This window comes from Jaculus jaculus, chromosome 6 (assembly GCF_020740685.1).
Source record: "Jaculus jaculus isolate mJacJac1 chromosome 6, mJacJac1.mat.Y.cur, whole genome shotgun sequence".
Classification (NCBI taxonomy): Eukaryota; Metazoa; Chordata; class Mammalia; order Rodentia; family Dipodidae; genus Jaculus; species Jaculus jaculus.
The window spans coordinates 43,007,022-43,151,200 of record NC_059107.1 but is presented as its reverse complement, the minus strand read 5'-3'; the positions used below and the strand labels follow the sequence as shown (position 1 = coordinate 43,151,200).

At 42.4% G+C, this 144,179-nt stretch overlaps 2 protein-coding genes and 1 non-coding gene across 6 annotated transcripts in view; 1 reads left to right on the top strand and 2 right to left on the bottom strand.

The window, feature by feature from the left end:
* Positions 1–3,896, top strand: part of Tex37 (testis expressed 37) — a 6,273-nt gene extending 2,377 nt beyond the window's left edge. The window contains exon 3 of one of the 2 annotated variants that reach the window (XM_045151559.1): positions 3,477–3,896. In XM_045151559.1, the coding sequence (XP_045007494.1) occupies positions 3,477–3,896 (420 nt within the window). Of the gene's footprint in view, positions 1–3,473 lie in introns of both variants that reach the window. The other variant, XM_004660504.2, reaches the window with a different exon arrangement.
* A 25,814-nt stretch (positions 3,897–29,710) lies between these two features.
* On the bottom strand, positions 29,711–115,600 carry Eif2ak3 (eukaryotic translation initiation factor 2 alpha kinase 3). Of its 3 annotated transcripts, XM_004660561.2 has the most exons (17): positions 115,293–115,600; positions 102,795–102,924; positions 76,396–76,590; positions 72,380–72,513; positions 69,600–69,834; positions 69,267–69,429; positions 67,419–67,559; positions 65,552–65,674; positions 62,757–62,977; positions 59,911–60,023; positions 58,267–58,389; positions 53,468–53,617; positions 48,784–49,567; positions 42,452–42,619; positions 35,181–35,282; positions 34,130–34,192; positions 29,711–30,825 (listed from the first exon to the last, which is right to left on the bottom strand). In XM_004660561.2, exons 1-17 carry the CDS (start codon positions 115,598–115,600, stop codon positions 30,625–30,627), a joined length of 3,354 nt encoding a protein of 1,117 aa, XP_004660618.2. In that variant the 3' UTR covers positions 29,711–30,624. The 3 variants fall into 3 exon arrangements, with proteins under 3 accessions (XP_004660618.2, XP_045008767.1, XP_045008768.1); XM_045152832.1 differs by lacking the exon at positions 67,419–67,559; XM_045152833.1 differs by lacking the exons at positions 29,711–30,825; positions 34,130–34,192; positions 35,181–35,282; ... (7 more) ...; positions 67,419–67,559; positions 69,267–69,429 and having other exon boundaries at positions 69,640–69,790.
* On the bottom strand, positions 98,946–99,078 carry LOC123461916. Its single transcript, XR_006637961.1, has one exon. It is a non-coding gene; the product is annotated as a small nucleolar RNA SNORA70 (small nucleolar RNA).
* Positions 115,601–144,179: the final 28,579 nt, after the last annotated feature.

Below are 144,179 nucleotides of genomic sequence, written 5' to 3'. Positions count from 1 at the left end.
CCCCACACTCCATTGAAACTCCATTCTCCATCATATCCCCTCCCCCTCTCAATCAGTGTCTCTTTTATTTTGATGTCATCATCTTTTCCTCCTATTATGATGGTCTTCTGTAGGCAGTGTCAGGCACTGTGAGGTCATGGATATCCAGCCTCTTCAGCAAATGTGCTGGGAAAACTGGAAATGTACCTGTAGAAGGATGATCTAGAGAGTTCTCAAAAGAAATATGGATGACATATAAGCATCTAAAAACATGTTCTATATTCCTTGTCACCAGGGAAATGCAGAATAAAACCACATTGAGATTCCATCTCACTCCTGTCACGTTGGCTACCATCATGAAAATAAATGACCATAAATGCTGGCAAGGATGTAGAAAAAGAGGAACACTTCTACACTCTAGTTCCATAGCCCATTTTTTAATTGGGTTGTTTGATTTCTTATTATTTAATTTTTTAAAATTCTTTGTATATCCTAGATATTAATCCTCTATCAGATGTATAGCTGGCAAAGATTTTTTTCCCATTCTGTAGGTTGCCACTTTGCTTTATTCACAGTGTCCTTTGCTTATATGTCATTGCCTGAGCAATTGCTTTGCCAAGATCAATATGTTGAAGGGTTTCTCCTACTTTTTCCTCTAGCAGTTTCAGAGATTATTATTATTACTATTACTATTATTATTATTGAGGTAGGGTTTCATTCTAGCTTCAGCTGACCTGGAATTCACTATATAGTCTCAGGGTGGCCTCAAACTCACAGTGATCTTCCTACCTCTGCCTCCCAAGTGCTGGGATTAAAGGCATGCACCACCACACACTAATGTTGGAATGAAGTCTAACGTCAGATATTAGGATAGCAACCCCTGCTTATTTTCTAGGTCCATTTGCTTGAAACACCATTTTCCAACCTTTCACCCTAAGATAGTGTCCATCCTTTGTAGAAAGATGAGTTTCTTGGAGGCAACAAATTGAAAGATCCTGCTGTTTAACCCTGTCTGCAAACCTATATGTCTTTGGGGCATTGAGGCCATTGATAATAAGAGATAATATTGAAAGGTGTGTATATGTTTTTGCCATTTTTGTGTAGTTCTTCTGGTTTTACCTTTGCTCCCTTATATTAACTAGTATTTGAGTATGGGTTTGTTTTTTTTTTCCAATTTCCTTATATGTGTGCTTTTCTTTCTCTTCAGCATGGAGGATTCTTTCAACTATTTTCTGTAGAGCTGGTTTTGTCTTCAAATACTCCTTTAGCCTGCTTTTGTTGTGGAATGTCCTTATTTCTCTATTTGAATGGATAGCTTTGCAGGATAAAGTAACCTTGGTTGACAGTTGTTATCTTTCAGAACTTGGAATACATCATTCCAAGGCCTTCTGGCTTTGAAAGTTTGTGTTGAGTAATCTGCTGTGATTCTGATAGGCTTGCCTTTATAGGTAACTTGATTTTTCTCTCTAACTGCTTTCAATATATTTTCTTTGGTTTGTATGTTCAGTAGTTTAATTATGATATGGCAAGGAGAGGTTCTTTCCAGGTTTTGTCTGGTTGGTGTTCTAAAGGATTCCTGTATTTACATTGGCATCTCTTTCCCAATTTGGGGGAATTTTCTTCTATGATTTTGTTGAAAACGCCTACTATGCCTTTGGAGTGAAATTCTTCTGCTTCTACTATGCCCCGAATTCTTATGTTTGATCTTTTCATAGTGTCCTGAATATCTTGAAATTCCCATTCATACTTTCCTATTAGTTTGTCTTTCTCTTTGTTGGACTATATTAGATCTGCCACCTAGTCTTCTAGTTTAGATATTCTGTCCTCTCCTTCATCCATTCTACTGGTGAGATTTTCTACAGAGTTTTTTTTTTTATTTCATTGACTGTGTTCTTCATTGCTAGTAATTCTGACTGGTTTTTCTTTATTATTTCTATTGCCTTATTTATGTCTTGTATTGACCTCTTTATTTCATTAAATTGGTTTTCTGTGTCATCTTTGATTCCTTTGATTTCCTCTTTGACTTCTTTGAGCATATTTGTAATCATTCTTTTGAAATCTTTCTTATTATATTTCCTCTAACTCATTCTCACTGGAGGTCATTTCTGATGCATTAATACTTTTTGGTGAATTTATATTATTTTGATTTCTTGTGTTTTTTGTGTTATACTTTTGCATCTTGGATTAATTTAATTCTTAGATTTTCTAGTTAGCTGCAGTATTATTAGATGTATCAATCAATCTGATTTTATATATTTTCAAGGTAGGATCTTTAAGGTGCTAGGTGTGGCTCTTCAGACTCAGATCTACAAAAGTGACCCTAGGTGTTGGGTTTGCCTGCTATGAGAGTATTCAAGTAGGCTGAGTGAAACAAAATACAGGCAGATTCTAAAATTTAACTAAACAATGTACACATTCAATAAAAACAGCACAGAGTATTTATGCAAGAGTAGTTATTATGACAATAAAATCCTCTAACAAAGCGTCAGTCAGATGTGTGTTTCTCCATACTAGGAGGATAAGAGTTCTGGTCTGTTGAGGGCTCCAGGTCAGCTTGTGACCAAGTGGGACCCTTCCCTAATGAACAACAGAAGAGGAAACAAAGCCTCTATAAATCAGGAAGCAACAAAGAACAAGTCCAAAAGATAGCTTATTTAAGAATGGCAAATCTGACCATCCATCATATTTAACATGTAATTTATCCCGATATGGAAGGTGCAATTAGCACTTCTGATTCAAGCCTATATACTGGGCTTATTTGGTGGGTACTGACCTGGTGTAATCCCAGGTACCTTTTGGGATGATTTTGGTCTCAGTTATGCTGCGCTCCTGCGTGAGTCCCTCTTTGGTGCACTGTAGGTTCCAGTAGGCTGGCTGGGTCACTGGATCGCTGCTCTGGTCACTGGTGCTGGGTGCTGTGAGCTCCCTTCCCCAGGTCTCTGGTGCTTGCTAGCACTTGTTCTGGTGGTGAGGGAGGGAAGCCTATGAAAGGTGGTTCTAGTTCTCCCGCTGGTCCGTGTGATCCTCTACCCCGTGATCTGCTCCTCTGTTGGTCTCTGCGGTCCTCCATGTTTCTTGAGTTTGTGAGGAGCTCTGGTGTGAGTGGAAAATCCTCTCACCCGGCTTTTCCTGTGGCTCAAGCCGAGCCTTGCAGGTGTGGCCCCATCGACCTGGTGCTGCTGCTGCTGGAGCCGCTTCTGCCGGCCTGTGCGGGCCCTGGATGCTCTGGATGTCCCCTCCTTCTCTGCTGCTGTTGATTATTTCTTATACACCTCACCTTTTAGTAGAAGAGTGTATTTTGCTGCTTTTTTAATTTTTAATTAATTAATTTATTTATTTTTTTGCCTTTTTCTCCCCTAGGCTGCTTTGGCATGGTTCCTATGCCACCATCTTAAGTGGAAGTCCCCATATTTTTGTTTAATAAGAACAAATGAACTCTGCTTGGATCTTTCACCTTTCTCAGCCTTCCATTCATGTGTTATTTGTTTCCACAGCAGGCAAAGCTCTACCGCCAACTCCGGGACAAAGAGTTTTATAGATCTATCCGCAGCCCCAACCCCAGACTGGAGGATGGCTACCCTGCCTTTCAAAGACCTCACATGACTGCGAAAGACCTGGGGCGCCCTGGCTTCTTCCCATCACAAAATGTTGCAGCCCCAGTGGAAGATGACTGCTGGTTCACCACTACCTGCTATTCTGTGTACCCGCAGTCTCTTGCACTGTACCTGTCCCAGGGAAACCCCCAATGGCTTCACCAGAGACCTGAATTTCCATGTCTCCTGGAGCCAGAGCATCAGCCTGCCCCACATGTGGGCAAAGGCTACCTTCTATTGCCTGGATGCCCCTGTCCTAGTCACCAAAGAGTCAAGGTCCCCATCTTGAATCGGTGGGGGCCCCTGATGCCCTTTTACCAGTAAGAAGTGTGCGAACACCAGCTGTTCCAATGGCATGTGGAAACTACATGCCACTGCTCAGGGAAAGAACTGAAAATAAACCTGGAAGGATCTTCCAACAATACTGAGACCATATTTGTCCTGGGTTATAGCATCCTATACAGAAGGTGAGAGTGAAGAGAGAAGGGGGAGAAACTGAGACAGGGTTTCACTGTGTAGCCCAGGTTGGTCTTGATCTTGTGGCAATTTTTCTTTCTTTCTTCCTCTCAACTTTACTAGTGTTGGGGTTATAGGTACGTGCCAACACACCTGAATTTGTTTCATATGTATTTTTTAAATAACTTTTTTTTTACTTTTATATGTGTATGTGTTAGAGAGAGAGAGAGAAAAAAAATGGACATGCCAGGACCTTTAGCTGTTGCAAATGAACTCCAAATGCATATGTTGCAGTCAGCTTCACATTGTGGGCAGAAAACACCCAACCAGCTGGGCATGGTGGTGCACGCCTTTAATCCCAGCTCTCAGGAGGTAGAGGTAGGATGATCGCTGTTAGTTCAAGGCCACCCTGAGACTATATAGTGAATTCTAAGTCAGATAGGGCTAGAGTGAGACCCTACCTCAAAACAACAACAGGAAAAAAAATGCGGGGTGGGGGGGACTGGAGAAATGGTTTAGCAGCTAAGGTGTTTGCTTGCAAAGCCAAAGGATACCAGTTCAGTTATCCAGGACACATGTAAGCCAGATGCACAAGGGGGTACATGCATCTGGAGTTTGTTTGCAGTGGCTGGAGGCCCTTGCATGTCCATTTTCTCTCTCTCTTTCTCTCAAATAAATAAAATATATTTTTTAAATTGCTAATATCTTGAATATTAAAAAAAAAAAAAAAGATGCTCAGTACTGCAATACCTCTATCACACCTTCCAAGGCTCAGGGTCTATTGCAGAAGAGGTGGCAGAAAGAATGTAAGAGCCAAAGGAAGGGTAGGACTCCTTACAATGTGCTCCTCCAGACACAAAATGGCCTGGATATCCATGACCTCACAGTGCCTGACACTACCTACACAAGACCATCATAATAGGAGGAAAAGATGATGACATCAAAATAAAAGAGAGACTGATTGAGATGGGGAGATTATATGATGGCAAATGGAGTTTCAAAGGGAAAAGTTGGGGTAGGGAGGGTATTTTCGTGGGATATTTTTTATAATCAGGGAAGTTGTCAATAAAATTTAAAAAGAAAAATGAAAACACCCAACCAAGTGCAGCTTGTAGGAAGAAAGGTTTTATTGGCCTTCAGACTTGAGGGGAAGCTCCATGATGGCAGGAAAAACTGATGGCATGAGCAGAGGGCGGATATCACCTCCTGGCCAACATCAGGGGGACAACAGCAACACTGGCAAGAGGAAGCTGGCTATAACACCCATAAACCTGCTCCCAACAATACACTGCTTCCAGAAATCTCCAGTTCCCAAAATGCCATCAGCTAAGGACCTAGTATTCAAAAACTTAAGTTTACAGGGGACACCTGAATCAAACCACCACATTCCACTGCTGGCCCCCACAAACTGATAACCATCCATGATACAATGCATCCAGCCCAACTTTAAAATTGCCCAAAGTGGGGCTGGAGAGTTGGCTTAGAAGTTAAGACATTTGCCTGCAAAGCCAAAAGACCTTGGTTAGATTCCCTAGAACCCAAGTAAGCCAGATGCACAGGGACTCATGCATCTGGAGTTTATTTGCAGTTGCTGGAGGCCCTGGCATGCCCATTCTCTCTCTGTCTCTGTCATTCTCTCTCTCTCTCTAAAATAAACAAAAATAAAGTTTAAGAAACAGCAAATCAAAAAAAAAATTAAAATTAAATAAATAAAAGTCCCCATAGTTTTTATCAATTCCAATGGTGTTCAAACATTCCCATAGCCCAAGGCCTTTTAGCTGAGTGGTAATATCCCCCCCCCACCAAAGAAAACCATCATGGCACAGAATAAACTTTCATACTGCAAAAGATGGCATGTAGCATAGCAAATAAATATTCAGCCAATACAAGATTTAGACCAAACAGGGCAAACATCAAACTCTGTAGCTCCAAATCTAACAACTCTAACCAGTGACAAGTCTCCAAGTCTGATAATTCTAACCAATGAAGGGTCTCTGGAATTCCAATTCCTCCCCTCTATCGAGGCTGCTTACAGTCTCTGGGGAACTTCATCTACCACCAGCAGCTCTCCTCGGCAGCCATCCCATAGTCCCGGCACAATCTCCACTGGGTCTCTGCTGCAACCAGTGGTTCATCCTCATGGCTCCATAGTGTCTCCATGCAGGCACTCCAACAAGACTGCTTTACACCGCCCATGGCCATTTCCAAAATACAAAACCATTTGCAGAGCCAGGCGTGGTGGTGTGCGCCTTTAATCCCAGCACTCAGGACGCGGAGGTAGGGGGATCACCAAGGGTTTGAGGCCCTCCTGAGACTGCACAGTGAATTCCAGGTCAGCCTGGACTAGAGTGAGACCATATTTTGAAAAAAACAAATTGTAAATTCGATGACCCTCTATTTCCTGCACTTGTTATATTCCAGAGTACCAGGTGGGCTGTCACCTTGTTAATCCAGGGGAATAAAAAGCAGACGTTGAATAGCAGGACACGCCTTCAGCATTCAGGCTCCTTCCAAAGACTCTGCATTCTTCCTGTTGCCACAATGCAGGTCAGCTGACCCACTCTCAACGGTTGTAATCGCGCAAACAATTGCAGCTAAATGGGCAGCAGTCTCAGCCCAAAGATTTCATGTCTTTTTGTGCCATTTCCTCCTGCTCACACCTGCCGGGCTCCTCCCCGGCGGGCAGGTAGTGCTGAGCCTGGTTCCTCCCGAGGGGTTGAGGAGGAAGATGAGCGTCGGACGACTCAGAACGTCTCCTAGTCACCGGAGAAAAAGCACACTAAGTCGGGAGTCTTGTGGAAGCCGGAACTCACAGGAACTCGCTTTATTGTTGTAAGCAGGTGTCTATATAATGTTGGGGACGAAGGCGGGGATTTTAGGACGGGTGGGTGGGGGAAGGTGAGGGCCAATAGTAAACTATGACTATTGAAATAAGTCCAACTCCTATGCGGAGGTGGCAGGCCAGAAGCCATTAGGTGTCTTGCTGAGCCCTAGCTGGCCAGAGACAGGTCGCCAAACTTTAGCCAGGCTCAGGAAGTCCCACTAGGCCTCACACCTGGGCCTTTCAGGGCCCAACACCCCCAGTCCATTTACATGCAAAGCAACCCTGCACAAGTTCACAGGACATGGGCATAACAGTAAGCCTTTCACACACGTGCTTTTAGCCCACGCCAAGCAAAGTTCTTTCTTCCCCTCATAAGCCAAACCCCACAGTCCATATTTCTTACTGCATTTAGGTCTTTCAACTCAGACCCGAACCCATCAAGTTGTACTTAGAGTACTACAAGGTATCTTTTTTTTTTTTTTTAATTTTTATTTATTTATTTGAGAGTGACAGACACAGAGAGAAGGACAGATAGAGGGAGAGAGAGAGAATGGGCACGCCAGGGCTTCCAGCCACTGCAAACGAACTCCAGACGCGTGCGCCCCCTTGTGCATCTGGCTAACGTGGGACCTGGGGAACCGAGCCTCGAACCGGGGTCCTTAGGCTTCACAGGCAAGCGCTTAACCGCTAAGCCATCTCTCCAGCCCTACAAGGTATCTTTTAGGCCAACATTTCAAATTTATTCACATTCTTCCTGCAAATCAGTTCCAAAAGGCCAAAAGTCACATCATCATGTTTCTAGCAATAACAATCTTGCTTCTTGGTACCAATTTTACTGTTACACTCAGCTTTGTATTGCTGGCAGAAAACACCTGACCAAGAGCAGCTTGTGGGAAGAAAGGGTTTATTTTGGCTTACAGTCTCAAGGAGAAGCTCCATGATAGCAGTGGAAAACCAGTGGCATGAGCAGAGGGTAGACATCACCTCCTGGCAAACATCAGGTGGACAATAGCAACAGGAGAGTGTGCCCAACACTGGCAAGAGGAAGCTGGTTATAACACCCATAGTCCACAATACACGGCCTCCAGGAGTCTGAGGACCTAGCACTCAAAACACTTAAGTTTATGGGGAACACCTGATTCAAACCACCACATATGCACTACCTTATGCAGCTGGCTTTACATGGGTACTGGGGAATTGAACCTGGATCCTTTGGCTTTGTAGGCAAACACATTAACCACTAAGCCATCTATCCAGTCCTGTTTTTTTCTTTTTAGTTTCTTTGATGTAGGGTCTCACTCTAGTCCAGGCTGACCTGGAATTCACTATGTAGTCTCAAACTGACATCAAACACAGCAATCCTCTGCCTCCCCCAAGTTTATATATTACTGGTATTTGAAGTAAGGCCTTTTGGGAGGTAAATAAGATCAGAGGAGATCATGAGGGTGGGTCATGGCAGTGGTTGTAGCTTTCTAAAAAGAGGAAAAGAGGCCTGAGCTGGCACCCTGTCCTGTCTTGCCATGTTTTGAAGAAGCGAGAAAGCATTACCAATGCCTCACCACGCTCTTGGACATCTCAGGTCCAGACCTGTGATCCAAATAAATTTCTATTCTCTATAAGTTATCAGGTCTCAGAAATTTTGTTATAGCAATAGAAACTAGACTAAGACACTTACAAAGTTGGGGGGGTCATGTTTTTCATAGTTGTCTAGGTATTTAGTATGATTATAAAACTTGAGGTGTTATTGAATAGCTTTCTCTCTCAATCTTCTCTAGGCTTTTTACCTTTCATACCCTTGCAGCAATCAGTGTAACAGTTTGGAAGTCATTGATTCATGCTGCTTACTCAGTAGAGCATATGTAAATGCATATAGCCGTGCATCATCAGTTAGTAATGGGGACAAAATCTGAGAAGCTTTAGGCAATTTCATCATTGTGTAAATGCCATCATATGTACTTACTGAACTTCAGGAGTGTGGTCTCAATGCCTACAATATCCTTCTAGGAAATAGCTTACAAAACCAGCATTTGGGCTGAGGAAATGGCTTAGCAGTTAAGGTGTTTGCCTGTGAAGCCTAAGGACCTTGGTTGGATTCCTCACAACCCACATAAGCCAGGTGCACAAGGGGCCGTATGTGTCTGGAGTTTGTTTGCATTGGTTAGAGGCCCTGGTGTGCCCATTCTCCCTTTCTATATGCCTCTTCCGCTCTCTCTCTCTCTCTCTCTCTCTCTCTCTCTCTCTCTCTTTCTCTCTGTCAAATAAATAAATAAATAAAATATTTTTTTAAAACCAGCCTATATGTGGTCCATTATTGATTGAAACTTCATACATCATGTGACTGTGAATCAGCTAGGCAAGAGGGTAAGTTGTAACAAAAAAATACAATACTTTGATCAACATACTGCTTCCCATCTCATCTAACAGTCCAGAATGTGCAGTCGGGACCAGTTGTCCATCTGTACCATGGCTTCCATCTCTGGGCTCAAGGTTCTCCTCCCAAGTTCATCTGTTGACACCTTAGTCCCCAATGTGGTCTTTTGTTCCAGTATCCCAGGCTATTCAATCAGCTGATTCACTTGATGTTGGATGTGTATAATGTATCGGTTCCCCTCTGGCCCACACGGAACCACTTCTTCCTAACTAGACCTCCCTCTACTTTGATGTTTTCTTTTCTTTTTTCTTTCAGTTAACATACAGAGATTTATGTATCATTCATTCTGGCTTTTTTTTTTTTTTTCGAGGTAGGGTCTCACTGTAGCTCAGGCTGACCTAGAATTTACTATGTAGTCTCAGGGTGGCCTTGAACTCACGGTGATCCTCCTACCTCTGCCTCCCGAGTGCTGGGATTAAAGGCGTGTGCCACCACGCCCAGCCCATTCTGGCATTTTTAAATACAATTTGTTTCCATTGAATAGCTTTCCTCTTCTCAATGCTCCCATCTCCTCCCCTGCAGTACCCTACTTCTGTTTACATGTCACACGCGTCCTTTCCTCCTTCTTCCTATTCATCTCTCTCTACTCACTCTTGGTCAGCATTCTACTTTTATAGGTTTGCCCATGTTTGCTCCCCTATACATACATACATACAAACATACATGCATACATACATACATGCATACATACATGCCAGGCTAGGAGCTGCATATCAGACACAACATGTAATTTTTGTCTTTCTGAGTTTGGGTCACTTAATTTTCAAAGGTATTTTATTTATTATTTCCAAGGAGAGAGAGAATATGCATGCCTGGGCCTCCTGCCATTGCAAACAGAACTCCAGACACATGCGCTACTTTGTGCATTTGGCTTTATGTGGATACAGATCTCTCCATGTACTGCAAATTTCACAGTGTTTTCTACAGTGCTGAGTAGAAGCTCGTTGTGTGTATGTAGCACATCTCCATTATCCACCCATCTGTCGATGGGAAGGCAGGCTGATTCTACTTCCTTGCTATTGTGAATAGAGCAGCAATGAACTTGGATGTGCAAACAGCTTTGTAGTAAAGTGTGGAGCCCTTAGGGCATATGCCCAGGAGTGGGATAGCTGGGTATATGCACTTCTATTTCTAATTTTCTTTTTTCGAGGTAGGGTCTCACTCTAGGTCAGGATGACCTGGAAGTCACTATGCAGTCTCAGGGTGGCCTGGAACTCATGGTGATCCTCCTACCTCTGCCTCCCAAGTGCTGGAATTAAAGGCATGTGCCACCACACCTGGCTATTTCTAATTTTTTGAGAACTTCTATACTGATTTCTATAAACAACTGTACCAGTTTACACTCCCATCAACAGTGGATGAGAATGAGGGCTCCTCTTTCCCCACATCTTCACCAGCGTTTGTTGTCTGTGGTCCTGATGATAGCCATTCTGATGATGGGTCAGATGGTATCTCAAGGTGGTGTTGATTTGCACTTCCCTGATGGCTAGAAATGTTGAACACTTTTAAAACACTTAATTGCCATTTGTGTTCCTTCTTTTAAAAAATATTGGTTTAATCCAGGCATGGTGGTACAAGCCTTTAATCCCCACACTAGGGAGGCAGAGGTAGGAAGATTGTCATGAGTTCCAGGGCACCCTGAGACCACTTAGTGAATTCCAGGTTAGCCTGGGCTTGAGTGAGACCCAAACTGGAAAAGCCAAACAAACAACAACAAAAAAAGTATTTATTTATTTGGGGCTGGAGAGATGGCTCAATGGTTTACAATGCCTGTTTGCCTTATTTATTTGTTTAACAGAATACGTGGGCACACCAGGGCTCCAACAGACAAAATCCAGATGCTTGCACCACTTTGTATATCTGGCCTTACATGGAAACCAGGAAATTGAACCTGGGCCCTCAGGCTTTGCAAGCAAGCACCTTTAACCACTGAGCAATCTCTCTAGCCCATGTATTTCTTTTTCTTCTTTAAACTTAAAAAAAAAATGGTTTATTTATTTGTTTGAGAGAGGAAAAAATGGGTGCACTGGGGCCTCCAGCCACTGCAAATAAACTCTAGACACATGTGCCACCTTGTACATCTGGCTTTATGTGGGTACTGGGGAATTGAACTCTGGTCTTGAGACTTTGCAAGCAAGAGTCTTAACAACTAAGCTATCTCTCCAGCCCCAGATGTATTTTGTCTTTTGTGAACTATCTGTTCATTTCATTAGCCTATTTAGTAATTGGCCTTTATTTTATTTTTTCATCCATTGGCTTACACGTCTCTTCTGGTGCCAGAGCCTTGCCGTCCTTGTCACTGTTGCTCTGTGGTATAATTCGAGATCAGGTGTTGTGGTAACTCCAGCTATATTCCTTCTCTTTAGGACAGCTTTTGTCTTTTGTGCCTACTTATGAATTCTTGGGATATTTTTTCCATTTCAGTGAGGAATGGCATTGGAATTTTGAGGGCAGTGAATTGAATCTGTAGATAACTTGTGGTGATTTTTCACAATATTAATTCTTCCAGTCCAGGAGCATCGAATGTATGTCCATCGTCAATTAACCTGTTTAATTTCTTTTTTGTTATTATTGTCTTGAAGTTTTCACTGGAGATATTTTTCACAGTTTTGTTTAGGTTTATTTCTAGACATTTAATTTTTTTTTTCAGCTGCTTTGGGGATGGTTTCCTTGATTTCTTTCTCTGAAAGTTCATTATTGGCGTATATAAAAGCTACTGATTTTGGCAGGGGGAGGGTTGGGTCTCATGCTAGCCCAGGCTGACTCATTCTGTAGTTCCAGGCTGGCCTTGAACTCACAATAATCCTCCTACCTCTGCCTCCCGAGTGCTGAGAATAAAGGTGTGCACTCTCCACCTCCACCAGCAAACTACTGAGTTTTATTTGTTGATTTTGTATCCTGCAACTTTACTGAAAGTATTTATTAGTTCTAGAATTTTTTTTTTGTAGATTCTATCTTCAAGTGTAAAAATCAAGTCATCTGAAAGCAGGGAAAAGTTGAACTCTTCCTTTTCCATTTTTCCCCTCATCCTAAGTGCCAGTCATGCCCCCGACCAGGGAGCCACTCTATTCCCTTCCTGTTTTCATTCCTTGTATGTCTTCTTCTTGTCTTAATGCTCTGGTGAGAACTCTGAGCACTATGCAGCACAGAAGTGACAAGAGTGGGCACCCTGTCTCATTCCTGATGTTAGAGGGTATTGTTTAGGCTGTGGGCTTGTAATACATTGCTTTTATGATTGTGAGGCATGTTCCTTTTATTCCTATAATGAAGACATGGTGGACTTTGTGAAAGGCCCTTTCTGTATCAATTGAGACGATCATGTGATTTTCATTAAGTTTATTTATATGGTACATTACACTTACAAATTTGCACATGTTGAACTAATTTTACAATTCCAGTGTGAAGCCCACTTGGTCATGATGGATGACTGTTATAGTCAGCTTCACATTGATTGCGGAAAACACCCAACCAAAAGCAGCTTGTGGGGAAAACGGGTTTATTTTGGCTTACAGACTCGAGGGGAAGCTCCATGATGGCAGGGGAAAACGAAGAGCAGAGGGTGGACATCACCTCCTGGCCAACATCAGATGGACAACAGCAACAGGAGAGTGTGCCAAACACTGGCAAGGGGAAACCAGCTATAATTCCCATAAACCCAGCCTTAATAATACACTGCCTCCAGGAGGCGTTAATTCCCAAATCTCCATCAGTTGGGAGCCTAGCATTCAGTACACCCAAGTGTATGGGGAACACCGGAATGAATCACCACAGTGATTTTCTTAATATGTTGAATTCTGTTTGTGAGACCCTTGTTCAGAATTTTTTTTTTTCGAGGTAGGGTCTCACTCTGGCCCAGGCTGACCTGGAATTCACTATGTAGTTTCAGGGTGGCCTCAAACTCATGGCAATCCTCCTACCTCTGCCTCCCGAGTGCTGGGATTAAAGGCATGCACCACCTCGCTTGGCTTGTTGATAATTTTTAAAAAATATTTCATCTATTTATTTATTTGAGACAGAGAGAAACAGGCAGAAAAAGAGACACACAGAGAGAGAGAAAATGGGCATGCCAGGTTCTCTAGCCACTGCAAACAAACTCCAGACACATGTGCCACCTTATGCATCTGGCTTTCCATGAGTACTGGGGAATTGAACCTGGGTCCATAGATTTTGCAGGCAAGCATTTTAACCACTAAGCCATCTCTCCAGACCCTTGTTGAGAAAATTTGCATCTATGTATAGCAAGACAATTGGTCTGGGTTTTGTTTTTCTTTTTTCTTTTTTCTTTTTTTCGGTTTTTCAAGGTAGGGTCTTGTTCTAGCCCAGGCTGACCTGGAATTCACTAAGTAGTCTCAGGGTGGACTCGAAGTCACAGCGACCCTCCTACCTCTGCCTCCTGAGTGCTAGGATTAAAGGTGTGCGCCACCACAGCTGGCTTTCTTTTTGTATCCTTATCTGCTCAGGAATCAGAGTAACACTGGCTTCATAGAGTAAATTTCAAAGTGTTCCTTCCTTTGACTCTTGTATTCTTTTTTTAAAATTAATTTTATTGACAACTTCTATGATTGTAGACAATATCCCATGGTAATTCCCTCCCTCCCCCACTTTCCCCTTTGAAACTTCACTCTCCATCATATCTCCTCCCTCTAGCAATCAGTGTCTCTTTTATTTTGAAGTCATCATCTTTTCCTCCTATTATGATGGTCTTGTGTAGGTAGTGTCAGGCACTGTGAGGTCATGGATAACCAGGCCATTTTTTTTTTGTCTGGAGGAGCATATTGTAAGGAGTCCTACCCTTCTACCCTTCCTTTGGTTCTTATGTTCTTTCCACCACCTCTTCCACAATGTATCCTAAGCCTTGGAAGGTGTGATAGAGATATTGCAGTACTGAGCACTCCAGTCACTTCTTTCCAGCACCATGATGCCTTCTGAGTCATCCCAAGGTCACTGCCATATGAAAAGAGAAGGTTCTCTACCAAAAGTGAAAGTAGCATTAATATGTGGGTATGAACATTAAGAGAAGTGCTTACTGGGCAATTTGGTAAGCATAGTATATACATTTAGCCAGGCAGAAGCAAACGTTACACCCCTAGGGCTCATGACTACTCCTGTTTTAGGTTTTCAGTATCAGGGATGTATTCCCTCCCATGGAGTGGGCCTCCAGTCCAATAAGAAGGCAGTTGGTTTCTACCATGACAGATGTGCCACTATTGCACCCATTGGCTCATTTGGCCCGGCTGGAAAAATATAAGGCTTATTAGTGGCCACTGTTGAGTATCTTCACTTGTGATTTCTCTCTCTCCCATTGAACTGCAAGCAGTGTGGCTTTGGTTTTCAGCTCAGTCCTAGCAGAATTCCTCAGTGGCCTTCCAGCCCAAGTATGTGGAGTCTTCAGCAATAGGGTTTTACCATCTATTTCTAGTGGGAAACCAAGGGCCTTGGCAATGGCCTGTAATGTTTGGGGGGCATCAGGGACCTCCCTGGCCAAAAACTCACTGTAATGTATCCCATCCCTGGCACGGAAAATTTTCTCATAACAATCTATGGCTCCTCAGTGTTCCATTGTCCAAAAAGTAGGTTTCTGTATGATTTACTTATATCTTCTTGGATTTTGATTAGCCCTTGCTTCACCTTTCCTTTACTCAATCTCTACCCCTGGCCTCACTTAGGCGGCCTTTTCACCCCCATCTTGTTTTCTTTTTGCTACTTCCTTCACAACGAAGGAAGGTGTGATAGAGATGTCTCAGTGCTGAGGACGCCACTGTCATTTCTAAGCACTATGGTAAATCTGAAGACTCCACTGTCACTTCTGAGCACTATGGTAAGTTTTAAGTCATCCCAGTGGCTATGACCATCTGTAAAGAGAATAGTCTCTAACCAAAGGTAAGAGTAGCATTAACATATGGGCATTAGGGTTGGAGAGATGGTTTAGTGGTTAAGGTGCTTGCCTGCAGAGCCAGAGGACCTTGGTTTGATTCCCCAGGACCCATGTAAGCCAGATGCACAAGGTAGTACATGCATCAGAAGTTCATTTGCAGTGGCTGGAGGCCCTGGTATGCCTATCCTCGTTCTCTCTCTCTCTTCCTCTGCCTCATTCTCTCTCTCAAATAAGTAAATGAATAAAAATAAAATATTTTTTAAAATATGGGCATTAACATAAGTATCCGGAGGGCAGTTTAGTGGTCATAATATTATCCATTTAGCTAGACAACAGTAGTAGTTAACCCTTGGGTTTATGACCTAAGTCATAGGCTTTTCATTAGGTTTTCAGTACCAGACAGGAATTCCCTCCCATGGAGCAGGCCTTAAGTCCAGTCAGACAGCAGTTGGTTTTCCCCATAACAGACATGCCACCACTTTACCAGCTGGTACATTTGGCTGACTGGCCAACCATAAGCTTAGAGGGTTCACTGCTGATTAACATTGATGACTTTTCTTCTCCAAGCTGCATAGGTCTTTCCAGCATCCTGACAGCTAGCCAGCAGGGAGGAGGCTTCCAGCTCAGCTCCAGCTTGATTTCCCAGCGACCTGCAGCCTGAGCATGTGCAGCCTTCAGCAACGGGGTCTAACCATTCAGGACAGGTTTGTGAGGAGGTTAATACCATCATTTTACATGTTTCAGTTAATAGGAAACAAGAAATGTGTGAATCATTTATTTCTAGAATTTGCCATTTAATGTTTGGACCACGGTTGAGTGTAGATATCTAAACCAAAGAAACTAAAACTTTGGATGAGAGGAGATTACTATACTAAAAGCCATGGTTCCCCTCCACAACCACCACGTTGACTGAGATTACTATACTAAAAGCCATGGTTCCCCTCCACAACCACCACGTTGCCTGTCTTGTACTAACACATGTCCTTGCTTCTGTCTTTGCCTCTCGGTCTTTCCTCATCACAGTGGACGAGTTGATTCCCTAAAACGTTAGTCAGGTTCCATCACCCTGTGCTTCTCACTTTCCACTGGACTCCATCTTCGCAGAAATAGTCAAAACCTTTGTGATGGCCTACGTGCACCTAGAAAACCCCGGGACTCTTAGACGACGTCTAAACTGCCCTGTGTCTCGTCCCAGGCCTTCCTGGGACCTCTGCTCCGTTCAGTAGTCTCCATCATGCCACGCGACAAGCTCTCTCTCCCTTGCTCCAACATTGCATGCTTAGTGGGTCCTACTGAGTCCCTACTCTGAGGAAGGCTTGTTTTTCTGTGCTGGGAATTGAACCTAGGGCTTCAAGCATGTTAGGCAAGAGATGTTAGGAGAGATGGCAGAAAGAGGGTGGGAGGGGCGAACACATGGAGTTAGCTTTTTTTTTTTTTTTTTTTTTTGAGGTAGGGTCTCACTGTAGTCCAGGCTGACCTGGAACTCACTCTGTAGCTCAGGCTGGCCTTAAACTCACAGCTATTTTCCTTCTTCTACACACACACACACACACACACACACTTTAATCTAGATTCTATAAGGGGGAAATGTAGTATTTGTTTTTCTGAGTTTAGTTTACTTTGTATAACAATGATCTCCACTTCCACCCATTTTCTGCATTTCTGTCATTTCTCTTTATGGCTGAATAATATTTCATTCTGTATACATGGCACATTCTATTTATCCATTCTTCTTCTCAATAAGCCTCCTCCTGCTTTCAAGTCTTTTTTTTTTTTTTTTTTTGTAACCCATCAAATTCAGTTAGGGTTGCTTGCATGAGTGTGTCTGATTATTTATGGAACCATGAGTAATATACCAGTGGCTATACCACTGAAGTGAATGCCTTTTCTTTGGGTAACCAAAAACTCCTAACAGTTCCTCACAAAAAGGTGGTTCTCATAAGCCCCATCCCATGGCGGGATGCGGACAGGACTCATTTTGTGCAGGTCTTGTGCAGGTAACAGCAGCTGCTGTGAGGTCATGAGTGTGAAGGTCATGTCACATTCGGAAGGCAGCATCCATAGCATTCTGCTTCATCTTGTGGCTCAACCATTTTTTCTGCCCCTTCATCAATGTTCCCCAAGTCTTGGAGGGGTTGACATAAATGACTGAGCACTCAGCAGTCACTTAGTCTCAGAATTTTGACTGAGGCTGAGTCTCTGTATTCATTGCTGTCCACGGCAAAAAGAAATTTCTCTGATGAACACTGAAAGCAGCAGTGATCTGTGGGTATAAATATAAATACTTAGAAGGCAGCGTGACATCATGTTTATTTAGTGGTGGGGAGACTTCAATCATGTTGCCTATTATGTGTTTAAATTGTACATGTTCTCGATTTAATTTGGTAAGTCATGCAGGTATAACAATGTATCTATTTCTTATAAATTTTCCAGGTTTTTCTGGACTAGAAGTTTACAAATTATTCATCAATGGTCTTCGGGATTTCATTGTAATCTGTTGTCATCTCCCTTTCTTTCATCTATAATTTTATTAATATATGCCATTTCTCTAGTATTTCTTTTTTGTTTTGTGACTTTAAAAAAATATCTTATTTATTTATTTATTTATTGGAGAGAGGGAGAGAGAGAGAAGCAGAAAGAGAATGGGCACGCCAGGGTCTCTAGCCACTACAAATGAACTCCAGACACATGCACTGCTATGTGCATCTGGCTTATGTGGGTCCTGGGGAATCAAACCTGGGTCCTTAGGCCTTGCAGGCCAGCCTCTTAACCACTAAGCCATCTCTCTAGCATGTTTTTTTTGTTTATTTGAAGTAGAGTCTCTCCCTAGCCCAGGCTGACCTGGAATTCATTATGTAGTCTCAGGCTGGCCTTAAATTTACAGTGATCCTCCTACCTCTACCTCCCAAATGCTGGGATTAAAGGCATGCACCACTACATCTGGCACAACTTTAATTTTTTTTTTAAATTTTTATTTATTTATTTGAGAGCGACAGACACAGAGAGAAAGACAGATAGAGGGAGAGAGAGAATGGGCGTGCCAGGGCTTCCAGCCTCTGCAAATGAACTCCCAATGCGTGTGCCCCCTTGTGCATCTGGCTAACGTGGGACCTGGGGAACCGAGCCTCGAACCGGGGTCCTTAGGCTTCACAGGCAAGTGCTTAACCGCTACGCCATCTCTCCAGCCCACAACTTTAATCTTTTAAATTATCTCTGTGTATATGGTTTGTTTGTGTTCATGCATGTGACTGCAGTCATGCGTGTGCCACAGTGTGCACGTGGAGATCAGAAGGTAACCTTGAGTAATGGTCCTCACCTTCCACCTTGTTGAGGCATGGACCTTTGTTTACTGCTGCAAAAGTCTGCTGGCTGGTTTGTGAGCTTCCAGGGATTCTCCTGTCTCTGCTTCCTATTTTGCATAGGAAGAATGGGATTACAGATACTCTAAAGAAATAGCTACAGGGCTGGAGAGATGGCTTAGTGGTTAAGGTGCTTGCCTGCAAATCCTAAAGACCCAGGTTTGATTCTCCTGGTCCCATGTAAGCCAGATGCACATGGTGGTATATTCTCACTCTCTCTGTCTCTAATGAATAAATAAAAATTAAAATATTTTTTAAAAAAGAAACAGCTACAGTGACAACTAGGTGGCAATAGCTTGGAGGGCTTGGGGAGTGTCCTCCCGCATGCTGCATATGCTCTGAATCAGCGTCCTATATATGGTGCTGTTTCTTCTATAGCCTGGATTCACAGGTCCAGGAATCAAGGGGTGGAGGTGGCAATGGTCCCACTTACCATCACCCCAAGTGCTCCATTAGCTAAATGTTGGCTTCCTGTTCCCGCAACCTTACATTCTTCTGGCCTAGAGGTCTTGGTGCCAGAGTGGGGAATGCTTTTTCCAGGGGGCACAAAGAACATTCCATTGAACTGGAGGCTAAGACTACCCCTGACCACTTTGAGATCCTGATGACCTTGAGTGAACGGGCTGAGAAAAGAGTTATAGTGTTAGCAGGGGTGGATGATTGATTCAGACTACCAAGGGGAAATTGGACTGCTCCTCCACAGTGGAGGTAAGGAAGAGTATGTTTGGAGGGCAGGAGATCCTTTAGGGTGTTTTGTTACCAAGCCCTGTTATCAAAGTCAATGGACAACTGCAACAGTAATGTTGGTATTGAGGAGTGGTGTCAATTGCTGCTAGACATCTGACTGTCTGACTTTGACCTTTTTAGGCTGAATTTCAAGAGAAATGTGGAAGGATTTAAAACTGTGGCCTAGGAGACACCTTGCAGTGCTGTAAGTACAGCTTGATGGGACAGGTCTGGTCAGAGTTGAAAGACCTGAATGCAGTAAGAACTATGGGCTGTGAGGTTTGTCTTATGAGGATGAGAAAGAGCTTTGCCTGGGCTGGGATAGAAGCAGTTTGTGTGAGAGTTTGCTGTTATCCTGTGTCCTGAGAAGTTGTGTAGAGTTGCTTTGCATAGAAATGGACTGGTGTGAGCAGAGGGATATGACACAGAAAGAAATCTTTAGGCTAAAACTGCTGCCCATTCAGCTGCAATTGCACGAGAGATTACAGCTATTGAGATTGGCCCAGCTGACCTGCATTGGGACAACAGAAAGAATGCAGTGTTTTGAAGGGCCTTGAATTCTCAGAGTGTCCTGTTCTTCAAAGTCTGCTTTATTCTCCCCTGGTTTAACATATTGGCATCCTACCTGGTATTGTGGAGTATAAGAAATGCAGGAAAGAGAGGGTCATTGAATTTGCAACACGGTCTTGTATTTTGGAAATGGCCATAGTCAGTATGAAGCAGGATTTCTGGATGCCTGCATGGAGACCAGATGGAGCCATGAGGATGAACTGTGGATTGCAGTGGGGACCCAGTGGAGATGCCAGGGCCATGAGATGGCTGCTAAGGAAAGCTGCCGGCCCCAGATGAGGTTTTCCAGGACTGTGAGTAGCCTAGCTGGAGGGGTGGAACTGGAACTCCAGAGACTTTGTTGCTGGTTAGAATCATCAGACTTGAAGATTTGTCACTAGTTAGAGTACTTGGATTCGGAACTACAGAGTTTGATGTTTGCCCTGGTTGTTTTAATCTTGTATTGGTTGAATATTTCTTTGCTATGCTCAATGCAATCTTTTGCAGTGTGAATGTTTATTCTGTACCATTATGGTTCTTTTGTTTAGTTTTGTTTTTCAGGGTAGGGCTTCACTCTAGCTCAGGCTGACCTGGAATCCATTATGTAGTCTCAGGGTGGCCCTTGAGCTCATGGAAATCCTCTGCCTCCTGAGTGCTGGGATTAAAGGTGTGTGCCACCACTCCTGGCCCATTATAGTTTTTTTGGGGGGGAGGATTTTTTGGTATTATGGCTCAGTTAAAAGACCTTGGATTATGAGATATTTTAACATTATTAGGATTGATAAAATATATGGGGCCTTTTAAAGTTGGACTGAATGCATTGCATTACACATCATGGATGGTTATCAGTTTATGGGGGGCAGGGGTGGTGGTTTGATTCAGGTGTCCCCCATAAACTTAGGTGTTCTGGATGTTTGGTTCCCCAGCTGATGGCAACTGGAAATTAAAGCCTCTTGGAGCTGGTTTATTGTTGGGGGTGGGCTTATGGGTGTTAATAGCCAGTTTCCCCATGCCAGTGTTTGGCACACTCTCCTGTTGTTATTGTCCACCTTATTGGCCAGGGGGTGATGTTCACTCTCTGCTCATGCCATAGTTTACCCCTGCCATCATGGAGCTTCCCCTCAAGTCCATAAGCCAAAAGTAAACCGCCCTCCCCTCCCCAAAGCTGCTCTTGGTTGGGTGATTGGTAGCAATGCAAACCTGACTTCCTAGCCTCTAGTTTGTGTGTGTGTCTGTATGTATGTTTTAAATAAAAAGTGGTTTCTAGGTATCTCTTATAGACACATCAGCTCTGGAATGACCTGAGGAATAGGCTAGTAAGGACTGTTGGTTTCACAGATTATGATTTAGTTCCAATTTCCTTTAAAATCCTGAAATTTTGGAGAGTAACTAGCCATTAGTTGTAATGCTTTTAATTTTTTAAGTTATTGACTTAACATTTATTCATTTGAGAGAGAAGCAGATAGAGAGAAAGAATGGGTGGCCTTTAGCCACTGCAGACAAACTCCAGACGCATGTGCTTCCTTGTGCATCTGGCTTATGTGGTTTCTAGGGAATAGAACCTGGGTCCTTAGGCTTCACAGGCAAGCATTTTAACTGCGAAGCCCTAAACTCCAGCCCATTTACTAATTTTTTGAATAAAAAGGTTGTTCTCTTAGGTCCCCTCGCCCCCACCCCAATTCTGCTGAGGGTCTTCTGTGGGGTTATTGGAATTCATTGTGGGGCCCAGAGGCCTCAGTCAGTCTCTGCAGTGAGGAGAAACATGGCGCCTCAGGCTATTCCACCCTGAGGCTCCTACAATCTTTCCTCCTGCTCTTCCACAATGTTCCCAGAGCCTTGGCAGGCAAGATAGGGATCTGATTTAGGGTGGCTTTCTGTCCTCCTGCATTTGCCTCACCAAAGCTCCCCATTGTTCACCGATTGCCTGGGCAACAGTTCCCCCTGGTCCTCTGGTCCTAAGGCATTTGCAGGGAATTTGAGAGCATGGGGGCATGCGGGGGGGGGGAGGGGGGGGAGAGAGGGGGGAGCAACCCTTTCCTCGGTGTTTGTCGTCCCCAGGTGGCCGAACTGAGCCCTTCATTTTCTTGAGCCAAATATTTTTACCAACTGGTGCTACTCCGACCTCATTCTGAATAATCGCTAAGCATCCCAGTACACTCAAAGGCTACCCAGGGACCCCATAGACTGCTGCCTCGCAGGCAAAACCCCCGTTGCCCCACAATCTGGGGTCCTGGAAGGAAGAAGGCTCTCCCAGCCCTGTCCCGCACTTCTCCTCCGCTAAGGACTATTCTAACTCCTTCAAAGTTAACCATCCTTTCACATTACATAGCAAGCTCGCCTCACCCGCTTAAATGCCATTTTCTACTTGTCGCATGCACATGGCCTGCAGTGCCTCCATGTCTGCAGAAACAGGTTTTTTTTTTAATTTTTAATTTTATTTAATTTTTATTAATTTTCCATGATTATAAAAAATATCCCATGGTAATATCCTTCCTCCCCCACATACTTTCCCCTTTGAAATTCCATTCTCCATCATATTACCTCCCCATCTCAATCATTGTACTTACATATATACAATACCAACCTATTAAGTACCCTCTTTCCTTCCTTTCTCTTGCCTTTATATCTCCTTTTTAACTTACTGGCCTCTGCTACTAAGTATTTTCCTTCTCACGCAGAAGCCCAATCATCTGTAGCTAGGATCCACATATGAGGGAGAACATGTGGCACTTGGCTTTCTGGGCCTGGGTTACCTCACTTAGTATAATCCTTTCCAGATCCATCCATTTTTCTGCAAATTTCATAACTTCATTTTTCTTTACCGCTGAGTAGAACTCCATTGTATAAATGTGCCACATCTTCATTATCCACTCATCAGTTGAGGGACATCTAGGCTGGTTCCATTTCCCAGAAGTTATAAATTGAGCAGCAATAAACATGGTTGAGCATGTACTTCTTAGGAAATGAGATGAGTCCTTAGGATATATGCCTAGGAGTGCTATAGCTGGGTCATATGGTAGAGAAACAGGGTTTTTATATGCTGCAGATTATTTACTTATCTATTTAATGAGATGGAGAGAGGTAGGTAGAAAGAAAATGGGCACACTAGGGCCTGTAGCCACTGCAAACTCCAGATGCATGCACCACCTTGTGCATCTGGCTTTGGGTGGGTACTGGGGAACTGAGCCTGGGTTCTTTGGCTTTGTTGGTAAGTGTCTTAACCGCTAAGCCATCTCTGCAGCCCTGATGCAGGATTTACTAGTCAGTTTTCTACTCCTTTTTTGCTCTTTTTCCACCTGTGCATCTTCAATGGAAACAGTCAGCGGTGCCTTTTCTCCTTCCTGTCTCCCTGTATAATAACAGTTCTGTGTCATTCATGTATATATATATATATATATATATATATATATATATATATATATATATATATATACACACATACATATATATATACATACATATACATATATATATATACATATATATACATATATATATATATATATATATACGACTCACCAGATCCTCACAGGCATCCCACCATGGAAATACCCCATTTTCAGTGAGCTGAATGCTGTTGTGATTTCACTTAAAGTGCCTGCTGAATGCAAACTGTACCAGCTTCTTCACTAAAGGCTAAATCGTTTATTTAGTCTTCACAATGTGCTATTTGCAGTGGAGGAAATAGATTAGAGATCCGAGGGAACACTAAACAAGAAGTTGCCTGAGGCTGTGCTTCCAAAACCTGATGCTGTCTTGTCACCTGTCACTGCTGAAAAAAATGCCCTTTTAGATGGCAGAGAATTCAGAGCTCTTGGGCTTGTTATGCAAATGTCTGCAGTGGAATGATAAGTGGATTATTACAAGCTTACTCTGATATTACTATAGTTATTTTAACTATTTCATTGCCTCTCATGTGACACTCAATGGAAATATCTGCTTTGCAAAGCTTAAATTTTGCATAGCAAAATACAAATTACAATACTGTAAATACTGTTCCTTTTGTCTCCTTCTCCAACAGTCCTCCAACTGTGCTGTCGAAGCAGGCTTTGCAATTCTAGACATGGCCATCACATCCAGCTATGTTTCCTTTTCTCCTTTTCATTAATTTGATATTACTGGGTTATGAATGTAGCCCAGCGGTAGTGAGTGTTTAGTAGGCAGGAGCATGCACACACAATCATGAAACTGTTACATCACTGAAAAGAAGTCCACCCCAAGGTACCTAATGTAGTTTTGGGGTGTAGCTACTTTAAAGCCGGGCATAGTGGTGCACACCTTTAACCCCAGCACATGGGAGGCAGAGGTAGGAGGATTGCCATGAGTTCGAGGCCACCCTGAGACTGCTGCCTCAGGAGGCTCTTGGTTCCTTCCCGTAGGAGGATCTGCAATGGTAGCAGGTGCTGGTCCTGCTGGGGAGAGTCCTTCCTCTGCTGTTCCAAGTAATTCCAGGTCAGCCTAGGCGAGAGTGAATCCCCTATCTCAGAAACCCAACAATAAATAAATGATACCCATGGGGGGGGGGAATCCACTTACAGAAGTTATTTTGTGTGGCTGCAGTCATATTCCATTTCTCTGCAACTCACATTTGCTATTTATCTGCCTAATATAGTACGAAAAATTCCACTTCTGCTGCTGACTCATTTAATAGCTGCCCAATATCTGCTACGTCTTCAGAGACCCTTTTGGAGAGACAACACCCTTTTCTCATTATTTCTCAATATAAAACTGTTCCTCTGTGGGCTTGTGCTGTTTCTGGAGAGTGAAAATGCTCCCAAGCTCTTCCCAGGAAGTGCTCTGTGCCAGAGAGCTCCGCACAGTTCAATTCCTATCCACGCTCTTGCTGCAAACAAGACAGGCACTGGGGGCCAAGGCTGCCTGTGACAGTGTTTCTCAGTACTCGTTACAAAGCTAACACCAGGGCTGGAGAGATGGCTGGCTTAGTGGTTGAGGTGCTTGCCTGTGAAGCCCAAGGACCCATGTTTGATCTCTCTCCAGATTCCATGTAAGCCAGATGCACAAAGGTGAGGTAAGCACAAGGCTTCACATGCCCACTAAGTGGCACAATTGTCTGGAGTTCAATTGCAGTGCCTGAGGCCCTGGGGCACTAAATCTCTCTCTCTCTCTCTAAAATAAAAATAAAAAGCTAACATCCGCTGGGGATGGTGGTGTGCACCTTTAATCCCAGCCCTCAGGAGGCTGAGGTAGAACGATCACTGAGTTTGAGGCTAGCTTGAAAATGCATAGTGAATTCCAGGTCAGCCTGCCTACAGTGAAACCCTACCTTAAAATAAACAAACAAACAAAGGCTAACACTGCTTAGGAAGACAGTGGGCCACTCAGCATGAGTGCCACAGCACCTCCGGAAGTCCCTCCACACGGTCAGCACTAGCCAAGGGCTGGGCAGGGGTGTCTTTCAACTTCCACTGACCTGGCTCAGGCCTCTGACCTCACACTGAGATAAAGGCCATGGCCCTCTGGTTCCTGTCCCCGGCTGTTTTCCCCTCTGCTCAGCCCTCCTCCTCACTTACCATGATGGCCTTAAAATTTCTCATCATGTTGTCCCTCATCTCAGAAGTTTCAGTGGCTTTTCTCACTTGCTAATAAAGCCCCACCACAGAACTCTGGGAACCTCATTTTCCAAAAGAACACTTAGTCAGGCACAATATTTTACTATAATCTTGATATTTGGATGGTAGAGGCAATGGATCAAGAGTTAGGGTTCCAGGTCAGCCTGGGCTAGAGTGAGACCCTACCTCAACAAACAAAACAGGCTGGAGAGATGGTTTTGTGGTTAAAGTGCTTACCTGTGAAGCATAAGGACCAAGGCTTGATTCCCCAGTACCCACGTATGACAGATGCACAGGGTGGCACATGTGTCTAGAGGTCCTTTGCAGTGGCTGGAGGCCCTGGCAAGCTTTCTCTTTCAAGTAAGTAAATAAATAAATAATTTTTAAGTTATTTTTTTAAATTTAAAAAAAAAAAAAACAGGGATAGGGAGATGGTCCAGTTGTTGAAAAAGCCTGCTGGCCCAGATTAAATTCCCCAGTACCAGATGCATAACCTAACAACACATGTGTCGAGGTTGTTTACAGCAGCAAGAAGGCCCTGATGTGCCCATACTCCAGCTCTCTTTTTTTTGTTCACAAACAAAAATATTTAAAAAATGCAAACAAGGGACATACCATTTCTTCCATCCCCATCTGTCACTGTCATTTGGGTTACAAAAGCCTGAGCTAGGACAGTCCCAACAAGCCAGGCTTGGCCATAGGATTCAATACACCAACTAAAGAGATGATTAACAGTGAAAAATGGAGAAAGGAGTTTTATTCATATTGGTTTGAATTGGGTCTCACTCTAGCTTAGGTTGACCTGGAATTTACTATGGAGTCTCAGGGTAGCCTTGAGCTCACAGCGATCCTCCTACCTGTCTCCAAATGCTGGGATTGCAGGGTGTCGTGGTGCACACCTTTAATCCCAGTACTTGGGAGGTAGAGGTAGGCGGATCGCCGTGAGTTCGAGGCCACCCTGAGAATGCAGAGTGAATTCCAGGTCAGCCTGAGCTAGAGTGAGACCCTACCTCAACCCCCTCCCCACCAAATGCTGGGATTAAAGGTGTGCACCACCACACCCAGGCTTATTGGAAAGCAGAATAAAAAAGTGGTCCAGTAACTCTCACATGTCTTGGACAATGACTTGACATGGGGTTTAGTTTATTTAAATACTTCTGGTCAAGCTATGGTCCTATCCATCACTCTAGCCAGAAAAGTGGCTCGACAGTTTGTTCATCTGCTAATCACTGTCTTAGATGAGAGGACCAATCTGATTCCTACAAGATGACTGATTACTTCCATTCCAGGATGTAGTTTGGTTTCCATGAACCGTTTTCCTCATCTGAGGAAGGATGGAGGGATCTCTCCTTTGAGGTTTTGGGATTCAAGGTGACTCAAGATTAAAGACAAGGATTTACCTCTGTGCCATCAGCCAAAGTAGAGACACAAAATGAAGGTTAAGATGCCAGGCTTTCATCCTGCTTTTAGTTGCCCAGTGAGCCAAGTGAGGAGTCAGTGCTTTTTAGCAAAAGCAGCTTTTAAGTGTCTGTTTCAAGAAAAAAAAAAAAAAAAGAGCCAGGCGTGGTGGTGCACGCCTTTAATCCCAGCATTTGGGAGGCAGAAGTAGGAGGATTGTCATGAGTTTGAGGCCACCCTGAGACCACATAGTGAATTCCAGGTTAGCTTGTGCTAGAGCGAGACCCTACCTAAAAAAAAAAAAAAAAAAGAAAGAAAGAAAGAAACCTTCCTATGGTAAATCCCAACCAGAAACTGCTCAGTGTCAGAGTTCCTGCCCATCTGAAGGCAGGCAATACTAAGTGGGGAAGTGTGACTTGGAGTCAGTAGGGAAAGCTCTAGAAGGCTATTGTGGCAACTTCTGGGGAGATTTGTAAGTGTTGCTGGCCCAGCTTCTTACTCTAGCCTTCAAGACTATTTTCCTAAAGGAGTCAGCATTAAATGACATAAAATGACAGAAGGCCTGATTAGAGCATGCAAGAATTTATAAAACCTTAGTGAGAACAAGGAGTAGATAAAACATTGACTGGTGTTGAGTTACCTTCTTGTAGATGGAATTAAGTACCTTATAAAATCGGTTCAAGGGGAGGAAGGGTTTATTTCAGTCTACAGGGCCAGGTTACAGTGCATCATGGTGGGGAAGGCATACGGAGGCAAGAGCTTGAGGCAGCTGCTCACATTTGGTCCACCGTAAGGAAGCAGGGTAGAGCGATGAGTGTTGAAGGCTCTGATAGCTTTCTTTCGTTTTTTTTTTTTTTTTGGTTTTTCGAGGTAGGGTCTCACTCTGGTCCAGGCTGACCTGGAATTAACTCTGTAGTCTCTGGGTGGCCTCGAACTCATGACAATCCTCCCACCTCTGCCTCCCGAGTGCTGGGATTAAAGGCATGTGCCACCACACTCAGCTTTGATAACTTTCTTTTTAACGGTCCTGTTTATGGGATGGTGCTGCATAGTTAGTTAGGTTTGGTCCTTCCACCTCAACTAATCTAGAAAACCCCTCCCAGACATGACCAGAAATGTGTTTCCCTGGTACTTCTAAATCCTGTCCAATTGGCAACTAGAGATTAACTCTCACAACTGGGAACCAGAGCACCTGGGTTTTGGTTCAGTCCTGCTCATGCTGGCTTTATAGTCTTGGGTAAATCAAGGCACTTTTCAGAACCCAAGTTTGGCCCTAAGTGGTAGGAACAGTGCCTACCATGGCTACTTCCCAGAACTGTTGCAAAGGCTAAGGATCTGAACGGGTTTTGCCAGAAAGCAAGCAACAGGACCCTGGCCAGCATAAAAAGGGAGTGGGGAACAGCACCAGAATAAGCTGACCAGAAGATGAGAACTGGGCTGGGCTGGCTAGCAGCCAAGCAGAATTTGGGGAAGATGCTATCTAAGCAGTATTGCTGTGTCAATCTAGATATAGTCTCTGACTACCCAGAAGTGTCTTCTTTCTCATGTCACATTGCTCATGACCTGGCATGACAGGTAGTCAAGTGTTTCATCATTGTGATGTAACAACCGAGAAAGGAAACTTATTATTTTTGGTTTTCCAAGGTAGGGTTTCACTCTAGACCAGGCTGACCTGGAATTCACTATTTAGTCTCAGGGTGGCCTCGAACTCACAGCAATCCTCCTACCTCTGCCTCCCAAGTGCTGGGATTAAAGGTGTGCACCCTCACACCCAGCTATACTTTTTATTTGCATGCATGTATGCACACATGCACATGCCAGGGTCTCTTGCTACTACAAACAAATGTCCGTCTGGCTTTATGTGGGTAGTTGGGGAAGTGAAACCAAGTTGGTGGGCTTTGCAAGCAAGCACTGTTAATTGGCCACTGAGCCATCTCCCCAGCCCTGAGAGCAAAGCAACTTAGAAGAGGAAAGATTCATTCTGGCTCATGGTTTCAAGTGCACGCTCACTTAGCTCCACTATTATGGGCTTGTGCTCAGACAGAACACCACAGCAGGGCGGCTGTGCCAAGCAAGACTGATCTTCAGGGAGGCTCGGAGCCAAGAGAGGAAGAGTCGAGGGACCAAATACACCACTCAAAGGCATACCCTTTGTGTCCTAGTGCCTTCAATCAGGCGTCGCTTCCCAGTTTCCACCTCCCAACAGGCCATTTAATTATGAATTGCTCCATGGATTAATCCATTGATTAACTGCATTGTCCACACAGGCCAAACACATCCTCCCAGTCCTACCTCTGAACATCGCACTGGGGAGCTGAGCCTTGAACTCTTTTGGTCAAGAATTTTTATGTCTAAACCATAACAAAATAACTGATGAGTTTTCTAAAAAATATTTTTATTTATTTGCAAAGGGAGAGAGAGAAAGCGAAAGCATTGAGGGGAAGGTGGATGTGTCACGGCCTCTTGCCACTGCAAATAAACTCCAGATGCACAGTGCCACTTTTGCGTCTGGCTTTATGTGAGTATGGGGGAAATGAACCCCGGTCAACAGGCTTGGGAAGCAAGTATGTGAACCGCTGACCCACCTCTCCAGCTCTGTGCCTAGTCAGCCCAGGTTGTCACACATGTGAAACGTCAATATTTTCTGTGAGCTCTTGCTTTAGGATGAAGGCTGGTTTTTTTTTTGGGGGGGGGGCAGACTTTTTTAAAATTCCTAGTCCCTGGCATGGTGGGGGAGGGCACTAAGCATATCTCTTGATTATGAAACTTGTAAATTTTGAAAGCACCCTGTCCAGTCCTTGGGAGTAACAGGAAGCTGCTTCCAGTTGCTTAAGAATAGGTTTTCTCGACAGTAAAGGGATATGACCTTTCGTAGACCTAAGATCCCTTATGTAGACTAGAAGCTCTACCATTTAGGACTAATTCCCTAAGAATAAGAGCCAATCATAAGTAATTTAAAAAAGTTTTATTAAATCATTTAGACTTGAAAGAAGTCACAATAGTTAACACACTTATGTGCGTTCTGTACACCACCAACCCAAATGGATTGATTTCAGGATTTATATAAATAAAAATAAACATATTTACAGGGAAAAATAAAAAACTTGTTAGCAACTGAGATGATTACGTTTATCTATAATCAGTCTGGAGGATGTATCAACCTAGAGTATTACATACTAAGACACAGTATTTTATTAGGTTAAAAAGTCCATTAATTGACAAAAATTAGTTGTAATAGATGATCCAGTTTTTACTGTTTTTTTTCTTCCCAAACCAGAAGTTTTGCCCAATTTACCTAAAAAGTTTCATTTTCCCTTTATTGGAAGTACAAAAAGCTCCTAAACTCTCCCTAGACCCACCTAAGGAATAAAGCTAGTTAATGCTACAAAGAGGACTAGAAAACTAGACATAAACCGCCTTAGAATTTGTGCTACTTGTCCTTCAAAATAGCGCAGACTCTCCTTACCCACCAGGGACAAAGACGAGTCGGCCTTTTCAGAAGTCAGTTTCAAAATCACTGTATCTCTAGAAAACACTTCTAGAACATCATAGTTACCACATGGGAGGTTTTTCATTTTTCTGTACTATAAAAATATTCCACTTTAAATCTCTGTATTTTAGGGATTGCTTCTACTTCTTAGGCAAAAGGTGAGAGCCACAAAGCTTAGCCAGCTCGCCCAGCACAGGCAAGACCACGTGCCATGTAGACAGCACTCTCCTTTAAGGACTGTGAAAATCAAGGTAGGTTAGGACCTAAAACCCAGTTTAACTTAGAAAACTCAGTCCAAAATAAGCTGTATGAAGGCATCCAACTTCCCACTGTGGAAGGCCACACCCCTACAAGGTCACATGCCAGGTAACCAGCTAGCTGCTGGACGGTGGGCTGTGGGAGCTGCTGGACTGTCTGGAGTGCTTGTTTCCTGATGAACTCAAGGAGCGGGACCGCTGTCTGAGTATTGTTTTTCCAGGAATCTCCAAGTCCTCAAACACAGCATTTTCAATGATGTCTGTGGCTTCAGGCCGCTCCATGGGGGATGGAGAAAGCATGTCTTGAACCATCATATACTAAAATATATAACAATTGTTTTGTGAAAAATGCCAGTTTTACATTATTAAGCAGTCTTAAAAAAAATCATACATACACACACATACAGAACATATACACACCCACAGAGTAAGTAATTTTATTTGCAGTGTGGAGGATTGAACCCAGAGCTTTGCAAGTGGTAGGTAAATGCTCTACAAGCCTCAGCCCTAGCAAACTCTGTCTGTAAATATTTTAAGTTTGTGAACCAGATACTTTCTGACATAAGTAGTCAACTCTTGGGAAGTCCCAAAGCAGCCACATAAAATATGTAAACCTGAGAGTACAGCTGTGCTTCGTACTGCTGTATTACCCAGACAGACAGCAGGCTACATCTGACCTGTAGGCCTTCTTGTGCAACCCCTGCTCAAATCATGTGGCCTATTTGTGGGGGGCGGGAGGGAGGAGAATTGGTATCTTTACAACATGTAATGAAAGGTCTTACAATTGCATCCTTGAAGCACAGGAATCATCTAATTTGTTTGTTTGGTTTTTGGTTTTTCAAGGTAGGGTCTCACTCTAGCTCAGGCTGACCTGGAATTCACTATGGAGTCTCAGGGTGGACTCACACTCATGAGATCATTCTACCTCCATGTCCCAAGTGCTGGGGTTAAAGGCATGTGCCACCACACCTGGTTTCATTATCTGATTTTTAAAGTTCTTCACCTGGGCTGGAGAGATGGCTTAGCAGTTAAGCATTTGCTTGGGAAGCCTAAGTACCCCAGTTCAAGGCTCGATTCCCCAGGGCCCACATTAGCCAGATGTACAAGGGGGCGCACATATCTGGAGTTCGTTTGCAGTGGCTGGAAGCCCTGGTGCACCCATTCTATCTGCCTTTCTCTCTCTGTCACTCTCAAATAATTTTTTTAAAAAAGCTCTTCACCTTACAACTATAAATGGACAATTTATAATTATCTTAGTAAAAGTTTCTACTAAAAAATAACTGCCAGAGATTAGGAGCCAATAATTTCTTGATTTTTTTTCTTTTAAACAAAACCCTTTTCGATATACTAATGTCTTACAAACTCTGCATAGATTCAACTTTGGAAAATACAGGTTAACAATGTTTTTAAAAATCTGTATGTCTAAGTATATTATATAGTTCTTTCTTTTTGCTTTTTAAAAATATTTTATTTACTTATTTGAGAGAGAAGCAGGAGGGTGGGGGTAGAGAATGGGCACACCAGGGCCTCCAGCTGCTGCAAATGAACTCCAGCTTCATGTGCCACCTTGTGCATCTGACTGACGTGGGTCCTGGGGAATCGAACCGAGTTCCTTTGGCTTTGCAGGCAAGCGCCTTAACCACTAAGCCATTTCTCCAGCCCCTAATTTTTGCTTTTTTGAAGCAGGGTCTCACTGTAGCCCAGGCTGATCTGGAACTCACTCTGTATCTCAGGATGGCCTCCAACTCACAGCAGTCCTCCCCCATCAGCCTCCCGAGTGCTGGGATTGAAGTTGTGCACCACCATGCCTAACCTTAAAGTTCATTAATTTTTTTTAAAAAATTTATTTATTTACTTGAAAGGCAGAGATAGAGAGATTCTGAGTTTGAGTATGGGTGTACCTGGTCTTCTCCCACTGCAAACAATTCACCACTTTGTAGATCTAGCTTTACATGGTACTGGGGAATCAAACCTGGGTCATTAGGCTTTGTAGCTAGTGCCTTAACTACTGAGCCATCTCTCCAGCTCCAAAAGTTTCTCCTCTCCTCTCCTCTCCTCTCCTCTCCTCTCCTCTCCTCTCCTCTCCTCTCCTCTCCTCTCCTCTCCTCTCCTCTCCTCTCCTCTCCTCTCCTCTCCTCTCCTCTCCTCTCCTCTCCTCTCCTCTCCTCTCCTCTCCTCTCCTCTCCTCTCCTCTCCTCTCCTCTCCTCTCCTCTCCTCTCCTCTCCTCTCCTCTCCTCTCCTCTCCTCTCCTCTCCTCTCCTCTCCTCTCCTCTCCTCTCCTCTCCTCTCCTCTCCTCTCCTCTCCTCTCCTCTCCTCTCCTCTCCTCTCCTCTCCTCTCCTCTCCTCTCCTCTCCTCTCCTCTCCTCTCCTCTCCTCTCCTCTCCTCTCCTCTCCTCTCCTCTCCTCTCCTCTCCTCTCCTCTCCTCTCCTCTCCTCTCCTCTCCTCTCCTCTCCTCTCCTCTCCTCTCCTCTCCTCTCCTCTCCTCTCCTCTCCTCTCCTCTCCTCTCCTCTCCTCTCCTCTCCTCTCCTCTCCTCTCCTCTCCTCTCCTCTCCTCTCCTCTCCTCTCCTCTCCTCTCCTCTCCTCTCCTCTCCTCTCCTCTCCTCTCCTCTCCTCTCCTCTCCTCTCCTCTCCTCTCCTCTCCTCTCCTCTCCTCTCCTCTCCTCTCCTCTCCTCTCCTCTCCTCTCCTCTCCTCTCCTCTCCTCTCCTCTCCTCTCCTCTCCTCTCCTCTCCTCTCCTCTCCTCTCCTCTCCTCTCCTCTCCTCTCCTCTCCTTTCTTTCTTTTCTTTTTCTTTTTCTTTTTCTTTTTCTTTTTCTTTTTTTTTTTGCTGTTTTCAAGGTAGGGTCTTGCTGTAACCCAGGCTGACCTGGAGTTCACTATGTAGCCTCAAGGTGACCTCAAACTCATGGCAGCCATTCTACCTCTGCCTCCAAGTGCTGGGATTAAAGGTGTGCACCACCACGCCTGGCTCTCTAAAGTTTATTTTCAACGCAAGAATTTTTTTATATTTACAATACTATAAGATAAAATTCAGCTCAGTCCAATTTAGTTATTAACATATACTAATTAGTTCAACTGAATTACTCAAGAACATTCAAGATTTATCATTGTATACATATTAAAATGATATGCTTGTGGACCACAGATGCTAGGAAACTTTTTTTTAAAAAAAAAAGTTGTGAAAAGACAACTGCTTAGAAGAAGTTCATTACACATTTTTTCCCTTCAAGACCAGCTCAAATTTCCCTTTTAATCTTCAAAATTATTTCCTAAACCCATAACCAATAGCAATTAGTGCCTTTTATTTAAGGATAAGCCATTTTTAAAGATCTCTAGCAAAGTCACCAGCAGAGAGATTAGTGGCATGATCATAACCGTGACTGTTTCTGTGAGGGCTCCAGGCCTCATTTAAGCAAAGGGTCTTGACCTCCGCAGCCACTGGGCTGAGCTGGTCTTGGGCTGTGTGCTTTTAGGAGCAGTCTCTTACTCTCTGCATGTTGGCTGCCTCAGCTGCAGAATGAGGAAACTGTTAGCTAACAAGGACCTTTTAAGTTTACGGTTCTACTTAGAGACCATTCAAACTGCGATCTTAAAGTAAGGGATGAGAATTATACGTACCTCACAAGGATATTTCTGAGTAAACAGTAGTGGAAATTTGAGATTTCTTACATCAGTTAAGGTCTGAAAGGAAAGAAAAGTACTGCTGAATCTTTACGCTGATTTTGACAACTGGCTCTCTTGTGCTCTGCCACCTACCTACACCCAGCCCACTTCTCACGTTCTTGATAGCACTCTTTCATGCATGTGTAATTCCATATACCCTGATGTCATTCTGTACTCAGGTTGGGCCTGTTTTACTTTCCTTTCTGGAAGCTTTTATAGCCCTTACATTTAATGTTACAGTACTTTTTGTTTTCTCCATTTTTTGTTCAGAACATTTGGTAGCTCCTTCCACTTAGAAGGTAAGGAGCCTTTGGTGTTACATGAAAACTCATTATCATCTACCAAGGTCAGAAGTCACAAGACAGAGCTAAAACTAGGATAAATGAAGACATGTAATAAAAGCATGAATTTTAGAAACAGAATAGCAAGTTCCAGGGAAAACTGGAGGAATTGAGATTAACCATTTGTGAAGGATGGGGGAACATGTGACACATTTACTCCTAAAAGATCTTCAGCACTGATTTAAGAGCAGTGATTGCCATTTACCCAGAAAAAACACAACGAGCCATGTGTAATTTGCCAGCTGTTACGTGTGTACATGTGTGGTCACTTGTCTTGCGGAAGTCTGCTCTGTTCAACTGCCACCACCACTGCCTTCCCCCACTCCCGTCACTCTGCAGTCCCCTGGACTTGCACATACCACAAAGGCACTGGTACAAATATTATTCAAGCATGATGACTTTACAAGCAGCTCCTTTCATTGCTGAGCCATTTTCCCAGCTTTTATGACAACATATACTAAATCAAGGAACTGAGTTTGCATTTGAGTTCTAAAGTCTAAAAACCTTCCTGGGTTGTTCATATGACCTTTTTCACTTCTAGTTAACTAGTTTGCTGCTACTAACAGTAGTGAGATCATCTTAAAAGTGCTTGTAAATACTGGATTATTTTCTTTGTCAATCTTTGTTTCCTTTGGAAGTGTGTGTGTTGGGAAGGGTGTACTTACCCTGACTCGTTCCATCTGAGTGCTGAATGGATATAACAGTTCAAACAGAATCAGGCCCAAAGAAAAAATGTCCACTTTATGAGAGTAGTTGTTTCCATGAATCTGAAATATCATATAAAATATTTTTAAAAATTAGCAGAGGTAGTGAAACTGATTTTATATAGCATTAACACACAGGCAATATAACTGATTTTAGAGCATTACTGAATGACTAAGCCATTTCTTGGTGTGTGTGATATGTTAGCAAAGAGTTAATCTCTCAAGCCTCTTTCCCTCTCATTCACTGGGGCAGGTGTAATTACACTACTCAGCATTACAGAGGGAAAGCCCAGGTATGGCCAAGATATGCATCAGTGAAATAAGGCAGAAACCAGGAGCCTTGTACTGTGGAGCCAGTAAAAGCTGCTCAACTGCCCCTGAGGTGAAGTTTTTCAAAGAGACACTATCTCATTTCTAATCTAAGCATTCAGCCATTTCTATGAGAAAATCTTCATTACAGCAAACCACTAATCAACTGCTGGTTGGCCTCCATTACTTAATTGCAGACTACTTTGCATTCGTAGTTGTATTTTTCATGTGTATATTTCTTACTCTTCACAAGTCCAGGAGGGAAGAAACTACTGCTTTTGTCTTCCCATCATTTAGTCCTGGGCTAAGTATAGAGAAGACCCTCAATAAATACTGTTAAAATGGACTCATGAATCACAACTCCAGTAAGGAAGCCACACTCACATTAAAAGCGACCTCCTGAAGCCCTTTTCTTTGTGAACATTTCCTCAGGCTAGCAACCTGGCATCTGGTCAAGAGCCCAAAAAGGGGATGGCTTTGGAAATGGCTTAGTCAGCATTGCTTGAATAGGGACAAGAGGTGTGGCCTCACTGGTTCTTTCAATGCAGGCCTGGTGGAAAGTTCTAGTGACTTTATGAGGTGTGTCACCTTCTTCCCTTCTAAAGTGACTGGAGCAATCTGCACTTGCCTCTACTATCTGTGGCTTGGGAAGGAGTCAAAGAAAATATGCTAATGCTTCTAGGGGTATCATGAAAAGGGCATCTGCACACCCCATTTGGGCAACTGGGCATATGCTTAATCCCACACAATGGTCCCTTCCAATTCTGCTCACCCTAAGGTAGATGGAAATGTGATAGAGATTTGGGTACAGTACCCAAGAAACAGTCTCAACAGCAAAATTTATAAAAACTCTGATGTCCAAAAAAGACATTAAGAAAACTGCTGAATCAAGTGACCACTATGCTGCCAAAAGAATGTCTAATAGTGCAAGAGATGCTCACATTTTAAAATTGTACCCAAACTTTATGGAACAAACTCAAGTTTGTTTTCCAACAAAACAAATGTGCTTTGTTTATATAGGACACATCCACACAGAGATAGAAATAACAAACCTCTGCTAATACTTTGGAGAGCACTTTTAAAAAACAAAACATAACTATTTTTTATTTATTTGCAAGCAGAGAGGGATTGAAGACAGACAGACGGAATGGGCACAACAGGGACTCTAGCTGCTGTAAATGGACTCCAGATGCATGTGCCACTATGTGCACCTGGCTTACATGGGTCCTGGGGAATTGCACCTGGGTCCTTTGGCTTTACAGGCAAGCACCTAGCTACTAAGTGATCTCTCTAGCCCAGATTTTTAGTATTCTTTAACAAGCTCAAAACAGCATCATCAATTGTTTTCCTTTTTAGATGGCAGTGTCTGCGTCCAACACACAGACACAAAGACACACACACACACACACAGAGCAAAGCAGAGTCACAGAATGACCAAGTCTCTCCAGTGTTTAATTTTGACTGGTATTCACATTCATTTACCCACCAAACACTTGTGAACTAACATCGGCTGGAGTCTAGGTACTGTTTTAGGGTTTTAGGTATTAAGATTAAGAACAGACTCTCACCACCACCTGCTATTGTTCTAGGACCTCCTGCCCCATACCTGACTGTCTCTCCATCTCTGAAGTTCATCCACCTCCACACATATGCGTGTATCTTTTCATACATACAGATACTGTTATCTGGAGCTATCACAGTTGGAATTTTTGCATGTATTAATGCTTAAAGAGATCAAATGTGGGGCTGGAGAGATGGCTTAATGGTTGAGCATGTGCCTGTGAAACCTAAAAACCCCAGCTCGAGGTTCGATTCCCCAGTACCCATGTAAGCCAGATGCACAGGTTGGCACATATCTGGAGTTCGCATATAGTGGCTGGAGGCCCTGGTGTGCCCATTCTCTCTGTCTGTCGTTCTCAAATAAATAAATATAAACAAAATTTAAAAAAAATAAAATCAAATGTGTGGATTTCCTGTGATCTTAACAGAAATAACTATTTCTACCTAATTCTTATTTAAATTAGCAAAGTTTCATGATGGCATTTTCATGCACTTTGTTGTTGTTCTCTCCCACCCCCTCCCCTGCTGCTCTCCTTCCTTCTCACTCTGCCTTCATGTCACATAGCCAGGTAACACGTTCGACAGCTTTTTAGTTTATTTTAAAGGAGAAAAGAGACAGAGATGGGCAAACCAGGGCCTTTTGCCACTGCAAACAAACTCCATGTGCGACTTTGTGCATTTGGCTTTATGTGGGTATTGGAGATTTGAATCCAGGCTGTCAGGCTTTCAAACAAGTGTCTTTAACTGCTGAGCCATCTCACCAGCTCCCATTTTAATTTGTGTGTGTGTGTGTGTGTGTGTGTGCGCGCGCGCGCACGCACGCTAGGGCCCTTTACCACTGCAAATGAGCAAAATGACAGATACTTGTGCCACTTCTTGTATCTGGCTTATATGGGCAGATTGGGAATTGAAGCCCTGCTCTGGCAGACTTTATAAGCAAGTGTCTTTAGCAGCTAGGCCAACTCCTCAGCTCCTGATAGCTTATAATTTAGAAGGGGAGAAAAGCCAACTTCAGAGTTAAAAATGTTATCAAAAGAATAACACTTGTAGGGAGGTGCGTGGCAGCAGGGCCGTCTACTTTAACCAGCACTGACAGACACTTTTCTAGGCAGTGAGCCCTTCACTGGATGCATCCAGATAGAAGTAATCATTCTACTTTGTTTCACCTAATATGTAACAAGTTACTTCTAACCCCTTACATAATTATGATGTCACTAAAGAAAAAAAAAGTCACTAAAATCCTTTTCTTAAGTCAAGTCTGAGATGTGCTCAATTAAGAAACAATGACTATTAATAGAGAGTTAGTCTTTCTTTTATAAAATGTATTTTTATTTATCTGAGGGACAAAAAGAGGCAGGGTGCCAGGCCTCCTGCCACAAATGAACTCCAGATGCAGGTGCCACTTTGTGTATCTGGCTTTACATGGGCACTGGGGAACTGAACCTGGGCCATCAGGCTTTGTAAGCAAGTCCCTTTAGCTGCTGGCTCATCTCTCCAGCCTGAGATCTAGTCTTTTTTCCACCGCTTATAAACACGTACTTACGGTATTCTGATATTCTATACTTTTTTTTAAAACCCTCTGCCTAGGTCCTAGCCACATCATTTGGTTAGGACAGTTCAATTACTTAGGCCAAAAGATCTAAGTCATTCTGTCTGCCTCTCACGCTTCTGTCTCTGTCTTTCACCTTCTTTCATATACTGAGGATTCAATCTAGGGGCCTCATGCACACTACCACTGATCAATACTCCATCCCTCTTTTTGTATTTAAACCAATTTGGATATCTTAGTTGCAAATAATCAAGTTATATATGAGAGTAGTCTAAAATTAAAACCTCTACTGTATTCTTCTCTTTTTTTTTTTATTTTTTCAAGGTAGGGTTTCACTCTAGCTCAGGCTGAGAATTCACTATGTAGTCTCAGGGTGGCCTTGAACTCAAGGCGGTCCTACTACCTATGCCTCCCAAGTGCTGGGATTAAATGAAAGATGTGCACCACCACACCCAGCACTTTTTTTTGTTTTTATTTATTAATTTGGAGAGAAAGAGAGAAAGGATTAATGGGTTCATGAGGGTCTCTTGTCATCACAAATTAACTCCACTTTGTGTATCTGGCTTTATGTGGGTACTATGGACTTGAACCTGGGCCATCAGGATTTGCAAGCTCCTTTAACTGCTGAGCCATCTCTCCAGCCCTGTCCTTTCTAATTTGTTGTGTTCTTCCCCTTAAATACATAGTACAGAGGGCAGCTGTTATATAGCAAACTCCTTCACTTCACTGAAAGCTGTAAACAACTACTGCCAGCTTTACCAAGAGCAGATGAGGCTGGAAAGACAACTTAGCACTTACGGCACTTTGTGCACATCCTCAGCACCTATGTAAGCCAGATGCACAAGGTGGTGCATGTGTCTGGAATTCATCTGCAGTGGCTACAGGCTGTGGAGCACCTATATTCTCTCTCTTTTTTTTTTAATTTTGAAAATTTTTAAAAGTTTTATTTATTTATTTGAAAGCGACAGAGAGAGAAGAGAAGGCAGAGAGAGAGAGAGAGAGAGAGAGAGGGAGAGAATGGGTGCACCAGGGCTTCCAGCCACTGCAAACGAACTCCAGATGTGTGTGCACCCTTGTGCATCTGGCTAACGTGGGTGCTGGGGGAATCAAGCCTCGAACTGGGGTCCTTAGGCTTCACAGGCAAGCGCTTAACCACTAAGCCATCTCTCCAGCCCTTTCTTTTCTATCTGTTTCCCTCCCTCTTAAATAAATAAATAATAAGTAGCTGGGACAAGTTATGAGATGCTCTTGTGATTGGGCCTGTTGACATTCCCCCATTGAAGGAAGAGTATATAGGAAGGGTCATGAGACCCCTGCCTGAGACCTCAGGCATCTCCTGTGCCAGGTGTATATAATGAGGTACCAATGTTTCATGGACTTAGTAGGAGAGTGTATAGAGGGTAAAAGGTTGGGCTAGAGAGATAGGTTCAGTGGTTACAGGCACTTGATGGCAAAGCCTGATGACTTGGTTTCAATATCCCAGTACCCAGGTAAAGCCAGATGCACAAGGTGACACATGCATCTGGAGTTTTGTATGCAGTGCCAAGAGATCCTGGCATGCCCATTCCCATTCTCTCTCTCTCTCTCTCTCTCTCTCTCTCACACACACACACACACACACACACACACATTTTGGTTTTGGTTCTTCAAGACAGGGTTTCACTGTAGCCAAGGCTGACTAGAATTCACTATGTAGTCTCAGGGTGGCTTTGAACTCATGGCGATCCTCCTACCTCTGCCTCCCAAGTGCTGGGATTAAAGGCGTGGGCCACCGCACCCCGCTATGTTTTAAAAGGTTAGGACAAACAGCTCCGCGTAGGTGAACAGGGGAGGTCATCATCCAGGATGGAATGAGACTTCTCTGTGGCACCACTGCTCGGGGGCTGCCATGCTCGGTAAGTCAGTCCTCCCACCAAGGCTGAGGGAAGGGCATTCTTGAGGAGAATCCTGTCACAGTAAGCTTCACCTAAGTGGCATGGGGATGACATCATACAAGATGGGATGAGACTTCCTGGCCTTATAGCTGCTTTGGGGTCTCCACATTCCTGTAAGCAACCCCTTACCATGCTCTGTAAGTAATGCCAATAAAATCACTGGTTCATCAAACTGGTACTGGAGCTATCATGCTATGAGCCACATCTGGGGTGAAGATGTATTCATGTCTCCATAGGGGAAAAGATCTCACTGACAGCAGCTTAGTATATAGTATCTCTGTCTCTAGCTAGCTCTGAAAATAGTGTCCATACAGTCCACACAGGACAAGCTGGATTCATGTTTGGGCAGGTGTCATTCAAAGCCTCTGAGTCAGTTAGTCTGTTTCTTTCATTCAAAAAAAAAAAAAAAGTATATATATACACATACATACATACATACATACATACATACATACATATACACACACACACACACACACACACACACACACACACACACACACACACACATATATATTTGCGAGTAGAGAGGGACAGAAGATGGATCGGTGCACCAGGGCCTCTAGCCAGAACTCCAGATACATGTGTTACTTTGTGCATCTGGCTTTACGTGGATACTGGGGAATCAAGCCTGGGGTTGTTTGGCTTTGTAGGCAAATTACCTTAACTGCTAAACAATCTCTCCAGTCCTTTTATTTATTATTTATTTGCAAGGAGAAAGGTGTGTGTGTGGGTGGGGGGATGAGAATGGGTACATCAGGGCCTCTTGTCACTGCAAACAAACTCCAGATACAAGCACCATCTTGTGCATCTGACTTTATGTGGGTGCTGGGCAACTGAACCTGGGCCATCAGGTTTTGCAAGCAAACACATGTAACCACTGAACCATCTCTCCAGGCCCCTCTTTCATTTTTTTTTTTTTTTGTTGTTGTTGTTTTGTTTTTTTGAGATAGGGCTTCACTCTAGCCTAGGCTGGTCTCAAACTCATGGTAATCCCTCTGCCTTGGCTTCTTGAGTATTGGGAATACAAGTGTGAGGCACCAGGTCTGACTCTCTAAGCTTCTTGTTGTAAGGCCAATTCAGAAGATCACATGTTTCTTTTCTTTTTCAAGGTAGGGTCTCTACCCAGGTTGAGCTGGAACTTACTCTGTAGCCCAGGCTGGCTCAAACTCACAATGGCCTTCCTACCTCAGCCTCCTGAGGGCTGGGATTAAGGGCGGGCGCCACCACTCTCAGCCGCATGGCAAGTTTCATGTGCTTTATTCCATCCCTAGTTCCAGCTCGAGTCGTGCTGCCTGTGGCACACAGACTAGTTCCCTTAATTTCCATATTGTAAATTACTGGATATTTTTTAACTTTTTTAATTAAAAAAATGTCTTTTGATGGCTGGAGGGATGGTTTAATGGCTAAGGCACTTGCCTGCAAAGCCAAAGGACCCAGGTTTGATTCCCTAGGGCCCACGTAAGCCTGATGCACAAGCTGGCGCATTTGTCTGGAGTTCATTTGCAGTGGCTGGAGGCCCTGGTGCACTCATTCTCTCCCTCTCTCTCAAATAAATAAAAATAAAAAATAAACTTTTTCAAGAGTGTCTCATGTATCCCAGGCTGGCCTCAATTTTGATGTGCAGCTAAGGATGATGTTAAACTCCTAATTCTCCTGCTGCTATGTCCTGGGTGATGGGATCACAGGCATGCATCACCACTCCTGGTTCATACAGGGCTGGGGGTCAAACTCACGCTTGTGTATGCTCAGAAAGCACTCTATCTGAACTGAGACCAACCCAGGCCAATCACTGGGGATTCTGATGAGAACGTGGGAGGAGGTTCACTAGAGCCACCTAGCGTAGCCAAGCTCACTAACTACAAGTCTGAAAGACTCACCTGCTCTGGACTCATGTATAGCTTGGTCCCTACTTGTCCTGTGTGTGTGGCATAAGCAGGCATTGGGGTCAGAACCATCTGCTCCTCTTCATCCTGGTCCATTGCAGTCACCAGTCCAAAGTCCCCAACCTTGACCACATCATCCACTGTAAAAAATATGTTGGAAGGCTGGGAAAAATAAATGAGAAAAGTACAGTAAGTATGTATAGACAAAGAGAGAAAGTTAAGGGAATGAAATTAGTTTTCCCTAAGTATATTTCTTTTTTAAAATGAACTAATACAAAAGTAAATATAGTTGTCTTTTTTTAATATGCCACATAAGTAAAGAAAGAAAATGGAAGAGTAGCAAAGAAGAGATGGACTTATTGACCATCTACCGAAACCTTAGAAATCCATTCTTTTTTTTTTTTTTGGTTTTTCAAGGCAGGGTCTCACTCTGGTCCAGGCTGACCTGGAATTAACTCTGTCATCTCAGGGTGACCTTGAACTCATGGCAATTCTCCTACCTCTGCCTCCCGAGTGCTGGGAAATCCACAATCTTTAAGGCCCAGCATATTTAGTCCTCAATCTTTTTCTATATACTCTCGCTGGTCAAACTTTCTCTGCATTTATGACCTAAGATTTAATAATTATATGATCACAATGACAATAGCAAATATGTACACAGCAGTTATGATGGGCCCAGCACTGTTTCCTACTACTGACTCATACACAATCGTTCAAGAGAGCACTATCTGTCCCCCCATTTTACAGATGTACATTTGAGGCCCAGAAGTTAGTCAAATTGCCTAAGGTTACCCAGCTAGTAAGGGGCAGAGTTACGATTAAAAGCCAGATTCAGGGCTGGAGATGGCTTAAAGGTTAAGCACTTCACTTGCCTGTGAAGCCTTAGGACCCCGGTTTGAGGCTCAATTCCCCAGAGCTCATGTAAGCCAGATGCACAAGGTGGCACATGCATCTGTACTTTGTTTGTAGTGGCTGGAGGCCCTGGTGTGCCCATTCTATCTATATGCCTCTTTCTTTTTGTCTGTTGCTTTCAAATAAATACATAAAAATAAATGAAAATATATTCTTTTTAAAAAGCCAGACTTCAGCTTCCTTCTCATGTCTAGCATTTAGTCCACAGTTTACTCATTATAGCCAATCATTAGCTGATGATACACTGAAATACACTGATGGTCTGCCTTGGTCTGAGGGGGTAACAACCCATGAAGGACAAATGGAACTCTTAAATGCTGCTGCTTCTAAATTCCATGTGTTCTCAAGACTACATCTGGGCTGGAGAGATGGCTTAGCGGCTAAGGTGCTTGCCTGTAAAGCCAAGGACCCAGGTTTGATTTCCCTGAACCCACGTAAGCCAGATGCACAAGGTGGCACGTGAGTCTGGAGTTTGTTTGCAGCAGCTGGAAGCTCTGGCATGCCTATATTCTCGCTCTCTCTGCTTCTTTTACTCTCTCAAAGAAATAAGTAATAAAAAAATAGAACATTTATAGCCGGGCGTGGTGGCGCATGCCTTTAATCCCAGCACTCGGGAGGCAGAGGTAGGAGGATCGCCGAGAGTTCGAGGCCACCCTGAGACTACACAGTGAATTCCAGGTCAGCCTGAGCCAGAGTGAGACCCTAACTCGAAAAAACCAAAAAAAAAAAAAAAATAGAACATTTATAGAAAGAAAAAAAAAAGACTACATCTACACCCAGGCCTCTGCACCGAGACTTCTGACCAGTAGTGGAATTAGGCAAAGAGAACCTTTTCTAGGCCAGAGGATCCCTGGCAGCCTTCCCGAGACTGAGGAGAGAGGCTGGCGGAAAGACAAGAGATGGGAAGCAGGGACAAGGCTCTCACCCGGATCCTCAACAGTTCAGCTGCACAGTCAGTAGCAATGCTTTTGGTTGCAAACAAAAGAAAATCTGAAATAAAAATGATCTAGCTCTAGACCAAGGGAGGCATTGTACTGAGGCAACAAAGTGACAACAAAGTAGACACAGTCTCTGCTACCACAGTAACCAAAGGATAGAACCTCGGTGTGACAAGGAGGAGCACAGGTGCTAAGAGGACACTGAGTGTCTGAGGAACCTGGAGAGGTGTAAAGAAGAAAAGATAAAAAGGAAAGATGGAGAAGGAGGAACCAGAAGTGCTGAGGGCAAAATGTGACCAAAATACAGGAGGAGAGAGCCTATAAGGCTTAACCCTGAGCTCAAAGACTTGGGCTAGAACATGGTGAAAATACAACAGAGTCGACAAGGTTTAACAAACTGTCCATGAGCAACGTGTACATCAGCTAGCTGTTTTTCACCAGGTGAGACAGTTACCAGTCAACCGAGAACAGCTTAGTCTCACATGCTCAAAGGTGTTTGTCTCTCCTACAAATTGTCCGCTCCATTACTATAAAAATAACTAATCTCTAAAGTTTTCTAAAATTTAATTTTAGATTTTTTTTTTTTTTTTTTTTTGGTTTTTCGAGGTAGGGTCTCACTCTGGCTCAGGCTGACCTGGAATTCACTATGTAGTCTCAGGGTGGCCTCGAACTCAGGGCGATCCTCCTACCTCTGCCTCCCGAGTGCTGGGATTAAAGGCGTGCGCCACCACGCCCAGCAATTTTAGAATTATTTTTATTTACTTATTTGCAAGGATAGAAGGAGGGAGAATGGGAAAACTGAGGCCTCTAGCCACTGCAAAGAACTCCAGATGCATGTGCCACTTTGTGCTTCAGGCTTTACATGGCTACTAGGGAATCAAACCCAGGTTGTTAGGCTTTGCAGACAAGTGTCTTAATTGTTGAACCATCTCTCCAGCCCTAAAATTTATTTTTAAAAAACATTTGCATGTGCGTGTGTATATGTATGGATGCGCCAAGGTCTCTTACCACTATAGACGAATGCCCATTGGCTTTACGTGGCTGGCTGGGGAATTGAACCAAGGCTAACAGCCTTTGCAAGCAAGTACTTTTAACCACTAAGCCATTTTACCCCAACCCCCATCTCTGAACTTTTCATTTGAACAGTCCATGGTAACCAGCTTGGACCCGCATCAAAATCACATAAGTATGTACACTGTGTTTATATAAACAACAATTATATTAGGAAATAGGAATTACATCCTATTCTCTTGTGTGTGGTATGTGTGCATGTATGGGGTGCATGCCCTGGGGTCACTCTTCTTGTTTACTGCCATGAATACATGACTAGCTGGCCCATGAGCTCCTGGACTCTCCTGAGTCCACCTCCCATTTATACAGGTGTGTGGGGTTTCAGTGCACACTACTTGGTGTCTGGCTTCCTGTGGGTTTTGAAGAGCTCAGCTCAGGTAGTTATACTTGCACACTAAGCACTTTTGTTGTTGTTGTTGTTGTTGTTGTTTGTTTCAAAGTAGAGCTTCACTCTAGCTCAGGCTGAATTGGAATTCACTATGTAGTGTCAGGGTAGGTTCAAACTCATGATGATCCTCCTACCTATGCCTCCAGAGTGCTGGGATTAAAGGTGTGTGCCACCACACCCAGCTCACACTAGGCACTTGTAACAATCAAGCCATCTCCCCAGTCCTATTACCATTACCCACCTCCCTCCAAAAAACTTTTTTAAAATTATTTTTTTTGTTTATTCTTATTTATTTGAGAATGACAGACAGAAAGAGGCAGATAAAGAGAGAGACAGAGGTGGAGAGTGGGAGAGAGGGAGGAAGGAGAATGGGCACGTGCCAGGGCCTCCAGCCACTGCAAACGAACTCCAGATGCATGTGCCCCCTTGTGCATCTGGCTTATGTGGGTCCTGGGGAATCAAGCTTTGAACTAGGGTCCTTAGGCTTCACAGGCAAGCACTTAACCACTAAGCCATCTCTCCATCCCTAAAATTAATGTTTAATATTTATTTATTTTTAAATATTCTTTTTTTGGGGAATTTGTTTTTTCAAGATCACTTTAGCCCAGACTGACCTGGAATTCACTATGTAGTCTCAGGGTGGCCTTGAACTCACAGTGATCCATCCTCCTACCTCTGTCTCCCAAGTACTGGGATTAAAAGCATGCACCACTATGCCCAGATTTTTTGGATTTTTTTGAGGTAGGGTCTTAGTTCCAGCCCAGGATGACCTGGAATTCACTATGTAGTTTCAGAGTGGCCTTGAACTCATGGCGATGTCCTACCTCTGCCTCTCAAGTACTGGGATTAAAGGCGTGCACCACATCGCCCAGCACCAAAACTCTTAAAACATACTCAAGAATTTAGAAACCTACTGATGGACTGGAGAGATGGCTTAATGGTTGAGATGCTTGCCTGTAAACCTTATGACCTTGGTTTGATTACCCAATACCCACATAAAGACAGATACACAAAGGGTACATGTATCTGGAGTTTGTTTGCAGTGGCTAAAGGCCCTAGCACACTTGTTCTATCTTTCTCTGCTTGCAAATAAATAAAAATTTTAAATAAATCTACTGATGATTGTAGAAGAAAGTAACTTATCATTTTGGCATCTGAAGAAAATGTTTATAGTTACACAAAATAAGACCAAAAATACTTAAAATGAACTCAAATCTGTCAACCATTTATGTTACGTTCATCAGGAAAATATTTATACATTTAATACACTTCTACTGGCTGTCTAATGAACACATGGAATATGTTAGAAATTATGTAAACAAATAAGTATTATGGGAATTCTTGTGGTATTTCAGGTCTTTAAAATCTATTATTTATCTGAGAGACACACAGAGACAGGGATGGAGAGAGTGAGCATGAGCACGCCAGGGCCTCCTGCCTCTGCAAACAAACTCCAGATGCACGCACCACTTTCTGCATTGAGTGCTGGCCATCAGCCTTTGCAAGCAAGTGCCTTTAACTGCTGATCTATCTCTCCAGCCCCCTTTAGGTAGCTTCTTTTTTTTTTTTTTTTTTAAATTTTTATTTATTTGCAAAGAGAGACAGACAGAAAGGAGAGTGAGAGAGAGAGAATGGGTGTGCCAGGGCCTCTAGCCACTGCAAATAAACTCCAGATGCATGAGCCACTTTGTGCACCTGGCTTTATGTAGGTCCTGGGGAACTGAACCTGAGTCCTTAAGCTTTGCAGACAAGTTAACTGCTGAGCCATCTCTCCAGCCCTTGTTTTGTTTTTGTTTGAGACAAACTCTCCCTAGGTAACCCAAGGTGGTCTGGAACTCATTATGTAGCCCAGTAGTTCAAGTATATAGTTCGAGCATGGCCTTGAAGTTGCTGTAAGCCTCCCGAGAGCTGGGATTAGGGTTATGTGCTACTCCTCCCAGGGAAATCATTTTAGTGAGAGCATTAGGCAATTCAACATAGTGCATCACTACACTATTCAATAATGTAGACAGTGAAAACAGGATTAACAGTTTGCTACCTTGCTCTATTCAGCTTCTGTTCCAAAGCCCAAACAGGCCAGAAGTAAGGAAAAGGTGTGGAGATCTGCTGCCCCAATCCAGAGCTTCCCAGTGAGAAAACTCACCTCTCCTTCCACGTGGGTCTCTGTCACCATCTATCTATTGCAGGGCTCTAGGGGACTTGTGCCAGGATTATTCAAAGCCACAGAAAGAGTGTGGTATTACTGCTGCTTATGGTGGATTTTTAGATACAGAACCCCGCTGAGGTAGTTTAAATAGATGGCCCCCAATATATTCAGTTCTTTGTTTGTAGTTTGCATTCTTTAGCCACCTGGCTAGAGGCAGTATCACTGGGTAGATCATATGGTGTGGTGGTGGGTTTCAGATTTCAATCTAAAGATATGCAAAGTGTGTCTAGCAGGAGTTCCTGACGTGTGCTGTGCTGTGTGGCTTTAGGCTTGTGCTTCTCTCTCTCTGCTTGGTCCTGTGAAGGCAGGCCAGCTTCTTCTGCCATTTATGGAACTTCCCCTGGATCTGTAGGCTTCAATAAATATCCCTTCCTCCGTAACTGTGCCTAGTCTGGAAGTTCATCTCAGTGAACCTGAAGCTGTCTGCTACTACAGGGCTCTGGGGGACCTGTGCCAGGGTTATTCAAAACCATAAAAAGAGTGTAGTATTACTGCTGCTTATGGTGGATTTTTAGATACAGAACCCCGCCTTTTTCCTTTTCCTCATCAGGACTATGGGATCACTTGGTACCGTTAAATAAATAAAAGCATGCTGTAGAGGAGAGCATATGGTTTGTCTGACACTTCCTCACTCATGACTTCTTCCTGCAGCAGGCCTTTTCATGTTACCTCCTCCGACCTCTGCTTCGATGCCTTTCCTTTCCTCCACTCTGAAAGGGGCCTCAGGAAAAACTGACAAGCACTGCCAGTACTGCTTGTAACCCCAAACCATCAGACTGCAACCCTGACGTGATGCTCGACAATTACAGACCTTGAGGTCCCTGTGCATGAGTCCTTTACTGTGCAGAAACTCCACCGCCTCTGCAATCTGCAGGAAGATGTGCAGACACACGCTCTGCTGTCTCTCCTCGATGGTGCACCGACGGTTCATCCAGTCTTTGAGGTTCTCCTTTCTGCACAGCTGCATCTGAATGTACAGATAGACCTTTGGTGAGCTGGGCTGCAGCTGCTCCGTAGTGTTCTTAGTGAGATCTAAACTTAAAGTGGTTGGTCTTGGAGGAGAAATAGACAAAGTGGCTTCAGAGGAAGACAGGCTGCTGGAGTACTTGAAATCAGCTAGCTTGTTAGCATAATGGTTGCCATTGTGCAGTCCGTTAGTTTTGGGCTCTTCTTTACTGGATGCATTGTCACAGCCAGAGTCTTCAAACACAATGGAAGAGGAAGTTCTCTCCCTTGACCTGATATTGGGTGATGCTTCAGAAGGACAAAGTTCAAAGGAGTGTCCCTTATCCTTGCCATCCATAGTACCATCTTCTTCCACATCGTACTCTGTCAGGCAACTGTCCTGAAGCTTGTGTGATGCATCCACTGAGCCACTGCCGTCCCCATGGTCTGTTCTGGAGAATTCCAGTGGAGAGAACTGGCTCTCGGATGAACTTGTCTGGCCACAGGAAATTCCCACTGAAAAAGATCTACTTCCTTGAGGTGAAGGAGCTATGATTTCAATATGTTCTTTTACAGAATAAGGATCCATTCTGCGAATTTTAACAGATGGCGCCTCCACTGGGCTAGGAGAGCTGAGAGGCCAGTCTGTGCTGAAAGTAGGAGAAACATAAAGGGTTGAGAGCATATATACACTGATCATGTAATCTGACATGCATTCTTTGTTGAAAATGATTCATTATAAAGAAAATACAAATAATAAGCAGAACAACATACAAATTAGATACAACATGCTAAGTGTGGTGGTTTGATTCAGGTGTCCCCCATAAACTTAGGTGTTCTGGATGCTGTTTCCCAGCTGATGGCAATTGGAAACTAAAGCCTCCTGGAGGTGGCATACTGTTGGGGGTGGTCTTATGGGTGTTTCCCCTTGCCAGTATGTGGCACACTCTCCTGTTGCTATTATCCACCTTATGCTGGCCAGGGGGTGATGTCCACCCTATGCTCATGCCATCATTTTCCCTTGCCATAGTGGAGCTTCCCCTCGAGCCTGTAAGCCAAAATAAATTTCTTTTTCCCACAAACTGATTTCTACCAGCATTATGAATCTGACTGCAACAGTAAAGTGGTACCAAGGAGTGGGATTACTGCTAGACACCTGATTGTGTGGCTTTGGCCTTTTGGAGCTGACTTTGAAGAGGAATGTGGAAGAATTTGAAACCTTGGCCTAAGAGACGCCTTGCAGTGCTGATGGACTATTCTGGTCAGAGTTGAAAGACCTGAATGCAACAAGAACTATGGACTATGAGGTTTGGCTTATGAGGGTGAGGAAGAGCATTACTTGGACTGGGCTAGCAGTTTGTGTGGGAAGCTTGCTGTTATGCCTGGGTCCTGAGAAGTTGTGCAGGGTTCCTTTGCATAGAAATGAACTGGTATGAGCAGAGGGATATGGCACAGAAAAAAAAAAAAAAAATCTTTGGGTGAACTGCTGCCCATTCAGCTGCAACTGAGAGATTACAAACTTTGAGACTGGGCCAGCTGACCTGCACTGGAGCAACAGGAAGAATGCAGACTGGACTCTTTTGAAGGGTCCTGAGTGCTCAAGGAGTGTCCTGTTCTTCAAAGTCTGCTTTATTCCCCCCTGGATTAACAAATTGGCACCCTACGTGGTATTGTGGAGTATAAAAAATGCTGGAAAGAGGGTCACTGAATTTGCAACAAGATCTTGTGTTTTTGAAATGGCCATGGGTAGTGTGAAGCAGGTTTGCTGGATACCTGCAGAGAGACCCGATGGAGCCATGAGGATGAACCATGGATTGCAGTGGAGACCCAGTGGAGATGCCAGGACCACGAGATGGCTGCTAAGGAAAGTTGTTGGCTCCGATGAAGTTTTCTAGGACTGTGAGTAAGCCTAGCTGGAGGGGCGGAATCGTAAGTCCAGAGACTTGTTGCTGGTTAGAGTTATCAGACTTGGAGATTTGTCACTAACTAGAATTGTTGGACTTGGAGCTACAGAGTTTGGTATTTGCCCTGTTTAAATCATGTATTGCTTGAATATTTCTTTGCTATGCCCAATGCCATCTTTTGCAGTGTGAATGTTTATTCTGTGCCATTATGGGTTTTTTGAGGTTATTTTTTGGTATTATGGCTCAGTTAAAAGACCTTAGACTATGGGGATGTATGAACATCACTGGGATTGATAAACAGTATGGGGATTTTCAAAGTTGGACTGAATGCATTGTATTTTACACCATGTATAGATATCAGTTTATGGGGGCCAAGGGCGGAATATGGTGGTTTGATTCAGGTGTCCCCCATAAACTTAGGTGTTCTGGATGTTAGGTTCCCCAGCTGATGGCAATTGGAAATTAAAGCCTCCTGGAGCTAGTTTATTGTTGGGGGTGGGCTTATGGGTGTTATAGCCAGTTTCCCCATGCCAGTGTTTGGCACACTCTCCTGTTGTTATTGTCTACCTTATGTTAGCCAGGGGGTGATGTCCACCCTCTGCTCATGCCATCGTTTTCCCCTGCCATTGTGGAGTTTCCCCTCAAGCCTGTAAGCCAAAATAAACCTCTTTTTCCCACAAGCTGCTCTTGGTTGGGTGATTTCTACCAGCAATATGGACCTGACTGCTACACTAAGAAAGACCAAAAAACATGTTATCCCATCCATTTCTTCCTGAATCTTTATTTGAAAGCAGTTTTATACTTGAAATAATTACCTGAGACTGCCTACCACAGCAGCCTTCTGTGCAGGTCACAAAGAACTAAAGGAACACCATAAGTAGAATTCCTCAGTGGTGATGATTCTAAAGCCCCTGTGCAATTACAGCTGCTTACTGGGTCTTGAGACGATGGTCACTCCCCTTGGTCCTTGAGTCTACAAGCATCATCATAACAAGATACCTCCAGGGACCTAATGGTGTGCAGTTTTTCTCCAGTTCTGTGGGAGTCTATCTGCACACTGCTTCTTTTGCCTTCATTAGCAGGTTTTGTTTTGTTTTTCGAGGTAGAGTCTCATTCTAGCACTAGGCAGTCTCAGGGTGGCCTCGAACTCATGCCAATCCATCTACTTCTGCATCCCAAGTGCTGGATTAAAGACTTGTGCCACCACGCCCAGCCTCTCCACCTTATTTTTTGACGTTTTTTTTTTTTTTTTTTTTTTTTAATTTTTTTTTTTTCCTGGTAGGGTTTCACTCTAGCTCAGGCTGACCTAGAATTCACTATGTAGTCTCAGGGTGGCCTCAAACTCACAGCAATCCTTGTACCTCTGCCTCCCTAGTGCTGGGATTAAAGTTGTGTGCCACCACACCTAGCTATTTTTTTAGTTTTTTGAGATAGAGTCTCTTGTTGGCCCTGAAGTTTACCAATTCTGCTATACTAGTTAGACACTAAGCCTAGTTATCCTCCTGTCTGTGCCTCCCAATAACTGGGATCACAGGGATGTGGCCAGCTCCCCCTCCCGCCCCCCGGAAGGTAGGGTCTCACTGTAACCCAGGCTGATGTGGAACTCTAGTAGTCCCAGTCTAGCCTTGAACTCACAGCAATCTTTCTACCTCTGCTTCTAGAGCACTGGGATGTATACAGTTTTTACATAGGTGCTACAGAGCCAAACCCAGGTCCTCATGTTTATGGAGGAAGCACCTTGCCTACTCAGCTACCTCCCTCCCCCAGCCTTCTGTGGTTCTTTTTGGAAACAGGATCTCATGCATCCCAGATTGGCCTCAAACTTGCTATGAACCTGAGGAGGACCTTGAACTTCTGATTCTCTTGCTTCTATTTCTTGAATGCTGGGATTATAGGTGTGTGCCAGCACGGTTGGTTTATGTGAGATCCTGGGGATGAAACCCAGGGCTTTGCGCATGCTAGGCAAGCACTCTACCGACTGAACCACATCCCCGGTCCTTCAACAGCCATTTTGAAAGGGCTTTCCTTCCTATAACACACCATAGTTAACATGGCAAATGTCTTCAGCAGATCTGAATTTATGTATTAAAAAAAAACCTGAAAACAGTTTAAAATGATTTAAATGGGAGTTGTTAACTATCTAGCGCAAAACTTCATGAAAACAGAATTAATATAAAAAGAAGCAAGCTGGGCGTGGGCGTGGTGGCACACGCCTTTAATCCCAGCACTCGGGAGGCAGAGGTAGGAGGATCACCATGAGTTCAAGGCCACCCTGAGACTACAGAGTTAATTCCAGGTCAGCCTGGACCAGAGTGAGACCCTACCTCGTAAAACCAAAAAAAAAAAAAAAGAAGCAGACAGATCCTCAAACTGAGAAAGGCCATGATGAATCCCTCAATCACAATTCATAGAGCATCATTAATAATGGAAATAAAATTATTTTTTCAAAAACCTAAAGCAAATCTCATTTAACAGATGGCTAGAGAACTTTCCAAAAGAGGATAATATAGAATGGAAGTCTGCTCTTCTTTTTCTTTAAAAAAAAATTTTTTTTTTTCTAAAGTTACTTTAATGACACATTCACAACAGGAAAAACCTAGGCTAAAAGGAAATACTGGCTTTTAAGTCTTTGTGTGATGATGGTACCTTTCATCTTTCAGCCAAATTTCATCCATCTTTTCTTGCCACTTCTCTGGTGGTGCTTCCAGCCAGGCGTTGAAATACCTAACAATGCCTGGGTGCTCCAGCTTGGCCAAGGCTTTGACTTCTCGCATTACCTTTTCCCGAGCCAGCTCCCTGAAACAGAGAAAATAAGAAGGTTGTCTATTTCTGAAGAAGTAATCATGTCCAACAGTAAAAACAGAAGAAACAGGGCCAGCGCATGCCTTTAATCCCAGCACTAAGGAGGCAGAGGTAGGAGGATCACTATGAGTTCAAGGCTACCCTGAGACTACCTAGTGAATTCCAGGTCAGCCTGAGCTAGAGTGAAACCCTACCTTGGAAGGAAAAAACAAACAAAAAAACCCAGAAAAAACAATGTATCAGAAGTTTCTCGCCAATTGAAAATTAAAAACAGGGGCTGGAGAACTGGCTTAGTGGTTAAGTGCTTGCCTGTGAAGCCCAAGGACCCCAGTTTGAGGCTCGAATCCCCAGGACCTGTGGTAGATGCACAAGGGGGTACATGCATCTGGAGTTTGTTTGCAGTGGCTGGAGGCCTTGGCATGCCCATTCTCGCTCGCTCTCTATCTGCTTCTTTCTCTCTCTGTTGCTCTCAAATAAATAAATAAATAAAAGTAAAAAAAAATTTTTTTTGAAAGGAAATTAAAGACAGGGCTAGAGAAATGGCTTAGTGGTTAAGGCACTTGCCTGCTAAGCTAAAGACCCAGGTTCAATTCTCCAGGACCCAAGTAAGTCAGATGCACAAGGTGATGCATGCATCTGGAGTTCATTTGCAGTGGCTGGGGGCCCTGGTGTGCCCATTCTACCTATCTGCCTCTTTTTCCCTCTCTATCAAATAAATAAAATTTAATTAAAAATTAAAACCAGATGAATTAGCCTCAGATATAATGCTAAAAAGATAAATAGAAAACTATTGCATTAAGGAGCTAGTGAGTGACTTAGTGAGTGGTTAAGGCGCTTGCCTGCGAAGGCTAAGGACCTAGGATCAATTCTCTAGGTCCCACATAAGCCAGATGCACAAGATGGCACATGCATCTGGAGTTTATTTACAGTGGCTGGAGGCCCTGGCAGCTCTCTCTCTGAAATAAAAAGAAAATTATTGCATTAAACATACATGTATTTTGGTGCATGCCTTTTATCCCAGCACTCAGGAGGCAGACATAGGAGGATCACCATGAGTTCAAGGCCACTCTGAGACTACATAGTGAATTCCAGGTTAGTGTGAGCTAGAGTAAGACCCTACCACAAAAAACAAACAAACAAAAACACATGTGGTTGGGGCTGGAAAGATGGCTTAGTGGTTAATGTACTTGGCTGTGAAGGCTAAGGACCCATGATTGACTCCCAAGATCCCATGTAAGCCAGACACACAAAGTGACACACACAAAGTAAAGCATGTGATTGGAGTTCAACCGCAATTTTAGATTAGGCCCTTACATGCCAATTCTCTCTCTCTCATTAAAAAAAAAAATTACATGTGCTTTAGTATTCATTTGAAAATAACTGCTACAAACCTCATCTAAATAAAGCCTTAAAAATATTTTGGGGGCTGGAGAGATGGCTTTAATTTTCTACCACTGCAAACAAACTCCAGATACATACACCATGTGTATCTGGATTTACATAGGTACTAGGGAATTGAACCAGGCCATCAGGCTTAGTAAGGAAGTACCCTTAACCACTGTGCCATCTCTCCAGTCCAGTAAAGGTTCCTTAATTCAACAGGAATTCCTATGGACTTTTAAATGTTTGTTGGTTAATGGGAGGGGAAATAGGGGTGAGTGAGTAGTTCAGAAGGCAGCTCAGCATTCCAGCTTGGGATGAAACAGAGAGACCACCCCAAATGGTACAAACGCCACAATCCCAAACACTTGTAATGGTAGAGTGTTGGGAGAAGCATCTGAGGGAGGGCCTCAGTGCTGCTAGGTGCTTTGCAGATGTCATGCTTGCTGGAGAGCTGTGTGGTTGCCTCAGCAAAGCTGGCCTTGCATGATAAATACTAAAGTAGACATTTGTATACAATATGAACCAACCATAAAAATGTACCCCAAAATATAAATGTGTATATATGTATGCAAAACATAGAAATCTAAGGGCTAGAGAAATGGCTTTAGAAGTAGTTAAGGTGCTTGCCTGCAAAGGCTAATGACCTGAGTTCGATTCCCCAATACCTATGTAAAGATAGATGCACAAAGTTGTGCATGCAACTGGAGTTCATTTGCAGTGGTTGGAGGCCCCAGCACACCCTGTCTCCCTCCTCTCCATCTCTCTCTGCTTGCAAATAAATAAATTAATAAATAAATAAAAATATTTTTAAAATTTTTATAAAATCTATTCACATACAAATGTAGCTCTACCTCCCTGTCACCTGGAGTGCTTCAGCACACTCACTAGAATAAGCCATATTCATAATATCTGATACAAGTATCCAAACACAACCATTTTTATTTTATTTATTTATTTGTTTATTTTTGAGGTAGGGTGTAGCCCAGACTGACCTGGAATTCACTATGTAGTCCCATGGTGATCTCAAACTCATGGCAATCCACCTACCTCTTTTGCCTCCCAAGTACTGGGATTAAAGGTGTGCACCACCACACCTGGCTCACACACACTTTTGTTTGTTTGCTTGTTTTTGAGGTAGGGTCTAGCCTAGGCTGACTTGGAATTCAATAAGTAGTTTCAGGGTGACCTCCAACTTGTGACAACCTTCCTACCTCTGCCTCCTGAAGGCTGGGATTAAAGGCATGTGCCACCACACCTGATATATACAAACATTTTTTTTTTTTTGGTTTTTCAAGGTAGGGTCTCACCCCAGCCCAGGCTGAGCTGGAATTCACTATTCAGCCTCAGGGTGGCCTTGAACTCAGGGCAATTCTCCTACCTCTGCCTCCCAAGTGCTGGGATTAAAGGCGTATACCACCACACCAGGCTTCCATTGTTTGTGTTTTTCAGGCAGGGTCTCACTCTAGCCCAGGCTGACATGGAATTCACTATGTAGTTTCAGGCTGGCCTCAAACTCACATTGATCCTCCTACCTCTGATTAGAACTAAAGACATGTGCCACCATGCCAGCCTGAGGTGCGTTTTTAAATTCTCCAATCCCTAGGTCCCTATATTCAATCACCAAATTCTATTGGTCCCTCTTTTTCAATTCTTTATATTCACGCCTCTTAGGACTGAAGTGCTGTAACGCCATTTCCTAACATCATCTTTAAAAAAAATTCATTTGATAGAGAGAATATGAGCACGCCAGGGCCTCCAGCCTCTGCAAACAAACTCCAGACATATGTGCTATCTTGTGCATCTGGCTTATTGTGGGTACTGGGGAATCCAACCAGGGTCCATTGGTTTTGCTGGCAAGCACCTTAACCTCTACGTCATCTCTCCAGCTCTCTTTTTTTTCCCCAAATATTTTCATTTATTTATTTGCAAGTAGAGAGAGATAGGCAGAGAGAATGGTGAAATATAGACAGAAAGCATAGACTGCCATGGCCTCTAGCTGCTGCAAACAAATTCCAGGTGCATGCACCACCTTGTGCATCTGGCTTTACAAGGATACTGGGGAATGTAACTCCAGGTCATTTGGCAAGCAAGCACCTTAACCACTGCTCCAACTCTCCAGCCCTCCTAACATTCTTGATTTCTACTCTTCCTTCAGCTGCAATTGAGATATTACAACCTTTGAGACTGGGCCAGCTGACCTGCACTGGAACAACAGGAAGATCGTAGACTCTTTTGAACGGTCCTGAGTGCTCAAGGAGTGTCCTGTTCTTCAAAGTCTGCTTTATTCCCCCCTGGATTAACAAATTGGCACCCTACCTGGTATTGTGGAGTATAAGAAATGCAGGAAAAAGAGGGTCACTGAGTTTGCAACAATGTCTTGTGTTTTGGGAATGGCCATGGGCAGTGTGAAGCAGGTTTGCTGGTTGCCTGCATGGAGACCTGATGGAGCCATGAGGATGAACCGTGGATTGCAGTGGAGACCCAGTGGAGATACCAGGATCACGAGATGGCTGCTGAGGAAAGCTGTTGGCCCCAATGAAGTTTTCCAGGACTGTGAGTAGCCTAGCTGGAGGGGCGGAATTGGAAGTCCAGAGACTTGTGGCTGGTTAGAGTCATCAGACTGGGAGCTACAGAGTTTGATGTTTGCCCTGGTTGTTTTAAATCTTGTACTGGCTGAATCTTTCTTTGCCATCTTTTGCAGTGTGAATGTTTATTCTGTGCCATTATGGGGTTTTTTTTTGGGGGGGGGACATTATGGCTCAGTTAAAAGATCTTGGACCATAAGGATGTATGAGTATCATTGGAATTGATAAAAAAAAAACTATGGGGACTTTTAAAATTATACTGAATGCATTGTATTTTATATCATGTATGGATATCAGTTTATGGGGGTCAGGGGTGGAACGTGGTGGTTTGATTCAGGTGTTCCCTATAAACTTAGGTGTTCTGAATGCTAGGTTCCTAGCTGATGGAGATTTGGGAATTAACACCTCCAGGATATTGTTGGGGGTGGGCTTATGGGTGTTATAGCCAGCTTCCCCTTGCCAGTGTTTGGCATACTCTCCTGTTGCTATGGTCCACCTTATGTTGGCCAGGGGGTGATGTCCACCCTCTGCTCATGTTGTCATTTTTCCTTGCCAACATGGAGCTTCCCCCTTGAGCTTGTAAGCCAAAATAAACCTTTTTGTTTCCCACAAGCTCCTCTTGGTTGGGTGATTTCTACCAGCAATGTGAACCTGACTACAACACCTGTTCATTACCGATTGGGGAGGCGGATCCTCTTGATAGCGTAGTTGCAGTCATCGACTTTATTTCTAGCTTCAAACACAACTCCAAAGCCACCACGACCCAGGCACTGAATTGGCTCAAAATCTGTTAGATAGCTTAAAAAAAAAATAGGCAAAAATTTTTAAATTATTTTAGAATAATTCAGTAAGATTTTAAGAAGGTTCAATTTCACATTAAAAAACAAATATAAACCAACTCACTAAACCCCCAGCACTTGGTAATGAAGAGCACAGATTGTCTTACTACTAGTATTCTTAGTTCTTCTGTATCTATAAATGAAATATCTTTATAAATTTCATAGGGGAAATAAAGCTTTGAAGTTGGAAATTACCTGTCAATCACTTGCTCTTATAGCAATTATACTACTGACCTGTTGATCCAAAACTTTCTAGTTACCTGAGCATCTATTCTCAAATTTCCAATCTTTTGCTTTTTATATTATTTTGGACTCTTTAATGGTGTTTCATTGCTTATAATATTTTGTTTGTTTGTTTTTCAAGGTAGAGTCTCACTTTAGCTCAGGCTGACCTGGAATCCACTATGTAGTCTCAGGCTGGCCTTGAACTCACGGTGATCCGCCTACCTCTGCCTCCCAAGTGATAGGATTAAGGGCATACACCACCATGCCCGGTGTCATTGCCTATAAATTTTATGAACAGAAATTTAACCAATTTTATGATATTTTAGTACATTTTTAGCAAATCTTTCTAGGAACTGAAGACGACATTGGCAAGGTGGTCTCACACAGCAAGGTGCTCACCACAGAGGCAGATGGACAGAAATTCGCTCACCATCGTCCCTCACGGCTCCGCATCTCAGCTATCTCCCTCTGTGGCCTGACCTGCACTGTCCTGGTCAGTGTGCCAAACTCTCAGCTCTAGGCTTTTGCTCATGCCATCTGCCCTCCTGGGATGATCTTTGGACTTAATGAAACCCTGTTTTTCATCTTTATCTCTTACAACCTCTGTGATGCTTTCCTAGACCCTTAAGTTCCCAGAGCTCTGTCCACACAGTACTTTGAGCTCTTTAAACTTAATCTCACTTAGTCTTCGGTAGTTGTATGTGGCTCACCTGTCTCAATGCCACTGTGTTGCTGGCAAATCAAAGGTCTAACAAGACTCTGTTGAAAAGCTGTATGAATTAATAAGTGAATAAATGAATATATGTACACTGTGGAAATTATTACAGCCACAGGGGAAAGAGTTAAATTAGATGCTCTATGTATCTCTTACAAAGGTAAGTTATTACCTTGTGATTTGCGCACTCTTATTAATTTAGTAGTTGCCTCAGCTGGTTAGAGAACAGTGTTAAGGAGGAGATATATAATAGATCCCAACCCTCCATGGGCCAATTACATTCACAGGGACTGAAGAGTAATAATCTGCATTCCTAAAAATAGCCAGTCAGGCTACCTCAGGACAAATTCATCTCCCCAAATGCAAAGGCCTATAAAGTTCATGCCTACTCCTGGAGGGCCAATTGTATTATCTTCCAAAAAAAATAATGTCATATGTGCATCATCATCTTGCCTACAGTCTCTAAATGCTAGGATTCAATTTCATAACTGCACCTATCAGAAACTATGAAGATACACAGATATTTCCTAAGATGCTTACCGTGATACATATCCTGAGTTCTTTATGTCATTCCAGCTGTTGTCACTGGTTTCGCCACTTACAGAATCATACTTATTTTCAGTCTGACACTGAGTTTCAGATTCCTTCCTTTGCTAATAAGGTGAAAACAAAATCACTACCAGTGCAAAGATCACTGAAAGTTAGCCAACAATCTTAGGTTACAAAATAGTATTGAAAAATTAAAAAGTAGTTTAAAAACAGAAGCTATAGCCTTTTACTCTACTATAATTAAGAAAAACATTCGTCTTCCCAAGACAAGTCTTTAAAGGGATTTTGTTTCTTTTTTTTTTTTTTTTTTTTTTTTTTAGTTTTTCGAGGTAGGGTCTCACTCTTGTCCAGGCTGACCTGGAATTCACTATGGAGTCTCAGGGTGGCCTTGAACTCACAGCAATCCTCCTACCTCTGCCTCCCGAGTGCTGGGATTAAAGGCATGTGCCACCATGCCTGGCTTGGGATTTTGTTTCTTTATAATGTGGCTTACATTACACATATGTAACTAGATAGAAAGACAGTACCCACAGAAGAATGCAGTCTCTTAGGCAACCCTATAGTTACTTCTTTCCCAATTACTTTGGAAATGCTTTAAAAATGCTTCTGATGGGCCCAGCATGGTGATGGACGTCTTTAATCCCAGTCCTTGGGAGGCAGAGGTAGGAGGATCACCATGAGTTGGAGGCCACCCTGAGACTACATAATGAATTCCAGGTCAGCCTGGGCTAGAGTAAAAAAACCCTACCTCAAAAAAAAAAAAAATAATAATTTAAAAAAAAAAGAAGAAAAAGAAAAAAGCTTCTGATAATGGGAAATTGAATTTAGCAATGTTTCATTTGCAACATGTCTTCATATTTTCCAGAGGTCATTAATACCTGTTACGGCCAAGAGTGGTGATGACTGAGGTTCATTTACTCAGTGTTGGACTGCTTTCCTGCCAGGCTTTGTGTAAGGGACTGGGAAGCTGGGGGCAAACACGCTCACCAGCCCCATTTCTTCAGAATATAATGTATAGGCGGAGTGACAAATTAGGCACTAACTATGAAAAACTCCAGTAAGGGGGAAAAGGTGCACTTGGACACAGGCAGAGAATCAAACTCAAAGGATATGCAGGAGTCTTAGTCATGTGTGAGGGAAGAGAAAGACTAGGGGAGTAAGGTTCAGAGGCAAGGTTAGAGGATGAGCACCACTGGGCTTAGGGAAAGCATGGTTTCTGGAAGAGTAAGTTCAGCATGGCAGCTATGCACAAGGGGAAGGAGGAGGCCCTGGTACAGGGAAAGATGAGTAATGAGTAACCAGGGTATGACTCATTTAGAACCTTTTGTGTCTTAAGGAGGCTGAACTTTATCCTAACAATGAGGAGTTAGTTTTTAGAGGTTTTAAAGCCAGGAAATACAGGTAGAGTGAGGTATGAAAAATGGCTTGCAAACAGGGAGAAAGAAGCATGAAGACCCGTTAAAAGCTATTTTAGCAATGCAGAAAAGGTGGAATGATATTTGTACCATGAAAAAGAAACTGAAGTATGGAAACCACAACAACACTGAAGATATACAGAAGAAAGCTCAACGAATTGGTGACTGATGAGGGAGAGGAGAATATGACTCTGACTCTGGCTCTGGTCAGGTTTGGCATGCCATTTCACAGAGAGAAAAATGCCAGTGGGGATGAGGCATTGCTCATTGAGCTACTTGTGTCAATCCCACTAGACATTTGCTCTAGAGGAAGGATTTGGATCTGAGCTCACACCTGTAAGCTCAGTGCTGAGGACAAAGACTGTTAGGAGTCCCAGGTCAGCTTGAAGAGTGAGACCTTGTCTCAAAAAGAAACAAGGGCTGGAGAGATGTGTTAGTGGTTAAGGTGCTTGCCTGTGAAACCTGGGAACTCATGTACGAATCTCCTGGCCCCACGTAAGTCACACACAGTGACGCAAGCACACAATGTCACACATGCACACAAGGGGACACACACAACTGGAATTTGTAGCAGCTGAAAACTCTGATATGCCCATTCTCTCTCTCTCTCTCAAATAAAAAAGAAAAACAAAGAAGCTGTGGGAATCTGTTTATAAGATGACTAGAGTTGGGAAAGTAGGGGAAGTGAGACCATCTAAGGACAGTCTGTGGAATGAACTAGAAAGAGTGAGCCTGAGGTGTACTTTTGTGACTGGGACAAGCTGAGGAAAGTGAGGAAGGAACCAAGAAAGCATGGTGTCAAGAAAGCTGAGCAGCAAAAGCTAAAGAGAGGTATTCAACACAGTCAAATACAGAGAGGCTGGCTCAGAGGACTGCAAAAGTCCACTGCACTTAACAGGATCATCCCAGACTGTCAAAGGAAGCTTCATTGGGATGGCAGGGGGGGGAGCCAGACCACAGTGGGTTGAGGACCAAGTAGAGATGAGTACGTAGAAATGAGAGTGCAGCCACGTCTCAGTGTCACAGCCTTTTAGCTATCAACAGGCCATATACACAATGGTGGTCACGTAAGATTTCTCCTGTGTCTTTTCTATATTTAGATGCCTAAGACACTTAATAGTATTCAGCATAGTAACAAGGATTACAGGACTGTAGCCTAGGAGCAACAGGCTGTATGTACATTTTGTCTGGACTGGATGTGAAGTAGGCTAGACCTTCTAGGTTTGTAATGACACTCTAGGACATTTGCACAAGGATGAAACTGCCTAATGATATGTTTCCAAGAATAACTCTTCTTAAGTGATATACAACTATATAAACAACAGTAATTTTCATGTACAATTTAAACACACTAACTCCCCTCCCCAGTTATTTTTCTATAACATCCAAACTTTGAAATACATCAAATTCTAAACATCTTACTCTGTGAGGCTGAGGATGGAAAAGTCTGCGTACGATAAAAGTTGTTGCTACAATACAAAACAAAATTGTTCCAAATATTTCCTTCCACCAGTGCAAGAGAAGAACAGGATCCTTTTTGCGGATATTCTTATTGTAATTCGGGTTGTCCAGGAATCGGACTGTGATCTGGGTGCTCCGTTTGTTCCTTTCTCTCTTGTAATATGGCAGATAATAACCATTATCTTAAAAACAAAGAGTGAAAGGGTATTTTGTTGTAAGATAAACTAAAATAGCTCCATCTTTAATTGTGAAAACTCAGCTATTTTCCCAAGGTGGATCACCAAGAGTTCAAGGCCACCCTGAAGTTAAGCAGTAAATTCCAGGTCACCCCAAACTGAGACCCTATCTTGGAAAAAAAGATTTTTTTTTTTTTAAATACTCATTTTTGAGGCAAGCCCAACAGACTGGCCTTCCATTTTCATGCAAGAGAGCAAGAACGAAAGAGATAATTGGCACACCAGGGCCACCAGCCACTGTAATAGAATTCTAGATGCAACCAACTTGTGCACATGTGCAACCTTGTGCCTGTAGAGGAATGGCTTAGCAGTTAAGGCACTTGCCTGTGAAGCCTAAGGACCCGTGTTCGACTCTCCAGGTCCCACATAAGCCAGATATACAAGGTGACACAAGCACAATACCACATTTCACCATGCAATTATAGGATAACAGTTCCACCATACTCTTCAGTTTGCTTCAGACTGCCAAAATGAATTTGTCCCAGAAAGTGGCACATCTCTTTTACTTTCTATTTTGCGCTGCACATGGGGAGATCACATACTTCCTTTTATTTTGCCTTTTGATCAATTTCAGATACAATCTGCTGTCTCCAGCTCACAGCCTTCTATACTTTCATTGATTTAATCATTTTCAGTTTTAGAATGTAGGGTAACCAATGAGGAATCTATGCTTTTATCTGATGTAGAGCTAAGGACTATTAAAAATCTTGCACTGTTCAACCGGTGAATATATTCTAAATTTTAAAAATTGCTTCTTTGGGGTGGGGAGATGGCTCAGTGGTTAAAGATGCCTGCATGCAAGGCCTACCAGCTCAGGTTTAATTCCCCATAACCATGTAAAGCCAGATACACAAAATGGCATATGCACCTGGAATCTGTTTGTAGCAGCAAGAGGCCCTGGCATACCCATACTCACTCACTCACTACCTCTGCTTATAAATAAATATTTAGGGCTGGAGAGATGGCTTAGCGGTTAAGCGCTTGCCTGTGAAGCCTAAGGACCCCAGTTCGAGGCTCAGTTCCCCAGGTCCCACATTAGCCAGATGCACAAGGGGGTGCACGCGTCTGGAGTTCGTTTGCAGAGGCTGGAAGCCCTGTTGTGCCCATTCTCTCTCCCCCTCTATCTGTCTTTCTCTCTGTGTCTGTCGCTCTCAAATAATAAATAAAAAATTAAAAAAAGATAAATATTTAAAAATATTGTTGCTTACCACAATGCAATGCATTTCATGTTAACTTCCACCTATTTTTGATTTTTGCATTAATTTCTTAGAATGAAATTAAAGTATTCTAACTTTATAGCATTTTTACCTGTGTGTGTTTTTCTTTTAATTATCATTATTTTGAGACAGGGGATCACTATGTAGTCCAAGCTATTTAATTATAATCCTCTTGCTTCTGTCTCCCAAGTACTGGAATTACAGACTTTTGCTACCATATCCACCTGGTTTTTTTTTTTTTAATTCAAGATACAGACTATTATATACTCTATTATTACATAGCCCAATAAATGAAAAAACACTGACTCCTAACCATTAAACCTGCAGGGAGCATCAAGCTGATGGTTACATGAGAGCTTGTAACAAGAACTAGTATTTTTTACAATATTGGCCATAAATCATATTGTAACACTTATGATGTGCTGAGCCACATGCTTATTGAAACTTCACACACATTAGCTCACAAGAATCCACTGAATAGATACTATGATTACAATCTTGGGCCTTATAGATAAAAAAAACTCAGATACAGGAAATCAGGTGTACTCATGCTAGTATAAAGCCAAATTGGACTTGCACTGTAGCAATCTGGCCTTGGGGCATGTTACAGTTTGCATGTATGTCCCTTGTAGACTCAGGTGTTTTATTAAAGCTTGCAACTTGGTTATCTAGCTGCCAAGTTGGAGGAGGTATCACTGGGGGCAGATCCGGGCTCCAACCTTAATGTGTATTTGGGGACAGATCTGATTTCCTCTGGTGCAGTCCCTGCTCCCTGCTATCTGTTTGTACTTGCTGCTTTTTGTTGTTGTTGTTGTTTTAAGTTTGTTTTTTGAGGTAGGGTCTCACTCTAGCCCAGGCTGACCTGGAATTCACTATGTACTCTCAGGGTGGCATCAAACACATAGTGATCCTCCTACCTCTGCCTCCCAAGTGCTGGGATTAAAGGTGTGCGCCACTACCCCTGGTCCTGCTTTTGGTTTTTACAGGCTGCTTGGTTATTTCTCTTCTTGGATGTAGGGAAATGGTGTCTTCCATCACTGATGGGCCTTCTCGCCAGTGTGTAAGCGCGAAATAAATCCCCTCCTCCTTAAACTGCGCCTGGTTGAATGTTCACCCCAGCAATGTGGAGCTGTCTACAACAGGGCTTATATGCGCTTACCCACTACCCATAGTACTGCCTCTTAAAATAGTCTTCTATGTGCTGGTTCAAGTTACTGTCATTTGAACTCTATTATAACAATTTTAAATGACAGAACAAGACAAATAAAATTTGGGTATTCAATCCAGGATTAATGATACTTACCATATGGATACTGTAAGATTGAAAGTGCACCATTACTGTATTCTTCATGAGAAAACTTGTCATTACTTAGACATTTGTCAAATTCATCAGACCCTACTAAGACAGGAGTTCTGGAAGGAGAATCTAAAAGAGAATGATAAACAGTAATTGTTATCAGTTTAATGAAAAGGCGTGGGCTCATTCATGTGACAAAATGATATTCACCACAGTCAGTTAGCTCAAAGACGTAGGTCAAACAAATGGTCCAAATGCTCTTGTTGTTTGAAAGTACATAGACCTATACAGAACAAAAGGCTGGACATACACTCCTGCTGTCCCAGGTGGTGCAGATGGGAGGTGTACTTGAAACTGGGGAGGTGCAGATTAACCTGGGCAACACATGGAAACCCTATCTCAAAACAAGCATGTAAGTCATCTAAAGAAGCAATTAACACTCAGGAGGCAGAGGTAGGAGGACAGACATGAGTTCAAGGCCACCCTGACACTACATAGTGAATTCCAGGTCAGCCTGGGCTAGGGTGAAACCCAAGAAGCAATTAAAATATGAGATGTACAATGAAAAACATATAATAGACATGGAAAGATAACTAACAAAGGAGGTGGTCCAGTATTTGAATTTAATTCACTTATGTGTCTCAAAGAATATGATGTGATAATCAGGTCATTTACCTAGGTTTTTGTTGTTGTTGTTGTTGATTTTTTTTAGATAGGATCTCAAGTAGCCCAGGCTGGCCTCAAACATACTATGTAGCCAAAGATGATTTTGGAGTCCTGATCTTACTGCCTTTCCCCACGCCCCACAAATGCTGAGAGTAAAGGCATGTGCCACCACACTCAGCTTACCTACTCTTAAAAATTTTTTTTTTCTTAAATTATTTGCAAGGAGAGAGAGAAGGTGGAGAGGGACAGGGGGAAGGAGGGAATATGAATGAGCATGCCAGGGTCTCTAGCTGGTGCAAAAGAACTCTAGATCAATGTACCACTTTGTGCATCTGGTTTTATGTGAGCACTGAGAAATCAAACCCAGTTCATTAGGCTTTGTAGACAAGTGCCTTAACTCTTTTGCCATCTCTCCAGCCTGCTAACTCTTCTGTGTTTACTGCTTGTGAATGGGTGTTTGTACCTGTGTAGGTGCATACGTTAGGTGCATACGTGTGGAGGCCAGAAGACAAACGATCCTGGTTGTCTTCAAAATGCTGTCCACATCCTTTGAGTACCATCGACCTGGAGCTCAACAGTTATTTTAGACTTCCTGGTCACCAAGCCCCAGGCATCTTCTTGTCTCCACTTCCTCAATGTAGGGATTACAGGTGTGTGTCACCATGCCTGGCATTTTTATGTGGGTACTGGGGATCAAACTCCAGTCCTCATGCTTACAAGGCAAACATCTCACTGACTGAGCTATATCCCAGGCCCCACCTAGTCTCAATATAACATATTGGGAGCTAAATTGTATTTTGGCATGGTTAATGAATGATTAGCAGTTTGTCTAAGTTGCACAGAGAAATAGTTTATTAACACTTATTTCTAAATAAGCAACTATTGATTCCAAGAAGAAATACTCTAGATGATAATTAAAATTAATTAACAGATGATATATAATAGTTGTTATCTGGAACAAAGACAGTTAAGATTGGGCCTCTAGCCAGGCATGGTGGCACACACCTTTAATCTCAGCACTCAGGAGGCAGAGGTAGATGGATTGCTGTGAGTTCGAGGCCACCCTGAGACTCCATCGTGAATTCCAGGTCAGCCTGGCTAGAGTGAGACCTTAGCTTGGAAAACCAAAAAAAAAAAAAAAAAAAAAAAAAGATTGGGCCTCTACACACAAAAGCACCTTATAATTCACAGCTTATAATTCACTTACGAATTAAGGGCTTCCATTTGATTGTTGGCAAAGGAATAATTGCATTTTCATTATTGACAGATTCCAAGGCCTTGGGACTTGTGGGAAACTTTTCTGATATTCTGACCGATGATTGCAGATATAACTGGCCTCTGTACATTCCTAAATCAACCAGAAAATTGTCAATTATTTATTGAAGCTTTATTTATTTTTAAATGTTTAATTTAATTATTTTAAATATTATTACTTATTTGCACATGTCCATGCCTGCAGGAGCATACCAGGGTCTCTTGCCATAGCAAACAAACAGTAGATATGAGCTACATTTTTTGGCTGTGTGGTGGGGCCTTGCTTTAGATGGGTGGCTGAGGAATTGAACTTATGCTGGCAGATTTTGCAAGCAAGTGTTTTTAACTGCTGAGCCATTTCCCCAGTGCTTATTCACAGAATTTTTACAAGTATAGCTCTGCTTTAATACATTCACATTGATTCTTCTTGTTCTTGTGTGGTATATAGATCTTTTCAAAGAAGAAAGACGCTCAAAGTACTTAAATTTGACTCAACAGTTACTCAACAAAAACAGAAAAGGTGTATATGATAACACATTTTTTGTAATCACAGAAAAGCATTCAAATAGAATGTTTCAAAAATAAGGGCTGTAGAGATAGCTTAGTGGTTAAGGTATTTGCCTGCAAAGCCTAAGGACTCAGGTTTCATTCCCCAGGTCCTATGTAAGCCAGATGCACAAGGTGGCACATGTGTCTGGAGTTCATTTCCAGTGGACAGAGGCCCTGGTGTACCCATTCTCATTCTCTCTCTCTCTCTGCTTCTTTCAAATGAATAAATAAAATATTTTAAAAAAGAAATAGTTTAGATGAAGGAGCCTTCTTCTTTAAGAGAGTTTATCTAAACCCCTATAGTTCTAGAACTATTACTGCCAAATACTGTCATAATACATGCATGGCATTTATGGTGTGTATGCATGTTTGTATCTGTAGTTACACATGCAAGCATGGATGTACGTGTGCATGTGGGGGGGCACAGGCAGGTGTTGGGTGTGTCTACTACTCCTCACCTTATTTACTGAGATAGGGCTTTTTGCTAAATCACAATCTGCCCACTCAACTAGTCTAGCTGGCCAGTAAGTCTTAGGGATCCTCCTTTCTCTGCCCGCCTAGTGCTGGAATTATTGACATTTGGCATTTTATGCAGGTTCTGGGGGGCTAAACTGAGGCCCTGATGCTTGTACGGCAAGCACTTTATCCACTGAGCCATCTCCCCAGGAAATGTGTGATATTTTTTCCTTCAAATTCCTGTTTTCAGTGGTATAGGTCGTAAGAATTAAAGTGGGGGGGTATTACCATGGGATTTTTTATAATCATGGAAAATGTTAATAAAAATTGAGAAAAAAAAGAATTAATGACCCAAACTAATTCAAATAGACTCATGAGTTTTCAATATTATTGTTGGAATGCTTCTTTATTTACTCAGAATAACACTAGATTTTGCTTGGTTTTCAGATCAGCTGTTTAGATGCAATGAAACAAACAAACCCTTACTTCCATGGGGAGAGCCAACTAACGCATAGTTGTAGACCTCTGAAGAAACAAAGCAAGTTTACATCATGCTGCACAATGACAGTATTCCTAAGACTTTCTAGTGTAGGTCTCAGATGGAAAGACCATACTATAATAAGCAAGTTTCAGAACTGGGTAAGTAGAAAAACTGTAAGAATGCAAATCCAAATATGTGAAAGAAAGGTAAGGACAACAAATGAAAGAATGCACTGAGCAACTGCAACGACAAGTGGCCCTCTGAAGCAGGAAGGAGTCATGAACTTATGCCACTAGCTCGGAGCAGTCTACCTACCCAAGTACACACTGCTCTCTGTGGCTCCTCGGGCAGCTTCCACAATGTCTTCTTCATCTTCCAACACCTCCTCATTAGGTGCATAACTTGTATCGTCAAAAAGACTGATGGGGATGACTTTGCCATTCCTAACCAACCAGGCAGATGCAATTGGAGTACAAAACTAAACAAAATTGGGAAATTTTATTTTTAGGTTACTTGCAAAAAAATTTTTAAAATCACACATTTTTCAAAATCACAAAATACAAAATGACAGTTATTTCTCTCCATCCGTATGTGTTGGGTATAACAGACAGAAGGAAACATTTATAAGTTCTCAGTGGCTCCAGGTACCTGGTACTCCCATTCCAGATGTCCGCCCTTCTTACTAAACGCCATAACCTTCCAATCAGCAACCGAAACTTTTATTACTGTGTCCAGCATGGTGGCTTCCTGTTCTTCCACATCGGAAATAATTTTAGACTCTTCTTTGTTTCCACTGGGTCTAAAGGCGCTTTCAATAAATCCGGCTCTAGTTTCCATGTCTGGAATATACCGAAGTTCAAAGTGGCCAACACTGAAATTCCACCTTAAATTTACAAAGGTGTATTTTAGAAGTTTATATTTAAATAAAGGGATGGTTTAAATAATACAGAACTCTTCTAGATTAAAGAAGTAACTACCCAAATTTTGTACTGAGGAATAGAACAAGTCAACATAACTTTCTGGAAAAGAGCGCTCTCCTGGTTTGCGCCACAAGAGGGCCTGTGAGAGCTGTGTCCGGACTCCTAAGAAACAGGGTTCTGAGGTTTGTGGACTGGAATCAGTTATGGAACAGATGTTCTCTCAAAAAATTAACAATGTTTGCACTTATAAATCACAGAGATTTTTCTGAAAAAAAGAGCCACAAGTCTGCCTTATTTTTTAATTACATGGGTACATTTCATTCAAGTGCAGTAAAATAAACAAATGTAAAAGATAAGGTGAACGCCATTCACTTTTAGATCCACATTGAGGCATGGCCTGAAAGAGGCAACTTCAGCTCACTTTAACCATCTCAGTACCAGTGTTGGATCTCAACTGATAGAAAAAGGGCTCCTTACCCATAAAGGACAATAATTCCTTTACTGTTAGTAAAACATTCGGGCTATATCATTGACACATACACACACACACACACACACAGAGAGAGAGAACATGAATCTCAGAAACCCTACATTCTTGCTATGTGGGTACCTCATAATTCTGTTCAGTTGCCCTTCTGTTCCTGTGGTGCCTAAGCTCCCCCTGAGCACTCACACTGAACAAATCCCATCAGGAGTGAAGGTTAGGCTTCAGCAGATGCAAAGTCCTATTCTCAGTCCAGCCAGAGTAGAAAAAGTCTGTACCTTTTAACTGTGTTTGAAAACACAACTTTCAGGAAAAACAAAGCAATTATATTGCTTCAGACTGCATAAAATCTGTCTGGTTCAGTTTAAAAATCTCTCTCTCTTTCTCTCAAATAAATAAAACATATTTAAAAAATAAAGATGGTATCTAAAGCTATTTTTACTATAGGCAATTTCAAACACTATATTCAGCTGAAAAGATCTGGCACAACATCTATGTTTTAATCACATATTTAAACGCAGAAATTACATAAGGGGTTTATTATTTCAAGAAGGAAACGAAAAACTATCAAAATTCTAAAATTGGGATCTGGCAGAGGGGTATCCAGCACTGAAACATCTCTATCACTCCTTCCAAGGCTCAGGATCCATTGTGTGAGGTGGTGGAAAGAATGTAAGAGCCAAAGGAAGGGTAGGACTCCCTACGATGCACTCTTCCAGTCACCAAATGGCCTGGATACCCATGACCTCGCAGTGCCTGGCACTTCCTACCCAAGACCATCGTGATAGGAGGAAAAGATGATGACATCAAAATAGAGAGTGATTGAGGAGGGGATATGATAATGATACTGTGAAGGGGAAAGTGAGGGGGGGATTATCATGGTTTATTGTCTATAATTATAGAAGTTGTTAATAGAAAAATAAAAATAGAATTGGGGTCTGAGACTATATAGCTCACTGGTAGGGCATCACCTATTGTGTGTAATGTCTTGGGAGATTTGATCCCCAGCACAAGAATAAAGTAATAGATAAAGTAAACTAGAACCATTAAGACTAGGTATGAAACTACTAGTCAACTACTTAGTCAAATAGCTGACCCTCAAAAGAAATGTACTAATTTTGGCTCATCAGCTTTCTGTCAAGAACTTTCATGAGTGACATCACTATGGAAAGTATTAATGAACCTAAGACTGAGCTAATACAGTCATTCCATGGGACTCTCAAATCCGAAGCACATGGTGATAATTCAGTTTGGCTTCAAAACCATGAAGCCAATTTGAAAATAGTATCTTTTATTTATTTACTTATTTTTAAGGAGCAAGAGACAGACACACTGAGTGAATGAGAAACAGAGAGATTGACAATGGGGTGGGCCAGGGCCTCCAGCCACTGCAAACGAACACCAGATGCATGTGCCACTTTGTGATTTATGTGGGTATTGGGGAATTGAACCTGGGTCATTAGGTTTTGAAGGCGTTAGCCACTAAAGCCATTTCTCTGGCCCCATGAAGCCAATTTGAACTTAGGGCCCATGTTGTATTTTTTTAAAAAATAATTTTTATTTATTTATTTGCCAGCAGAAAGAGAGAAGTAGAGACAGAAAGAAGGGGTGTGCCAGGGTCTCCAGCCACTGCAAGCAAACTCCACAAATGCATGCACCACTTTGCATCTGACTTCATGTGGGTACTGGGGAACTGAACCTGGGCCATTAGACTTTGCAAACTGCTAAGCCCCTGATTTTTTGTTGTTTTGTTTTTCAAGGTAGGGTCTTGCTCTAGCCCAGGCTGACATGGAGTTCACTATGTAGTCTTAGGGTGGCCTTGAACTCACAGGTATCCTCCTACTTCTGCCTCCCGAGTGCTGGGATTAAAGGTGTGCACCACCATGCCTGGCCCCTCATGTTTCTCTTATAGTGTGCTTTTGGGACAACAATGTAGCTCTCAGTATCTCCTCCCAGAAAAATCTGAGAAACTAGCTTTGGGGAAATTCTAAGTAACTCCATCACTGATATTCTCTGATACTTACTTTTCATTGCCACTACGAGGTCCAACAGCTCTAACAGTTTTTTGGGTGCGTTGCAGAAGCAGGATATCTTCCTCTTCTTCCATTTCATCACTATCCCACCGGCGACACCCCAAGGCAGAACAGATATACCTCACCTGAAAAGATGGATATGAAACGAGTGAAGGAAACAAGTCCTATGAGATCAGTGACATGAAAAGGATTTCTATAATGTTTTTAAAGTAAAAAAAAAAAAAAAAAGGGAGGGGAATGTTTAAGAACTTAAATAATAAGTATCATATTATTAATTCCTAACATGAGTTATTTAGAACCATGAAAATCCCAACATTTCTTTCAAGGAATGATTTTAAGAATTTAGGTAATTTCAGTCTTCCTTTGGGGACTTCCATGGAACATAAAAGAAATGAATAACCAGTGATATCTCTGCAATAATGAAAATTCCAAGTGAGTTAAGATGAAATCAACCTCTTTATTTTCATGTAATATATGTATACAGCTTTTAAAAATTTGATTTTTTTTTTGTTGTTGTTGTTTTTTTTTTTTTGAGGTAGGGTCTCATTCTAGGCCAGACTGACCTGGAATTCACTATGTAGTCTCAGGGTGGCCTTAAACTCATGGCAATCCTCCTACCTCCCAAGTGCTGGGATTAAAGGTATGCGCCACCACGCCCAGTTGAACCTTTTAAAATAGCATTCATTTCATATGTTCCTCCTTTAAATAGTCATTCTAAGAAAAAGGGAGATTCTCAGTGTGGGCCAAACTAAAATCCTTACACCAGTGGGAATACCAGACATTTATACATCCAAGCAGAGAAGTAGATGATCTGGGCTCAGTCCTGTTGCTTTACAGAGGATACTGAAGTAAATGGAGATTCAAAGGTTTTTTCAAAAAAAGAAAAGAAAAAGTGCTAGACAGGATGGCAAGGCCTCCCTAATACATGCAGATGTAATTAGTAAAATACCCAGCAAGGGGCTGGGGATTTCAGTGGTTAAATACACTCGCTTGCAAAGCCTACTGGCCTGAACTTGATTCCTTCACACTAGCTGGACACGAAGTGGTACATGTGCCTGGCATTAGTTTGCAGCAGCAAGTTGTCCTCTAACTATGCATGTGCATGCACACAAATAAGTAAAAATTCCAAGTGACGTAAGACAACCACCCTAACAATTTCCACATATGTAAGTGGTAGGGTGGAGAAGGCAGAAAAGCAGCTGCACGAGCTGCTATAGGCCTCACATTTAGTTAAGGAATCACTAAAACTTGAAAACTAAAAGGTAATACAGCCACAGTTTTGTTCTTTATTGTAGTGATAAGGCTATATATTAAATATTTATATGTCCAGTGCTGAAGGGGTTAAAAGTTTTCGAGGAAGGGTCTCACTCTAGCCCAGGATGACCTGGAATTCACTATGGAGTCTCAGGGTAGCCTCGAATTCATGGTGAATCTCCTACCTCTGCCTCCCGAGTGGTGGGATTAAAGGCATGTGCCACCATGCTTGGCAGTTTTTGCTTTTTATAAAGGACATTTTAAATTAATTATTCCTAATAATGGTTTTGCTATTTCAAGATTCAATCCTTAAGTGGCTGATGATATCTACACAGGTCCTGCATAATATGAGAGCATAAAAGAAAAAAAAAGATGCTATCAAAAGAGAAGTGGTGCCTGGCATGGTGGCACACACCTTTAATCCCAGCACTCAGGAGGCAGAGGTAGGAGGATCACCGTGAGTTCGAGGCCACCCTGAGACTCCATAGTGAATTCCAGGTCAGCCTGAACCAGAGTGAGATCCTATCTCAAAAAAAAAAAAAAAAAAAAAAAAAAAAGAGAGAGAGAGAAGCGGGACTAGTTAGAAGACGAGGTTCAGTGGGGGGATAGAGGAAGGACACAAAGGAGGCTGGTGGGGGAGAACATGACCAGGGCACATTGTGCACATGCATGGAGGCTGTCAAATGTTTTCTTAAGACTCAACCTTGTACTTGGAAGATGGCTCAGTGGTTAAAGGCACTCAGTTACAAAGCCTGACAGCCAAGGCTTGATTCCTCAGTACCCACATAAGGACAGATGCACAAAGGGGTGCATGCATCTGCAGCATCAAGAGGCCCTGGTGCGCACACTCGCTCTTCTTCTTCACTCACAAATAAATAAATGAAAATGTGTTAATAATAGAAGCAGACTGTGTATTGACTATAACCCAAGCTCCAATATTGAAGAGGATCTAGGATATTAATCCCATGATTTTGTCATCTGATAGATCTAAGTTAGTTAGTGCTGACCTTGGAAGTGTTTGAATTTTTTCAAGTCTCAGTTCCCCTGAGTATAAGCTTTTTCTTTGGCTTATTTTCCAGGACCAAAGTAGATAAACAAATAAGCAGCAATTATTCTTATCATTACAATTAATATTAATCTCTGAAAGGTTCTTTAACTGTCAAAATGTAAATAAAGGTATGTACCCTATGAAAAAAACAAAGTATAAAAAAGGCACCTGCCACAGTATGTGTGTGTGTGTGTATGCATATATATGTTGTGTGTGTGCCATGCACATGTGTGCCCAGGTGTCCACATGTACATACTGAAGTCAGAGGACAACTCTGAGTGCCATTCCTCAGGCACTGTCCACCTTTTATGAGACTGGGTCTCTCGCTGGTCTGGAACTTGGTAGGCTAGACTGGCTGGCCAGTGAGCCCGAGATCTTCCTACCGGCGCTTCTCCAGCACTGGGGCTGCAACCACCTGCTACCACACTGGCTTTTGTTGTTGTTCATTTGAGAGAGAGAGAGAGAGAGAGAGAGAGAGAGAGAGAGAGAGAGAGAGAGAGAGAGAGATGCAAATGAACTCCAGACGCATGCGCCAACTTGTGCATCTTGCTTATGTGGGTCCTGGGGAATCGAGCCTCTAACCAGGGTCCTTAGGGTTCACAGGCAAGTGCTTAAGCACTAAGCCATCTCTCCAGCCCCCTGCTTTTTTTTTTTTTTTTTTTTTAATGTGGGTTCTGGGGCTTGAACTTAGATCCTCATGCTTATGAAGGCAAACACTTTACTGGCTGAGCTATTTCCCTAAGTCTAGACCATACTTACTAATTCTTTTCCTACTATTCCTGGCTCTGCTTTTTTTTTTTTAATTCAATTTTTATTTATTCATTTGAGACAGACAGAGAGAGAAAGAGGCAGAAAGAGAGAAAGGATGGGTGAACCAGGGCTTCCAGCCACTACAAACGAACTCCAGATGCGTGCACCCCCTGTGCTTCTGGCTAATGTGGGTCCTGGGGAATTGAGCCTTGAACCAGGGTCCTTAGGCTTCACAGGCAAGCACTTAACCGCTAAGCCATCTCTCCAGCCCTATTTTTTAAAGGCGTGCACCACCATGCCAGGCTTTTGTTCATTTTTTATTTACTTATTTGAGAGTGACAGACAGAGACAGAAAGGGGCAGATAGAGAGAGAGAATGGGCACGCCAGGGCCTCCAGCCACTGCAAACGAACTCCAGACACATGTGCCCCCTTGTGCATCTGGCTAACGTGGGTCCTGGGGAATTAAGCCTCGAACTGGGGTCCTTAGGCTTCACAGGCAAGTGCTTAACCGCTAAGCCATCTCTTCAGCCCCTGGCTCTACTTTTTATACACACATTTTTATTTATTTCTTTGCAAGCAGAGAGAGAGAGAAAGAGATAGAATGAGAGAGGGAAGGAATGGGCACAGCAAGGCTTCTTGCCACTGCAAATGAATTCCAGATGCATGCATCACTTTGTGAATCTGACTTTATGTGGGTGCTGGAGAATTAAACGTAGGCTATCAGGCTTTACAAGCAAGTGCCTTTAACTGCTGAGCCATCTCTCCATCCCATGGCTCTGTTTTATTCTTACTTTATATGTTTATTTCCCCCTATTTCACAGTTCTCTTATCAAAACTAATCTTATCCTCAGGGTAAATTACTATAAACCTCAACTACTAATAGTATAACTTAAAAAACTATTAATTCTATCTCAATTTATTCTGGTTCTGCCAAATAAATACATTTTCACTCACCTTTCCAGTACATGCACTGAGTCCATATGTAGTGAGAGATTTTCCTCCAACCAAAACAACATCATCTCCAAATTTATATGAAGATTCAAGAAGGGATTCCACGGTGAAAGGAACAGTTTCCATGCTCTCCCGGTCACGGTCCCACTGAAAGAGGTCTCCATCCAGGGACGGAATGATCATCTTATTCCCAAATACCTAAGACAAAAGCCAACTTTTAACAGGCTTATAAATTTATTTATTTATATTTTTTTGGTTTTTCAAGGTAGGGTTTCACTCTAGCTCAGGCTGACCTGGAATTCACTACGTAGTCTCAGGGTAGCCTGAACTCACAGTGATCCTCCTACCTCTGCCTCCTGAGTACTGGGATTAAAGGCGTGCGCCACCACACCAGGCAGGCTTATAACTTTAAACATAACGACTAACAGCTGGAGTCTTGCACCTGACATACTTACTCTAGCCTCTCCCAAGCTACAGATGAAGCAATACCTGCCACTAACCAAGAGAACCACCAACCACTCCTTGGGCCTACACCTAACAGTCCAGCATGGCTTTTCTCAAATTCTGACATAGGCCAAAGAGGGTCCCATGATAGACAAGTGCCCAAAATGGAGTCTGGGGATCCAGTCAGGTTAAAAAACGATTACCATTTTGATGGTCATTGACATGCTAATTTGACTATCTAGCAAATAGATTCCATGTTCATGGCTTCCTGGGTCTATCTAATCTGGGCCAATTACTTGTCACAGACTCTGATCCAAGGAACATATAGTGAAGACGCTGATTCAAGCAGCAAACCTTTCCTTGTTTCATTTTCTTTCTCAAATGTGTTATAATTGGGATGTCTGATAAACTAGTCTTTTACATGCTTACTGTCTTTCCTTCTCTAAGTAGTATTTACAGGCACCCGACTATGTGCCGGTGGTCAGGAGAAACAAGCAGGCAAAACAAACAAGAATCATTGCCCTGTGGAGACTGATTCTTCTGTGGTCAGTAGACTGCTTTTACAGAAAGTCAGGCTGGGTGTGGTGATGCACACCTTTGATCCAAGCATTCTTTAAGCAGAGATTGGAGGATCACCATGAGTTTGAGGCCACTCTGAGACTACATACTGAATTTCAGATCAGCCAGAGCTACAGTGAGACCCTACCTTGAAAAACAAGAAGAAGAAAAAAAAAAACAAAACAAAACAGAAAGTTAACTACATAGTGTTAGTGATACACATAAAGGAGCCAAGGAAAATATGGAGTGCCAGAGAGCCCAAGGTAGATGGTGCTGAGTAAGTTAACACATGAGCAGAGACTGCTGACATCTGGGAAGTGGCTCTGCAAAGTCCCTTGTAGAAGGGTGCCTGTCATGATTGAGGAACCACAGGGAAACTGGCTGGCTTTGGCCTAAGAACAATAACTCTGATTTACTTCCATGAATGATACAACTGTTTGTCTGAATTATCCAGATTCCTAACTTTAGGAAGAGTATGAAAGATTGAAAACAAAACATATATGGCATAAAAGCACCTCCAAATAAATGTCAGCCTTAACCTTTCTAACACAAACCTTCCCTATACACTTTCCTGTCCCTTAAGCAGCAGAATGCTTTTGTTTAAGGAGTTCTAAATTGGGTACTCAACACAACACAGCGTCCCCCTACCTTTGCCCTGGTTCTATGTGGCAGGTTGAAAGCCACTATTCTAGCTCACTTTTTTCTTTCTATTCTACTTCAAATCCTTATTATCTCTGACCTGAACTATTATAACAGCCTCTTTATAATTCTTAACTGTAAATTTCCTTGATCTAAGCTGATGTATCTTTTAGATTAATCACTCAGCGTCAGTTAAGTTTGTTATGATATGTTCAAAAGTCTTCAATGGCTCCCTATTATCGTCTTACTGAAGATTCCACAACCTCAAGAGCCAAAATCCTTTAGAGGGCATTTCAAGTCCTCTAGTTATGACCTCAAACAACCTCTCTGTCCCTATCTTCCACCTTTCCCCAAATGGTCAGAAACCAAGCACAGATACTTAAAAACAACTGTCAACTTCTATCATTTGGCAATGTAATTTCTCATCCCTGGAATACTTCTAAAACAGCAGGACTCACTGAAATCCTACCTGGCCTTCAACCTGGCATCCCTTATATTTCTGCTTTAAAATCTAGGAAAATTAGGCACTGGAAATTTGCTAACAGAAAAATTTTCATTTTGTAATATTGTATTTTACTTATTCCTCCCTCCTCCCCATCCTGCCTTAAGCACTCCAGGCAAGCTCTGGTACTGAGCTCAACTCCTATACTTTGCTTTTGTATCTATACCTATTTTTTAAGTGCAGGGTCTGAATCCAGACTGTGCTCACATGAGGCTGAGGCAGGTGCTCTATCACTGAGTTATATCCCCAGCCCTGGACTTTACTTTTTGTGGTAACTATCATATTCTCAGAAATTGTTTATTGTTAAAATATTTACCAGGTAATGTTTACACATCTGCTGTCATACAGTGGCTGGTAAAGCAATGTACTCAACCTCAAATCCTTACTAAATTCCCATCAAAAGTTAAGAAGGGTGGGCTGGAGAGATTGCTTAGCAGTTAAGCGCTTGCCTGTGAAGCCTAACAACCCTGGTTCAAGGCTCGATTCCACAGGACCCACGTACACCAAATGCACAATGTAGTGCATGCATGTGGAGTTTGTTTGCAGTAGCTGGAGGCCCTGATGTGCTCTCTCATGTGCTCACACTCTCTCTCTCTGCCTCTTTCTCTGTCACTCTCAAATAAAAAAAAAAAAAAAAATTAAGAAGGCTCCTCACAGAAATGGCTTGGCCCAGGGCTAGGGCAGAGTAGGTACAAGATTAGCCTTTATTATCTTATTATTATAAAATCAAGGATAAAGTCAGACAGAATGGGGGTGTGCCACTGACCAAATCTGAGCCACTTTAAGCACTAAAATAATTCAGTATTTGTGGTAGTTTGATTCAGATGGTTCCCATAAACTTAGGTGTTCTGAATGGTAGATACCCGGTGAATGGAGATTTGGGAATTAATGCCTCCTAGAGGGAGGGTATTGTTGGGGGCAGGCTTATGAGTATTATAACCAGTTTCTCCTGTTGCTATGGTCCACCTTATGTTGGTCAGAGCATGATGCCCACCCTCTGCTCACACCACTGTTTTCCCCTGCCATTGTGGAGCTTCCCCTCAAGCCTGTAAACCAAAATAAACCTCTTTTTCCCACAATCTGCTCTTGATTGGGTGATTTCTGCCAGCAATGCGAACCTGACTGCAACAGTATTAAAATTTAAAACATAGCACCAATGCAAAAATAAAAACTAGATAAAATAAATACTGCATGAGGAAAGGGGAAGGGCAATATTTGGTAAAATTAACATTTTGCAACATCAGAGTAAATAAAGTCTGGATCTGTAAGTGTTGACTCTGGGTAGAAATACAAATGAGAAGGGTATTTGCAGTTTTTGCCAGTTTTGTTTTGAGACAGGGCTTTTATGTCTTGGAACTTACTATGCAGCCCACAGGTTGGCCTTGAGCTTAAGGCAATCCTTCTGCTATAGGTTCCCAAGTTCTGGGATTACAAAGCATGAACCACCATCTCTGGCTAACAATTTATTTACTTATTTGACAGAGAGAGAGAGAAAAAAAATATATGAATGGGCACGCCAGGGCTTCCAGCCACTGCAGACGAACTCCAGATGTGTGCGCCCCCTTGTACATCTGGCTAACATGGGTCCTGGGGAATTGAACCTGGGTCCTTTGGCTTTACAAGCAAATGCCTTAACCGCTAAGCCATAAAAATAAGCATAAAAATAGTTTATTTATTTACTTGACAGACAGAGAAAGAATACATCTGACTTTTATAAAACATGCATGCTATCTAATATTACCTTCACATTTTAGCTCTGTATTTTATTCTTTGTTTATATTTCTTGATAGTAGATATAGTATATTATTTTCCAAAAAGTTAGAACTTTTCTGTGAATCTTTTGTAGAATATGCAACTTGAAGATGCCATTGAGACAAACTTGGATCTCAGTATAACAATGACATGTAGGTGAGGAATCATTTCAAGTGACATATCAGAAAATTAACTCTTTCTTGTTTGGCTGCCTTCCATAGGATGTCAGGGAATCTCTGTTGTGGCAGACAGAGCACAGCACTAAAGGGAAGGATCGGTGGGTCTGAAGCAAGCACAGCACATTCACCCTGACTGATGTTGTTTCTTCCACTAACAATCTTTCCCCCTACAGCAGTAGCAGGTCCTTAGAGAACTCGGAGGCTCCTAATTACAGAAAACAACTATCAACCTAGTGTGTACTAAAATTCAAGAATGACCCATATATTCCTAAAACTAAAAAAGAAATTTATTTTTAATGAAAAATTTGTTTTATGGCTGGAGAGATGGCTTAGTGGCTAAGGTGCTTACTTGCAAAGCCAAAGGACCAAGGTTCAATTACCCAGGACCCACATAAGCTAGATGCATAAGGTGGCACATGTATCTGGAGTTAGTTAGCAGCAGCTGAAGGCGCTGGAGAGTCCATTCTCTCTCTCTGCCCCCACCCCCTCAAATAAAATTAAGTAATTAAAATTTTTAAAATGTTTTAAACAAAGAAGAGAGTTTGAGATGACTGACCATATTAAGAAAATGGCCTGATTAAGAATTAACTCTTCAATAGCATATATTGAAGTAAAAAACATGGAACAACAAAAGGAATTATGATTCAATATTAAATCATCATGTCATATTTCTGGGTTCTGATTTTTAGAGTTTATTTTCCAATCACTGCTCTTCATTAATTGGCTGCCTCTGAGTCATGCACACGGCTGCTGACCTTTGCACCCATCTCTGTTAAGTCTCCCAGGCTGCATATGTGAAAGCAGATGGTGTTTTTCCTTGAGAGCTTGAGAACCGATATATGCATGCAGTTCAGGTAGAGAAATGACATCACCCTTCACAATAGCATTACCTCATCCCCTAAGCAAAGGAATGAGTCACTCTGATAGTCAGCTGCAAATCTCCGGGTAGGAAAAAAAATGTAGGTTACAGTGATGTGTTTTCACATTCCATTGATTTGTCAGTGTACATAGCTATTTGTTCTGATTTGGTGCTCTGCATTTCAAACTAACTGTGGGACTTGCATTTCCCTTTAGTCATTTAAAAGCGTATAAATTCTTATTTTTATTTGCCTCTTCTATTTGTTTCCCCTGTTCATAAAAATTTTAAGATGAAAGGTCTGTCACATTGGCTAGTAAACTCATTTATCAAAGATCTGGAGTCTTTATGCAATCACCAAGTAGTAAAGAAATGTAATTTCTATTCCCATCTACCAGTGGGACATGTAATGAAGGGCTGCTGTCTGAAATTAAATTGTGGAAATAAGCACACTTAATTTTCAAGTGGAATAAGGAACATCAAGTGAAAAATCAAGAGATAATAAAACAATTATCAGCAGTAATAAAAAACTGAAAACATTCCTATAGCTGCATGAAAAAAATCATTTAGTTCTTCTTTTCTTTACCTTTTTTTTTTTTTTTTTTTGTGTGTGTGTGTGTGTGTGTGTGTGTGTGTTTGTTTTGTTTTTTGAGGTAGGGTCTCACTCTAGTGCAGGCTGACCTGGAATTCACTATGTAGTCTCAGGCTGGCCTCGAATTCACGGTGATCCACCTACTTCTGCCTCCCGAGTGCTGGAATTAAAGGCGTGTGTCATCATGCCCAGCTCTTCATTATTTTCTATAGTATACTCTCCCATACTCTGGAAAGAATGTTCTCAACTCCAACTTAGTATGAAAAAAATTCAAACATACAAAATATAATGGGACCAATATAGGAGCATTCCATGTATCTATGTTTGACAGCAATTAACATTTTACCAGTTATTTTTACTTACCAACTCATGTGTGTATTTATTAGAATAAAACATCAAAATTTCAGATTTCCCTGACAGAATATGTTACATTTAATTCCTTGCCCCCAAACAAGAGACTTGCTAAGCATGGTGGCACACACCTTTAATCCCAGCACCTGGGAGGCAGAGGTAGGTGGATGGCCGTGAGTTCGAGGCCACTCTGAGACTACATAAGTGAATTCCAGGTCAGCCTGGGCTAAAATGAGACCTTACCTTGAAAAACCAAAAAAAAAAAAAAAAAAGAAAGAAAAGACTCTTCCACTCTTTTTCAAGCGTTAAGAAGCCAGATTCTCTTACCTGCAGAACATCCCAGAGTCAGGATTTTGCATATCATCTAACTTTTCCTTTTAAATTCCTTTATTTGAGAGAGAGAGAAAGGGGGTGGAGAGGCAGAGAGAGACAGAATGGGCACTCCAGGGCTTCTAGCTATTGCAAATGAACTCCAGGCACATGCACCACCTTGTGCATCTGGTTTACATGGGTCCTGGGGAACCGAACCTTGGTCCTTTGGCTTTGCTGGAAAACACCTTAACTAAGCAATCTCTTTTATTCCATGTATTTCTTGAAAAGTATGATTATACTTGGAGCTTTGATCTGATTCAAATTCAAGTTCTTAGACAAGAACCCTTCCTATTTGGTGCTGTGTACTTCCTATTATATTAGGTTTCTGTGAACTATAGCCCGTTGGTCACACTGTGTCCTAACACTGTTTTGCCTAGTCCTACTATGGAAGCCTCCAATGAAATCATAAAGAAATCAACAGAAATTCATTCCCAAGATAAAAACACAACCAACAATGAGACCCTGATTAAAAAAAAAAAATCACTGAACTTGAAGCAAACTATCAAGCAACAATTATATCAATGAAATTGAACAGAACTGTCTCCTAGAACATTGAGCTTTTGACAGTAGGCTTATCTTGATGGTAGAAAACTTTAGAACCCTCCAAAGAGATATGAATAAATTGGAAGTAAGTCAAGAAATGGAAGACCTAAACAACTGGTTGATTAAGCTTAATGATGACTTGATCATATGCAAGAATGAACTATAAGAAGGATCAAGAAAATCAGAGTTCGAATTGAAATCATACCTCAAAAAAGATGAGGCCCATCCAGATACAAGAAGCCCACAGTGCACCAAACAGGCAGAACCAAAGAAGAAACTCTCCAAGACACATCATAGTTAAAACCCTTAACAATGAAAACAAAGAGTGTTAAAAGCAGCAAGAGAGAAGCAATTCACAACACACAAAGGCAATCCCATTAGAATAACATCAGATTTCTCAATGGAAACCCTGAAAGCCAGAAGGGCCTGGAATGAAACACTTCAAAATCTGAAAAACTATGGCTTCCAATCCAAGCAACTTTACCCAGCAAAAGTATCCTTCATAATAGATGGTGAAAGAAAAACTTTCCATGAAAAAAGTCTAAAATTATATAAACACAAAGCCAAACCCTACAAAGAATACTTGAGGGAATACTCCACACAGAACTGTCAAACAACCAATCTCCAGGAGCCAACAAGAAGATCACAATAACCAAAGTAAACCAGGCTCAAAATTATACATAACACAAGTAAGCAACCAACCTCATAAACACCTCATCATGGCAGGGATTAATTCAAACCTCACAGTAATAACCTTAAATATTAATGGTCTTAACTCACCCATCAAAAGACACAGGCTATCAGGATGGAATTTTACTCAGCAGTAAGAAAAAAAAATGACACGTTAAAATTTGTAGAAAAATGGTCAAACTTGGAACAGATTTTTTTTTGTTGTTGTTTTTGTTTTGTTTTTCGAGGTGGGGTCTCACTCTAGCCCAGGCTGACCTGGAATTCACTATGGAGTCTCAGGGTGGCCTCGAACTCACAGCGATCCTCTTACCTCTGCCTCCCGAGTGCTGGGATTAAAGGTGTGTGCCACCACAACCAGCTTGGAACAGATCATTTTAACTGAACTCACACAATCACAGAAAGACAATCGTCACATGATCTCACTCATCTGCAGTTCCTAACCTGGATCAACCAAAGTTGCTGACATAACTGAATAGCATATTGAGGCTTGGACAATAGGGAGGGTAGGGCCTGGGGGAAGGGAAAAGTTGGGGGAGGGGACACAAAGACCCCAAATTGAACTGGTACCATAGAATCCTATATCCTGGAAGTCAGACTAAAGATGGAACCCTGAAGCAGACCTTAGAGGGAGCATCTGAATCGAAAGGCCCTGGAGAGAGTGAGACAAATTCTCCTGTTTCCCTTTCTTCTCTGGCTTTTTCTCTTTTCTTTTCCCTTCACAGTGGCCTGTAATCCCCTGTACCAGGATGTGGTGTATATCTACAATGAGCTCTTGATCAGAGAGACCTACTAGATCTCCCAAAACAAACAAGACAGGCTTCTGTCAGAGCATTTGATTACCCACCAGAGGTTAATGGTAAGACCCTACAGCTGAAGACACCAAGCACTGTCAGCATGATCAAGTTCCCACTAACTTTAGATTATAAGAGTATCTAAACCCTTTTAATCCTCTCTAAATTAGTAATGGTTATCCCATTTAACTGGTGCTGACTTCACTCTCTGTTGGAGAAGCTGCTTCTCTTTTTCAGATGGGAACTGGACTTGAGGAGATAAATGACCCAATGCACTCCACCCCAGCCCCAGCTGAAACCACAGAGGAACTGGGGAAATGAGCAGGAATGTTAGCTGGGTGTGGCGACGCATGCCTGTAATTTCAGCACTTGGGAGGCAAAAGTAGGAGGATCTCCATGAATTCAAGGCCACCCTGAGACTACATAGTGAATTCCAGGTCAGCCTGGACCAGAGTGAGACCCTACCTTGAAAAACCAATAAATAAATAAATAAAAGAATGCTGCTCTCTTAGTTAAGCTGATACCAGCACAAGGGTGATGGATAAAGATGCTGAGGACAGTCAACACCTACCAAACTAGACATCTGGATGATCCTAAGTGCCCATCACTGAAGTAGACTTAAAATGTTCTCAGCATGGCTCAGGGAATTTTGTGGAAGAGGGGGCACAAAAATTGTTAGAGCCACAAATTGGGACATTTTGCACAGAGACATTGCCTCTCCCCCATGACTTGACTGCTGCCCCCATAATGCATTACCCACAATCCCCATGGGGTTGACCTGCATCCTCAATGAGGAAGGCCTCTTCAGAAAAAGGGCAGGGAGGATGGAAAGGATGGTACCAACATGTGATGTTTACATACAAAACATGTCCACATCTGATTGTTTTTAAAAGAAAAGAAATACTAAAAATAAATAAGTAAATAAACCCTAAAAGGGCCTTAAAATAAATGAGAGATTGGTTGGAAAGAAGGTGTTCAGTAGAAGAGGGATGGGAAGAAGGTACAAAAGAAAGCAATAGAGAGCTGGAGAGATGGCTCAGTGGTTAAAGGAACCTGCTTGTAAGGCCTGATTGCCCAAGTTCAATTCCCCAGTACCCATGTAAAGGCAGATGTATAAAGTGGCACATGTATCTAGAGTTTGTTTGCAATGGCAAGAGGCCCTAGTGTGCCTATTCTCTCTCTGCTTATAAAAATATATTTACTTTAAAAGAAAGTAATGGATGGAGATTCTGACCAAAATAATTATGTAAATGTATGAATATTGTCAATAACAAAAGTAAAAAATGTATTCCATCAACCATTTTAGTATCAGTTGGTAATCCAATTATTCAATTAAGCAGAATAAAATGGTGATTTCTAATTCTATCATTTTGCATCTATGAGCTCAAATTTGTCTATAAGGGATTTTTCCCCATTCTGCTTTGGAAGCCATATTTGTATGCACAAATATTTTGTCAGCTAGATATTAGCTACCTCAAATCTCCAAAATTGTACCCAGAAATAACCCATGCAAAATTTAAGTGAAAAATGAACATGCTTTGTGAGATTTACAGAGACTTGCAAGTTCTATAACCCGAGAACGGGAAAGAGAACTACTAACCTACAGTTACAGAAGCTAAATTCCACATATAACCTAAGAGACAATATGAGTACAAAAGAATGAGGAAGAAAAAGTGTGCCAAGATGCAGACTCTCCCCATCTGCCTAAGCAGTTCCTTCCCATCCCCCATCCCCCGGGACACTGATACTCTGACCACCAGACAAGACGAGCAGTCATCCTTGCTCCACTCCCTCCCTTAGTATCCCCATCATACTCAGTTACATCATTCACACTTCAATTGTTTCCGGTCTCCCTGGCTGGAGACACACAGTGCCAGGTAGGGTTCATGAGCTCAGGGATCACAGCTGTCCTGGGCACACAATCTGGGGTGACCCTCCCCCACCACAGAAATGAACTGGATTTGGATGTGTTAAGTTGGAGTTGTCTCAGCAGCAGTGCAAAACTGCTGCCAACAGCCTGAAGAGATTCCTTCTACCTTTAGGGACTTCCACTCAGGTAAAAAATCACATTCTCCACTGCAAAGCAGAAAGGAATTGCAGGAAGAATCACCTGGAAGCAGCTGGAGTTCATTATGAAGAAAGTTTAACATAGACTCAAGCATGATGGGTTAGCAGAAAGGAGCTGGGGTGGGGGAGAGGGTACGACACACCCAAGAGCGCGGGAGTGGGTTTCTCAAAGGAGAATTACGTGAGTGTCTCAGCAGTAGCTATATGTAGGATTTAGGAGGCTTTGGGAATTACACTGCTCAAAATGTCCCTAAGGGAGCCCCCTCCCCCCGCCAATCTTTTTCCTCCATTGATTTTTTTGAGATAGAGTCTGGCTCTAGCCCAGGCTGGCCTGGAATTCATTATGTAAGCTTAGGCTTGGCCTGGAACTCACAGCGCTCCTCCTGCCTTAGCCTCCAGAGTGCTGGAATTAAAGGCGTGCACCACCACACCTAGCTCTCTGTTGCTTTTTTTTCTTCCTTTTTTGATGAGATTATAGGTGACTCTGGAGATGCCTTGGGTAAGACTGTAATCTGACAAGATAAAACCATGGATAACAAGGTTGCACAAGAGCACCTTCTATCCAGTTTCAATCTGATTGGCAGTCAAATGCTCACAATGTGCCCAGCAGGATGCTAAGCATGCAATACAAATGATGTAACCTTGATTAAACACATGAACAACTGTAACTGTGAGAAAGCAAAAACCGATTGGTATCTAAAAAGAAGTGTGTCCAGCCACACCTTTAATCCCAGTAGTGGGAAGGCAGAGGTAGGAGGATCATGGCAAGTTCAAGGACAGCCTAAGACTACATAATGAATTCCAGTCAGCCTGGGCTAGAGTGAGACCTTACTTCAATAAATAAAATATATAAATAGACAGACAGATAAATAAATAAATGAATAAATAAAAGGCCTGAAGGGGCTGGAGAGATGGCTTAGCAGTTAAGCCCTTGCCTGTGAAGCCTAAGGACCCTGGTTCGAGGCTTGATTCTCTAGGACCCACGTTAGCCAGATGCACAAGTGGGCACACACGCCTAGAGTTCGTTTGCAGTGGCTGGAGGCCCTGGCGCGCCCATTCTCTCTCTCTCCCCCTATCTGTGTCCTTCTTTCTCTCTCTCTCTCTGTCATTCTCAAATGAATAAATAAAAATGAACAAAAAAAATTTTTTTTAAGGCCTGAAGGTTTGGCAAGAGGGAAAAGAATAAGCAAGATGACTGAGTGACTTAATTAATTAATATATTATTCATTTTTTGGAGACAGGGTCTTGCTACTATGTAACCCAGGCTGGCCTGTGAACTCCAAGTGATACTCCTGCCTCAGTCTCTCAAGTACTGGGATTACAGGGGTACACGGTCACACCTGGCTACGAAGGAATTATTTTCAACTTCATGAAATGTTGGGATAAGGCCAGGAATGAGGAAGAGACCTAGGAGGACTCTGGGCTTTACTAAAACAGATAAATCTGAATTTTTAGGGACTCCAATTTTCTCATCTAAAGGATAGGGTTAGTAAGAATATTTACTTCATGAGGCTATGTTAATGATTAAAGAACAGATTTGATACCTATTTTCAAACTATAAAGTGCTAGCTAAGCATAATTTATGTAGATGTCATGATCCAGAGATGCTTATTTTGAACTTCTAAGGTAATCTTTTTTTATGGGAGAAATAGTATTTATTTGAAGCTTACAGATCCAGAGGAAGTTCCATAATTGTGGAAGAGGTTGGCCCACTTTCACAGATCCAAGCAAAAAGAAACCACGACCAGCCAGCACCATAAACAAGTACCAACGGGCAACAAACAACAGGGAGCTGGTAGCCAGCAGCAGGAATCCAGGCAGAGCTCAGTCCTCTCTGCATACCTTAAGGCTGGAAACCAGATCTACCCTCAGTGATACCTTAGAGCTGGACTCCAGGATCCACTCCAGTGATACCTCCTCCAGCCAGGTAGCTGGAAATCCAAATTAACACCTGAGCCTTTTGTGGAATATACATTCAAACTACCACATTCTTCCCTGGCCCTTCATGACCATTTCACATTATAAATTGTATTCAGTACAACTTTTAAGGGCCCAATCTTCTAAAGTAATTTTTATGTGCATATATACATACATATTTTTTAAAAGTCAAACACAAAAATATTTTTAAAAACCTATAAAGTCTTTTTTCTTCTTTTTGGTTTTTCGATGTAGGGTCTCAGTCTAGTCCAAGCTGACCTGGAATTCACTATGTAGTCTCAGGGTCAGACTCATGGTGATCCTCTTACCTCTGACTCCCAAGTGCTGGGATTAAAGGTATGTGCTACCACGCTTGGCATATTCTTTTTTAAAAAATATATTTATTTATTTGAGAGAGAGAAAGAGGCACAGAGAAAGAAAGAAAACCACTGCAAACAAACTCCAGAGGTATGCGCCCCCTTGTGCATCTGGCTTACAATGGTCCTGGGGAATCAAACCAGGGTCCTTTGGCTTTGCAGGCAAGCACCTTAACCGCTAAACCACTGACCCAGCCCCAAAACTATAAATTATTAATCCCTGTAATTTAATATAAGCTTTATTTCATTCTGCATATGAAAACTTCAGAAAAGAGCTGCTGTAGCTCCTTAAAACATTTCAAATTATTTCAATAATTTCAAAAGTAATAAAGCTTTTAGAACTCTAAGATGCTCCAACAGTAAATTAAAGGGGGAAATAGCTTATATAGGATGGGTCAGTTCTTTGTTTCTCTACACTGAACCCATGACATCTGTTTAAAACAAAGCCTTAAGTCCCAGCACTTAGAGGCTGAGACACCAAGACCCACTCTCAAAATTAAAACAAAACAAACAGCCTCAATTCCAACCAAAGACTAATGTGGAATTAAATATATGATTGTAGAATTAAACATAACTACTAGTAGTTTTTTCTTTTTCTTTTTTTTTGGGGGGGGGGTTTAAGGTAGGGTCTCACTCTGGTCCAGGCTGACCTAGAATTCACTATGTAGTCTCAGGGTGGCCTTGAACTCACAGGGATCCTCCTATCTCTGCCTCCTGAGTGCTGGGATTAAAGGCGTACACCACCACGCCCAGCTACTAGTAGTTTTTATCAGAAATCTCTAACAGCCCTAAAATTCTTTTTTTTTTGGTTTTTCAAGGTAGGGTCTCATTTTGGCCCAGGCTGACCTGTAATTCACTATGTAATCTCAGGGTGGCTTCGAACTCACAGCCATCCACCTACCTCTGCCTCCCAAATGCTGAGATTAAAGGCAACAGCCACCACATCCAGCAACCCCTAAAATTCTTTGACTATAAATTAAAAGTTCTGAAGGAGTAGAAAATATGTCTCACTGGTCATTAAAAAAAAAAAAATACTGATGAGATGTTACCAGTTTTATTGCTAATATCTCATTTTTTTTACTTAACAAAAGAGACACACCAAAAAAGATGTTCCAAGTATACTGTGAATATACTGTTTCATTTCCTTGAAAACACCAAAATGACTGGTGGGAGAAATCAAAGGAAGGTTGCTAAAAGTAAAGGGTCCCTGGAAATCACATCTCAAGGACTCAAGAAGAAGGAATGGCAGTTAATGAGCAGCTAGGTGATCTAACAGGACGGGCTATGAGATCTTTGGACAGATCTATCTAACACATCCCAAGTGACATGCTTAAAAAGAAATCAAGGAGAAAAAAAACCTGGAATGATTTTGTATTTATCTTCAAAAACAGTGAATCAATCCCCCCAAAGAAATCCTTTCCTTTAGTCAATCCACAAAATAACTTACAGAAAATGACCAGAAAAGCCTGTTAAGCACACCCTTCACATTCATGATGAAAGAACATTGATTTTAGACTGCTCGGCCACGCCACCAGCCACAACCATTGATTTTAGTAACCATCCCTGCCTTCACCTAGGCAACTACTGATTTGTGAAGTGGGAAAAGAAGATTGTGCAGAAAGAGGTCATTACCTAAATAACAGGGTAGTGTCATATCAATTTCTCATTTGGCAACATGTGCTAGAATAGATTGGTTTAATTCACATTACATTCAATCATGCCCAGGGATTAATAAAAATTAAATCAATGCACTGCTTCAAAATTTTGTATAATTGGTAACAATTATTTAGCAGAGTATGGTGGTGTATGCCTTTAATCCCAGCACTTGGGAGACAGAGGTAGGAGGATTGCTGTGAGTTCAAGGCTACCCTGAAATTACATAGTGAATTCCAGGTCAGCGTGGGCTAAAGCAAGACCCTACCCCGAAACTGACTCCCCCAAAAGCAATTATTTACATGTTGGCTTGCTATATCATTGAGTTACTCTTCAAAATAGCCATCGTAGATTATGTAGCTCATTCAAAATGTGCTTTTTTGGTTTGTGTATGTGTTTGGTGTGCTTGTAAGTAAGTTTCTTAATGTGTGCAGGTAAGTGTATGTACCTGAGTGTTCCTGTGTGTGAAGGCCAGAGACCAACATCAGGCTGTCTTCCTCAGTCACTCTCCATTCTTTTTAAATTTTATTTATTGAAGCAAAGTCTCACTCTAGCCCAGGCTTACCTGGAACTTACTGGGTAGCTCCAGGGTGGCCTCAACTCACAGTGATCCTCCTACCTCAGCCTCCCAAGTGCTGGGATTAAAGATGTATGCCATAATACCTGGCTTCCTTTTTTTTTTTTTTTTTTTTTTTGAGGTAGGGTCTTGCTCTCTAGTCCAGGCTGACCTGGAATTCACCATGTAGTCTCATGGTGGCCTCAAACTCAGAGATCCACCTACCTCTGCCTCTCGAGTGCTGGGATTAAAGGTTTTACCAACATATCCAGCTTCTATTCTTTTAAAAAATATATAGGGCTGGAGGTATGGCTTAGGTATGGCAGGTAAGACATTTGCCTGCAAAGCCAAAGGACCCAGGTTCAATTCCGCAGGACCCATGTTAGCCAGATGCACACAAGGGGATACATGTCTAGAGTTCGATTACAGTGACTGGAGGCCCTGGCATGCCCATTCTCTCTCTCTCTCTCTCCCCCTCTTTCTGTCAAATAAATAAAAATAAATAAATAAATAATATTTTAATATATATTTATTTTGTTTCTTTGAGAGAAAGAGAGAATGGGTGCATCAGAGCCTCTAGCCATTGCAAACAAACTCCAGATGCATGCACCACTTTGTGCATCTGGCTTACATGGGTACTGGGGAATTGAACTTGGGTCCTTACGCTTTGCAGGCAACCACTTTAACCATTAAGCTATCTTTCCAGCCTCCATCCTATTATTATTATTATTAATATTAATTTTTTGGTTTTTTGAGGTAGGGTCTCACTCTAGCTCAGACTGACCTGGAATTCACTATGTACTCTCAGGGTGGCCCTGAACTCATGGCGATCCTCCTACCTCTGCCTCCCGAGTGCTGGGATTAAAGGCGTGCAGCACCACACCTGGCTCCCCATTCTATTTTTTTTTAATATTTATATTTACTTATAAGAGAGAGAGACACAAACACACACACATGGTGGGGGGAGGAATGAATGAGAATATGGGTGGACCAGGGCCTCCTGCCACTGCATATGAATCCTGATATATGTACCACTTTGTGTGTTTGACTTTATGTGGGTACTGGAAAATTGAACCTGAGCAAGCAGGCTTTCTAAGAAAGTGCCTTAACAATGGAACACTCAGGAGCCATAGATTAAGAGTGTTACTAGAATATTTTCAGTGCCAGGGATAGGATACCTTCCAGTGAATTGTTGGCCACAGAGGTCCCTGATGCCCCAAAACATTCGAGGCCATTGCCAAAGCCCTTGGTTTCCCACCAGGAATAGATGGCAAGACCATATTGCTGAAGACTCCACATATTTGGGCTGCAAGGCCACTGATAAATCCTGCTGGAACTGAGCTGATAACCTCCTCCATGTAGAACAGCTGACAGAAAGCTGGAAGAAGCCATTCTGCATGCAGTTCAATGTTGGGGGGAGGGGGGCATCACCAGTGAAGATACCCAACAGTGGAGAGAGCAAGCCTTATATTTGGGCAGCCAGGCCAAATGAGCCAACGGGTGCTATGGTGGCATGTCTGTCATGGTAGAAACCAACTGCCCTCTAATTGGACTGGAGGCCCACTCCATGGGAGGAAATACATCCCCAATACTGAAAACTTAAAACAGGGATAGTCATGAGCCATAGGGGTATAACTCTGCTGCTGTCTGGCTAGATGTATATACTATGCTTATCAAACTGCCCAGAAAGCACCTCTCTTAATGTTCATACCCTTATATTAATGCTACTCTCACTTTTGGTAGAGAACCTTCCCTTTTCAGATGGCAATGACCTTGGGATGACTCAGAAGGCATCATGGTGCTGGAGAGAAGTGACAGGAATGCTCAGCACTGCAATATCTCTATCACATCTTCCAAGCCTCAGGGGCTATTGTGGAAGATGTGGCAGAAAGAATGTAAGAGCCAAAGGAAGGGTAGGACTCCTTACAATGTGCTCCCCCCAGACACAAAATGGCCTAGATATCCATGACCTCACAGTGCCTGACACTACCTACACAAGACTATAATAGGAGGAAAAAATAATGACATCAAAATAAAAGAGAGGCTGATTGAGATGGGGAGGGTATATGATGGAGAATGAAGTTTCAAATGGGAAAGTGGGGGAAGGGAGGGCATTACCATGGGATATTTTTTTATAATCATAAAAGTTGTTAATAAAAAAAAGTTTTAAAAAAAAGCACCTTTAACCTGTGCCATTTCCTCAGCCCCCATTCTATTTTTTCTTAAATAGGATCTCTCACTGATCCCAGAGCCCACTGATTCAGCTAGACTAGCTAGCCAGCAAGCCCTCGGGATCTTCCTTTCTGTCTCCCTGCTGCCAGGCTGATAGAAATATGCTGCCACACTCATTTTTAGCATGGTTTCTGGGGATCCAACTCCCTCCTCATCCAAGTCCTCATGCTTGCCGAACACTTCACTAAGTGGATCATCTCCCCAGCTCTCAAAATGCACTCTTTAATGTACAAATGAAAACTGTGAGCCAGGTACCTGCCTATAAAACAGCATTTGGGAGGCCAAGACAGGATGATCAAGAGTTGTAGGCTGCCGGGTGTGGTGGCACATGCCTTTAGTCCCAGCGCTTAAGAGGCCTCTATCATGAGTTCAAGGCCACCCTGAGACTGCATAGTCATTCAGAGTGTCAGCCTGGGCTAAAGTGAGACCCTACCTCAAAAAGCAAACAAAGAATTGTATATCATGCCAGGCATGGAGAAGCAAACCTTTAATCCCAGTACTCAGGAGGCCAAGATAAGGAGGGTCGAGATAGGAGAGTCACTGTGAGTTCAAGGACAGCCTTGGACTAGAGCAAGTTCCAGGTCAGCCTGGGCTACAGTGAGACCCTTACTTCAAATAAAAAACAAAAATAAAACACAACAGCAACCAAAACAAACACACACACAAAAGAATGGGAGGCCAGCATTGGATTGCACATCAAGTTCTATGCAAGCCTGGCATAGTGAGAACCTGACAAAGACACACACACACAAATGAAAGAAATGACTTAAATAACTCAATATGAATTAGAGAATCTTTAAAAGAAGCTAAAGGAGCTGGAGATGTAGCTCATTCCAGTCCTTAACATTCTTTTTTTTGTTTTGTTTTTTTGAGGTGGGGTCTCACTCTAGCCCAAGCTGACCTGGAATTCACTATGGAGTATCAGGGTGGCCTCGAACTCAAGGCGATCCTCCTACCTCTGCCTCCCCAGTGCTGGGATTAAAGGCGTGCACCACCACGCCCGGCCTTAACATTCATTTGATCCTTTGATTCAATCTCCAGCACTATAAAAAGAGAGAGAAATTGATTACATTATTTTTCTTTGAGGGGAGAACTTAAGACAGGGTCTCACCAAATTGGCTTCAAATCAAGCGGTGGGATTACAGACATGCGCTACTATGGCCAGTTCAGTTCTTTTAAAAAATACTTATTTGCAAACAGAGAGAAAGATAAAAGTGAGTAGATGAGTATGGGTGCACTAGAGCCTCTTGCCACTGCAAACCAACTTCAGATGCAGACACATCTTTGTGGAGCTGGCTTTCCAGAGGTACTTAAGAACTGAACCCCAACTGGAAGGTTTTGCAAGCAAGTGCTTTAACCCCCTAGCCATCACCTCAACCCCAACTGAGCTATTTTACTAAAGGAATATTCAAAGGCTCTACTAGTGGACTGTGTGTGGACAAATCAGAATCAATAACCACGACAGGTACTGCGCATGCATGCATGCGTATGTGTCAAGATCTTAGTATCTAGCCCAGGCGATCTTCAAGTTCACAATCTTTCCATTTTAGCTTCTCATGCGCTGGGACCACAGGTGTGCGATACCATGCCCTGCTCTAGGGAAGTGTCCAAAGGCACTGCACCAAACCTGGTGTGGTGGTCCATGCCTGTGATCTCAGCACCGAGGAGCACACTGACAGGCAGGAGCAGGAGCAGGAGCAGGATGAAGGGCACCAGCATCACGCTGGTCGGTTTCTGCACCAGTCTGTATGTAATATAAGAGCTTGCCCCTGGGGAGAATGTGCTTAAGAAAAACAAACCCCCAAATTCTAAGTATAGGGTTACAGTAGAGTTGCTTGTTCCTTGTGGGGGGGGGAGGGGAGGCATGTGTCTGGAGTTTGCGGTGGCTAGAAGCCCTGGCGCACCTATTCTCTCCCTCCCTCTCCCCCCCCCCAAATAAATAAGTAAAACTACAATCAAATGAAATGTTAAGACAATCAGTGAGGAGCCACAGCCAAATTTTCATGCCTTTTCAAGGCTGAACCAGTATTTCAATGACCACATTTCTCTTAAGGTGGTCCTTCCCTTAAGGTGGAATTTACTGTGTAGACTCAGGGTGGCCTTGAACTCACCATTGTTCCTCCTACCTCTGCCTCCCAAGTGCTGGGATTAAAGGCACGAGCCACCACACCCAGCCAAGTATGTTTTTTTTCTTTTTTTAATCAACACTCTTTTGAGGAAGTTTGTATGCCTTGTCAACAGGAAGTGGTGGCAAATGAGATGTGTCCCAAGGCACCAAAACTTCCTGCCACATACAATTCATTACAAATATAATGAAAAATATCTGTTCTTAATGGAACTGTCAATCTTCCTTATCCACTAGGGAGTTTTCACTGATATAATAATAATAATACAGTATTGTATGCTGTTTGGATCAGAAAAAGCTAAGGACATCATAACAAGCCAGGAGGCAATGGGATATTGAATATAGAAGTAATCTATAATGGATATGAGCTTTAAAAAAATTCTTAGGGAGCCAAAGGAAGGGTAGGACTCCATATAACATGCTCTCTCCAGACACAAAATGGCCTGGATATCCATGGCCTCACAGTGTCTGACACTACCTGCACAAGACCATCATAAGAGGAGGAAAAGATCATGACATCAAAATTAAAAGAGAGACTGACTGAGATGGGGAGGGGGTATGATGCAGAATGGAGTTTCAAAGGGGAAACTGGGGGGAGGGAGGGTATTACCATGGGTATTTTTTATAATCATGGAAGTTGTTAATAAAAATTTGGAAGAAAAATAATAATAATAAAAAAAAAACTTAGGGACTCCACATACTTGGGCTGCAAGACCACTGATAAATCCTGCTGAAACTGAGCTGATAACCTCCTCCATGTAGAACTGCTGACAGAAAGCTGGAAGAAGCCATTCTGCATGCAGTTCAATGGGAGAAAGAAAAATCACCAGCAAAGATACTCAACAGTGGATACTGCAAGCCTTATATTTGGCCAGCCAGGCCAAATGAGCCAACAGGTGCAATAGTAGCACGTCTGTCATGGTGGAAACCAAATGCCCTCTAATAGAACTGGAAGCCTGCTCCATGGGAGGGAATACATCCCCAATACTGAAAACTTAAAACAGGGGTAGTCATGAGCCCTAGGGGTATAATGTCTGCTGATGTCTGGCTCAATGTATATACTATGCCTATCAAACTGCCCAGTAAGCACTTCTCTTAATGTTCATACCCTTATATTAATGCTACTCTCACTTTTGGTAGAGAATCTTCTCTTTTCAGACATGGTGCTAGAAAGAAGTGACAGGAGTGCTCAGCACTGCAAGATCCCTTATCACATCTTCCAAGCCTCAGGGGCTATTGCAGAAGAGGTGGCAGAAAGAATGTAAGAGCCAAAGGAAGGGTAGGACTCCTTACAACATGCTCCCCCCAGACACAAAATGGCCTGGATATCCATGACCTCACAGTGCCTGACACTACCTACATAAGACCATCATAATAGGAGGAAAAGATCATGACATCAAAATAAAAGAAAGACTGATTGAGAGGGGGATGGGATATGATGGAGAATGGAGTTTCAAAGGGGAAAGTGGGGGGAGGGAGGGCATTACCATGGGATTTTTTTAATAATCATCGAAGATGTTAATAAAAAAACTTTTTGAAGAAAACAAAACAAAACAAAAATATTCTTAGGGAGCTGGGCTTGATAGCACATACCTTTAATCCCAGCATTTGGAAGGCAGAGGCTGGATGATCACTGTGAGTTCAAGTCTACCCTAAGACTACATAGTGAATTCAAGGTCAGCCTAGGCTACAGTGAGATACTACCTTGAAAAACCAAAAAAAACAAAATAAAAAAAATTATTTTAGGGGTTTGACAGATGGCTTAGCAGTTACGGCGTTTGCCTGCAAAGCCTAGGGACACAGGTTTGATTCCCCAGGACCCACATAAGCCAAGTATGCAAGTGGGCACATATGTTTGGAGTTTGTTTGCAGAGGCTAGCAGCCTTGGCATGCCCATTCTCTCTATTTGCCTTTCTCTTTCTCTCTCAAATAAATAAATAAAAATTTAAAATTAAAAATTAAAATTCTTAAATGCAACAAAAGGAGAATTAAAATTTCCTATTAATTTGAAAATTTCACATACTTGATTATACCTAATTCTTGAAGTTATTAGCATAATCCTTAGAGATTTAATACAACACCACAATTTAAAAAAATTTAAATTTATTTATTTGAGAGAGGCAGATAGAGAGCAAGAATAGGTGTGCCAGAACCCCTAGCAACTGCAAACTCCAGACATATATGCCACCATGTGCATCTGGCTTATGTGGGAACTGGGGAATCAAACCTGTGTCCCTAGGCTTTGTAGACAAGTGCTATAAGTGCTAAGCCATCTCTCCAGCCCAAGTGCTTCATAAATGAAAACTCTACTGGATTAAATAATTTTAGCCAGTTTATACAAGTGTGTGTGTGTGTGTGTGTGTGTGTGTGTGTGTGTGTTTGGTGGTCCATCTGGTTTTGTAAGAGCAATGCTGACCTAGTCTCCTGCTGCCCTCACATAAATCAAGCACCAAGTAGAGTCTGTGTTCTTCATTGGCACACTCATAGCAAAAGAAGAATAGCGGGCTAGAGATGGCTTAGCAGTTAAGCGCTTGCCTGTGAAGCCTAAGGACCCCGGTTCGAGGCTCGGTTCCCCAGGTCCCACGTTAGCCAGATGCACAAGGGGGCGCACGCATCTGGAGTTCATTTGCAGAGGCTGGAAGCCCTGGTGCGCCCATTCTCTCTCTCTCCCTCTATCTGTCTTTCTCTCTGTGTCTGTCGCTCTCAAAATAAAATAAATTAATTAATTTAAAAAAAAAGAAGAATAGCTACACCATTGAACTTACAATTCTTTTTTGACTGTTCAAAGTAGGGTCTCGGTCTAGCTCAGGCTAACCTGGAATTCACTATGTAGTCTCACAGTGGCCTTGAACTCATGGCAATCCTCCTACTTCTGCCTCCCCGAGTGCTGGGATTAAAGGCATGCACCACCATGGACGGCGTGATTTTTTTTTTTTTTTTTTACTTATATTGTGAGATTTATTGAACAAGCATGATTGGTAAGGTTGAACAGTGGAAGCTTATGAGGGCAGAGCTTGCCACTTGTCCAGGGACCTTGACTGTGATATATTTGATCCCACAGCCATCAGGGATGAGCTGCTTCTCAGCTACCACATCTTCAAGTTCATCTGCATTGAACTTGGTGAAGCCCCACTTTGAGATGTGGATCATCTGGCAGCCAGGAAACTTGCACTTGGCTCTGCTCAGGGCCTCAATACCATGCTCTTTATTTTGCAGCTCAGTGCGGATGGACACAATAACCTGGCCAATATGAACTCTGGCCACTGTGTCCTGGGACTTTCCAAAAGTACCCCACATACCTGTGTGGAGGCTAGACTGGGAATAGCATGAGATCAGAAATATTAATATCTACCAGAAAACTGTCTCCAGGGTCCTTAGGGCAACCTGTACAAGCAACAGGTTACTACACTCCCAAGGAGGCTGCTGTTTTCAGACACTGTACCCCAGGACACCATAAGGAAAGGAACCCAGTGGGCGTAATTGGTTGCAGACGGTTGTTTAAATTAGGGTCTCCCTATGTAGCCCTGGCTGGCTTTAAACTTGCAGTGATCCCCTGTTTCTGCCTCCTGAGTGCTGGGCATACAAGCATGCACCACCATGTTCAACTTAAGAATACTCTTGAGGGCTGGGGTTGTTGCTCAGTGGTAGAGCATTTGCCTACAGGTACAAGGTCCCAGGTTTAATCCCTAAACTTGCAAATGAAAAAAGGAAAAAAGGAAGCTGAAGTAATAGCCAGGTGTGTTGGTGTACACCTGTAATCCTAGCACCAAGGAGACACCGCCTCAAAAAAAAGAAATTACTTTGCCATAATAAACTTGATCTATTTTATTAAATCTCGACCTTCAACACCTATGTTTTACTATTCTTCTCGGTGGCTGCTTAGGACATTAGGAATCAAGCTTGTGCGCACATGGGCGTGCACACTGAATAAACCATGCCTGAGGCCCTGAGCTAGCTGCTTTCTTCATGTTTGTTCAGTACCCAAATATACAAACTCTACCACTGTAAGACTCCAGTGTGCAGTGACATTTCCTCAGAAATTTCCAAGGAGGACTTCTCACTCACTTTAAAGAGGACTGATAGTATTTGAGAAAAAATTCAAGTTTTCAAGTGAAAATTGGAATACTAGCTAGGGTGAATGTGCTAGGCTAAGTGTGACAGGTTTCCAGTACTTGAAAGACTTTTCTAGGGTGGGGGAATGTAACAGTGACAGTCAGTGTACTTGTTCAGCATGCAAGAGGCCTGGGTTCCATCTCATATCACCCAGAAAATAAAACAAAAAATTTTTCTGATGGTGGTGATAACAACAAATTTTAAGCTCTTTGGGAGGAGGGGGTTATTTGAGGAAGGGTCTCATTCTAGCCTAGGCTGACCTCGAACTCACAGCGATCCTCCTACCTCTGCCTCTTCCCAAGTGCTAGGATTAAAGGCATGCACCACCCCACCTAGCAAATTTTGAGCCTATGGATATAGTTTGCTATGTAAGTCAGTGAGTCCATGTTTCTAATGATGTCAAAAAAGCATGCATACATAAAAGGCAAAATACATCAATGGATATTAATGCAACAGAGTAAAAAATGTTAACTGCCTTTGCTCAGACCCACACTGCAAATAACCTTCATACAGAGTCTCTGTATCCCAGGCTGACCTCAAACTCACTATGTTTTCAAGGCTGGCTTGACTGATCCTTCTGCCTCCACCTCTAGAGCTAGGATTATGATAGGGGATACTATGCCCACTAACAATGTGACAGTGAGTAAAGAAGTAGGTGTCAAAAATCCAATTGGTGACCAGTGTGGTGGCACATGCCTTTAATCCCAGCACAGAAAGCCAAGGTAACAGGATCATTGTGACTACACCCTGAGACTACATAGTGAATATAGGTTAGACCCTACCTCAACACCACCCCAAAAAATTCAGTTGCCTTCCATTAAGCCAGAAATTGGCAAGCATATAAAAGAATGACTCTTGATTTTCAAATTAAGGTAAAGTTTCACTCTAGCCCAGGCTGACCTGGAATTCACTATGTAGTCTCAGGGTGGCCTCAAACTCAAAGCAATCCTCCTACCTCTGCCTCCGAGTGCTGGAATTAAAGGCGTGTGCCACCACACCGGGCAAAATTAATTTTTTACAATGGAAAATAGTTATTCTTGATGAAAAGGTCATTATGCAATGCATGCAATGAGGCTGTTACTAATTTTTAAAATATCCATTTATTTACTTATATGTGCACAGTGAAACTTGATATGCATGCCATTCAACAATTCAAATCACTCTACCGGAGGATGCATCAGAAGGGAGGACACTTAAAATTCTCCAGTAAACCATAGGAGATAGTAAGAGTCAGTTAGGAAAACTGAGCTACAATTTTAAAATATGGCTAACATGCTTGTTATTTCTAAGAACACCTTGGAGCACAACTGGCTGCTTACAACTTAAATACTTCCAGCAGTAGTATTTGGGTTATTACAGTTAACTAGCATTCTTTGTCACACCATGCAACTTATGCATTTGTGTGTATATGTTTCAATTTGTAAATGCTCACAGTTTGAAAACGCTTTGGTTCATTACAACACACTGCAAAATTACCTCAGATATAAGCAGCTTATGATCTTCTCAGTTTCGGATCATCTTTATCTCTAGCTTTAAAATAAAGCAAAATATGCACACTCAAGCACAATTTCAGAACATAAACTAAAGTATAGCTCAAGAAGCAATTTATTTAAATGCCATTCAAAAACTTGTGTACAGTTAAAAAAGTTAAAGTAACTTATAATCAAATTGATGTGTGTATTAAATTTGTAAGATGACAGAAGTTCACTAGTCTCAAAAGATATTGCAGCACACTGTTTGACAGAGCAGGCACTCCCAAAGGTCTGGTCAGGCCTCAGCACAAAGCAGATACTTCTGTGGAAATGTTGCTTCCCAAAGCGCCCACCTAGTGCAGCAGCAAAGTTCAGGCTGGGTTTACCAGAAGACACAAGGAAGTCTATTACTAGGGATGGGCAGCTGGTAGCAGTATTTGTTAAAGTCCCATTATTCAAGCCAGTCCTAAGTCCTTCATGTTAAGTTTTTGTCTTTTCCCCACTTAATGCCAGCTAGGATGCTTTTTAAGAAAAGACCTCCCAGGCTGGAGAGATGGCTTAGCAGTTAAGCACTTGCCTGTGAAGCCTAAGGACCCCGGTTCGAGGCTCGATTTCCCAGGTCCCACGTTAGCCAGATGCACAAGGGGGTGCACGCGTCTGGAGTTCATTTGCAGTGGCTGGAGGCCCTGGCACGCCCATTCTCTCCCCCCTCCCCCCCGCCTCTTTCTCTCTCTGTTGCTTTCAAATAAATAAATAAATAAATAAATAAAAATAAACAAAGAAAAGACCTCCCTAGAGTGTCCTAGAGTTAGGAATGATCTGAAAGGTGGATATCTGAGGGCATTCTGAAAACAATGGACTGTGTGCATGTCAGCTGTTACAATGCGAAACACAGGTTTAGTTTTAGAATAAATAAAGATGAATTGAATAGAATAGAAAGAAAAGGAAAGAATGGGGGCAAAATAAGAAACAATCTGTCAGAGGCAAGACTAAAGATGGGAAAAGAAGCTTCCCTCCATTAATCCACCCCCATCCATTCTCACTTCTGGGGTAAGTAGTGTCAGTCTGTGCTTTAATGATGAGAACACCAAAGCTCTGGGGGCAAGCCAGAGTCACTGTGGAAGCAAGATTTGAATCTATGCTTGCTCCCTCCACTATTTCAGAGCTCAGAAGTACAAATTTGCTGTAAATCATAAAATTTGTCTAGAAAATTTCAGATGAATTATGTTTAAAATTAGGAAGTACACCTCAGGAAAAATGTAGAGAATAACAACATCTGGGGACTACACAGCATATATTTCTAAGTAGACAACCTCAATTAGGTTTGTATTTATGTCTGCCTTGTTATTCCCAGGGATCTGGTGATAACAGTAAGATGAATACATTATAAATTAGGCAATGTGCTGTGCTTACATAGCCAGCAGTATTTCTTAGTAATTTATTCAATTAACAGACTTAATGCCTCTCTAGCAACCCTAAAAAATAGGTGCTATTATCCACCTTATTTTACAGAAGGAAAACTAAAAGAGAAGTTAAGTGGCAGACAAGCCTCAAACTTGGGCACACCAGCAATTCTTAAGGTAACCAGTTTTCTAGTTGACATATAATGGAGAATCCTTACCTCCGGTTTGCTGAGACTAGATGAAACCAAGGAACCAGATCCCACGTCCAAGTCCCACTGCTTTTTACCACGATTCTCAGCATCCAATGCAGCAATCCGTCCATCTAAAGTGCTGATAATTACCAAGGACCTAGAAATATAAAAATTAAAAGTACAAAATACATCATGTACGTATTCCATACAAAGCAGACAGAAGGCCACTTCCCCTCAACACTTAAGGGTCTTGTCACCACTTCCTCTCTTTAGAGTAAGGCAATTTCAGTAAATTCTTTACCTGCTTGTCACTCAAGAAAAGCCCCAAATTCCTGGGTGTCCCCCATTTCAACACCCTAGCTGCCCAAGATCCCTGGCTCTGCCTTCTACCTTTCCCCAGAATAAAAAACAGTTTCTTCTCATAATCCTTGACCCATGGGCCATTTACTACTTGCCATTTCTAAGTCATTTTCTTTCTCTCCTTCCTCAAAATCCTAAGGATCATTCTGTTGAATCTATTACCTCTCCTAGTGGTCATGTGTGGACTCTGCCTTAGGTCACCGACTCTGTTCTTGGAGTTTAGACTGTCATCACCTCACATACTTGTGCTTCAGTTCTTTGGGGTTTTACTGTTGTCATCTACTTGTGTTTTTTCCATGATCTATCTTCTCCCAGCCTCTCCTGTCAGATCCTAAACTTCAAGCAACCCCCCCCCCCAGCCACCAACCTTCTTTCACTTAAGCAGAGCTCTCCCTCATGCATGTGAAGACCTGTTCCTGCAATGTCTCCTCACTCCCACACCAACTGTCCTCTCCAATGGACCATTCTCATCAGAATTTGCTCTAAAGGGAACACAACCCAGGGTGAGTTGAGTGCACTATGAGGTGGCAGGCCCTATGGAAGTGATCAGTAATTAAGGTAGAGCTCTTATGAATGAAAGTGGTACTCTTATAAAAACTCCTTTGCTCTCTAGCACATGAGCACATGGATAGAAAAGATGCTACCTACACAAGAGTGGGCCCTCACCAGACACCCCAAATCTGCTGCTACCTTGATGTAGGTCTTCCCAGCCTCCCCAACCATGAGAAATAAATTTCTGTTGTTCCTACATTGTCCAAATCTATCGTATTCTGTTATACTGCCTGAACACAAAACCAGCATTCAAATGCAATCCTCCACTTTAAAAATCAAACCAGCCAGGCTTGGTAGCACACATGTATAATACCAGCACTTGGGAAGCTGAGGCAAAAGAATGAAGAGGTTGAAGTCAATTTTAACTAGATAGCCAGACCCTGCCTCACTATATATCGCCCCCAAGATAAAACAAAACAAATAAAAATACGATCAAACAAAACAAACCTGTTTCCTACCTCTGGCTTCTAATCTTTCTTACTTCTTTGTGTAACAAACCCCCACCCTACTGAAACAGTACTCAGTGTAGTCACCACTGACCCTCAAAATGATCAAGCCCCCAGGGTCAAGAATCAGGCACTGCACTCTGTGAGGCTCTACATGTGACTTCTAGGACACCATGCTCGGTAGATTTTAAAATTTTTAAATATATTTGTATTTACTTCTTGGCAGGCATGAGGCAAAAAACAGAGAGAGAAACAGACAAAGACAGACAGAGAGAATGGTTGCACCAGGGCCTCCAGCCACTGCAAATGAACTCCAGATGCATGTGCCACCTTGTGCATCTGGCTTTACATGGTACTGGGGAATTGAACCGGGATTACCCAGGTCATTAAGCTTAGCAGGCAGGCGCCTTAATGCACTAAACCATCTCTCTAGCCCTGATTTAAATTTTTTTAATATATTTTTTTCACTCAATTCTATGATCTTTCTCAGTTCCATTTTCTGGTTCCACTTCATCATTCTCTTAAAATAGTCTCTACCTATGTGTAACCAGTTGGTGAGCTCATCCAGTCCCATGACTTTAAATATATCTCTATGCTGGCTACTCCCAAACTTCTATCTCTGCTTCTAGACCTCCCCACTGAGGACTGGACATATGCTTCCTATCATTGAGGTTATCCAACAAGATAGTTGATACATCCAAAATCAATTTTCCTCTAAGAACCCCCAACACCACCCCCAGTTCTTCAACCACAGCATGCATCATTTTCCCTCAGAGTCTTTGGAACCACTGTTTTCTACCTGGAACACACCTCTCAGATAGAGTAAGCACTCCATATATTACTTGGTGGATGAAAGAAGCTCTATGAACTCATTAGGTTAATTTGCCTGCTTTAAATACTACAAATTCAAACATGTATAGTTATATGCCTGCTTAGGATTATAAATTACAACTTGATGTACAACATATATATAAATTCAAGGTAAAACTATAAAGTAACCAAGAAAATTAGTCCAAATAAACCCATTTGAAACCTTCCATGGAACAATTTGTGGGGTGTAGTGGTACATTCTGTAGTCCTAATATTTGTAAGGCAGGAGGATATCAATTGATCTGCCTGGGTTTTATATATACAGCAAGTTCAAGGCTAGCCTTGTCTACCAAGCAAAACCTGTTTCAAAACAAAACACAATAACTGATTTAAGATGGGTATGGTGGTGCATGCCTCTATTCCCAACACTTGGGAGGCAGGGGTAGGAGGATCAACTGTGACTTCGAGGTCACCCTGAGACTACGTAGTGAATTCCAGGTCAGCCAGCCTGGGCTAGAGTGAAACCCTACCTCGAAAAACAAAAATTTATTGATTTTTAATTTCAAAACTATACATTCTCACTTGACTTTTTCAACCAATAATTTTTAGTCTAATTTGTGAAAATAAAGGTTTTTCCACATCATTTTGGATTATAGACCAAAGAAAGGTCTATAATCAACAGCCCAACTCTCCTCTCTCAGTTGACCTGGGACTCCTGAGGCCCAGTGATTGGTCCTCAGCCTCCGGCGTGCTGGTACTACAGGCACACACCATCATACGAGGATGTTGTCTGCTTTCTAAAGAAATCTAATGGAAGCAGCAGGAGGAGAACTTAAACTAATGAAGGGTATAAAATTTAAACCTAAGCCAGGCATAGTGGCACACACCTTTAATCCCAGCACTCAAGAGACAGAGGTAGGAGGATTACCATAAATTCAAGGCCAGCCTGAGACTACATAGTGAATTCCAGGTCAACCTTGGCTAAAAAAGAGTTTTAAAAAAGTTTAAACCTTACATATGCCACTTTGCAAATAAAAACAACAGAATTTAATTAAGAGATCAGGAGTTAATCAGGAACCAAATTAATACATTCCAAGATCAGTGTTAGAGAGTCTACTTTTTCTGCTCAGTAATGATTAACCACAAACAAATGGCCGAACATCAAAACCAAAACTTCAACTGAAACAGAACATAAATATGCACATTAACCCATGAAAACAAGTATACAACTGGACATTTTAGATACTATTTAGATACTAATCAATGCCTATTTACAACAACCAAAAAAATAAAGCCCTGTTCTTTCTGAGCACGTTGCCAGCTATCTGTCAGAAGTACATTCAAAGAACAAAATTCTACAAGTTTTAAATTCTGCTTAAAAAAAAAAAAAAAAAAAAAACAGAACAGGGCTGGAGAGATGGCTTAGCAGTTAAGCACTTGCCCATGAAGCCTATGAACCGAAGTTCAAGGCTCCATTCCTCAGGACCCACATAAGCCAGATGCACATGGTGGCACATGCATCTGGAGTTCATTTGCAGTGGCTGGAGGCCCTGATGTGCCCATTCTCTCTTTCTCTTTCTCTCTCTCTCTCTCTCTCCCTCCCTCCCTCCTTCTCTTTCTCTCTCTATCTCTCTCTGCCTCTTTCTCTCTCCGTCTGTCGCTCTCAAGTAACTAAGTAAAAATAAACAAAAAAAATTAAAAAAAAAACATAGGGCTGGAGAGATGGCTTAACGGTTAAGGCACTTGCCTGTGAAGTCTATGATCATGTTTGACTTTCCAGGTCTCACGTAAGCCAGACACACAGTGATGCAAGTGTGCAAGGTCACACAAGTGCACAAGGGAGCACACACACCTGGCATTCAATTGCAATGGCTGGAGGCCCTGACATGCTAATATTCATTCATATCCCTCTCCCTCCCTCCCTCCCTCTCTCTCTCTCTCTCTCTCTCTCTCACACACACACACACATTTAAAAAAAAAAAGGTGCTGGGCATGGTGGCGCACGCCTTTAATCCCAGCACTCTCGGAAGGCAGAGGTAGGAGGATCACCATGAGTTCAAGGCCACCCTGAGAAGACAGAGTGAATTCCAGGTCAGCCTGGACTAGTGTGAGACCCTACCTCAAAAAACAAAAAATAAATTAAAAAAAAAAAAGGCCAGTCTGTTGGGCTTGCCTCAAACATATTTTTTTCTAATTATATTTTTAATTTTTCTCTATATATTTTTAATTTCACTAACACCTGACATTTTATCATTTAAAGTTATTGCAACTTTACATTCTTTTCTAGGATAATATATGCCTTTGTTCTTATACCAAGAATAACAATGAAATTATATACTATCAGAAAAATACTTTCATTGACCATATTTATAGAGTATGTACAATTTTTTTTGAGTCAGGATGCCATGTAGCCCAAGTAGACATCCCTAAACATGTGAGGATGTCCCTGAAGCCCTGATCTTCCTGTCTCCAGTTCATTTTTTAAAAATATTTTTATTTATTTATTTATTTATTTATTTATTTATTTGAAGAAAGAGTGAAAGAAAAAGAAACAGAGAGAAAATGGGCACACCATGACCTCTAGCCAATGCAAATAAACTCCAGATGCATGCACCATCTTGTGCACTGGGCTTTACGTGGGTACTGGGGAATCAAACCTGAGTCCTTTGGCTTTGCAGGCAAGTGCCTTAACCACTAAGCCATCCCTCCAGACCTTCCCCACAAGTTCATAAGTGCCAGTATTTACAGGTGTGTCCCAGTACTCCCAGCTTGAATGTTTATATTTAAAAGTTCCTTTTTTGTGTGCACAGTGGTATGCATTGCATGTTCATCGACACCTGTGAACATGTATGTGAGGGCCAGAGACAACCTCAGGAACAATTTATCCACCTCTTTTTGAGACAGGGTCTCTCACTTACTAGAACTTACCAGTTAGGCTAGACTGGCTAGCCAGCCAGCAAGCTCAAGGGATCTTCCTGTCTCTGCCTCCCCACTGGTAGGAATATAGGTACATGCCATTACAGCTCCATTATTACATGGGTACTAAGGCAAACTCAGGTCCTTATGCTTGCAAGGCTTTTTACCCACAGAGCTATCTCCCTGGGCCCCAGCTTGACCTTTCAACTAGTTTTCTCCTTATGAAATATCCAACTTCTATTATTTTTATATATTTTATTTATTTATTTATTTTTGGTTTTTCAAGGTAGGGTCTCAGGCTGACCTGGGATTCACTGTGTAATCTCAGGGTTGCCTCAAATTCATGGCGATCCTCCTTCCTCTGTTATTTTTAAATGCTGGCAGTCTCATGAATTCCTACTGAATCTCACAGATTCCCTACGTAGATCCAAGGGGTCCAGGAGCTACGGTTTAGCAACCTTTCTCTGTGCTTATAATGCAGACTCCCAACTGTGCCCTTCTGTTCATAGGTTGTCCTAGACACTTACATTCAAGGATTTGATACCATAACATTTGTACTCCCTTCACTGCCATACTAATGTGATGACATATATCCACAGTATTGTACTCGGTTCCTTATTTTTTTTTCTTCAAGGCAGGGTCTCACTCTAGCTCATGCTGACCTGGAATTCACTCTGTAGTCTCAGGTTGACCTCAAACTCACAGTGATCCTCCTACCTCTGCCTCCAGGGTACTGGGATTAAAGGCGTGCACCACCACACCCAGCTCTATATTCAATTCTTTAAACACAATTATCTCTTACCAGACTTAGAGCCTCTCATAGAAGACACTGATTTACTCTCAGGACCTAACAGTACCTGGCCCTTAGTAAAATTAAATGTTTGTTATCCGAACTAACTTGAGTAATGAAGATATTATCCACGCAAACTTTTTGACTACAGGTTGAGAAAGCGAGAAAACGTGACTTGCTTAAGATCAGTCACCAAATACATATAGGGAAATTCAGATTTCCTACCTATTCTGACAACTAAGCTTTCTCAAGTGGCCACTATTATGTTACTATAACATGCAGTATTTTATTGCTTCTAGAAATCCCATCACAAGGTCATTTACTGTGTAATTGTTCTGATTACGCCCTCAATTGAGCAGAACTGCCCTTCTACCACAATTTTTAAAAACCCATTTGCTCTAGGTCACCTAGAACACCAGCCTCCTTACAGTTAAATTTATTGGATTCTGGTGGATAGCTAAAATCCCTGCATAAAGCCATTTCAGAAGAGGAGCCTTATCTTTTGTATAAATTTCTCATGTAAAAGAAGAGAAGCAGGTGATAGGAGAGCACTGTCTGGATTCAATAGTTCATATACTAATGATTATTTATTTTAAAATTTCACATGTTTTTTCTTCTAATAAAAACAGTTCACAAAGCTGAAAATGTGACTTGACAGAACCTACATTTTTTTTTTTGTGTAGCCAAGAATCTTCTACCCAAACATATGCTCTCACTAGTGAAACATATGTTCTTATTTAAAAACAAACTAAAACTAACTGGACTTTACTTTGTAGTCTTCACCTACTAAGCAAATCTTCAAATCAGGCCTCCTGTACTTAAACACATCACAAGACACACCATGCCCCAAATCCAAACAAATATAATGCCAAAAAGTGCTAACTAGATTTGGCCACTTTGGTGCATCAGCTAGGCCTTGAAAGAGTATAAGCAAAATTACAGGTAACATAAGAAGAATAGATTACTGTTTTAAATATTCTCCCCTCCCCAAGGTAGAGTTTCACTCTAGCTCAGGCTGACCTGGAATTCACTATGTAGTCTCAGGGTGGCTTAGAACTCATGGTGCTCCTCCTACCTCTGCCTCCTGAGTGCTGGGATTAAAGGTGTGCGCCACCACACCTGGCTCTTTAAATATTTTTGAGGCCAATGTGACAGCAGCACAAATACCACCTAGCACTGGTTACGCTGAGTTCCTAGGATTATGAGTTTGAGTCAAGCTTGAGCTAATACCTAGTGATACCTTGTCTCAAAATAAGTAATTGAAATTTGAAAATCCCAGCACTTGAGGTAGAAACCAGAGGATCAGGAATTTGGGGTCATCCTCAGCTACATAGTGAATTTGAGGCTAGCCTGAGCTACTTGAGATCCTGTCTCAAATTAACATCATGTGACATTAAAATCAGAGTTATGTCTTCATTTAATGCAACAACTATAATCAAAATTTACAAATGGAACAGGGTTTTAAAAGCTGCATACTGAATCTCCTTCCCCTCACATCTCTCTGCACCTTACAAGTTCTCCTGCAAGTATGTGTGTGTGTGTGTGTGTGTGTGTGTGTGTACACATACACACACACACACACACACACACACACACACACACACACACACATATGGAGAGAGAGAGAGAGAGAGAGAGAGAGAGAGAGAGACACACACACACACACAGAATGGGTGTGCCAGGCCCTCTAGCCTGTACAAACACCAGGTGCATGCACCACTTTGTGCATCTGGCTTTATGTGAGTACTGGGGAATCAAACCCAGGTCATTAGGCTTTTCAGGCAAGCACCTTAAACCAATGAGCCACCTCTCCAGGCCCTCCTGCAAGCTTTGTTGCTGTTATCTTATTTTCCCATTCCCTTCCCCCTCCCCCCCAGGTAGGGTTTTGCTCTAGCTCAGGCTGACCTGGAATTCACTGTGTAATCTCAGGGTGGCCTCCAAGCATGCCTCCTACCTCTGCCTCCGGAGTGCTGGGATTAAAGGCTTGTGCCACCATGCCCAGCTTATTTTCCTGTTTTATTGTTGATTGAATCCAAGGCATATGTTCTGTGGTGGAGCTATACCCATAGCCCCTCTATGGGTTTTAAAACAATTTGTAATAAATATTTATAAGCAGCTCTTCTCTTATAAAGTTAAAAAGAAAAAAGCAAGCAGAGTTCCCAGGCAATAGGGAATGAAGAGCCATCCTTAATGACTACTCACAGCAACTGATAAAGACCCTTTGCAAAATGCCTACCAGCAACACGGAGCTGAGTCAAATGGAGAGCAGTGCAGTCCCTGTCACATACATTAGAGTCTAGGCACCAATTAAGCCAAAGACAACTGTACACAAGAAAGATAGTCCATTACTGCCCAAAGTATGTTTATTTTGGCTTAAAGCTTGCTTTGACAGTTATGTGTAAATTCTTCTTTATGTCATTTTTGATAAGCCTCAAGGGGGAAAAATGCTGGCCTGTCATCTGGGTGCTTGGGAGGCAGAGACAGGGGCTCACTAGGGCACACCGGCAAGCTCTGTGTTCAAGTAAAAGACCCTGCCTCAGAAGGAAGGTGAAGAGAGACTGAGAAAGACACCAACCTCTGGCCTCTGCATGCACATGCACATATGTGCACCCACTGTAGTACCAGCACATACATACATGTGCATTCTTCCACACACATACACACACACATGCAAAAACAAAACAAAACAAAATCTTGTTCTTAACAACTTCTGGGATAAAGATGCTCAACCTAGTGCAAGAGTTCCAAGTAACACTCTGTACCTTGTTTTTTGTATTGGTTAGAAAACTGGTAACATAAGGCAAGATGAAGGCTTTCTTTCAGACTTTCTGCAGTGACCTTACCATTTAATGTCATTTAACAGAAGAAACACTGGCAAGTCAGCTACTAGAAAAACAAGTTCATGTTAGTTATATGTAGGGGAGTGGTTTATACAATCACATGCTTGAGATGCAGAGTGAGCATTGTGAATGAAAAACAACTCCACCAAGAGGAAAAAAAAAATATGGTGAGTTCTATATTGTTGCTTCTGTATTACAGACAAGGTACAAAAAATACAACTCTTAATCCCCCACCTCCCTCTTGAAGAGGGCTGCCTGCATCATACCCCTCACAGCTGTTTGTAATCAACGCTTGGTTAACTCAGTTCTGTTCCTCTAATCCTCAGTTTTGAAACAAACAGGATATTACTGCTCTATTATTATCGAACTGGTATTTCTGATTTTTGACTTTTTTAAAACAGCACTTTAAAGCACCTTCATAAACTCTGCATATTTATCTCCTTCTGACCCACTCTGACTCACAAGTCTTTCATGCCTTCTCAGCATCAGGAAGGCCTGGTATCTCTTCCTAACTAACTCTATTTGCATGGGATCACTGTTTCCGAGGGACAGAAGAAAAAAGAAAATAGTGACCCCACAAACATATCTTCTTTGCTTCTTCCTTCTCTTCTTTCCTTTCCCTTCCTCACTTTCTTTAGGGGAAAAAAAAATTATTTCTTTGAAAGAGAGAAAGTAGGGGCACACCTGGGCCCATTGCCACTGCAATTAAACTCCAGACATGCACTACATTGTATATCTGGGAATCAAACTTGGCCAACAGGCTTGTAAGCAAGTGTCTTCAGCCACTGAGCCATCTCTCCAGCCCTTTCTTTCTGCTTTTTTGATACAGGGGCTTATGCTGTAGCCCAGAACTCATGGCAATCCTCCTGCCTCAGCTTCCCAAGTGTTGAGATTCCAGGTGTGAGCCACCATGACCACTTTACCTTCATCTCTTTGTTTTCAACCTGTCTCCATAGGTTTCCTCCTCAAAGACTATAAATAAACTCAGAGGTCCTTTTGTCCTAAAAAAAAACTGCCTTCATTAGTGAGGAAAAGAGGAAGCAGGCCAGACCATTACCCTCTTGCAAGCTGACTTTCAAGTTTATCACTTTAATTGTCAAGTGTGTTCATGACCAAACACTGCCTTTTTTCCAACTGCCATCCTATACTTCCAAAATAGTCAGCTGTTTTTCTATTTCCTCTGCTGGCTCGCTGTCTTCTCTGTATGATAAAAGCATTTCCTGAGGCCTTACTCACAGGCACTTTCTATTTCTCATAACCTCAACTATCTATATAGCTTGACTGTCCTCCAGCCCCAGTCACTCACTTATTTCCACCTACCTAGTAAATGTCTTCCTCTGAATGTCCTGCCTACACCTCCAGCCATCATGTCCAGCACCAAACCCCTTACCTTTTGCCCTGTTTCCCTAAGCCTATTTATTTTCCCATGTGTGCTGCTATCTTCTGGCCATCTTGCCTCAATCTCTATTATGAGGGTGCCAAGAGGAGAGGAAACAATTTGAGGAACTAAGATTGTCCTCAAATATCTCTCATATCTGTCTTCTATGCTATGCCATGTAGCAAAGAACTACAATAACCCTCCTTTTAGTGTCCTTTCCTCAAGTGTCAGCGCATACTATTTATTGCTACAGAAATGCTTCTTCAACATGAGTTTAACCAGGACTGCCATCCGAGATATTCTACAAAACATTTCTCAAGCTAATGTGTAAGTGAACGATATGAAGATTACATGCTGATACTTACTTGTTCAGTGAGTTTGGGATGGCATCTGATTCTAGAGTTCTAACATGTTCCATTAATGATGTTATCAGTGCAAACACACACACACACACACACACACACACACACACACGCATATGCAGGGTGACAAAATGTTCTCTAAACAGTATTTCCAGACTCTGTCTCTGGTATCAAGTCCAGTGTCTATCAGCATTCTGCTCACTTTTCAAAAACAACTCATTTTACCACAGCCTTCTCTCTTTTGATTTTCGAAGTAGGCTTGCCTCTAGCCCAGGCTGACCTGGAATTCACTATGCAGTCTCAGGGTGGCCTCAAATTCACAGCAATCCTCCTACCTCTGCTTCTCTAGTGCTAGGATTAAAGGTGTGCACCACCGTACCCAGCCTACCATAGCCTTCTCTCACCTTCTAACCTCCATACCCTCCTCATGCCCCACTCAGTGAACGCCACATAAACCTTGGGACACCCATGACACTTCATCTGCACTGCTTCTGCTCTGCCATACCGTCTTCTTGGTCCACCCTCACAGCTGAACTGCACACTCCTCTCAAGGGCAGGAGCTATCCAATGAACTCCATGTCCCAGGCTATTTCAGCTTCCCAAGGTAGGTATGCATTCCAAGAAAAACAAAACATCTTTCTCTGCATGGAATTTGCTTCCAGCAGCTGTTTCACTCTTCTAGAAAAGTTGATTCATGGTCAAACTTAAGAAAATATTGTTATGTATTTGCTACTTTAAAAAAATTTAAGCTGGTCCTGGTGGCACACACCTTTAATCTCAGCATTAGGGAGGCAGAGGTAGGAGGGTCACCATGAGGTTGAGGTCACCCTGAGACTACAGAGTGAATTCCAGGTCAGCCTGAGGTAGAGTGAAACCCTACCTCGAAAAAAAAAAGAAGAAAAAAAGTTTTTTGAGCCTGCCAGGCGTGGTGGCACACTCTGTGAGGCAGAGGTAGGAAGACTGCTGTGAGTTCGAGGCCACCCTGATACTACATAGTGAATTCCAGGTCAGACTGGGCTAGAGTGAAACCCTACATTGGAGACTGAGATAGAAGGAGTACTGTGAGTTGGAGGCCAGCCGGAGACTAATCACTACATCGTGAATTCCAGGTCAGCCTGGTCTAGCGCTGACACTCTACCTCAAAAAATAATAATAATAATAATAACCAAAACATTCAGACGGTATATTGTAAATAGATCAATTTTCTGATATTTGATTAAAGCTAAATCTAATTTGGTACGATCTGGTCATTACTATGTTAAAACTTAAGATACCTTCTGCTACACAGATTCTAGCCCTCCCTGGCTTAATTTACCTAATGCTCCTTTTATCATTGCACTTGTTAAATTTCTCATGACCTTCTCCCCAAGTATCTGCCTGTCCGCAAAAAAGACTTTCATCATTAGCGTGTTTCACATGCCATCCTATCTTTGAAAGTGCTTTAAAACTGAAGGCTAAAGAATTCAGCCGAGATGAACTACATTAAATGTTTACATGGTAAACCTTTTACATATCAAAGAACTGCCAGCGTGCGAGAACTTGCCTGACCATAGCTCTTAAACTTTAGCGTGCTCGAGAACTGTGCAGAAGCGCTGGCTGAACACGCAGACTCCAGGTTCCTACCCAGTAAAATCGGGGCGGAGCCTAGAAAATTGTACATTTCACTGTCATCCCTAGGTAATTCTGATGCAGGTGTTCCGCAGATCTCAATTAGAGAACTACAGATCGCAAGCACAGTCCGCTGGCACTACAGCGATTGTGTTTGAAAGAGAACGTCTCCACACCTCTGTTGAAAGTTCTTTCTCAAAACAGCTGTCGCAACAGCACAGAGACAGGAAGGGGAGGAATGAGGGTGAAGGTTGGCTGCATGGGGGAAAACAATGAAAAGAGATATTTCTTTCTAACAGCTTAGCTCCGCTCTCCAAGCATCCCCTCCCCCTTCTAGGATGCTGGCGTCGCCCTGAAGCCAGCACGCAGAGCGCCGGGAGCCGGAGGTCAGGGAGGTGTCGCGACTCCACGCCGTCCCCAGAAGGCCGGCTGCCCGCGAACCCCGGCGTGCAGCGCCCCTCACCTGCCGCGCGGCCTCAGCTCCGCGTCATCGCCGTCGTCGGGCTCGGGTCCCAGCGGTTCCGCTTCGCCCGCAGCGGCCGGTAACGCCTCGGCGTCCTCCACCGTCACTTCGGCCGCGGCCACGGCACCCGCCGCCGGCACCCGCACGGCCGAGGTCGGGGCGGCCGCGGCTCCCAGGCCGAACGCCGCGTCGGCCGTGGGCGCGGGCAGAGCGCGGGCGCGCCCCGCCGCCGCCGCCAAGCCCGCCGCCAAGCCCAGCAGCAGCAGCGGCAGCAGCGCCCGCGGCCCGCGGCGGGTGGCGCGCTCCATCAGCGGCCCGGCCCTCGCGCGGGCATGGAGACGCGGCCTCCCGCGCACGCCGGTCCCGCAGCTCCGACCCTCAGTCCGCCGCGAGGACGCGCTGGGGAGCCCGCCGCCTCCCGGACCTTCGCCACAGCCAGCCGCCTTTACCCAGCCACGTCTCAGCCCGGCCTCGGCAGCCGCCACCTGAGTGACAGCCTCCCGCGGACATCGCCCATTGAGCGAGCGGACCGCGCGTCCGCGCTCCGATTGGTCGAGAGCCCTGCCACTCTGGGCAAGGCGGACCCTTCCCGGTTGTCAACATCACGTCCACCAATCAAATCGTAGTTGCATTTGTGGAAGCCTGGCCCTTTTCCGGACGCCGCTACCAATGAGAAGTGACCCTCCCCAACGTTTTCTTACCTGATTGGTAGGACCGGCGATTGCCGGACTACCTCTTCTGGAACAGATTGGCCGTCCCGGGGCTTGGCTTCGCCCTCCCAAGTGAGGCGGTCGAGAAAGCTGGGAGATTATTGGTGGGAATGGATGCCACTCAGGGGTCTGCGATAACTGCTCCGGGATTGGTTGGAAGCGGCACTTACTACGTGGCCGTTTCTGACTGTGAAGAGGACTGTCCCCAGTGAAAGGAAGAGTGGGAGGCAAGTCCCTGGTGGCCGGGAGGCGGCCGACCTTAAAGGGACTCCTGCTTGGCTCTTCTAAAGCTGAGTCTTTTTGAAAGGGCAAAAAATAAAAGCGACCACACAAGTCGTGTGGTCGTTGGAAGTGGATGGACGGGACAGTAAGTGGCGTGGCCGGGACACTTGTTACAGATGACAGTGACTCGTACATCATACAGCGCACCCACTTAACCAAGTTGTCCCAGGTCACATGCCCACTCACAGAAACGACTTTCATTCTTGACCGCTCTGGCACACTTTGCCCCACACTCTAGGGACCTGTGAAAGAGAGAGGAAAGAAGGAAGGGAGGAAGGAGGGAAGGAAGGAAGAAGAGAAGAGAGAGAAGATGGCAAAGAGCAGAGTTGATTGCTTAGCCAGGCATCTCAACTTATTAAGGCAGTTAAGATGACCGGGAAGACTTGAGAGGATTGTGAAACCATAAGAAGTTGCCTCCTTTGACAGGATTCAGAACAGCAAAGATGAGTCGCACCAGCACCCTGTAAAGATTTTGAAAGTTGGTGTCAGTCTTGCATTTTTCCCCATCTGCCTAGTCATGCTCAGTTTTCTCCCATCCAAAACCAAACATGGGCACATCTCCCTCTAGCGCTTACCACATTTCTTGCTCTTCTGCATAGCAAATTCCCTAATCTCTTTGTCTTGGCTTCCTCGTCTCCTGCCTCAGAAACATTAGTGTGGTATTTGTACCCTCAACTGCACCAAAACTACTCTGACAGAGGCCCTGTTTGTTAAAAGGACGGTTCTCAGTTTTCATCTTAGCTGTATTTGGAACTCAGTCTTTCCTCTATGACATACTTTTCATTGGTTTTCCTGATTCCCCATAAGAAAGGCTATGTGAGTGAATCCCCTTAGATGATCTGCTAGTTCACTCAGGATGAGATCCTGAAATTGGGCTTGGAGAGATGGTTTAGCGGTTAAAACACTTGTGAAACCTAAGGACGCAGGTTCAATTGCCCAGTACTCAGGTAAGTCAAATGCACCAGATGGCCTGTGGGTCTGGAGTTTGTTTGCAGTGTCTGGAGGCTTTCGCCAGCCCATTTGTGCGCTCTTCTCTCTCTCTCCATGTCTGCGCTCTCCAATAAATAAAGAAAATATTTTTTTAAGTCCCGAAATTGATTCTCTTGGGTCACCATATCAAATCCTGCAGAGCATGTTATCTTCTCACCAGAAGTCCCCCATCAAGAGCCAGCAGGACTGGGTTCTTGGTGAAACCTCTTCTTGACTTGTGGAGGGCCACCCTGTTGCCTCTTCACAGGGACATCCCTCTGCCCATGTGCATCCCGTCTTGTATAGACCTCAATTTTACTGGATTAGAGCCCCACACTAGGGCTTCATTTTAACGTAATCACCTCCTTAAGGATTTTATCTTCAAACACAGTTATGAGGACTGGGGAGGTGACTCAGTGGTTAAAGGTGCTTGCCAAAGGGCTTGGATTCAGTTCCCCAGTACCCACATAAAGCCAGATGCACACAGTTATGTTCTAAGGTCTTAGGCATTTGGAGTTCAGCATATGAATTTAGGCAGCAGCAGACATGGTTCAGCTATATAACATCTAGATACCCACAAGATATATTCCCTCATTTCATTCAGTACTTCATTACCTTCCCAGGGAGGCTGCTCCTACCCACATTATTTAAAATTGAAACTCCCACTCATTATTTCTGATACTTCTCCCCTGTTTTATTTCTCTCCTTAGCCTCTAAATACTATACTGTGCTGTGCTGTCTGCACTATTCTATACTACATGTACGACACCATACCACCATACTATGGGGGGGGGGGTTCGAGGTAGGGTCTTGCACTAGCCCAGGATGACTTGGAATTCACTATGTAGTCTCCGGGTGGCCTCGAACTCATGGTGATCCTCCTACCTGACACCCCAAAAGTGCTGGAGTTAAAGGCATGTGCCACCACGCCTGGCAATACTATACTATTTTTGTCTTATCTGTCTACCTCTACTCATATGTAAATTCTTTGATAATTTCCTCATTAATACAGTCCAAGAACCTAATACAGTGCGGAGTGGCAGTCGGCATCTAATATATGTTTGTGGAGGACTGAGGAGAAAGAAACAGGTACAAAGAAGGAGATTGCAGTTGCTGTAGATGGAGGGGGTTGATTAACAAAGCAGGATCCCAGAGTATTTTCAAGCTCAGGGGCAGCTCTGTTTTCTATGTTGAATGCAGATACACATTATTGTAAAATATAAATAGATAAGAGCTCAAATCAGTTGACTAGTTATTTGCCCAATAAAACAGGAGATAAAATCTCCCACCGAAGTAATAGATTATAATAGATGATATGAGGAAGTTGCCAGAAAATTAAAGTAAGATGAAAAATGATTGTTAACTGTTTGCAGTGACCCAGTTCAGATTAGCTAGTGCATATGTTAGTGGACATGGTCCTCATGGATTTGAAAATTTTTCAAAAAATTATCACAAGATGAACAAGGCTATCAATCTGAACTAATGAATTGAGAACCTGCTTGATGACTATAAATAATATAAAAGTTTTGTCCATTCATTTATTTGTTTAATGTGCAGGCAATACCACATGTGCATGCCCTGGGAATAAAAATGTGAAAAAGGACTGGGCGTGGGGGCACACGCCTTTAATCCCAGCACTTGAGAGGCAGAGGTAGGAGAGTTCAAGGCCACCCTGAGACCATAAAGTGAAATCCAGGTCAGCCTGAGCTAGTGTGAGACCCTACCTCAGAAAACAATAACAACAAAAACAAAAAAAGTGAACAAAGAAGTTGTCATTGTTTTCTGAAGCTTAATATCCATCTAGCCAGGGTGATAGACATAGTGGTCACACAGGTACTCTCTTTAGAGAAAGAAAGGTAAGTTTTTTTTTTGTTTTTTGTTTTTTTTTATTTTTTTAAGGAAAAGGATACAAACCAAAGAACACGGTGATGGAAAATGCCAACAAGGATCATTTCCTTTGCTGTCAGGAAAATAACCAGCAAATATTTCCATTTTGGAAAAAAGAAAAAAGTACTGACTCCAGAGCAGCTGACTTGAGTAGGAACTAGAAGGAGAGTGAAGGAGGAGCCTGTCAGGTTTAGGGCAGTAAAGCAAGTCATGATGACCAGGTCTGGGTGTTCTGGGAAAGCTTAAGAAAGTGGGGACCAAGCAGTACAGCTGGTCAGAGTCTGGGCCAGGGAAAGGAGCTGGTGCCTTAGTACCCTGAGCCAGGGCTGCTCAAAGCAGTTAAGATTCTAAAGCTGGCCCTGGGCCCCCAACTCCCAGATCCCCTGCACCCAAGGGTGCATGTGCAGAAAGGTAGCGAGACCCAAGGAGATAAACCACCCCTTCTGTTTCAGTCAAGGCCCAGGCGAAACCACAGAGGAAGTGGGGAGCCGAGTAAGAGTGCTGCTTCCATGGTGAGCCTGGCAAGCAGGAGGGTGGAAGAGACAGGTGCTGAGGGTTCTCAGTGTGCCCCAAAGCAGAGACCCAGAGGCTCCTAAGAGCTCATCACTGAAGTAGACTTAAAACACGCCCACCAGGGCTCCGGGAATTTTGTGGAAAGATTGTAAGAGACACAGGTTGGGATGTCATGCCCAGAGGCATTGCCTCTCCTAATAACTGACTGCTGCTCCCACAATGTAAAACCCACCACCCCATGGGGAATACCAGCAATCCCACTGAGAAGGGCACCCTGTGGAATGGGGGCACTGAGGAGGGAAAAGATGGTACCAATACATGATGTATCCGTACAAAGTATGTTCTTAATTAAAAAAAAAAAAAAACTATCTGCATCACTTTCTAAAGCAATATTGTCTCATTTGTCATAAATAAATATTCTTGCATATAATTAAAAAAGATTCTAAAGCTGAGCTTGGCCTAGCAGGCCTGTAAGACATGCTGGGATATAAAAACTGCCAGCTCAATAAATGACAGAGAGTTGGAATCTTTGAGATTGTGCATGGTTGTAAACAAAAGCCTTTCATACAGAGGCTAAGTGAAGGGTTGGTTTATTTTCCTTTCTATTTATGTGTACGTGTTCCAATATGCATGCACATGTGTGCATAAACATTGGAGGCCAGAAGGCAGCTTACTTCCCTCTTCCTCCCTCTCTCCCTTCCTTCCTTCTTGCTACCATCCTTCCCTCCCCCACCCCCTTTTCTCTCGAACTCTCACTGTCTTTCTCTCACTCTGTCTCTCTCAGGGTCTCTCACTGGTCCAGAGTGAGCCCCAGAGATCCTGCTGTCTCCACCTCCCTAGCACTGTGGTTAGAAGTGCAGATACCATGTCCAACATGATGAAGGTTCCAGGGATGGAACTCATATCCTCGCGCTTGCAAGACAAGCACTTTGCCAACTGAGCTATCTCCTCAGCCTCAGGGGTTTATTTCTCTTGATGATAAAATGGCTCTACAATGATTTAGACTTGTGCTCTTTCTATTTTTCCATCCTTCCTGTGGGACAGCTTGCTTATCACCTCACAATCCAGCACCACTTCTTTATTACATGTGAGGAAGGGAGAAGGCAAAAGGCATAAAACCACATGAATGCTCTTGTCAAAGAATGGAAGCCCTACTGGGGATTTCTCCTTACATTTCCCTGATCAGGCCATTTCAAATAGTAGGGGAGAATTATAATCAGCATTATTTAAAAAATATTTTTATTTGTTAAAAAGAGAGTAGAGGCATGCCAAAGCCTCCTGCCACTGCAAAAAAAAAAAAAAATCACCAGACACATGCACCACTTCATATATCTGGCTTTACCTGGGTACTGGGGAGTTGAGCCCATGCCATCAGGCTTTGCAAGAAAGAACTTTAACCTCTGACCCACCTCTCCCACCCTATCAGCAGCATTGTTGATATTGGTGAGTTAATACATGCACATTAAATTATGCTGGTTGGAAGTACACATGTATGAGTTTCATCAGATGTATACACAGAGCTTCCAATTTCCATCACCCCAAGTGTCTTCTTGTGTGCTTGCGGGCAATGTCTCTTCCTGTCCCCATCCCCAAGTAATCATTGGCCAGTTTTCTGTCACAATAGACGAATCTACAATTTCTGGAATCTTTAATAAATTAATCAATCATACAGCAGATACTCTTAGGTCTGGATTTTTTTTTTATGGTTTTTGAGGTAGGGTCTCACTCTAGTCCAGGCTGACCTAGAATTCACTGTGTAGTCTCAGGGTGGCCTTGAACTCGTGGTGATCCGCCTACCTCTGCCTCCCGAGTGCTGGGATTAAATGCATTTGCCACCACATCCAGCTATCTGGCTTTTTTAAAAGGTTACTGTTAAGTCTTTTTATTATTATTAGTTTTTATTTTATTTTTATTTATTTGAGACAGGGAAAGAGGCAGAGTGAGAGATTGAGAAAGAATGTGGGCCAGAGAGATGGCTTAGCAGTTAAGGCATTTGCCTGCAAAGCCATAGGATCCTGGTTTGACTCTCCAGGACCCACATAAGCCAGATGCACTAGGGGGTGCATTCATCTGGAGTTTGTTTGCAATGGCTAGAGGCCCTGGTGTGCCCATTCTCTCTCCCTCTCTGCTTCTCTTTCTCTCTTGCTCTCTCACTGAAATAAATAAATAAAGTTTCTTTTTAAAAGAAAGAAAGAAAGTGCCAGAGCTTCCAGCCACTATAAACAAATTTTGGATGCATGAGCCACCTTGTGCATGTGGCTTATGTGGGTACCGGGGAATCAAACCAAGGACCTTTGGCTTTGCAAGCAAGCGGCTTAACTGCTAAGCCATCTCTCCAGCTCAGGTCTGGCTTTTTTGCCCAGTGTTCTTGAGCTTGTGCTTATTGTGGCATGAGGCAGTGCTTCATTCCTTTTTACTGTCAAGTGGCATTCACTGAGTACACAGCATATCTTCTTATCTATTCATGCATGGATGTACATTTGGATAATTTTAATTCTACATATTGGCCATTACAAGTAAAGCTGTTGTAAATATTCATATACAAGTCTTTGTGTAAATGAAGTTTTGTTAATTTCTGTTCTTAGATGTAGTATAACAGGCTAATATGTATATTTATGTCTAAATTTGTAAGAATGGAGTACAATTCTACATGTCCACCAATGGTGCACCACAATTCCAGTGGTTCTATGTCTTTGCCAATGTTTGGTAACTGTTGGTCCTCTTTTTATAATTATTTATTTATTTATTATAATTGTAAACAATATCCCATGGTAATTCCCTCCCTTCCCCCACTTTCCCCTTTGAAACTCCACTCTCCATCTCATCGCCTCCCCCCTAAATCAATCTCTCTTTTATTTTGATGTCAGCATCTTTTCCTCCTATTATGATTTTTTTTTTTTTTTTTGAGGTAGGTTCTTGCTCTAGCCCAGTCTGACTTGGAATTACTATCAGGCCAGCCTCGAACTCACAGTAATCCCCTGTGCCACCATACCTGGCAACTGTTGGGTTTTTGTTGTTTTCTTGTTTACTTTTAGTTATTCTATTGTGTGTGTAATCTTATCTTATTGTGGTTTTTGGCTTGCATTTCCCTGATGGCTAATGACTTTGACCATTTAAAAAATATTTATTTATTTATTTATTTGCAAGAGAGAGACAGATATAGTCTGGACACATGATGCCTCTAGCCTTTGCAAACAAACTCTATTCACAGAGGCCATCTTGTGCATTTGACATTATATGGGTACTGAGCAATAGAACCCAGGCCATCAGGCTTTGTGAGCAAGCACCTTTAACCTTTGAGCCATCTCTCCAACCCTGACCTTGAAAACTTTTTAACTTTTATTTATTTATTTATTTATTAGAGAGAATGGGTACCCTAGGGCCTCTAGCCACTGCAAAAGAACTCCAGATGCATGCACCACCAAAGACGCTGGCAGGCCCATTCTCAATCTCTCTTTGTCTCTCTCTCTCTGCCTCAGTCTCACTCTTGTGTTCTCTGTTACCTTCATGTTACTGGGATAAAGCACATGATCAAAAGCAGCTGATGGGAGGAAAGTTGTTTCTTTTAGTTTATAATGTTGAGGTAGCTCCATGATGCCAGGGGAAAGATAGCATGAGCAGAGGTTAGATCTTGCCTTTGCCACAGCAGGTGGAAAACAGCAGCATGAGAGTGAGCTAATCTCTGGCAAGGGAGTGTTGTTTTTAACACCCTTAACTCTGCCCCCAATAACACACCTCCTCCAGCAAGGCTCCATCTCCCAAAATGCCATTAGCTGTGTATCAAGCATTCAAAACATGTGAGTTCATGGGGGACACCTAATATGAACCACCACATACTATCTCTCTGCTCACAAATATATATGAGTAAATCCAATACCAAATGCTGATAAGGATGTGGATTAGCTAGATTGATAATAATTACATTGATGGTTTGAGTATAAAATGGCACAACAATTTTGGAAACAGTTTGATAATTTTTATTAGAATTAAACATACACTAATATTTTACTAATCTAAGTCAAGCCTTAGGAAATCTGACATACAACAATCCTATTCCCAAATCTTTTTTTCTAATTTTTAAAATTTATTTACAAGGAGAGAGAGAGAATGAATGGGAATGCCAGGGCCTACTGCAAAGGAACTCCAAATGTACACACTACTTTGTGCATCTGGCTTTACATGGGTACTGGGAAAGTGAGAATCAAAACTAGGATGCCATGCTTTGCAAGCAAGAGCCCTTAACTGCTGAGCCATCTCTCTAGTTCCTATTCCCTAGTCCTTATCTAAGAGAATTGAAAGCAAGGGTTCACACAAAAGCCTTTGTGTATTTATAGTAGCTTTCTCATAATTCCAAAAAGTAGGAATACCAAAAATGTCTGTCAACTACTGTATAGATAAATTGTGCATCCACATGCTGGAATACTACTAAGCAATGAAAAGAAACATGCATATTTTGAGAAATGGATGATATGGAATGATATGGATATATTCCTAATTGAGTAAAGCCAAATACAAAATGCCATATGATTCTGTATTAGTAACTTGCTCATTGCTGGGACAAGACACATAACAAAATTAAGTTTAAGGGAAGAAGTTTTTGTTTTGACTTACAGTTCAAAGTTACAAGTCATCATAAAGAGAAGGCAGTTGATCATATTATGACCACAATCAGAAAGAAGAGAACAACGAATGCTAGTACTCAGCTAGCTTTCTCCTTTATTTATTTATTTATTTTACTTATTTTTGTTTTTTCGAGGTAGGATCTCACTCTAGCTCAGGCTTACCTGGAATTCATTATGTACTCTCAGGGTGGCCTCAATTCTCTGTCATCCTCCTACCTCTGCCTCCTGGGTGCTAGGATTAAAGATGTGTGCCACCACGCCTTGATTCTCCTTTATTTATTTGTTTATTTGCAATCAGAGAGAGAGGGAAATGGGAGAGAAATGGTGCACCAGGGCCTCCATCCACTGCAAACAAACTCCAGATGGTACACAACCTTGTGTATCTGGCTTTACATGGGTACTGGGGAATTGAACCAGGGCCATTAGGCTTTGCAAACAAGCACCCTAACTGCTAAGCTATCTCTACAGCCATTTTTTAAGGTGTAGATAGAGTTTATTAGATTAAGAGAAGGAAAAAGAAAGAAGTACAGAGCCAGGTGTAGTGGTGCCTGCCTTTAATCCTAGCACTAGGGAAGCAGAGGTAGGAGAATTGCCATAAGTTCAAGGCTACCCTGAGACTACAGAGTGAATGAATTCCAGGTCAGCTCTGAACTAGAGTGAGACCCTACCTTGAAAAACCAAAAAGAAAGAAAGAAAAAAAGTTCCACAATTTTCCCAATAGCACCAGCAGCTAGGACCAAGTATCAAAAAACTTGAACCTATAGGGTACATGTTACACTGTATAAGCTAAAGGAGAAGTGTGCAGATTTCTATGTAAAAATGAAGCAACAAATATTGGCATACATGCCCCCATGCCCACACATACAAGCTGTGCACACTCTTTCTCTAAGAATAACAAAGGAAGAGAAGGATTTCCATAACTGCTTTATAAATTGCACGTGAATGTAACCTTACTCAGAATCCTGGTGTAAGTGACCAAAGAAAGTGTCTGATACAAGACACCAATAAGGCACTATGAGATTCAGAGAGGAGAAGCAGATTAAGCCCAAGTCACTTGGCCCTTCAAACACTTCCTGTCCATCTGCTTCTTCCTGTCTCCCAATGTGACCAGCTCAGCCTCTGTTCCTGCCTTTCCCACTGCAATGGAATGTATCTCCCTGCAATTCTAAGGCACTGTGACCTTATGAATTTCCCTCACTGCCTTATGAATTGTGTTGTTTATAGGAAAATGTTTAATGAATATAATGTTAAAACAAAGGAAATAGTACAATTTTACTGGTTTCTATTTCAGTTCCCAAAGTTGACACACAAACTACCCTAGCACTGTCCCAGCCTCCAGTATTCGATGGCTTCATAGCGATTTTGGTCATACTTTGGTTACTTCTCCTCAGCTTCTCTCTATCGACCCAATACTAACCCTAGTCTTGCCTTCTTCCTTCCCACTATACCCCAGTAAGTTATAGATGTCAGTGTTTCCTTGTGTGATAAAAAAATGATTGTAAGTTAAGGCTTCATTTGACTATTAATGTATTTTCACAACCAATCTGTCCTTTCATAGTGCTTGCTTTTGCAAACAGTATTTTCCTCTCAGGAGAGTACTAGAGATTGAGCCTGGTGTCCCAAACACCATCTTAGCAGAGGAAAATGGCACCTCAGTCCTCTACAACTTGATACTTCTTAAACATCGCACACGCTTCCACAAAATAAAAGGGATATTTTTTTTTAAAAAAGAATTCAACCAGTGACCCCCACGTGCATGAGTACCAACACAAAAACACAAGAAACATTAAAAAAGACAAGGTAACATAATTCCTCCAAAATTTATGAATCCCACAGTAAATAAAGGCATTCAATGAGAGTGAGTGAAACAAAATTCCAGACAAATGATTCAAAAGAATGATTATAAGTATGTTCAAAAAAGTGAACACAAATTAACTCATGAATAAATTCTAAGGAACATAAATAGCTGAATGAAATGCGGAAGTTATTCTAAGTTATGAAATTGGAATTCAATAAAGAGATAAAATTAGAGAAACTAAACCAAACTGAAATTCTGGAAATGAAAAATTCAACAAGTTTAATAAAAAGCTCCATGGAAAGCTTTACCAATAGAATGAATCAAGGGAAGGGCAGAATGTCAGATTTTGAAGACAAGGCAGAGGAACTGTAATTTCAGACCAGGATAAAGATAAATTCATAAGAAGATTCAAATGGAATATTTGAGATCTACTAGATATATTCAGTAAGCCAAATTGACCAGTTATGGAGATAGAAGAGGGAGAGGCACTTCATGCTAAAGGCACAGAAAGCACATTTTAAATTTTATGTTATTATTTTTTATGAGAGAAAGAGTAAGAGAAAAAATTGGCATGCCAGGGCCTCTAGACATTATAATCAGACTCCAGATGTATGTGCCACCTTGTGTGCATGTGTCACCTCAGATAAAACAATGTTTTAATTAATTTATTTATTTGAGACCGCAAGAGAGAAAGAGACAAACAGAGAGAGGGGGAGAGAGAGAGAAAGAGACAGAGAGAGAGAAAATGGGTGCTCTAGGGCCTCAGGCCATTGCAAATGAACTCCAGGCACATATGCCACCTTGTGCATCTGACTTATGTGGGTGCTGGGGAGTTGAACCAAGGTCCTTTGGCTTTGCAGGCAAATGCCTTAATCACTAAGCCATCTGTCCAGTCCCTCAGAAAAAAATTTAACAATATTTTATTTATTTATGAGACAGATGGGGGAAAGAGAAAGGTAGAGAGAGCAAGAAGGAGCATGCCAAGGCCTCTAACCACTGCAAACAAACTCCATATGCATGCATCACTTCATATATCTGGCTTACGTGGGTCCTGGGGAATTGAACCTGGGTCTTTTGGCTTTGTGTGCAAGTGCCTTAACTGCTAAGCTGTCTCTCCACAAAGCTTTTTTTTTTTTTTTTCCCTGAGGTAGGGTCTTGCTCTAGCTCAGGCTGACCTGGAATTCATTATCACTATGTAGTCTCAGAGTGGCCTTGAATTCATGGCAATCCTCCTATCTCTGCCTCCCAAGTACTGGGATTAAAGGCGTATACCACCACACCTAGCTTTTTGTTTGTTTTTGAAGGTAAAGTCTCACTCTAGGTCAGGCTGACCTGGAATTCACGATGTAGTTCAATAGCCTCTAACTCATGGTGATCCTCCTACCTCTGCCTCCTGAGTGTTGGGATTAAAGGTATGTGCCACCATGCCCAGTTAGCATTTTAATAAAACCCATAACAGAAAACTTTTCTAACATATGAAAGAGATGCCCCTTCATGTACAGGAAGCATTTACAATATCAAGCAGATAAGATCAGAAAAGAAACTATGTTATATTATAGTTAAACCACTGAGTATACAGGACAAAAATTGTGTATTAAAATCTGTAAGAAAAAAAAATACCAAGTGACATATAAAAGCAGGCCAATTAGAATAGTAGCAAATTTCTCAACAGAAACTTTAAAAATCAGGAAGGCTTACAATCTCAAACTAGAATGAGGAGAAAGGGTCAGGTTTTCTCTTTTATAATAATAACTCTTTCAAGAGAACTATTTCTGGTCCCAGAATAATTACCTTAATCCCTTCTGAGAGCATGTTTCCAAGTACTTCCCACAAGATTCTACCTCTTTTTAGATATAAAGAGAAGAAGGAAGGGAGGAGGGTACTTAATAGGATGGTATTGTATCTATGTCAATAGAAGAATAGATTAACGGGAGTGAAAAGGCCCAAAGTGAAGTGAGGGGAAGAGATTGAGTAAAGGAAAGGTGGAGGAAAGGCTAATCAAAATCTAAGAGGATATAAATAAGTCATATGGAATCCTCTGGTTTTGGACAATGGAACACTCAGGAGCCATAGATTGATGCTAGAAAATTTTCAGTGCCAGGGATGGGATACCTTTCAATGAGTTGTTGGTCAGGGAGGTCCCTGATGCCCCCAAAACATTATAGGCCATTGTGAAGGCCCTTGGTTTCCCACCAAGGGAATAGATGGTAAGACCCTGTTGCTGAAGACTCCACATACTTGGGCTGCAAGGCTACTGAGAAATCCTTCTGGAACTGAGCCGCTAACATCCTCCATGTAGACCAGCTGACAGAAAGCTGGAAGAAGCCATTTTCCATGAAGTTCAATGGGAGAAAGATACACCACCAGTGAAGATACTCAACAGTGGACACTGCAAACCTTATAATTGACCAGCCAGGCCAAATGAGTCAATGCAATAGCGGCACGTCGTTCATGGTGGAAACCAACTGCCCTCTGATTGGACTGGAGGCCCGCTCCATGAGAGGGAATACATCCCTGATACTGAAAACTTAAAACATGGGTTACATCCCTAGGGCTCATGGGTAATCATGAGCCCTAGGGATGTAACATCTGCTGATGTCTGGATAAATGTATATACTATGGGTATATAAATGTGTATACTATGGGTATATAACTGTAGATACTATTGGGTAGTCATGAACCCTAGGGGTGTAACATCTGATGATGTCTGGATAAATGTATATACTATGCTTATCAAACTGCCCAGCAAGCACTTCTCTTAATGTAAATACCCTTATATTAATGCTACTCTCACTTTGGTAGAGAATCTTCTCTTTTCAGATGGCAGTGACCTTGGGACGACTCATAAGGTATCATGGTGCTGAAAGAAGTGACTAACATCTCGATCACACCTTCCAAGGCTCAGGGTCTAATGCAGAAGAGGTGGTGGAAAGAATGTAATAACCAAATGAAGGGCAGGAATCCTTACAACATGCTCCCTCCAGTCATAAAATGGCCTGGGCTAGAGTGAGACCATACCTTAATAAAAAAGGAATAATATTAGTTTTATAATAAATGCACTCAAAATAATTCTAAATATCTTTAAAGCCTTTCTGAAAGTGGATATCTATCTATTGACTTGATTTCTCGAGATACTTCCTCCTACCTCTCTGCCTCTTGAGTACTGGGATTAAAGGTGTGTGCCACCAAGCCTGGCTTATCCATTTTTGTAGAAAGTATTGCCATTTGAAATCAGTGTTGCATTTCCTATGCATTTTCACTTTTGTTCATATTTTCAAAGACTCCATGTATGCATAATAGCAAAAATTTTACTTATTAATATACATAAAAGACAACATACTTTGCTAGTCATCTAACTTTTAGAACTATTTCATTGTTTTTCACATTAAATGGTTAAAGCATGGTGTTAAGACAGTGAAATTTAAGTAATAAAAAAGTGATTGAAAATATACTGCTGTTTCCATTAGTTTATGAGAGTATCTGTATGTATTTACTAAAAGTTATCAACATGCTGAATTATTATTAAGAACTAACAAGTGATTATGTAAAGGGGAGAGATGTACTCAATCTAAAGAAAATGGAGAGCTCAATTAGAAAATACACATTACAATTCCCCAAGGAGATTTTGGCAGCTAGATTTAAGTCAATGGGTAACCTTGGAAATGATATAATTTTAGAAAGAAGAATACATATAACTACAATTTTGTCTGCAACTGTTTTTGGGGGTGGGGTTTGAGGTAGAGTCTCACTCTCTAGCCCAGGATGACCTGGAATTCACTATGTAGTATCAGGGTGGCCTCGAACTCATGGTGATCCTCCTACCTCTGCTAGGATTAAAGGTGTGCACCACCATACCTGGCTAACTTTCTTTTCTTTTTTAAAATTTTTGTTTATTTATTTGAAGGCGACAGGCGGGGGGAGGGGGGAGAATGGGCGTGCCAGGGCCTCTAGCTGCTACAAACGAACTCCAGATGTGTGCACCCCCTTGTGCATCTGGCTAACGTGGGTCCTGGGGAATCAAGCCTCAAACTGGGGTCCTTAGGCTTCACACACAAGCTCTTAACTGCTAAGCCATCTCTCCAGCCCTAAGTTTCTTTTTTAATAAGGAGAAAATGGGGGAAATGTAAGGCATCCTGAGGTTTGAAAAAATGCGGTTATTATGTAGAATGCCAGTACTGAGAAGTTTTATGAATAATTGGTATGATTATATGTCTCTGGAACAGATTTATAATTAACTACTTATCCTAATATCTTTCTTGCTTATAAATTGCTCCCTAATGAATGGTTCTAGAAGAAAGACGGCTTCTCGGGAAGAGAAAAAGAGATGACTAGTTTTACAGGAATTTTTTTTTAAAGAGCTTTATGATCTCATCAATTCATAATCATTGATCTCTGCTCCAGTCCTTCATTGCCCAGTGAGGCATTTAGACTACCACAGGTCTCCAGGCTCTGGTTCCAAACAATTATGGACTACCACACAAGCAAAAATAAATTTATGATGGAGACACTTCTTCTGATGTGCACATCATATTCTAAAAAATGTTAGCATGTTTATACAGAAGGAGTGGCATCTAGATTGGTGACATGAACTTAGAGCACAGAGATAGAGCAGGGGCTGTTCAGCCTAATGGCTAAAGCTATGGCTTCTGGAGTATGGATGGATGTGACTGCTTGCCTTGCCACTTGCTCACTGTGTGACCTTGAACAAATCACTTAGCATTTCTATCCTTCTCTTTCCTTGTATTATAAAGTTAACCTAATCATGTATTTCATGAGGTTGCTGAAAGCAGTCATTAGGATAATGCATGTGCTTAGGACCAAGCTGTTCTCCCCCAGTGAATCAGTGAAACCCCAAAACCTCACATCACAAACAGTGGTGACTGGCCAGAGTGTTGACAGAGCAAGAGACCATGAGAGAAGAGAGAGAGAATGGGTGTGCCAATGAACTCAGACACATGAACCACTTTGTGCAACTGGCTTTACATGGGAACTGGGGAATTGAATCTGGGCCATCAGGCTTTCAAGCAAGTTCTCCTAACCACTGAGCAGTCTTCCAGCCCCCTTTCTCTCTTCCTTCCTTCCTTCCTTCCTTCCTTCCTTTCTTCCTTCCTTCCTTCCTTCCTCCCTTTCTCCCTTCCTCCTTTCCTCTCTCCCTCCCTCCCTTCCTCCCTTCTTCCCTTCCTTTCTTCCTTTCTTTCCTTATTTCTTTCTTTCTTTGCAGACAGGGTCACATGTAGCCTAGGCTAACCTCAAACTCACCATATAGCTAAGGATGATCTTGAACTTCTGCTTTTTCCGAGTCTAATTCATTTCTAACTTTCCCCTAATCCTATTGTAAGTCTATTATGGCCTCAGTTTAAAGGCTGAAAATATTTATCAGAGCTTGAATCCTTGCTGGGTTTGGCCTGAAGCTTTGACTCCTCATTATAAGGCGAGACAGAAAACTAGAAAATTATGGTGGCATGGGGAAAAGAGGAAAGAAAGAGAGAGAGAGAGAGAGAGAGAGAGAGAGAGAGAGAGAGAGGAGAGAGAGAGAGAGAGAAACAGTGATAGAGATGATAGAGAGATGTCTCTGCTTGAGGATCTGATCTGCTTTTACTGCTGAGAAAGGCAAGGACTCAGACTTCAGATGCTGCTGATAGGGACCAAATGGCCCACTGAGATGTTTTCCAAAAGACATCTTGTCAAGGATACTAAATAAATTGTGTCCATTAGAGCCAAATGATGTGTCCTCAGAGACACCTCAACTAAGGATGCTAAGGACAGTAATTAGGCTATGCTTACTTAGGGCCCAAATGATCGAAGTCCTTGAATCTTTAGCATTCTCTTCTCATTCGTAGGGCTGAAAGGTGTCCCTCACAAGTCCTTCTTACGACTTTGTATAGTAAGAAAAATTCTTTAATGTTAAGCTTGCCACATATATACTCTGTGCAATGCTAGAAAGGCAGTTTCTTAAAACTTTTAGACATGTAACTTGAGAGCCACCAAACAAACCCCTTTACATACCCATTGCAAAGACACTTAATTGGGACTCTCCTTTGAGAAACCCACACTTGTCCTGGCAGGTTTGCTGCTCTCTCTCTCTCTCTTTCTCTCCACACCTTTCCTTCTGCTGTTAATAAATCCAACTTAGCTTCATCATTTGCTTGCCCTGAAATTCATTTCTTCGTCAAAGCCATGGATCCTGGTTTGCCTGATCTCTGAAAAGACCTCTCCACACACCACCAGTGTTGTAGGGCACAGCGTCCCATTGCCAGTGACACAAAGAGACTGTTGCTGGCTTAGTCTTTCCCTTGCCTCCTTCTGCTTGGGGCTTTGATCACTGGCCTGCCTGGCTTAAGAATCAGCAAATGCTCTGATGGACCAGTGGTGTAGAATACCAGTCTCACCATTCAGTACTTCTCCTTGCTCTGGTATCCTAGCCCCTCCAATCTGGGCTCCCTTTTATATCTGTTGCTTTTTTTCACCCTTGTTTTGTTCTAGGTAGGTTCTCTCTCTAGCTCAGGCTGACCTGGAATTCCCTAGGCGGTCTCAGAGTGATCTCAAACTAACAGCCATCCTCCTACCCCCGCCTCCTGAGTGCTGGGATTAAAGGCATGTGCCACCAAGTCCGGCTTATATCTGTTACTTTTTGAGACTCCTACAATCTTTCGAAGTGTCACATTCCTGTGTGGCCTGGAGATGCTGCAGCTGCTTCCCTATAATTCAGGAAACATGATGAGCAAAATGGTGGAGAACATAGTGTTGAGATGATGGCCTTTTCTTTCCTTCCCATTCTAAGACTCCCAAGTCTTGGGTGCCTCGGTAACTTTCTGATGCCTTCAAAGACTTGCTGATGCTGCTCTTTCATCTAAGTGGATGGTAAGTCTCAGTGATGCAGATGCCCAACAGGTGATGATTTAATGAAACTACAGCCCAAAGCTAAAAGCAAGCTCAGTGCTGAAGTTAAGTTGCAGGCTGGTTTCAGTCTGGCCCACGGTAACTTCATGTCTCCACCTCTTTGGTCTTTTTTTTTTTTAATTAATTTATTTATTTGAGAGCGACAGACACAGAGAGAAAGACAGATAGAGGGAGAGAGAGAGTATGGGCGTGCCAGGGCTTCCAGCATCTGCAAACGAACTCCAGACGCGTGTGCCCCCTTGTGCATCTGGCTAACATGGGACCTGGGGAACCGAGCCTCGAACCGGGGTCCTTAGGCTTCACAGGCAAGTGCTTAACCGCTAAGCCATCTGTCCAGCCCTCTTTGGTCTTTTTTTTTTAAAAAAATATATTTATTTACTTGAGAAAGAGAAAGAGAGAGAGAGAGAGAAAATGGGCACACCAGGCCTCCAGCCATTGCAAACGAACTCCAGATGCATGCGCCCCCTTTTGCATCTGGCTTACGTGTGTCCTGAGGAGCCTAACCAGGGTCCTTTGGCTTTGCAGGCAAATGCCTTAACTGCTAAGCCATCTCTCCAGCCCTCCTTTGGTCTTTCTGAACCTCCAGGGAATGCCTGCTCTTAGAGGATGACAAGCTTTTGGTATTTAATTAAGAAGGAGCAAATCTTTTTTTTTTTTTAATTTTATTTATTTATTTATTTATTTGAGAGCGACAGACACAGAGAGAAAGACAGATAGAGGGAGAGAGATAGAATGGGCACACCAGGGCTTACAGCCTCTGCAAACGAACTCCAGACGCGTGCGCCCCCTTGTGCATCTGGCTAACATGGGACCTGGGGAACCGAGCCTCGAAACGGGGTCCTTAGGCTTCACAGGCAAGCGCTTAACCGCTAAGCCATCTCTCCAGCCCAGAAGGAGCAAATCTTTAAAATGGAAGAGAATGCTTCATTTTTCTGTTACCTGTCACCATATATATTAATTATACATAGTCCTGTGATAGATAAGGATCTTTCATAATGCACACATTGTAAATTGAGCATATTGCTCTCATAACCACCTCTCCTCCCCTTTCCCACTCTGCCTCCTCCCATTAGTCCCCTTTGTTCCTTTAAGTCATGTTGCTCTCCTATCATATCATTGATATTGCTATACATACACACACATATATGATTTGAATAACAAATGAGAGAAAACATGTTTTTCTGAAACTGGCTTAATTTGATTATATCCAATTGCATATATTTTTTCCTGCAAGTGACATAATTTCATTTTTCTTTATAACAATTTTATTTTTCTTTTTTAAAAAAATTTTTTGTTTATTTTTATTTATTTATTTGAGAGTGACAGAGAGAGAAAGAGGCAGATAGAGAGAATGGGCGTGCCAGGGCTTCCAGCTACTGCAAATGAACTCTAGACGCGTGCGCCCCCTTCTGCATCTGGCTAACGTGGGTCCTGGGGAATCGAGCCTCGAACTGGGGTCCTTAGTCTTTACAGGCAAGTGCTTAACCACTAAGCAATCCCTCCAGCCCTTATTCTTCTTTTTAATACTATCTGGTAGATTTTTTTTTTTTCCCGAGGTAGTGTCTCTCTAGCCCAGCCTGGCCTGGAATTCACTATGTAGTCTCAGGTTGGCCTTGAATTCTCAGTGATCTTCCTACTTCTGCCTGTCCAGTGCTAGGATTAAAGGCATGTGCCACCACACCTGGCAGATTGTTTTCTTCATTGGAGAATTGAGGCCATTAACATTCAGAGTTATTGAAAGATGTCTATTAATTTCAATCATTTATTAGTTTTGTAGGGTTTAGCAGTTTCCTATTCCTCATGTGCTTACTTACGATCCAATTGATTCTTTGTCTTTCTCTTCAGTGTATATGATTTTTTTTCAATTATTTCTCAAGATTTAGAATTTTTTTCTGTTTTGATTTGATGTGCGGGTGTGTTGGTGTCATGGTGTGGTATGTGTGTGTTTATGGTACATATACATGTGTGCAGATTCATGTGCCCCATGCATGCATGTGCAGAGCACAATGTTGGGGTCCTCCTCTATATCTCTCACCTGCATATCTCTTTGAGGTGAAGTCTCTCTGAACACAGAGCTGACATTTTGTCAGGCTGGCTGAAAAGAGGCCTAGCATTTCTATAGGCTGCTCCCCCTAGGACTGAGGTTACAGGCATATGCAGCCAGGCTTGGCTGTTTATGTGAATTCTGAATTAAACTCAGGGTGAATCAGGTCTTTTCAGGACCTCATGCTTGCATGGGAAGTGCTCTTACCCACCAAGCCATCTCTCCAGCTCCAAGTTTATTCTCTTTCTTCTTTGCGTATGTGCATGTTTGAGTGTTTGTATGTACATATGTATATGTAAGTACATGTGCACACATGTGCATGTGCCTGTCAAGGCCAGAGAACAACCTTGGATATCATTCTTCAGATACATTAGCTATCCATTTTAGAGACAGGTCTTTCATTGGCCTGGGGCTCAATAAGGAGCTAGACGGGCTTAGGGAGCCTTCAGCATCCTTCTGTCTCTGCATACCTAGTGCTGGAATTATAAGCATGTGCCACCATGCCTGTCATTTTTATATGAATCCTGGGGATCAAACTCAGGTCCTCGTGTTTAAAAGGCAAGAATGGGTTGGAGAACTGGCTCAGCAGTTAAAGGCATTTGCTTACAAAGCCTGCTATCCTATGCTGGGTCAACTCTCCAGGACCCACAAAAATCCAGATGCACAAAGTGGTCCATGCATCTAGAACTTGTTTTCAGTCGCAAGAAGCCCCTGCCTGCCCATATTCATTCTCTCTCCCTGCTTTCAAATAAATAAATGGGTAAGTAAAGATATATTTTTTAAAAGGAGGCAAGCACTTCACCAATTAAGCAAGCTCTCTACCTCTTAAATTATTTTCTATGTCCTCAGTTTATATTTCTTAGTCTTCTATGATAATCACTTGAAAACTTGATCTTTTAGCAGTATCCATAGATCTTGTATGTTCTATTCATACTTTCTTATTATTTTTAACTTTGTCATTATCAATTGTTTTTTCTTTCAAAAGATTTTATTTATTTTTTGAGGGGGGGGGGTGGTGATGAGAATGGGTCAGCTAGGGCCTCCAGCCACTGAAAATGAACTTCAGATGCATGTGCCACATTGAGGATCTGGCCTACATGGGTACTGGGGAATTGAGCCTGGGTACTTAAGCTTTGTAGGCAAATGCCTTAACCACTAAGCCACCTCTCCAGCCTATTACAATGTCTTAAGCTCTGGGGCTCTGTCTTCTCCTTGATCTAGTCTATTGGTAATGTTTCTCATGAGTTTTATTTATTTAAGTTATTGAGGTTTTTACTTCCAAAACCTCAATTTGAATTTCTCAGTATTTTTATCTCATTGAATTCTTCATTCATATCCACACTGGTTACCTTATTTCATTCAACTAGTTATTTGAATGATCTTTGAATTGCTTTAGAAGTTTGTATCCCTTTTAATTTTATTCATCATGCTATAATAATCCATTTTTATGTTTTGGGTTTTTTTAAATTTTTTTTTGAAATAGGGTTTCCTTGCAGCTCAGGCTGACCTGAAATTCAGTATGCATCTCAGGGTGGCCTCAAACTCACAGCAATCCTCCTACCTCTGCCTCCTGAGTGCTGGGATTAAAGGCTTGTGCCACCACACCTGGCTCACAAACATTTTTGTTTGTTTTTGAGGTAGGGTCTAGCCCATGCTGACCTGGAATTCACTATGCATTCTCAGGGTGGCTCAGACTCACAGCAATCCTCCTACCCCTGCCTGCTAAGTACTTTGGTATTTTACTCATTCTCATTGAAATTTATTGTTGTGGAATTGGTATATTTACAGAAATTATGTTGCCTTGCTTTTTCTTTTCTTTTTTTTTTTTAATATTTATTTATTTATTTATTTATTTATTTATTTGAGAGAGACAGAGAGAGAGAGAATGGGCGCACCAAGGCTTCCAGCCACTGCAAACAAACTCCAGATGCATGCGCCCCCTTGTGCATCTGGCTAACGTGGGTCCTGGGGAATTGAGCCTCGAACCAGGGTCCTTAGGCTTCACAGGCAAGCACTTAACTGCTAAGCCATCTCTCCAGCCCTGCCTTGCTTTTTCATGTTTCTTATGTTATTGCTGTGGAAGTTATGTATTTGATATTACTTTTTTGGTTTACTTTAAAAAAACTTTTATTTTCAATTTTATACATATATAATGTATTTTCATCATAATCCCCTCCCATTTCCTTCTTTAGTTTCTTTGTCCACCCTCTGGTAAATCTCTTCTTTTAACTAGCCCCTATTTTTTTTTTTTAATGTTGGTATTTCAAACCCTCTTTCATGATTTGTGTCAAAATGTTGGGCTGGAGAAGGTACTTGCCTGCAAAGTCAAAGGACCCAGGTTTAATTCCCCAGAACCCATGTAAGCCAGATGCACAAGGTGATGCATGCATCTTTAGTTCATTTGCAGTTATTAGAGGCCCTGGAGTGCCCATTCTCTCTCTCAAATAAATAAAATAAGATATTTTTTAAAATGTTGATAGTCCAATATTGTGATGGTCTGGTCAGGTAACAGCAGCAGCTATGAACTCATGAACCAACTGGCACTTCATGTCTGGAAGATAACACTCCTAAGCACCCTCCCCATAATGTGGCTCTTACATCCTTTCCACCGCCTCTTCTGCAATATTCCCTAAGCCTTGAAGGATGTGATACAGATGTCTCATTTAGTGCTGAGCCCTCAATAGCAACTCACATTTCAGCAATTGGATGAGTTTTGAGTCTCCCCAGCAGTCAACACTATCTACAAAAAGAAATTTTTCTGAACAGAGATGAGAATTGCATTAATCTATGAGTATAAACATAAACTTGATGGGCAAAATATGCCCATTTAGCCAAATACCAGTAGTAGTTGCCTCCCACTAGGGACAATGTTCTTCCCAGCCATATACATTTGGCTTGGTTTTCAGTTCCAGGCATGGATTCCTTCCCCCCTGTGGGAGGTCAGTTGTTGCCCCCATAATATTCATGCCACTATTGCATCAGTGGATATGCCTTGCCTGGCTGGTCAATGGAGTAGCACACAGGGTAGATACAGCAATGAGTAAGACTATTGATTTATCTTCTCCAACAGCTGAATATCACGCTTTCTAGCACTAGGACAGCTAACCAGCCAGGAGGAGTCTTCCAGTTCCATTCCAGCTTGATTTTTCAGTGTCTCATTCCAGAAGCATGTGATGTCTTCAGCATAGGCTTACCATATAGTTTTGGTGGATACTCAGCAACACTGGTAATAATGTACATTGTTTTAGGAGGTCTCAGGGACTATACTTTCCAGCAGCTCACTGGAACATATGTCACTAAGGCTTTTCTGTAACAACCTATGGGCTCTGGGAGTAGCATTATCCACCCCCAACAGGGTACTTCTGACCAAACTTTTTTTTTTTTTTTTTTTTTTTTTAAGATAGGGTCTCACTCTAGCCCAGCCTAACCTGGAATTCACTATGTAGTTTCAGGATAGCCTTGAACTCATGATGATCCTCCTACCTCTGCCTCCCAAGTGCTGAGACTAAAGGCATGCACCAACATGCCCAGCTCCAGACACTTTTTAAAAACTTTTTGTTTGAGCCTGGCGTGGTGGCGCACACCTTTAATCCCAGCACTCAGGAGGCAGAGGTAGGAGGATTGCCATGAGTTCAAGGTCACCCTGAGATGACAGAGTTAATTTCAGGTCAGCCTGGACCAGAGTGAGACCCTACCTTGAAAAACCAAAAAAAAAAAAAAGAAAAACCTTTTTGTTTGTTTGTTTGTTGAGGTAGGGTCTCTCTCTAGCCTAGGTTGACTGGAATTCACTATGTAGTCTCAGAATGGCCTTGAACTCATGGCGATTCTCCTACCTCTGTCTCCTGAGTGCTGGGATTAAAAGCATGAACCAACACGCCTAGCTCTTTTGTTTTTTAACATATATATTATATATAATTTTATATTATATCATTATATTATATATATACAAAAAAGTAGATTTTCCTCTGGCTTTTTGCAAGTGAGCGCCTTTAACCAGTGAGCCATCTCCCCAGCCCACACTGGCTTTTTTGTTTGTTTGTTTGTCTTTTTTTTTTTTTTTTTTTTTTTGAGGTAGGGTCTCACTCTAGACCAGGGTGACCTGGAATTCACTATGTAGTCTCAGGGTGGCCTCCTGAGTGCTGGGATTAAAGGCATGTGCCGCCATGCCTGGCCACACTGGCTTTTTAATAACATCTTAGTTATGGTTAATGCTTCCTGCACCCCCTCCTCTCCTCCATCTCCATCTCCTGACCCTGCTTAAACCTTCTCACCCCCAGTACTCCACTCCACCCCTCTATTTGCATATCTATTTCCTCCTCTCATGTTCTCCCTCCTTCCCTCCTCATGTCTCATTTCTAGCTTCCTGGCCTCTATTGATTCTTACTCCAACTTACATACTAATCTAAAATTTGAAGTTAGTATTTGCATATGAGAGAGAACATGTGACATTTATCTTTCATTTAGTACATTGTTTTCCAGATCTACAAATTTCTACAAAGATCTTATAATTTCAATTTGCTTTAAATCTGAATAAAAATCCATTATATATTTACACACACACACACACACACACACACACACACACACACACATACTTCCATACATACATACATATATATATATATATATATATATATATATATATATGCATGTATATCACATCTTCATCAACCATTCATCACCTAATGAGCAGCTAGGCTGATTCTATTCCCTAGCTATTGTGAATAGAGCAGCAATAAACATGATTACGTATTTCTATATTAAAGTGTAGAGTCCTTAGGATATATGCTTGGAAGTGGTATAGATGAGTCATATACTAGATCTATTTTTAGCCTTTTGAGAAACTGCCACACTGATTTCCATAATGGCTGCATCAGTTATTATTCCCAACAACAGTGAACAGGGTTCCTCTTGTCCTCACCACATCACTAGCATTTGATGTCACCTGATATTTTGATGATAACCATTCTGACTAGAGTGAGATGGAATTTCAAAGTAGTTTTAATATGCATTTCCCTCATGGCTAAAGATGCTGAATACTTTAAAAGTATTATTCTTTTTATTGTGTTGTTTGATTTTTGTTTTATTGCGTAGGGTTTTTTAGGGGGATTCTTTGTATAATGTAGGTATTAGTCCTCTGTCAGATGCACAGCTGGTGAAGGTTTCTTTCAATTTGTAGGCTGCCTCTTGACTTGGTTGATGTTTCCCATACCTGTATATATGCTGTGTAGTTTCAGGAGATCCCATTTGTTGATTGCATGCCTTATTTCCTGGGCAACTGCAGTCCTATTCAGAACCTGCTTTTTGCCGTGCATGGTGGCGCACACCTTTAATCCCAGCACTCAGGAGGCAGAGGTAGGAGGAGCACCATGAGTTCAAGGCCACCCTGAGACTACATAGTGAATTCCAGGTCAGCCTGAGCCAGAGTGAGACCCTACCTCAAAAAACAAAAACAAAAACAACAACAAAAATCAGAACCCGCTTTTTAATGCCTATATCTTGAAGTGTTCTCCCTATTTTTTTCTTTAAGTTTTTCAGAGCTTCAGGTCTTGTCATTGAAGTCTTTCTTTGATCTGTTTGGAGTTGATTTTTGTGCAGGATGAGTGATAGAATCTCTCTTCTACATTTAGTTATCCAATCTCAGCACCACTGGCTAAGAATTCTGTCTTTATTCCAATGTGCACTTTTGGAATTGTTGTCAAAAATCAGGTTACTGGGGCTGGAGAGATGGCTTAGTGGTTAAGCGCTTGCCTGTGAAGCCTAAGGACCCTGGTTCGAGGCTCCATTCCCCAGGACTCACGTTAGCCAGATGCACAAGGGGGCGCACGTCTGGAGTTCATTTGCAGTGGCTGGAGGCCCTGGTGCACCCATTCTCTCTCTCTCTCTCTCTCTCTCTCTCTCTCTCTCTTCCTCTTTCTCTGTCTGTCACTCTCAAGTATATAAAAATAAACAAACAATTTTTTTAAAAAATGAGGTTACTGTATTACATAGACTTATATTTATTTTCTTTTTAAAATTTTTTTATTATTTATTTATTTATTTATTTATTTGAGAGCGACAGACACAGAGAGAAAGACAGATAGAGGGAGAGAGAGAGAGAATGGGCACACCAGGGCTTCCAGCCTCTGCAAATGAACTCCAGACGCGTGCGCCCCCTTGTGCATCTGGCTAACGTGGGACCTGGGGAACCAAGCCTTGAACCGGGGTCCTTAGGCTTCACAGGCAAGTGCTTAACCGCTAAGCCATCTCTCCAGCCCTTATTTTCTTTTTATAAAAAATCTTTTATTTATTTATTTTCAAGGAGAAAGAGAGAGAGAATGAATGGGCATACAAGGGCCGCTAGCCACTGCAAATGAACTCCAGATGCATGCACTACTCTGTGCTTGTGGCTTTACATGGGTACTGGGGAATGAAGCTGGGTTGTTAGGATTTGCAAGCAAGCACTTAACCACTAAACCATCTCTCCAGCCCTTATACTTGTATTTTCTATTCTATTTCATTGATTTATGTGTCTATTCCTGTGCCAGTTTTATGGTTTTATTACTATAGCTATGTAGATCATCTTGAAATCATATGTGGTAATAACTCTAGCAGTATTCTTTTTGCTAAGAATAGTGCTGCCTATTTAGGGACTTTCATGCTTCCATATAAATTTTAGGATTGTTTTTCAATTTTTGTGAGGCATGGAACTGGAATTTTCATTGTGATTGCATTGAATCTGTAGGTTTCTTTTGGTAGGGTAATTATTTTCACTATATTAATTCTTCTAATCCATGAGCATCAGAGCGAACTTTCCATCTTCTGATGTCTTCCTCACAGAACCAGGTATTGAACTTCCTCCCAGAGTTGCACACTATGTTTGTGCTGTGGTTTTTCTCTAACTTTATGTCTGTAAGATTCATTTGCAGTGGCTTGAGGTCCTGGCATTCCCATTCTCTTTCTCTCCTTCCTTGCAAATAAATAAATGAAACATTTGTAAAAAAAAAAAAAAAGAGTTATTATTGAAAAGTATGAACTAATCCCTGTCACATCGATGATGTAGTTTTTGTTATTTTCTGAATTTTTAAATTACATTTTTATTTACTCATTTGCAAGCAAATACAGAGAGAGAGAAAGAGAAAGAGAGTGATAGAGAGAGGGAATGGGCATGCTAGGGCCTCTTGCCACTGCAAATGAATTACAGATGCATGCACCACTTTGTTTGTCTGGCTCTGTGTAGGGCTGGGGAATGAAGCCCCATCCAGCAGGTCGCAAGCAAGTCCCTTTAACATTGAGCCATCTCTCCAGCCTGTGTTTTGTCTTAATATGGCGCAGGACGTTTCTTTTCTGGTCCTGACTATTTGATGACCTACATACCTCTTGTATCTGAACAGGCATATCTTTCCGTAAATTTTGGAACTTTTCTTCTATAATTTTCTTGAAAGTATTTTCTGTCTTTGGTCTGAAATTTTCATCTATGTTTATTATGCAATCCTTTATTTTTTTGCTGGTGTGGCAAATATCTCCCATGTTCCGTTCATAATTTTTTAAACTTCTCATTGGTTTTGACTAACTGACCCAATTCTTCTTCCTCGTCTTCAAGGCCTGATACTCTGTCTTCCACTCGATCCATTCTACTGGTGCAGCTTCTCATGAAGCTTTTTATTTGATATATCATACTTTTCACTTCCAGACTTGATTTCCTCTCTTTATTTAAATGTTTAGGCTTTTGTCTGCACTCTTTTTGAGTTTATTTAGGATTTCATTCCTGCATTTAGCCATGCCCTCTTTGAGTTCTTTGCACACATTTATTTTTATTTGCTTATTTGCAAGTAGAGAGAGGTAGAGAGAAGAAAGACAGAATCAGAGAGAATGGGCACGCCAGGGCCATCAAGCTCTGCAAATACACTCCAGATCCCTGCACCACTTTGTGCACGTGGCTTTACATGGATACTGGGGAATTGGACCTGGGTCATTATGCCTTGCAGGCAAGGGCCTTAACTGCTGAGCCATCTCTCCAGCCCCTCATTCTTTTGGGTTCTGTGTCTAGGTTTTCCTCTGTGTTGCAATCACTGGGGTCCTATACTATAGGATTGGTAATTCTTGGGGAAGACATACTGGCTTGGCTTTTCATGTTACCCAGTTTGTGTTGACGCTATCTCAAGTAGATCTAGTGTGTTGGTCGGGTCTTTCTGGCACACCTGTATTAAGTGAGTATTTTGAACAGTGATTACTGTTTCTTTGTGTTCATTTGTTTTTGCCCTGCTTTGTGGCACTTGGAATCCAGGCTTGTAGGTACTTGTTGCTCAGTTGTGGGTGGAGTAGGTAAGATGGTCTGGGCTCAGTTAACAGTTGTTCCCCAACTCTCATTGTGGGTTAGTCAGGGTTCTCTAGAGGAACAGAACCAATAAAACGATACGCATTATGAAGGGAATGTATTGGATTAGCTTATGGGATATAAACTGGGCAGTCTAGCAACAGCTGTCTACAGGCTTGAGTAGCTACTCATCCATGAAACTGGATGTCTCAGCAGTCCCAATCTGTCACAAAAGTCCTGGAGGATTTCTGGAGAACCACTGGTCTTCAGTCCACATGGGAAGGCTGAAACTTAGTTTGAATGTTGTGGTGGTTTGATTCAGGTGTTCCACACAAACTTAAGTGTTCTGAATACCATGTCCCTAGCTGTTGGCAATTTGTGAATTAAACCCTCCTGGAGGCAGTATATTGCTGGGGGCAGGCCTACAGGTGTTATAGTCATCTTCCTCTTGCCAGTGTTTGGCGCACTCTCCTGTTGCTGTGGTCTACTTGATGTTGGCCAAGAGGTGCTATGCTCATGCCATTGTTTTCCCCTGCCATCATGGACCTTCCCCTTGAGTCTGTAAGCCAAAATAAACCTCTGCTCTTGGTTGGGTGTTTTCTGCCAGCAATGTGAACCTGACTGCAACAAATGTCCATGAAGGACAGCAGACACAGGGTAGATGCACGCACGAGTGAGACTGTGAACAGTCAGGTAAAATGCACGTATCAGTGAGTAGCTCACGCAGCCAGGCAAAAAGCACTGTGTTCTTTTAGAGCTTCTTGATACTTAGTTCACCACCACAAGGGCTGCCCACTCTGCAGGAAGAACTTCCTCCCTCAGGCAATGCTTCCTGGAAACAGCCTCACAGACCCATCAAAGACAAG

Coding starts and splice junctions, on each gene's coding strand:
- Eif2ak3 (XM_004660561.2), bottom strand. CDS start 115,600: ATGGAGCGCGCCACCCGCCGCGGGCCGCGGGCGCTGCTGCCGCTGCTG. Junction 76,591..102,794: donor CTAGTCTCAGCAAACCGGAG/GTAAGGATTCTC, acceptor CTTTTGTCTTAG/GTATTTGGGAATAAGATGAT. Junction 60,024..62,756: donor TCCATCCTCAGCCTCACAGA/GTAAGATGTTTA, acceptor TCACCTTATTAG/CAAAGGAAGGAATCTGAAAC.